The following is a 121,663-nucleotide window of genomic DNA, read 5'->3' as shown; positions in this document are numbered from 1 at the left end:
TAGTTTCATGGTAAGTTGTAAGTGGTCAAACACAACAAGGCATTACTCAACACTGAAATGAACAATGTTTCGTATTTAACTTTTACATAATAAATATTTCAGTCAAGTATGTTAATTCTCTAACTAGGGTTAGGGGTATACTAGATCAGACTTTAACCAGTAGAAACAACACAAAACATGATGCACCAATATACTATTAGTAAACTCAGTTGACTACTATGATTTTCAAAAATTGAGTCACATGGTAACTTTATGTCTTTAGTTTTCTATGTTGTGTCTTCTGTACTATTATTTGTCTGTTTGACTTTTTATTTTTAGCCATGGCGTTGTCCGTTTATTTTCTATCTATGAGTTTGACTCTTCCTCTGGTATCTTTCGTCCTTCTTTTATGACATTCTCCCGGGTTAATTTATGAACATGTTTCGGTCTCTTTTTTCAATATTCATAACCTCCCTGCCTGGAACAATGTGAATGTATCTTATTACTACAGCTATAAGGTTAATATTTAATCCATGGATTTTTTTTCAATTCAAATACGCAGAAATATATATTGTAGTTCGGTATTAAATAAAACAATATAGAATTTTTTGTTTGCATCGTTTACATGTACATATTAATGGAAAGTAGGAAATTACATATCCTATGTTGTGGTTTTGTTTTTTGTTTTTCCTTTATAAGGTTACATATGACTGCAAGTATTATAGGTTTGTGTGAACATTTAAATACATTTAAACTAAAGGAAACCTCAAGTGTCCTTGTTATTATTATTTTCCTATTTAAATCAGAGATAAACATCTTAAAGAAGCTAATATGCGACAGAAAACTTCAATTTTTATATATAAAAAACATGTGCTCAAATCAACTTTTGAATAAACTCCTTGTATCTTATCAAAGGCATGAATATTTCCTAAAACAACCATTTTAAGCATTATGAACGTGGGCAGATTATTATGCAAGATTGTAACACAGTGATGACTGCTGTAACCAAATTTGAATATTTTACCTATTATGTCTGTTTTGTTTACGCATCGTTGTAAATATAACGGCATTGGATGCGACTGTCATACAAGTGAAAGATTTAGCGCTATAAAACCGGGTTGAATCCACAATTTTCTACATTTGAAAATACCTGTACCAAGTCAGGAATATAACAGTTGCTGTCCATTCGTTTGATGTGTTTTATCATTTGATTTTGCCATTTGATTATGGACTTTCCGTTTTGAATTTTCCTCGGAGTTCAGTACTTTTGTGATTTTACTTTTTTCTAATATATTTTGTAGTTTTTAAAACTACTTTTAAGAAATGAATTAAAAGTAAAAGCGATATGATTTCTTAGCCCGTTTTGAAAGAAAAAAATGAAAATAGTAACACTTTTCTAATGCTTAAGATTAAGTAACTAAATTCAAAGCACAAAAATTGATAAACAGAAATGCGGGTTATACGTCAGAAGAAAACAACACAATTGCATCGAAAGACATATATGGTCAAGAGGTCAACATACAGTTTTTAATGATGTGGACACATCCTTATGTTAAGCTTTCTATCCGTCAGAATCTTATTTGAAAAAAGATTTAACAGTGGTTATCAAAGATCTGTTATCACTCGAAATTTCAAAAAAGAATTATCATGTATAGTAACTAGGGATGTCAACTTGGTAAAGATTTATAAATCGAGTACTCATTGGATTAGTATAGCTTGCTAGAAAAAAAACCATCTATGTCTAGTGAATTAGCTCTAATGGGCGAAATCCCTTTCTCATCTTAGCAAAAATAAACTTTCACGAACGGTTTGTATTTGCTTATGCTAATATCTCCATTTTTCAAAAATAAATTATGTAGTCCGATTAGCTTTTGTTAAAGTGACGTGATAAAAAAAATGAAAGTTGTTGAAGGCAGGCTCTTATAGAAAAAAAACCTCAATCTGTGTACAGACTATTGAAAAAGCGATAAAGTTTCGGTATGTTTCATCAAAAAGTACTTCGTGAATTTAATACTCTGGCGATACTATATTTGCTCACGTTAAACAGTTACATGGAGTCATCAAAATGCTCCTCATCTTTTGTTTTGTTTTTGTTTTGAATTCCAAAGTTGAAAATGAAACAGTTTTGAAAGAAAAAATGTAGAAAAACAATCGATGCAGTGAAAGAATCTGTTTGAATTTTCGTTAATACAATAATGAAAAAATTATTATTGTAACATTTTTGTTATATTCTTTATACTTTAAACCCTTTCTTGTCTTGTGATATAGTGTAAATATTCACAATTTAAAAGGTAACTGAACTTGCGAAGGTTGCACTGTCTTATCTTTGATAGGAAACGTACATTAATTTTATATGCGTATTAAGCAGCCAATTTCAAATTTCATTTTGTGTATAGAGGATGATTCTATATTTTATAACGACAGGTAGGCATGTTCAAAAAATTATTTGTAAAGCAATCATGTGAGGATTCTATATGCGGACATTTTTTATTTTTTGGGGGGTTGGCAGGTCTAATGGAAATGTATTTGTTGACCGTTTACACGATGATGACTGCTGTTCCCATATTTTGACTATTTTATTTATAATGTCTGTTTAGTTCACACATCATTGTAAATATAGCGGAATTTGATGATACGGTCAACAAAGTGAGAGGTTTAGCGCTATAAAACCAGGTTTACTCCACCATTTTCTACATTTGAAAATGCCTGTACCAAGTCAGGAATATGACAATTCTTGTCCATTCGTTTTTGGTGTGTTTTGTCGTTTGATTTTGCCATGTGATTATGGACTTTCCGATTTGATTTCCCTCTGAGTTCAGTATTTTTGTGATTTTACTTTTTAAAACAGAAAATAAACAGTCTATTGAAAAGTCATTTTTGTTTAGTGCTTTTTTTTCCAAATAATTATTATAATTTACATAGTGTGTCAGTGACCCAATAAGATATATATGGGGTCAGTAAATTACATATTGGATGAGATTGAAGCTCGAATCCCCCTATGGAATTAACAGCCCTAATATATGTCGAAATAGGTCACTAACACACTATGAAACGAATATATCCTACCGAATGTATTAACATGTTGTGTTTAGACTGGTGGCCTATCAAAGTAATCAACTCTTAAATACCGTTAGTATAAAGAACCCACTTCGACTTTATCTAAACGAAAACAAACGCCAACAATAACAATATGCTAGCTTTAACTGTGAGTTTATTTCAATCGTTCATCGTCAATTTCGTCGTCTGTTGAAACCGTTAAGATTTTTCCTCAACACAGTAGTATTTTTTGTAAAGGGATGTAACATCACTACTTACCGTGTATTGAAATAAGGCCTGCCTACTAACCCAATATGGAATCCTACTAACCTAATATGGAATATACAAAGTCTCTATGCGGTTGCTTTAAACTAATTATATTCCTAGATATGTATATGAGGTGAGATAAATATATATGTGTAAAAAGATGTATTTCTTTAGTATTTTCAGTTTTTTGTATTGTTAAATGTGCTGAAAGGAACAACTTGGAAACAAATGTCTGTTTAAGCCTTTTAGAAAAATACAATGGCTTCTGTGACGACCTGGTATTATCAAAAATGTGTACACATAGCTGTTCAATATATCGTGAGTATTTTCGTGATTTAAAAATCATGACAACAAAACAACAGAGTGAGTTTTAAAACATCGGAAATTCAAATATTCAAAGATACAAGTGTTGTAATTTTGTACATCAGACGCGCGTCTACAAGCGACTCAAGAAATGTTAAACGTGTTTTTAAAATAGCTATACAACATTACAAGTTGATCAACGAGCAGATCGTTAGATATGAATGTTATGAAGGGTGGTGTATGTAATGATAAATATATCCCATTGTAAACATGTCTATATTATACAAATAAATATGCGCAACATGTTGATCGTTCCTAAATTGGATAGTATCAATATGAATTGTGCCATTATGATTTATTTTTAAAACTTATGAACAAACATACACGTATCAGTCTAAATGTTGTGTAATGTGTCATAAAAGAGAAACTTTAAAAAACAAAGTTTTCATGTTATTCGTATTTTATATAAAATCCCAAATAGTAGAAAAAAAACAGTAATGATATTCGATTACTTTAAAAACAGTTTAACTTGCCATTTCACACTACTCACCGGTAAAATAGATTGACAAAGAGGAATTGTTCCTATTTTTGAAACATGTCATATGCAACGGCATACTTTTGCTTTGCGCGATAATTGGATATGTTACAAAACCGATAATCCATGATAATATATTAAGCTAGATCTTCTATTAAATAAAAAAAAATTAAAACAACACTTTATGAATGTTTTGCGTCCAAAGTGTTTTATTCTGGATATACCTTCATCACGAACACCCAAAGCTGAATATTTGAAATCCAACGATGTATAAGAAACGAAACAGTTGAAGAGTTTATAACCAAAGAGCCATCAAATAATAGGCAAATCCATTTAAGGTCATATGTGTCTAAAGGTGTCATTAATAAAGTCAACAGTATTATACCGGTGTTCAAAAGTCATAAACCGATTGAGAGATACAAATCCGGGTTACAAACTATAAAGCCGAGGGAAACACTCAACTATAAGAGGACAGCATAAGAAAAACAGGAACATTGAAGTGCAACACATCAAACATAATCATAGAATATAATTGCAATGGACGCTAAGCAACCAACAATCAATCAATCATAAACCACTACTGATTTTCTGATTTATCCTTGCATAATATTTGAAATTAATTAACAACATCGTACATTAATATAGGTAATACTACTTCTATTTCATTGATGAACGATTGCCGCAATGTTGACGATAACATATGCATAGATATGGAATCCTCAAATCCAGGATTTTGCCAAAATAATTCTAACATAGCAACAAAGTTGTGTCCATTGATGTGTAAAAAGTGCTGTAAGTAAAGGGACCATACTTGAATTTCAAATTCACTGAACTAATGCAAACACATATATACTTCAATTATAACTCCCATTTCTGAACAAGTTAAACCCAAGTTTATTATTGATGCGCAAATATCAGAAACACAGTTTTGGCAGTATTTGGCCACAGCTTTATTACAAACTACAAAATTATAAACACATAAAACTAGATAAACAGTTAAGATATATATATAGCAAACAGATAGATAATTAAATGAACGTAGTCACCTTTCATATTGGCTGACTACAAAAGATAACTAGATAACTAACTAGATAGATATCTAAATATTTACAATAAATGAAGCATCCAATAAAATAAAATAAAATGAATCCTGTGATACAGAGATTCATTATTTTTTGTGTGGTGGGTCCTGGGATACAGAGACCCCCAATATCAAATGTTTTGGATGCTAATTGAAATATGCGACAAAATGACGCATATCTAAAGTAAACGCAGCGAAATGTCTCTAAAATACTTAGTCTTGAAACAGAACACACACATAAAGTTAAGATGGTAAACTTCAACCAGCAAAATACGGACTTGAGATAAGTACACTGGATACCAAACTGATACGCTCCATATACAGTTGACTGCTTAGTAGACGTCCCGAACCATTTATTGTAACAGGAACATTCTGAAAAAATACATCAACACACAGCAAAAATTGTCCAAATATATTATAAACATATAGCGGTGGGTGGGTTTTTAAAATCCTCAAAATAAATATACGTCTGCTATTGTTGAATGTAGCTATTGAAAAGATTGCATTCGCAGTCATACTGCGCGTGATCAATCGGATAAGTGATGACCCACATTAGACAAAAAGTAGCACGGTCAATGACACACATTGCGTACACTAATAACCGAATTTATGCTGAATCATAAATTCTATTATATTATTATACAACAATATCAAATAGATCACATTTCTTGAAGAATAAAAAAAACTGCATTTATGGGAAACGTACAGTATAAAGTAGTAAAGTAAGAAAAGAAATAATCGATGCTGTAAAACAAATATAGCAAACGTCATTTCAATTGTCCAGTTTAATTGCTGATGATTTTCAGTCTGATACCTTCAATGACTAATTTTTACTAAATATCATTTTAATGGGGTGTCAAAATGTATTAAATTGCTCCTGTAGATATTATTACCAAACGCCAAGGGTATTAGCACTTGCTAGTTTTTTATAAGATAATTATCGATACAGTGATCAACAGTCAAGTGTTCTTTGATAATTTTTCAGTCAGATGCTTCAGCTGCAACGACATCGATAAAATCGAAAATTGCAACAGGACAACCACATGTAACAATGGCAAAGTGAGTTGAAATTGTTGAGTTAAATATGGCAGTTGCTATCACATAGTTCGTTTCTGTGTATGTTAATGTTTGATTTTGTATCAATTCAGTGTTTCTTTTGTTTCGTTTTGTTCCTCTAATAGTTGATGTGTTCCCTCAGTTTTGGTTTGTGACCTGGATATGTTTCAGTTAAAACGATTTATGACTATTGAACAGCGGTATACTACTACTGCCTTTATCTAGACGAGACCAGTTTACTCTTGCCTAAACTAGACACATTTTCTTGTTACATAACCACCGACCTGTATGTCAGGTGTTTAACCTTTTTCTAGAAATAAACCTAATGTAGAACTTTGAACCTCTTTTATCTAAGACAGATTTAACGGAACTGAATTAAAATTCTAGTGCAAAGTCTTTCTTCAATTTTATGAAACGATATGTCCTATAGTTAAGGTCCCATATGGTCAAATAGATCACAAACTACATGTGGATTGCATTGGTTAGTTTTCAATTTTCTTAGCAGCAATAAACTTCTACTGCATATGGGATATACATTTGTTCTTTTATTTGTCTTTATTAATTATTTTATTGTTTTACTGTTCAGTCTATTGTTGGTAATATCCATTTGACGTGGCCCTGTATTTATACAACCCGTCATTGTGTTATTGTGCTATTATAATAGTAATTTTTTGTATTATTGTCTTCGATTTTTGCTAATGTGCTTTGTCTTTATGCCCTTTTGTGCTTCTTTGTTACATGTTTTTTGTTGACTGCTTTATCCTACACGGCTGTGTATTTTTGTAATGAGTCCGTTTTTTATTCTTTATCTCGTCACCACTTCAGTTCAATCATGTAGATGTATTATATAGTCATTTTATAATATTTACTGTTCACAAAAGAATGAATTATTCTAAATTCTAAATAATAATGATGTTCTTGTCCAAGGCGTATTGATTACAACTTTTTGAGACTTTTATTCGTTTGTTTCTCTGTCCTATATTTTCTCCAATTTATTTGTATTGTAGTCCTGTCATGTAATGTTGTCATTTTAATGTTATAATTAACATCGCCATTAAAGCGGGAGGTTTGGCATGCCACAAAACCAGGTTCAAACAACCATTTATATTTTAAAATGACCTGTATCAAGTCAGGGAAATGGTCATTGTTATCTTATAATTCGTTTCTGTGTGTGTTACATTTTAATGTTGTGTTTCTGTTGTGTTGTAGTTCTCTTATATTTGAAGCGTTTCCCTCGAGAATCACGTATTAATTAAATAAACAAACGACAACTATGTCTGTTTGTTATTCTTCACACATAGCTGTCAATATAATTGAATATAATGCGACTGTCATACAAATGAGAGGTTAAGCTACCTAAAAAACAGATTTAATCCACCATTTTTTCCATAAGACAATGCCGGTTGTGATCCATTCGTTTGGTGTGTTTGAGCGTTGGATTGTGCCATTTGAATAGAGACATTCCGTTTTGAATTTTCCTCGGAGTTCTGTTATTTTGTGATTTTATTTTTATTGCGCTTTGGTAAATTTTGTATTTTTGTCCTTCGTGTTTGCTCATGTTGCTAATATGCTTTTTCTTTTTAGTTTAATTATTTGGTTGTTTAAATGGGGATTAATATTATAACACTATGCTGATCCGCCATATTCCACATAAGAAAACGCCTCTACTAAATCAGGAATATGACTGTTATAATCATTTCGTTTGATGTGTTTGAGCTATTGTTATTTTAAATTATCATTTATTTGAGCGGCAATTATGAATGTTAAGCAAGAAAAGAGCCTCAGTACTGTCGAAATGTTTTTTCTAATCATAATTTCGTTCCTGACTTAAAATATTGAAATACTAATTTAAGTTCCAAAATATTTTCAGCAATGCTTTGTACTTGAAACATTGAGTCTGGATCTCAGACAGGTGATTAGATTAGGATGTATGGATACCGCTGTAAGTATACGTTATTAGAAACGAGTTGTTGCAGCATCATATTTTACATTAAGTTTTTTTTTTCTACACAAAAAACATAGGACAGTCTGATTACATTATCAGAAACGGAAAGCATCTAAAATATCTTCGGAACAAAACGATTGATTATGTTAATTTTCCTTTTAAACAAATTGCAATAGTATTACGTTGAAAGATCGAAAAATCTTTCACCTTCCCAAATTATTTGATCTAGAATTCAACACGTAACAGAAGATGCAAGTAAGCTTCAAAACTCTTTTATCAATTGTTTCTATTTAAGCAGTAATATTGCATATGAGAACTCATAATCCATCTCGCGATAAAACATTTCGACTTTGTGACTGCGCTTATTCAATTGTAGGAAAACAAATTTAGAGCTTCAAATCATTCTACACTCCTGCATCCTTTCAATGATGTAGACCTTTTGAAATGTACTATTATCGATGTTTTACAATGCATATATGTTAATTCACCGACAATCTTATTTAGCTAGGGTTTCCTCTACAAACAACAGTGCAATGGTCTGTTTTGAACTTGCAATTGGTTTACCAAATTATTAGCTTGATATTTCTTTAATGATTTTTGTACAATCGATTGGTCGAAGTTTTATAGTGATTAAGGTTATCATGTTTTCTAAACAATCTAATTGAATTAAATTATAATATCGAATTTACTGCTGTGTCCTTATTTTTTTACATTTCTACCTAGTATGTCTGCTTTTTGTTAAGATAATAATCGATGTCAATATAATGTAATTTTATGTGGCTGCCATACAAGAGAGAGGTTAAACAATCTTTATGATTTTAATTGACCATTTTCTATTAAGGAAATGCCTATACTAAGTTTTGATTAGTTTAAGTTTTAGATTTTGCCAAATGACAATGAATTTTCCGTTTTCATCACTGCTGGTGGGTGTTTCGTTACCGAGAGTAAGACCTAAGAAAAAATACATAAAATAGAGTTATCCAGAAGGAACAGATATATTGTGAATCAATTAATTATGAAAATCACAAAATGCAACCCTGAAAAGTATAGCAACACGACTCCTTTGAAATCGATGATGTATTGTTTTGTTGACCAAGTAGCTTTGACTGGAAATAGATAAAAGACATATTCAGTAAAGAGAATAGATAGAAATACACGTTAAAGCTAATTGATATAGTAGTTGGATATCATACATTATCAACCTGAATATATTTTTTTTAATTAAAAGATAAATGAATTCCAATAATCATATCTGCAACCGTTTCCATGGTTACTAAAATGAAATGTTATCAATGATGACCAATATTTATTGACTATGCATATTTTTTTTCCTAAGTTGTCTAAATTGATGTTTTGTAGATCTTTTAAACCTCGGTCACACCTTGACGGATAGCTTGAACGGATGCCTAACGGATAATCTGTTATCAATCTGTTCATGTCTGTTAGACGTCCGATAGACGTCCGTCCATATTCGTTGCATTTTCGTTTAGGGTACGCTTTATCCGTCGACGTCCGTTCTGTCCGGTGGAAAATTTTGAGCATGTTCAAAACTTTGAACGGACGTCCAACGGATGAATTGTCCGTTGAACGTCCGGTAGACGTTTTGTGCGATACTCGTCCGTTTCGTTTCCGTTTTGTATCCGTTACGTGTCCGTGGTGCAGGAAAATTAGTACCGTTAATGGTATAATACATCCGTTGGAGGTCTGGCAGATAAATTCATAAACGGACTACTACCGGACGTTTAACGGATAAAACGGATGTTGAACGAATGTAAAACGGACTTCTACCTGACGTATAACGGATAAAACGGATGATGAACGGATCTGAAACTGATAAATGCCAATTGAAAATTTCGCGTCAGAAATGCCAATTTTTGGTATGTCAGATTTCTTAAGGTTCATGAATTCCTGTTATTCATAATCGATCTTAGAGTAAGGGCACCTATCCACAATCAAGCAGCACTTATTCAGGCCATACACTACCCTTTGGTGGCATTTTGAAGAACAAACCAATATATATACCAGTCACACAGAAACGTTTTGAATATTTATGCGATTTACATGTATTATTATTGTCGCCTTTAATTTTTCTGTATATCTTTTTCATCTGTTTTATCCGGTACGCTTCCGTTATGTGTCCGTTTTATGCGGTACTCATACGTTTCCGTTTCTCGTACGTTGCATATCCGTTGTGTGTTCATTATGTATTCGTTACGCGTCCGTTTTATTTGATCCGTACATCAACGGACTCCCACCAAATACAAATTTTGTCAACGGACAACTTTTATTTTCATCCGTTAGTCGTCCGTTCGTGCTATCCGGTGAGGTGTGACCGAGGCTTTATTCTTAAAGATGTTTAAAAGTTTCTTTGTGTCTTCTTCTGTATTCGTCTTATATTTGATTTCAGTTATGCAGTAAGCTTAAAGTATCGACAAATAACATTTTGGGCAAGAGACAACAGTTGCAACTTAATGGTGCTTGCTGTGACACTGACCTTTGTAATAGTAATGTACCCATAACAACGACCCCTTCTTATAGGATAACGTCTAGTACTCAAACTTCGTCTACTGGTAAATAAAAAAATTGATGTAAACCATTCAAACAAGAAAAAGAGTTATTTGTTTTAACCATTAAAAGTAAAGGATTGTTCGTATTCAATATTAATGCACTGTGACATTGTGATATAAAAAAAGAAGCGAAAGATACCAAAGAGACTTTTCGACTCATATAAAAAAAAAGTTAACGCCATGGCTCAAAAAAGAAAAGACAAATAGACAAATAACAGTACTCAAAAGATAAAACACAACATAGAAAACTAAAGAGTTAACCACACAAACCCTACCACTGAGGATGTTCTCAGGTGCACAGGAAGGGTATGCAGGTCCTTCTTCAAATGTCGCTCATGCTGGTAAAAATCCGGTAATAATTATCATTCTGGAGGTCACATTCGGGAAAAGGTAGACGATTAAGACTCCCCCCTATTATACGTAACTGTTATCATCTGTGAAATGGATAACCATAACGTTAAAGATCAACAAACTCATGATGGTAATCTTATATTACGAATACCTTGGTTTTGTGGTTTCGGGGCGAGAGACAAAATAACGGTAACACGTTATTGCTTTTTAAGAAATTATATGCGTACATTCTCCGTCACGTGTATGTTAGTTAAAGTCATCTCAAACGAGTGACTGGTGAAAAATAATGCATGTATATATCATAAACTTAGCCTTTTGTGTACGATTTTATTATTTTTACGAATCCATATCGTATAATCGTCAATTTTGGTCTGTAATGATGTGAAAATATGGCAGCTAATTAATTGTCGTGTTTTGAAACCGTTGTTTACTGATTGTCACCTTATAGTAAACAATCAATAAAGAAGCATGGATATTGAGCACATGTATAACATGTACAATAAGGTAATAGTTTATTTAAATGACAGAGGCATGCGTATAGGACGTATAGCGATCACCGGAATTTTACGAGAAAGGTCACGCTGAGTTCACTGCATACGGAAAACATATCGGCGAATTATTTACTGGAAAAACAAACTTCCACTAAATTTGGAAAAATTATAGAAAAAAAAAGATATACATAAGTTTTATAATACAAACTAGCCATTTAGATATAAAAAAAAAACAACATCTGCATCATTTTTATTTATTTTTCAAGTTTCAAATTGTTTTTGTTTTGCAGCATGCCATCAAGCCTTGAAGTCTTGTCCACCAGGCTTCCAAGCTTACAACAGCTCTTGTTTCTATGCTGGATTAGACAGAATGACTTGGTATCAAGCTAAGGTTAATTGTATTTAGTGTTCTTACAATCTATGTTATATATAGCAGGACGTCCAAATAGTTCAAAACGCTGAAGTTTTAGGTACTGATACTGGTCGGGAACTGGTTTTGGATTTATTGTGGGGAAATATTTAAATAATGTTTTAGCTTTTATTTCAGAGTTATACGATGAAGCAAGCATTGAAGTACTCGTGCTGATTTAGGCATAGTATTATTTTTTAATTTTTTAATTTTATTTTTTTTTTTGTTGTTTGGAGGGGGGGGGGGGTATTAAATAGTCCCAGGCGTGACTCCTATATGGATTCTATCTAAGATTTTGGTTGAAAAATATATTTCTTATCAATTTCAAATAGCAGTATGTAAAAACGTTTATATGTGTATTTTCGAGCAATACCATGATAAAATGTAATCAAAGTACTGAAGTACTGAACATCGGATGACTGCAAGTTATGGTGGACGGTCCGACAAGCACTTGTTTCAGAAAACAAATCACATTTACATACCGCAAAGTGAGCTTAATGTACAGATATTATTTTTTTCTGGGATAAGTTCGTGCTCGGATGAAAATTAAATGACAGGGAATTCAACCACATCGTAATGACGAGTATATTGTAGTGATACAAATCAGTATGCGCTGGTTTATTGTTACATATTATATTAATACTTGTATATTACAGTTACATGTATATATAATGTTCATGCATTTGTATATCATTCTATTCTACTATATTAATAATAGTGCAGTGTAAGTGCATAGTGGACACTCCTTTGTAATAAGTCGATGTTTTTAACAGAATGGATTTGAGTAGGCATTCGTATTTTCGAGCATAAATGTTAAATCATCCATGCAGAGTTATCGTTCTGTGAGATTGCAAACGTTCTTAAGATATTCTTCCGTAAGCGTGTGCATGATATTTGTGTTTTTTTTTACTTATATGTACTGTATATACATACAACAAAACATTTTAATATTTATTTATTAATGTATCTTCTAAATACGTATTTGATGAGTATTCCTTGAAGAAATGAATTTATAACAAGCGATAAGGAATGTTACTTTGCATTTGATGATGTCTACATATTCATCATGTTTATAGATAGGTTAAAAACCCATAACGAAAGTTACGTAATGGAAATCTAGGGTATAGCAACACACCTGAGTGCCCACACGGTCATCCGCTGCAAAAATGTGAAAATCGTATGTATACCAATTCTGCTGTAATATCCAATTCATAAATATAAAAATTATTGAAATTGGGGTACTTTAAATTGATGTATATTAGTTGCAACAACAAGTTCTGCCTTTTCTTGTATGCGTTTCGCGTATCTTTCAAATCAACAGGTTATCGAGACAAGATTGACATAATTTCCGTCGGGTGATGTGTTCAATGTGCAACAGCTTCAAACTTTTAATGTCTATGAAAACTTAACACAAGATAAAGATTAAAAATGAACATTTTACAAAAAACTGAATTCTTGATTATAGAAGACAGCGGTTTGCATTCTCCAATTAATACGATTGCAACCTTTGAAACATATTAAAGCAAATACATATTTGACTTGTAGACATTCTGCATAAATAAATGTGCAAAACTAGCAGATTTTGAATCCGTAAACGAGTTAATACATGTTTCCAATATACCTCTTCAAACGACTGGTATTCATCACGGAATTCCTAGTAAGTACAGATTAAAGGAGTATATTATATATTATTTTACCTACTATAGATTTATAGAGATATGATTGGTTAAATGACTTCACGTGGTTACTATGTATATTTGATATAGGGTGTCCTAAAACATATAGGGTTAGTTACCATACATGGTTAGTTACCTATAAAAAAAAAGTTGCTGATCGTATGTATACCTTATTATTTCATATCGGTTAAGAATTAGCTTCTCTTGTTGGATAAAAAGGGACCACATGACATTTTTTATTCTTCAGTTATAAATTCAATCGGTCTTTAACAGAACAAAACGGACTAGAAAACCGGTCGTTAACGGACTTTTACATGTTAATGACCGGTGGGGCGTTGTTTCTTTGTTCGTGACCGATGGGGCGTGGTTTCTATGTTTAGAGAGATGTCCCTTTGATAAAACATTTTCCTGTTTTCAATTTCATATTTAAGTTCTTGAATTGTGTACCATATGATTTCGTAATTTATAAAATTATAGAAAACTTTATTTAGTATTCATATACTGAAAAATTGCACTTAAATGAATGGCAGTGACTTATAGTTACATGTATAACTACGACTAGTCTTCACTCTTTGCTATATATATCGTACAATAACTCGAGTTTGCTTTCAACATTTTGAATTTATGAGAATTTGTAAAAACATTCTTCCTCAATGAAATAAACATAATAGTTATTGAAGAACTGGTCATTATCGTGATACATGGACTGCCCGTAGGACAGTGGTATTGACTGCGACAGCAATAATGACCTCGCCTACGGCTCAGTCATTATCACTGTCTTAGTCAATGCCACTGTCCTGTGGGCAGTCCTTATATCACGATGATGACCAGTTTTCAATAACTATTATGTAATTATAGTTCACTGACCGCCAAGCTTATCATATATTGTGTATGCGTTATGAGTGTAACTCATTGTTGAAGGCCGTCCGATGACCTATAGTTGCAAACTAATTACTTCTACGTGATATGATCTTTTGTGGATAATTGCCTCATTTGCAATCATATAATATCTTACTATTCCTATATCAAATCCTACCGACTATGTGATATTTGCAAACATTGGACATTTCACGGATGTTGTCTTATATTGAGCGATGCCAAGAACCAACATCTATAAACGCCTTGTATTAAATACAGTTGGTTAGCATGTGTCGTCACAAAACTAATACTAAAGATTTGGGCAAAAGGCTTCGTGAAAAAAAACATCCAACAAAATAGCTATAAAACCAGGTTATATCCACAATTTTCTACATAGAAATGGCTAATATGATGTTGTTATCCATTCGTGTGATGTGTTTGGGCTTTAGATTTTGCCATTTGACTACGGACTTTCTGTTTTAAATATTTCTCGGAGATCGGTATTTTTGTCATTTTACAGTGTTTTTATTCATATACACCGCAATATACAAGTATGACAGAACCAGTAACAGTATATACTATATTTATTATTATTTAGAAAGGGATGAACCAATGTTTAATTCATCTTGTCACACAATGCATGAGTCTAAAGAAATCTATATTTGTGTTTTAAATTATACTCTCACTAATTAATTCGGTTTTATTATAGTATATATGTTGTGGACCGATGGATGGGCTGAGGGTCATAGTACAAACTGGACATGGTCGTCAACTGGATCCCCTATAAATGCAGATCTGACCCATCAATTCATGCCTCAGGACACGTTTTTGGATCCAAACTCTTGTTTGTGGATATATAAACATGTTGGGCCATTTCATACCAGAGAAACATATTGTAAAGACACAAATAATCCTTTGTGTGAAGTGAAAATAAATCCTGAATAGAATATACTTATCAAATGAAATACAACGTTCTATGTGAAACAAGTTGTTATGTTTTTTTCTTCTTCTGAAATTGATATTATTATATTATATCAATATATGGGCATGAATATAGGCTTATACTTATTGACTGTATAACTTTAAGTTTTGTTCGCTTTGTAGACTTCGTATATCGTCAATTTATCGAAATGTCAAACGGAAACTAATGTGTAACACTTTTTGCGGACCTTTTTCTGTTTTGTTACGAGTTACAATTTATGACAAAAATCAGAAAAGACAAAACGAAACAACATCTGATACAAACATTTAATAACACTAGTATTTTAAATATTTTGATATTTTGGCTCTCAATAAGGACGACGTCAATGTGTACACTTAAGGGTCGTATCCTGCTGAACTGAGTTTAAATAAAGCTAGAACCAGCAATGAACACTGCCCTTTCTTGGATCTTGATATATAGTCAAATGCGCGTTGTTTGAATATACTTTTTCACTTTTTTGGTCTTTTGGAAAATGTTATTTGTGCTGTATTTAGACCCTTTTACAACGAAATTTGTTTTACATGCACACGTATAAAAATAGCGGTTTTTATCCAACGCAATCATAGGTTCGAACGTAGTTTTCAATTTAGACTCGTATATATTATATATATACACATCAAATACCGGCTAGGGAAGAACAAAAAATTTGCTTCCGCCAAAAAATGACGGGAAAAGGTAACACTCGGCCAATAAAAGCTTGATTTTTGTCGAGCCTAGGTGGTCGAGTGGTCTAACGCCCCGGGCATGGTGCAAGGCGGTTTGGTGTTACGCTACCTCAGTAACATGAGTTCGAATCCCTGCATAGATGAGGGTAAAACCACAATATTCCCCTAAAAATTAACAGATCTTACATTGTTGGGCTGTTATTTAGACGAATTATATATACAGAATGTCTTGGGTTTTTTTTTTGCCTCAGCTGGTATTACCATTACTGCGGAGGTGTCACTGGTTCAGACTTACTTAAAATATAATTATTTCTGTGACTGCAACCAACATTACACTATATTTGTTTTGTAGCAGAATGTGGTAGTCTTGAACAACTTTAGGGTCTTTGAATAGATCAACATTAAATTTCTTTCTTCTAGATTTTGCTTTTTTTGTTGAAAGTAGTTTTAGTTGTATCTTTGCAATGATTAGGTGGTGATCTGATGCTATATCTGCTCCTCTCTTGTTTCGCACATCTTGCAGAGATGACCTCCATCTTTGGGATATATCAATATGGTCTATCTGATTTTCTGCCACTCCATTTGGCGAAACCCAAGTAACTTTGTGGCAGTTTTTATGGGGGAAGAGTGTTCCACCTATTACTAGACTGTTTACAGCACAGAAATCAGCAAAGATTTCACCGTTCTCGTTTATTTCACCGATTCCATTTGGTACCATTTCTCTTTTCTCTCTGTCCTGTCCTTACCCACTTTTTCATTGAGGTCTCCTATTATAATGAGGATGTCTCGTTTTGGCACAGAATTTACAGTGGTTTGCAGAGAGTTGTAAAAGTCATCTTTCTCTTCTTCATTTGCATTATTTGTTGGTGAGTAAACCTGGATTATGGTTGGTTTTTTTTTTAAATTTTGTGTCAAACCTGGCAGTGATTATTCTAGATGACACAGGATTCCATTCTAAGAGAAACTGCTTTGCCTTTTTGGTAAGCATGAATCCAACACCTTTATCATGAGTGTCAGTGGCGTTTTTGTTACCAGAGTAGATGATGGTATGACCAGTGTTTAACGTTGTCATGCCAGATGTATTCCATCTTACTTCACTGAGTCCTAACATTTCAATACCTTATCTGTCCATTTCTTTGGCTGTCTGCAAGCTCTTTCCACTTTGATACAGTGTTCGTACACTCCAAGTCCCAATTTTAGTTGAATACAGGTGATTTAGGTGAGAACAACTTCATCGGCCTTAGCGTCATATGTCGTCGTGGTTTTCATTTTGTGTTTACCTCTATCTCAAGCCGTTGACGAGTAAGAGGGTTTTCTTCAGTAGTCGTTTCTGTAACGTAATATTTTTTACAAGTTAGGGGTGTTGGCCCTAAGCTAAACCTTCTACGTGAAGGGTCGGTTTGTTCTGTAGGGGATGTCCATCCCTTAGACGATTGATGTGGCTAACGAGTTCCATTTACCCGGATTTTCTGTTTGGATTAACTTCCATAGCCTTTGACTATTCTCAAGTCACCCACAAGGCAGTGGGGCATTTAACCCATAGCTGGGGCAAGGTTGATGAGAGCCCAATCTAATTAAAAACCGATCTCTCATCGCTCCTGTTTCTGATATGTCGCGTGAGAGATCTAACGAAACCGGCTTTGAGGTCACATATAAAGATATGCAAATGACTTGACGACCTATTAATAAGCCAATCAAAAAAGTTTATGAATTATTTTGACTGACGATTTCGTCGTAAATAAAATGAGTTACATCCCTTTGCCTTACGTTAAACTTCCAAGATCGTGGAAGACTCAATTTCATTGGTCGAAAAAGACACACCTACGAGGTCACTCACATGTGACCTCAAAGCGGGTTTCGTTAGATCTCCCACGCGACATATCAGAAACAGGAGCGATGAGAGATCGGTTTTTAATTAGATTGATGAGAGCCAGGGCGTGTCCACTCGCCGGTGGGCCTGCACTCTGCATCACTAAGGCCCTTGCTGCTCTGAGATCCCTTGCAAATGAACCTGAGATACTAGACCCCAGTATCCGTGTATTGCTGCGAGGAAGCATTGCAAGAGTCTTGATGGTGTAGAGGATTTAGTGTACTTGAAAATCTACATGATGACGAAACTAGCATCAACACAGCATGGAAAATGACCAGAGATTCTATTGCTCAAGCATGTGAAGAAACTGTCGGCTATCTCCAACAAAACTGCAAGCAATGGATGTCAGAAAATACCTGGAAAATTGTCAACGAAAGAAGACAAGTGAAAGAAAAAGTTATAACTGCTATAACTAGACAGCAGAAAAACAGACACAAGAACAGTATAGCAATAAAGATAAAGAGGTGAAGAAAAGCTGCAAACAAGATAAAAGGAACTTGTAGAACAACTAGCAAAAGAAGCCGAAGTCGCCTGTAGCAAGGGAGACACCAAAACCCTATATAACATTACAAAGCAATTAAGCGGTAAACCACCAACTTCAAATACACCAATCAAAGATAAAATACCCTCACTAAACTGGAAGATCAACTTGAAAGGTGGAAAGAACATTTCGAGCAGGTTCTTAACCGGCCCCCACCTACAGATAACCCTGAATTACAAAATGGTCCAATATCAAACAGCAAAACCAGCAAAATAACAAAACCTGAAGTTAACAAAGCTATATCAAAAGTCGAAAAAATGGAAAAGCAGGCGGCATTGATAACATACCACCAGAAGCTATAAAAGTCTTGGATGATACATCTTTCCTTAGCCTGTTACAACTTCTAAATAAGATCTGGGAAGAAGAAGAAATACCAGATGATTGGAGTAAAGAACTTTTAGTAAAATATCCCCAAGAAAGGTAACAAGTCGCTTTGCAAAAACTGGAGAGGTATCATTGTATTGTCCATACCTAGTAAACTGCTCTGTAGCACCATCCTTAGCAGAATAAAAAATGAAGTTGACAAGATACTTAGAGATGAACAAGCTGGCTTTAGACAAGAAAGATCATGTGTAGACCAAATAGCCACATTGAGAATTATCATCGAACAGACAATAGAATGGCAGACAACACTATACCTAAATTTTGTTGATTTCCAGAGAGCTTTTGATAGCATTGACCATCAGGTCCTCTGTGACATTCTGGCACACTATGGAATTCCACATAAGATCATCAAAATGATAAACTGCTATACGACCAATTTTCCTGTCAATTTATACATGGTGGAACTATGACCGAATCATTCCCTGTTACAACTGGGGTACGTCAAGGTTGTATTCTCTCTCCTCTCATTTTCCATATAGTAGTTAAATGGGTTGGTAAATCAGCCTACAAAGATCCAAAAGGCATTGGATGGACCCTCACAACACGTCTCGAAGATCTTGAATTTGCTGATGACATTTGTGCGCTATCCCATCGCTTTCAAGATGCACAACCTCAGACCAAAAGTCTTGAAACAGTAGCAAAACAAACAGGCCTATACATCAACGCACAGAAAACTAAATCAATGAGGCTAAATACAAACCAGCAAGATTGTCTTAAGATCGACGACTCTACTGTTGAAGATGTACAACAATTCACCTACATGGAAGTATTGTCAGTACATCAGGAGGCACAGACGAAGACGTATCGGCAAGAAAAAAGAAAGCACAACAGGTATTTTCCATGATTAAACCTGTTTGGAGGAGTAATGCCTTGAGAACTAGCACAAAGTTAAAGATATTTATCACCAATGTCAAATTTGTACTCTTATACGGATCAGAAACCTGGACAGAAACAGCTGCATCCATCAAATCTATCCAGACTTTTGTCGATAAATGTTTGAGAAACATCCTCAACATCAGATGGCCAAACAAAATATCCAACAATGAGTTATGGAGAAGAACCAAACAACAGCCAACAACCCAGACACTAAGAGCAAGAAAGTGGAAGTGGATCGGGCATACTCTCAGAAAAAAAGACACACACATTACCAAACAAGCCCTAGAATGGAACCCCCAAGGACATTGGAAAGAAACAAAACTAACAGCCATGGACAGGAAGAAATGGAGAGAAACTGTAGTCGCCCTATGTCCCTCTTGGGACGAAATGGATTAAGTCAAGTAAGTCAACCAAGTTTAATTTGTAAAATCCTCTACGATAGATAATGCAGCTGATCTGTAAAAATGTCATCTTCATGCCTCTTAAATCATGTACCGTGTTACGACGCTAGATAAAAACTGACGAGGAAAGGTAACACTCGACCATCGAAAGCTTTAGTTTTGTAGTCTGGGTTGTCGAATGGTCTAACACGTCTAGCATAGGGAAAGGCGATTTGGTGCCACGATATCTCAGTAGCATGAGTTCGAATCCCGGCCAGGGAAAAACAACAAAAAATTTGCTTCCGCAAATTTACAGAAATAAAATTGTTGAACTGATATTTTGCCGAATTATATATATATATTTAATATTATACAATTATGGCCCGTTGAAAAGGTGAATATCCAAAATTGTCAACACGAGAAGGTTATTTCACTGAGGGCGCAGCCCGAAGTGAAATAACTTTTAAGGGTTGACAATTTTCGATATTCATCGATTTTAAGGGGCCACAATTGTTTTATTATACCGAACTAACAGTAGAAGGGAGGGCATTTCGAACACTTACTATAGTGTCCATATTTTTAACATAACACACAGACTGACGTTTGAAAATACATTTGTGTTCGAATTTCTCGAATTAACAACAAAAGTAGAATCTTTTTGTAAAATGTCGATGGCCCTGAAAAGGACCGTTTATAAGAGATATTATCGGCTGCTGGCACTCTCATCTCTTTTCATGTCCAATGCCTTATTTCCTCGTCTTTCGATGGGCTTCCACAGGTGTATCGTGAACGCTGCCATTTTATTTATTCACGTCTGTGACGTCATTTTCATGTAACTCAAGTACAAATCAACAAACTCAAAAGGTTATTCACCGGTGAATAATAGGGTTATTCACCGCTGGTGTAAATTTTTAGGGTTATTCGTCCTTCCTTGCAATTGAATGAAAATTAACTGAATTATTCCATGTCACGTGATAAGGTTTCACCCAATAAAATTGTTTGAAATATATGTAAGGTATAATAATAAATCTAGAAATGATTCATTCTTTGAGTTGTTGATTCAGTGTCTCAGTTTAAAATCATTGGGGTTTAGAGATTCGATGTATTTACTATTTTGATATTTACAGCTGATTAAATGGTAGTGCTTTTCATGTTTTCTTCTACCAATCTTTTATTTTTTCTAATTGTTTTTTCTGATTGTTTTTACGAAGCTAGGTGTTATACTCGTTGTCATTTAACTGTTCATAAGCTTGAGGGAAATATTTTTTATTTCGATGCTGAATACAACAAACAAATTACAGGAACTGCAATGGGAACAAAAATTGCGCCTACCTATTCCAATTTTTATAGCTATCGCTTTCTAAGAAAAATATTATACGAAAAAAGTGCTAAATATTTGGACAGCGGAATTCAAAACGTATGTTTATGAACAGTGGAAAAGATTTCTAGACGATTGTTTAATATCATGGAATAAAACCACAGACGACTTAGAAAAATTCCACAAAATTCTTAACTCACTACATCCGTCGATAACCTGAAATGATTAGGCAATTTGTCCACGGAAAACGAGTTTCCTGATCATATAATCTACTTTAAAGTAATTAGGCTAAATTAAGACTTTAATAGATTTTTAAAATTCATATATAATCCCCCCTCCCCCCCCCAAAAAAAAATTAAACGCGCACACAACATGGACACTTTGAAAAAATTAAAAATATCGACTTACCACAATAACTGACTCGACATGCATATTGTTGTCAGTTATAAATAGAGATATATAAGTAAATTTTTCCTAGATATTAACCTGTGAGTTTCTTCATTTATTTTTATATGCGTTAATGTCATCGTTAAACTGGACATTTGCATTTTTAACACACATAATACCATTGAAATGCAGAAAGACACATTTATTATGTTTCAGTTACTATTATCGGATAAGGAAATTACGATTATCAAGGAAGAAAAAATCCATAGAGTTACGATTATCATCCCGAATTTTTCAACGGCAATTTTCAAAGCGCTTAGACAATTCCAGTGCACCGTTACGATTCAAATATGATGTATTGGTATTGAAAAACCTTGCAGCTGAGTAACTATTGGCAAAAACATGCTATATTTGAGAAAAATGACTGTAAAGATTTTACCTATATCTGCCGTCGCCATATTGGGATAATCGTAATTCTAGTTACGATTATCTCTTTAATACCAGTGGAATATGGAAAAGAATTGTTCCCAATCTTGAAGATATTATTTCTGAATTATCCACAATTACGTATACTGGTATGCATATTTTACCTTTAAATGATATTTTTCTCATTCGAATTAACATTTATATTTCACAGCTGAACTTGTTAACATATTTAGTTACCTTCAACATATGTTCCATCATTTAAGAACATATATATTTTCTCATACTCATCAGCCTCTGTGTTTCAGTATACATTCAGGTGTTGTATACAGGTGAATATATCCAACTCATTAACAATTTTCATTTTACATAATAATCATATAATTAGCATTTAAAACCTGTTTTGATTTAGAATATACTCAACATTTCAAATCTGTTTTGATTTATATAATAATCAATTAGTAATCAATTAGGCGTAAACTAAACTTCAGCGTAATAGGAACATTTCTTATACTCATCAACATATAAGATAAGTTCCTAATATCAGTGGAACAAATATAATACAGATGGGAAAAGTATTAAATGACACAATTTCCGCAGAACAAATATTATTATAATATTGTTTCCCTCGGGAACAAATGTTATTAGGAACAAATATACGTTGACAAATTTACCTCCGAGCTTTCTTTCTTATGTATAAGCTTCCTATCTTAGGAACATCCCTAAACGGGTAATAGGGAATATTAACATAAATGGGTAATAACGTAGGTTTTTTTTAGCTTTTAAAAGTAAATTATGATATGGATTAAATTAAAAACAAAAATAAGTGGTCCGGTAGACGTGCTCTGTACAGATAGTGATAATGAAGATAAAAAATAAAACACAATTTATAGGAATGGAGATATGTTCAGAGGGGATTAGAAAATATACATGTTTAGAAACTTAAATGTGAATCTCATGACTGTATTACTGACCATATACATGCTTATTTTGAAAAAGTACAGCTTTCTGTTTTGGCTGTGATAAAAAAATGTATATATTGATTGTAAGGTGACCAAGATTATTTGCATTTCTAGATTATTCGCGGCAGTTATATTTTTAATTTGCGTTTTCAATGCCTCGGAGAAAGTTACATTAGTGAGGAAAATTCTCAGGGAAAATTCTACAAAAAAACGGAATCAATTTTAATCCAATCAGCGACTTTCTTTACTAGACGAAATATCAGTATAGAATTTCCATTCTACATGCTTTTTTTGTGTCTTGTTTCATTAAAACTACAAGAATCAAGATATTTATATAAATGTTATTGAAGAGGAGATTTTTAAATGCACTTTTACTGAAAAAAAACTATATCTTGAAAATAAGTGTTTACTTTTCTTTAAAATTATCAAAACATATTTCAATTCATGTATATTTTACCTATTTACTGTAACATATACATGGTGATTGTACATCGCAGGTAACAATCGACTTCACCGACTTTGACAGAAAGGCTAAAAAATTCCGGAATAGTTTCATTTTGTAGTCCTATCTGGGTTTATTTTAGTTTGACGAACTGGTACCAAATACATCATTATCTTTTTGGACCCAGGAGAAGGACACAATATTTTTGCAATAACAAGAGAATACCATTGTCTAGATATCGATACTTATAACTTAGCGTGCTTTTCTTATACAGTAGATAGAGGTATAACGCTGAGCCTTTCTTTATATCTTCTGCTGACCGAAATTTTTAGTTAAAAGACATTTTGCAGGTTGCTGTTGATGACCTCTGTCTGACTTGGGCCTTTTATTCATTGAGCTAACTATTACTATTAGGTATGATTTTTTCTCATTGTTGAAGTCTGAACAGTGACCTATCATTGATGTCTTGGTCATTTTGATTCATTTGATCGCTGGAGTCTGGTGGATAGTTGTCAGACTTGTCTCACTAATACACATTATCTCTAATCCCGGCTAACCGGCCGCTTGAACTTTTGACTTATACAACAATCACTTTTCCATTGTGACGTCAGATATTTTGTTTTATGACGTCAAAATTTTACAGGAACCTGTGTGATATCCAGTAATGGCGGACAAATAGCCATAAGTGTATATGAGGTGGCATTACCTGTAAATGGGGACGAAGTCTGTATTAATTATTTTTTTGTACATTTTTGTAACTTAAATCATGTAAATATTTGTTAAAAAAAAAGAAACGGAAATATTGTAACGTTTCCAATTTTGGTTCTATTGTTAGGGATTTTAGTTGTGACGTTATTTAAGTTATGACGTCATATGCAATGTAAACAAAGAAACGCTATCATTAGGTAACATTTTTTCATATCAAGTCTTGTTGTATACAATACATTGTACATTATTTGAATAGAGTATGTAAACAAAAATTTGAAAATTTTACTTTCTGATGTAAATGTACATGTATGTATGTTGCATTGATGCTTAGTTAACCAGACAATTATTTTCCGTTGATTTTGCACTACCTTCAAAGGTACCAATCATTTCACCAAGCTGTTCACACGTGTTACCCAGTTTGTGCTATCCAAATATCCTGTGGAGAACACTGATTCACACTCTTAACACTGGTAGCTGGTATTGTTGAGTTGGTAAGGTTTAGTCCAAGATTACTCTGACGTCCAATGGCTGTTTTGCCAGACAAGCTGGGGCTGTGGGAATTTTTGAACCTTTTTTTTTGGTTTTATTAACTTGTCTGTGTTAAGTGGTAAGAGCTGATGTTAGAAGGTCAGTCAATGACGGGCAAACTGTCACTTTATGTAAGATGAGGTTCCAATTGAATCCCAAAATATCATCAAGGGATGTTTCACCAGATGTTGCCTTTGCAAATTGTGTCACTTCTTTTCTAATTTCGTCTTGTAAGACATGAATTGCAGCCCTCTTTGCAGTTTTATATAAAAAAGAAGATGTGGTATGATTGCCAATGAGACAACTATCCACAAAAGACCAAAATGACACAGACTTTACTCTGTTTCCATAGATCTCTGAAACCTTTACAGGGACTAAACTTAACGCTCGCCCAGTCACCCAAGGCGACCAGATTTTCGGCTAGGCGAATATATTTAATCATCCTGATTGCCCAGTTGGCGACTGTAAAAAAAAATGAAGTAAATCCCATTTTTACCCTTTCCCTCGCGACTGTTCCCAAAAGGAAACCTGATTGTCTTATCAAAGCGATAGTAATAGAGAAAATTTCCGAAAAACCATTAGGTTCTTTCTAATAACCAAAACCCAGTCGGACAGCTATATGTTTTCAATCCGGAGTCACGATATGGCATATACATGTACCTCCTTCTTTCCGCATGTTTTCATAATTGTGCTAAATTTTCTACGATTATTTCATTTTTAATAGTGTTTTCTTCTAAACTGTTCAATAAGCATCGCAATAGGGATGTTTTCTTATTGTCTTGGAGTCATTACAAGCCTGTGTTAGACGGTAACTTGTCCCTGAATCGCTATTTACAAAAATATTTAATGGAAAAACGAAACGCAAAATCTCGTAAATAAATATTCCAATATCTAGTTTGATATCCAAACTTCATTAAAAACTTATTGAAAAATATATTTTGATCAACACTGCCCTGAATTTCAAGCTGGAACACTGTTAGTAACGTATATATAAAGTAATTTTCAGTTTTATTTTCTTTTAGTCTTTTAGTATAAAGATTAGTGGGCTCCCAAAATTTCAAGTGAGCCCCTGAAAAAATATCTTAGGGGCCCAGCTGGCCCCTAGAGTAAAACAGATAAGTTTAGTCCCTGCTTTACTATATTTCCCTTTTCCAATATTTGAAACTGCTTGACAATTTTTGTGTTGTTGACAGTAACACTCTATCAAACAAAATGATTATAAATAAAAACAAATTAAGAAATGTACATATACCCGTAAGCAAGCTTTTCTTGTTGTTAAACATGTTAACATTACAACTGTACAGACTGAGATGCCAGCCAATATTTTGTTAATTGAACAGCATGTTAAAAGTAAATTTAACCAGCTTCAAAAGTAATGTTGCATGTACAGCCTCTTATTTTATTTGAATTGACTTTAAAATCTCTGCATGACACAATTGTAAATTGTAAATGTACATGATACATAGCAAATTTGCATACAATGGCATCTACATGGTTTATAAAATGATATAAAAATCAATTAATTTACACCCCTCCCCCCCCAAAAAAAACAACAAAAAACAAACCTTTTCAAAACATATTTGATGGATTATCATATATTTAAAAACATGTACTTTCAAAGGAATAAAGTAATAAAACAAATATACTTTGTATTTTTGAAGGAAGAGATCTGACCTCTGTTGGTTTACATGTTAGTACAGTGATTTTCTTCTGGGTGGGGGTGGATTTCACAGTCTTCCTCCTCTTAGAAAAACTGGAATGAAATGGTGTGGCTGGTATTTTTTGGCTAATAAAGCCCCCTGCTTTCTGTCTCCCCTAATTGTTCAGCTTTTTTGTTTGCCGTTGTTATTAGACAGGTGCAGTTGTTGCATACATAAACATCTTTAGACCAGTACATGTAGTTAAAGTAATAAAACTTATAATACACGTAGTCATGATGATTTGGATTGTAAGTCCTCTAATCTTGTTTCAAAATTGAGTGTACTTTGTGTGGTTTGATATACAATGTATGTAGGCGAAACAAAGAGCAGATTAAACACCCCAATGAATGGACATAGGTCAAGTGTGAATGACATTCAAAACCAAGAAATTGTTAACCAACATTTCAACCAAATTGACCATTCAGGAAATTCAATTAAAGTTTGCATTTTAGAAAAAATTTATTACCACACCAACATGACCAATAATCCAACATTAAGTACACCGTTTCGCAGACAAAGAGAAGAATACTGGATCAGTGAATTAGTTACTGCAACACCTTATGGATGTAACGATAAAATAGATACTGTAGGTAACCTGAGTAGCCCTATCTGTAGTTCAGTGAATGTGATGGATTCATTCAATAGGTCTCTTCGTCGGCTGAGGAGTCATGGACATCGTAGCTTTAATCCACCTAATATGCATGATGTTTCTATAGATGGCCTTGCCGAACATATTAATAAACCTCTTGGAATTCATCTCTAAACTGTTCTCACATCCGCTTTCTAGACTGAACTCTCTATTGAAAGCGTGTGAAGAATGCCACACTACAGATAGTCGATCTACGAAGTATAAAATAGTTGCCATGGTGGTGGATATTGCTAACCATAGATTATTCAGACCCATTTTTGAACATTCAGAGGAACTGCAAAAACGTTCATTCTTCAATTTGAAGTTCACAAACAAGGGTATTGATGCTATAAATATAAGTAATATTCTTCACCATAAAAGAGTGAAAAGCAACATTCCTTCTTACTTAAGGATCAATCTTCTATAGTATCCTATTCCTACACCAACCCTGTTGCATCTAAAAAAAATTAATCACAAAAAAGGGTTGCAGAATCTAAATATTGATGACCTCAAAGCTAAACCACCTGATTGTGCCTGTTCACATTCCCATTTCGTGTATAATCCTGCTGGCCATGTAATTTCTGGAGACCTAATCATAGTCAATAACTACAAGTTGAGACAACTTTTGTCCAAGGGTCCAAAATACAGAGAGCCACAGCCAATCAATTGGAAGCAGAACTTCAGACTACTAATGGAAACTGTTGAGGGTTATGCAAAAGACTGGTCAAAAAGAGAAAAGGTTGAGGTTGACACTCTTTCGGAGTGGGTAAAATCAGTGAGGTCATTGATTCAGATAAGAGTAAGTAAGCTTGAAGGGTCAATGAGCACCAAAGCTCCTTCCATCTTTAAAGACCCTCATGTCATAGAGGATTTGTCTTGCCTCCATGAAAAATATGTTGTCGTTCCAGCTAACAAAGCCTCAAACAATATTGTTTTTGTTTACAAGAAACACTACATGTACATTGACTGCCTGATTAAGGAACTGGGGATAAATAACACACTTGGAAATCCTACATATACACTTAGTACGCTTACGAACCATGAGATCAGGGAAAACCACAAATGGGCCATTTCAAAAAAAATGAAGCTTTTTACTTTTTGTGGTATATTTTTATATTAGTTAAGTTTAGAATTATAACACAGGTGTTATAAAATGCAGGATAGTCAGGGCTAGCTTGCTGCAAAGTGTCATGAAGATATCTCAAACCACTGCAGAGAAATGTTTTAAAAACAGGTCATTTTTGTCAGGAGTGTGACGCTTTTAGCGTGACATTTAAAAAAATAGAAATTTTCAAAGTAGTATTGAAAAAAGTGGATCGTTTTTATACGCCCAGGACGGGACGTATTATGGTATACCGTTGTCCGTCCGTCCGTCTGTCCGTCCGTCCGTCCGTCCGTCCGTCTGTCCGTCCGTCGTCCACACTTCGGACAATAACTCAAAAACACCTTCATCAATTTCCATGAAACTTAAGTGAATTGTTTATATCTATTGACGTAAGCTCCCTTTCGTTTTTTTTTTAGTTTCAGATTTTAAGTTTTTGATTTATGGGGCTTTATTCATAAAAAAAGGGGGAATTTTCAACACTTCGGACAATAACTCAAAAAGGCTTTCACCAATGTCCATGAAACTTTGGTGAATTGTTTATATCTATTGACGTAAGCTCCCTTTCGTTTTTTTTTAATTTCAGATTTTAAGTTTTGGATTTATGGGGCTTTATTCATAAAAAAGGGGGGATTTTCAACACTTCGGACAATTACTCAAAAAGGCTTTCACCAATGTCCATGAAACTTTGGTGAATTGTTTATATCTATTGATGTAAGCTCCCTTTCAATTTTTATAAATTTCAGATTTTAAGTTTTGGATTTATGGGGCTTTATTCATAAAAAAAGGGTGATTTTTATTAACACTTAGGACAATAACCCAAAAAGGCTTTCACCAATGTCCATGAAACTTTGGTGAATTGTTTATATCTATTGATGTAAGCTCCCTTTCAATTTTTATAAATTTCAGATTTTAAGTTTTGGATTTATGGGGCTTTATTCATAAAAAAAAGGGTGATTTTTAACACTTCGGACAATAACTCAAAAAGGCTTTCACCAATGTCCATGAAACTTTGGTGAATTGTTTATATCTATTAATGTAAGCTCCCTTTCAATTTTTATAAATTTCAGATTTTACATTTCCGTGTTATGAATTTTTATGCTTAAAAAAGGGGGGATTTTTCCAATTTTGGGACTATAACTAACACTTTCACAAAATTTTATGTATGGATGAAAAATTAAGAAAACAAACTTAGTTAAATTTGAGGTAGCCTTAATAGTGCCAATTTTTTTGTGCATTTTTATTTATTATTTGTATTTGACAGGGCTCACACTATTTCTAGTTGATCATATAAATTCATTTAAAGCATAAAAGACAAGTTAAAAGAGCAACGGGCGTATCATGCGCCTAAGCGCAGCCCTTTATTATGCTATACTGAAATATTTCTGGTAGTTGCTACATTATTAGTCTTAAATATTTTGGTAATTTTGTCCAATAAAATTTTAAGATAAGTAAACACTGACCTTTAATGTGAAGGTATGTACAAAAAATAAAGTCTTTAAAAAAATGACACTTTTAAAACTAAAGCTTCCTTGTAACCATGTTTTTAAGTCCAATAATGCCAGTATGGGAAATAAGTTTGTATTGGTATATTAGCACTATAGTTAAGGGTATGTTGGTGCTCTAAATCACATATTTTATTGTTTTAATGGACACCAAAGAGAGGCACCCAAAAATGTCAGGAGTGTGACAACTGTCTTTAAACATCTACCAAAGAATACATAGGACTTAAATATGTTCTTCTTCTTTATTTTTCAGTAGTGGCTATTCCAAAGAGAAGAAAAAATTTTATTACAACTGTGATATGTTTATATCATAGATGTGGGAGTGCATTATATATGTCAGGAGTGTGACGCTTTTTTTAAGGCATTTTCTGTCAATTCATAATTTCACAAGGACAAGTTCAACAAGTTTCTTTGTGTTAGAAATGTTAAAACAAAGTTATATTCCTATCATTTACCTCTTAAATGTGTTATTTATCATGATTGTTTTGACACAATAAGTTTTAATTAGTCATTTTTTTATTTTGTGTGCACAGTAATGCAAATTTATCAAAGGAAATAAGTGTGTACAACTATAAAATCATATAGGAAAGTGAGGAAATGAATTTTGTACAAAATAGAACAATCATTTTGATTTAAAATGGTATATTTAAAGATGTTTCAAGGATTAACCATTCAGATGTAATTCGTCACACTCCTAACATGAATTTAACAATTTAAGAAAAATATGAAAATTAGCTTTATTTTTAGGACAGATAGTTGAAAGACAGCTAGTAATTTAGAAACTTTTGGTAAATCTTCCATTCCTTAAAACATCCACTAGACTTGCTGACATAAGCCAGGCAAAATTATCTGGAAGAAATGATTCAAAAAAAGAGACTTGGAAAGAGAAAACCTGCAAATATTGGCTGAATCTGAAATTAAAAATTAAAAAGTTATCAGAGGAAGTTGGACAATCTTAAACAAAATAAAAAACTACAAAACCATGCTAACAAAAAAAGGCTTAAAGAAAGAAGAACTTTGAATTCCAAATTTGATAAACAATATAAAGAAAAACAAAGGCAGTAACAGAGAAACAGTAGAAAAAAAGGAAGAAAGATAAAAAAGAAGTTGGGTTGAATAAGGACTTAGAATCGAACAAAAACAGCTAAAAAATTCAAATGAGAACAGATCTGTAACTGTGTCAGATTCCAGATCTACAGTGAGAAAACCTGCACAACAAACAAGAAAACAACTGTCACAAAACCCAAATGCTTGGACGAGTTCTTTGAAACACATCATAAAAAATGCTGCACCAAGAAGAAAGGGCCTTCTAGAAGGGATCATTTATAAGCATTTTTGTTTTGTGGCAATTGTTTTCTTGTTTGTTGTGCAGGTTTTCTCACTGTAGATCTGGAATCTGACACAGTCACAGATCTGTTCTCATTTTAATTTTTGAACTGTTTTTGTTAGATTCTAAGTCCTTATTCAACCCAACTTCTTTTTTATCTTTCTTCCTTTTTTTCTACGGTTTCTCTGCCACTGCCTTTGTTTTTCTTTATATTGTTTATAAAATTTGGAATTTGAAGTTCTTCTTTCTTTAAGCTTTTTTTTGTTAGCTTGGTTTTATAGGTTTTTATTTTAAGATGGTCCAACTTCCGCTGATCAATTTTTAATTTCAGATTCAGCCAGTATTTGCGGGTTCTCTCATTCGAAGTCTCTTTCTTTGAATCATTTCTTCTAGAAAATTTTGCCCTGCTTATTTCAGCAAATCTAGTAGATGTTTTGAAGAATGCAAGGTTTACCAAAAGTTTCTAAATTTTACTAGCTGTCTTTCAATTATCTGTCCTAAAAATAAAGCTAATTTTCATATTTTTCTTAAATTGTTAAATTCATGTCAGGAGTGTGACGAATTACATCTGAATGGTTAATCCTTGAAACATCTTTAAATATACCATTTTAAATCAAAATAATTGTTCTATTTTGTACAAAATTCATTTCCTCACTTTCCTATATGATATTATAGTTGTACACACTTATTTCCTTTGATAAATTTGCATTACTCAGTGCACAAAAAATAGAAAAATGACTAATTAAAACTGATTGTGCCAAAACAATCATGATAAATAACACATTTAAGAGGTAAATGATATGAATATTACTTGGTTTTAACATTTCTTACACAAAAACTTGTGGAACTTGTTCTTGTGAAATTATGAATTGACAGAAAATGCCTTAAAAAAGCGTCACACTCCTGACATATATAATGCACTCCCACATCTATGATATAAACATATCACAGTGGTAATGATTTTTTTTCTTCTCTTTGGAATAGCCACTTCTGAAAAATAAAAAAAATAAAACATTTAAGTCCTTTGTATTCTTTGGTAGATGTTTAAAGACAGTTGTCACACTCCTGACATTTTGGGGTGCCTCTCTTTGTTTTTTTTTTAAATGGTCCTAAAAAGAAAGTCCTGTTCTATGGGTAAAGATATCAGAAATTGAAATCAATGATATAGCAATGTGTTTAGTGATTTTTTGTGAAAGTTTAAAGCATTTTTCAATATTTATAAAATATGTCAGGAGTGTGACAAAATACTGAAAATAGAAGGCTTTTTCTACATACAATTACATTAAAACGGTACAATGAAATGACATTTTGTTTTTTGCAAATGATCACAAAATCTCAGGGCTTTCAAAGTTTACTATTGTAACTGAAATATATTAAGATTCTTTTTATTGGCAAAAACTTCAATCACTAGTTACTATTATTTTTTTCAAATTAAGCTATTCAATTTGATTGTTATTATATGATTTAGCAGAAAAGATGGAAATTTTGGTTTTAAAATTTTCCTTTTTATATTGACTTTCATTTGGAAAAGGTCTAAGCAATGTTTTCTTGACTGTTTTATTACCAAACTTGTTTTTAAGTAGTATGGTTTCTGTCAAATATTTTTGAGATGTATGCTATTAAAATTTAAGATTATTCAATGTGTCTGTATTGTTCGGCCTGAAACTTTGGAATTATAAAATTTAAAGTATTGGTAATAGGGCAAGACAAAAAGAAATAAAAAATATTAAGTTTGAAATTGGACCCCCCATGTCACACTTTTGCTTCATTTTTTTTAAAATGGCCCAAATGGGTTCTAATCTCCTTTGGTGTTAATCCAAAGGATGAAGACCAGGATCTTCCATCCTTATATTGGATTCCTAAGCTTCACAAGAATTCTTATAAGGAAAGGTATATGGCAGGTTCTTCCAAGTGTTCCACTAAACCCCTTTCTAAAGTTCTTGCTGCCATACTCACTGCAGTCAAAGAAGGACTTCAGAAATATTCGAAACAGCATATTCAAGAAGTGGTATTAATCAGATGTGGATACTGAAAAATTCAAAAGAGTTATTGGTGAATTTAAAATCTCAATCATTAAAACATTGTACATGTACCAACATTAAAACCTTTGATTTTTGAACTCTTAATACCACTATTCCACATACTAAACTTAAAGCTCGACTGAAAGAACTCGTCAGCTTATATTTCTTTAACAAAAAGAGCACTAGATGTTTTAAATATCTAGTTTTGGGCTGGAATTTCGGCTTACTTTGTGAAAAATCATACAGAGTCAAGGAAAAAATATACCGACGAAATATCACTGCCATGCTGGACTTGTTAATTGACAACATATTTGTTGAATTTGGAGGTTTGGTCTTCCAACAGACTATTGGAATCCCAATGGGTACCAATTGCGCTCCTCTACTTGCAGTTTTTTTTTTATTCCTATGAAGCAGAATTTATCCTAGGGCTTGTACAGAAAGGAGAAAAGAAATTAGCCCAGTCTTTTAATTTCACCTTTCGGTATACATGTATTGATGATGTACTGTCTCTTAATAATAATAGATTCAGTGATCACTTACATTTAATATATCCAAGTGAACTTAAATCTAAAGATACTACCGACACAGATAAATCTGCTTCATATTTATACCCCTGCTTTAAAAAAGGGGGGGTATACTGTTTTACCTCTGTCTGTCAGTCAGTCAGTCCGTCCCATGAAACTTTCGTCACATTTTTCTCAGGAACTACACATCCACCCTTTCTGTAATTTGGTATCAACATTTATATATGTCAGCCATACCGTGTGATGCGTTTTCAGATTCATCACTTGACAACTTCCTGTTAACCGAACACTTGTCTGATTTTACACATGATAGCCAAGTTGAAAATTTTCGTCACATTTTTCTCAGGAACTACAATTCAAGAATTTCTGAAATTTGGTTTCAGGATTTATATAAGTCAGCTATACCGTGTGATGCGTTTTCAGATTCATCACTCGACAACTTCCTGTTTACCGAACACTTGCATATTTTTACACTATTAATATTATCCACTTGCGGCGGGGGTATCATCAGTGAGCAGTAGCTCGCAGTTTCACTTGTTAGACCTTTTTCCACAGGCACTTGTCTCAGAAAAAAAAATTCCTATATACCTTAATATAACACAAGGTACTTAACTAAATTTTTTGAAAAATGTCACCCAGTCCTGAATTCTGTTATTTTTCCATTTCTCGGTTTTCAGACCTACTTAAACTTATTATGCCGTAAATCTAAATTGATTTATCTACACAATGGTATATGACACGACAACCATTGTTGTGGGGATCATTAGTAACAGGCCTCAGAAGTCGGTCAACGTGATTTTTTTTTTGCATACCGCTCCAGACTTTTTTTTTTATATGGGACGAGCTCTGACGTCCCACTGCCACAATTTGTCTGGCAAAACAGCTGTAGGACGTCAGAGTAATCTCAGACCAGTAAGGTTGTGAGGTTGTTGCATTCTTATATTTTTGGCACGTGTTGAGTCAAACCCTTCATCTGATAACTCTGTTGCCCTTGGATCTTCATCTCCCTCTCTTAAGCTGTAGGGGAGAAATGACTTAAATTCTCAAGTGTGGTTACCAAGGCAGGAGACAGAAATTTGTTATTTTGCTAGACAAGTCTAGGTGTAGAGGTTGTAATGAGAGTTTTTAATAGCCATTGATGTATTATGGAATTTCTGTGGGCTACAATGTATCAGAAAGGTGTATCATCAAACTAACTTAAGGTAAAAAAAAAAAAAAAGTAAACTGTCATGAACACCATGTCAGAACACTTGGTACATTAGTGAAGATGTTTTGGTAATTTTGTGTGTACAGTTGAAATGTAAGAGTTAACCTTTAGCATTACATGTATTATATATTATGTAATATCATTCAAGTACATGTACAATGTACCATTTTTGTCCTATGTGACTTTTGTTTAACACTTGACCTAATCATTTACATTTTTTGTATGTCAGGAGTTTACATAAATTTATATTTTTATATTATTTACGTCAAGGTTATGTTTTGAATGTACAATAAATATATGAATGGTTATGTGTTTTTCAGTCTGCTGTTTCCTTAGAATAGGGTACAGCATTATTGTATCATGACAACAAGGCCAGCAGGTAATGAATTGTAAGTATTTACTCAGAATTATCTTAACCAGTAGTTTCTTTCCAGCTTTGGCCAGATCAAATTTGTGCAAAATGGCATGAGTAGGAGGTTAAGGTAGTGCCAAACACTTAGAGTAAAATGAATTTGTCTCATATTAATAATTTTCATAAAATTTGGGCAAAATATTAACTTTGACTCTTTGACAAAAATATAAAAATTTTACAAAAACATTTATTTGAACTTTTTATGTACGGTTTGGACAAGGTTGGAGTATTCTCATTTGTGTGCTTAAAATTTTGATATTTTAATTGGATGTTAAAAAAATGTACATGCAGACAGAAAGGGACTCTTACTGAAACCACTGACTTTTTTCTTGATTCTTGTTAAAACATCTTGGATCGACCTTGTAAAATTTGTGTTAAAAATAAGAAAAGTTGTATGCTGATCCAGCAAGTTTTGAGAAAAAAATTTCATGCAGACAACAAATATAAGTTTTAAAATTATTTTCATTTTGTAAAATTGCTTGTTTATTAGAGAGGTACATGTTAATTGTATTCTCTGTTCTACATGTAATTACAAATTATTTGTTTTTCAGTAATTTAGGTGTAAAGTTTGGTAATGCTGCTGTGGCTGGTATTACTGGTGTTACAATAAACTTTCCAGTAGATCTGTGTAAAACTAGACTTCAGAATGCAGAAACAGGGCCAAATGGGGAGAAAATTTACAAAAGCTTGTAAGTATTTTAAACAAAACTTGTTACCTCAGATGTCATCCTGGCTTTAGGGAACCGTTCAGGATTTTAAGATGGGGCAGAATTTTGAAATAAATGCATATAATCAAGTAATAGCATACATGTAAAGACTAAAATGAGTATAAAATGCATTTTTCATCATGTACTACTTACTTCTTAACTTTGATAATTAGACTCAATAAGTACTGGTACATTTTAACATTTGCATACATCATCCAATAGGCTTTCTCTACATAGACTTTGCTATAACAATTTTGATAGTGAATATTCATCCATCACGATCACAAATTTTATAATTCAAACATAGTATATGGGAGGAAATCAATCCAAATACTCTTCATGCATTGAGTTGTTTTCAACAATTGCCTCGTGAGAAATACAGGCTCCTTTGCACCTCTATTTTTATCATTGAAGACCATAATAAAGGTTTAAAAGTAAAGCTCATCAATAAAACTTCTATACCTTCTGAACGATGTGTATTACAGTTGGTTTATTTTTGCCTTATTTACAATCGTATATTCAATCCCTATTCTTGCTGTCAAACTCAAGATAACTGCTTTTAATTTTCTTGTGTTAAAATGTTTCATTATCTCCACATCTCACTATGTATGTATGGTATAATTATTTATTTTATATATCTGTATATATAGGTTGGATTGTGCGAAAAAGACTTATAAAGCAGAAGGTTTCTTTGGCATGTACAGGGGTAAGTAATTTATGAAGGGACCTTAAATTTTGTTAATGCTATGAGCATGATAATTTTCATGTCTTTTCTGCGGAAATTCAATCATCAACATAGTTGTTATCATTCATGATCAGGATATATGGTTAAAAAGTTCTTTTTAAAGTCATCCTTACTTTTCCCTTCATAGTTTGCTCATCTGGGGCATGATGATGAACCTTGCCACTTTATGCCATCTGCATTTTCTATTGTCTGTAGAAACTTTTTTAAAAGTCATCTCCTTCCAAGTTACAAAACCAAATCATATCAATCCTCAATAGATTATTCCTTGATAGAATATACTGATAATAGTATTTGAATTAAGTTGAAGTCCAATCAACTTTTCCAGTTTTATGACATCTATATATGCAATAACAAGTGGAAATAACTGAACTTTCCCTATAAGACTTAAAATCTTTGGTGAGTGGACAATGTTATATAAAGATAATTCATTTGTGTTTATTCATGCTTTAATCCACAAAATATCATTTGGTGCAGTTTTGGTTGTATTTGACAGTACATAGAGTTGTATTTAACAATTCTTATATTTTAGGATGGGCAGTGAATACACTTCTAATTACTCCAGAGAAATGCATAAAGTTGGGTTTAAATGACCTGTTCTGCCATCATTTTGGAGGTAAAGAGTAAGTTTTCATTATTTTTATTACAACTATGACAACTATCTCATTCAAAGACTAGATTATGGATGCCAGCTGAAGGACGCCTCCGGTGCGGTAATTTCTCGCTACATTGAAGACCTTTTGGTGACCTTCTGCTGTTGTTTTTTTCTATGGTCGGGTTGTTGTCTCTTTGGCATATTCCCCATTCCCATTCTCAATTTTAAAGAGATATATAATAACTGACCTTGTTTAAATGCATGAATGACTTTGATGGGAAAAAAGTATTATCACAGTGACATGTTTTATTCTATCATTTTATTGAAAAATCTCAAAAAAATGATTTTATCAATATTATATTTTGTCAAGTAAATCATTAACAAAACAATGTGCTTGTTTAAGCATCTATTTAATCATTTAATTCTCTATCTGTATATCAGTATAGGCATTGTTTATTTTACACAGAGGTAAATGCAAAAAAGTAGAGAATCCTTTTTCTTGACATAAGATGAAACTAGCATTATTATCAAGTACCCATGGTACATCTGAAATGGTAGGAGGCCAGCTTTCTTTGCATAATGAGGATAATTTTGTCAGATATTTTTATGCCCCACCTACGATAGTAGAGGGGCATTATGTTTTCTGGTCTGTGTGTCCGTTTGTTCGTCTGTCTGTCCTTTCGTCCGTCTGTCCTTCCTTCTGTTCGTCCCGCTTTAGGTTAAAGATTTTGGTCAAGGTAGTTTTTGATGAAGTTGAAGTCTAATCAACTTGAAACTCAGTACACATGTGCCCTATGATATGATCTTTCTAATTTTAATGCCAAATTAGTGTTTTGACCCCAATTTCAGGGTTCACTGAACATAGAAAATGATAGTGCAAATTTCAGGTTTAAGTTTTTGGTCAAGGTAGTTTTTGATGAAGTTGAAGTCCAATCAACTTGAAACTTAGTATACATGTGCCCTGTGATATGATCTTTCTAATTTAAATACCAAATTAGAGTTTTTACCCCAATTTCACAGTCCACTTATAAACACAGAAAATGATAGTGCGAGTGGGGCATCTGTGTACTATGGACACATTCTTGTTACTTGTAAAATCCATCATTAAAGGGAAAAAATAAGCTGCCTTTCCTATATTTAATAAACATTTTATTTGTATTTTTAGTGGAACTTTACAATGGTATGGTCGTTTGAGTGCTGGTGGACTGGCTGGTGCCTGTCAGATTATAGTAACTACACCCATGGAATTGTTAAAGATACAACTTCAAGATGCTGGCAGGAGTGGTAACTAATTTTGTGCATTTTTGCAATATTTACTTCAAAGTTATGAAAATGTTTAGTTTTAAGAATATTTCTTTCATATCTCTGCTCCAAAGGAGGGAGATATACTGGTTTACTTCTGTCCCTCTGTCTGTTTGTTTCTTTATCTTTTTGTCTGCAACACATTTCTGTCAAATCTTTCTGTGCCACTACAAACTAGGTACAGATTCATATCATAGGAAGTTTTATATTAACATTGAATATTTTCCTAGTTCAGTTGTTTTTGTGAAAGTTGTGGTCCTAAGAAAAAGGGAATTGTGTTTTGAAAATGTCTGTTCTCAACATATTTTTATTCTGTAATGAATGGATCATGGTTGATCAGCTTTAAGTATTTAATATAAACCTTTGATTCATTTATTTTAGTGGTCATCAATTTCATGATTTGAGGAAATATTACATTTTTGTGAATACATGATTGAGCGTTTTTGAAAAAGTCTTCCTACATGCATTCATAAAGAAAAAAGTTGTTAATTGTTTAACCTTTAAGTTCATAGTTCACCATTTACCACGAAATCCATGACAATTAGTATCATAAAAATAATAATGAATCTGCAGTAGTCATATCATAAGAAGTTGAATTGTAGCCCTTGTTTATATAAAATTGCTTGAAAAATATCACTTTTCCACTTTTCCTCACTAATGCCTGAATCAGTTGATAAGATTAAGTATAAAATCATACTATTAGAAGTTGCTGATTTTTAAGGGTGAGTTTCATTCCGGTTGATCAAATTTTATTTTGCCAAAATTGTTGGTCTTGGAATTTCAAATATTTGTTTTTCAATAAACTAATACATTTCATTCTTTAGGGGATTGGAAGGTGTGAAGTTGTTAAAAAAATGAATTATTTAGCCAAATATTCTGTACTTATTATGGGAGGATAAAAGTCATACTCTGGGCTCCTATTTTGAACTGAAAAATCACAAAACGGCTCTCACTAGAATAAGACTGTGTCCCATATTAGATCTAGAGTAACCTCATTCAATGTTCCTGCTGAGTAAGGGACATTGCATTGTTTGTTTTTATTACTGTTTTAGATGACGTATTTGAGCTATCCCTGTAGCAGTATATATAAAGTAGATACAAATATTAACATGAAATTGTACAGTATCTCCAAACTTTAAGGTATAGTACTGAAAAGGCCTCCAATGTTTTTAAAAAGAAAAGATAAGCTATAAAGTTGCAATGTAATGTTATGTGAATGCTTGTTTTCCATGTGAACAAAATTATTTTTTGAAATTAAAAAAAAGATTACATATACAGACAATAACCTCCCACTTCAAAATGTGTACACTTATTGGTATAAGCTGTTTTATTCCAAAATAATTTTACCTAAATTTGACTTTATCACATTTTTTTTTAAAATACACAAGAGGGTCAATTAAATGTTAGATAATTTAAGTTAACATTGTTGTGCAAAGGAAAATTTGAAATATGATTCATGGCCTGATTTCACCTTTTGCTTTTTACACTGCTTGATTAGAAGTTAAATAAAACAATAACCATCTCTAGTGCAGAGACATACATCTTTATATTTATGTTTTATTTTTTTAGGTGTTACATTAAATGCGGATGGTACAGTAGCTAAGAAGACTGCATTGGGAATTAGTAAACAGTTATATGCTGAGCGTGGATTCTTGGGACTGTATAAAGGATTTAGACCGACCTTTTTGAGAGATGTTATATTTTCAACTGTTTACTTCCCTTTAGTTTCTTATTTAAATGATTGGGTAAGACACATTTTTTTGTATCTTTAAAAAAATCAGTTCCCATCAGTACACACTTAGCAAAGTGAAATGGGTTATAGTGAACAAAAATTTAAATCACCTTGTCCATAGCTGATATTTTAAAGCTGACTGACTATTGGAATCACTATTTAATATTTAGACAAATCACACTCATTATCAGTGTTAAAGTTGAATACTTAATTGATATTGCAAGAACTTATTATTAGACTATAATATGATTTATCATCTTCAGGTATCTGTTAAATATCATTACTGTTGTAAAGAATAAATTTTTATCAGGAAATGGGTCAAGGAATAATGTTTTATTTTAATACATTGACATCTTCAAACAAAATATAAAATTAAAATATGCCTGAAACAAATGAACATGAAACATAAAAATAAGGAGGTGTGGTATGATCGACAATGAGACAATTATCCACCAAAGTTCAAATGAAGTGGATTGTAAGCAATTGTAGGCAACCTTACAAATGTATGTAAAAAGTTATTGTAATTGTAATTTAAAACGATGTGTATACAGTTCAAACTTAAAAGAAAATGTGCATTAGCTATTGATTAAAAAGAAACATTAGAGGATGATATTAGGTTGAAGACAAAAATAGATTTAGAAATACTTAATCAGATTTGAAGAAACAGTTCTCTATTGTATAGAATTAGAATAAGAGCTTTTGTTTTCATTTTAATCAGTTGCTAAAATAAATTGAATTACTGATTTCACTTTTGTAAATATGTTGAAACTTTAAACATCTGTATTTTTTTTCTTCAGATAATCAAGATGTTAGTAAGTATACCTAGGCCTGCTAAATTTATGTGTTTTTTTTTAGTAACGTATATAGATTAAAAGGACAAAATCTTATTTTAAAGTTTACAGTGTTAAAAAAAGGTGTTCTGTGAAAAATTGCATCTTTTCTAATACAAGGGCAGAAAAACAGATTTGATCAAAATTTGGATTATTAACTTTTGTTTGAAGTTATTTTTAAAGTATGAAATATAAAAGTTGATATGACAAGGCACAATAAAAAGTTTTTTCAAGCATTAAAAATGCTGAAATTGGAATACTTAATTGAAGAAATGTAGCATATGACGTTGGCAAATGTTAACCACAATATTTCTCTGTTTATCCATGATACCATAGTTTAACTTCAATAACCGAATTTGACTGCAATTTCTTTTTCCTGTTTATTTATTGATATGAAATGTTTCTGTTCATTGTTTGAAAAATTCTATAAACTTTAAAGCAGTTTATTTTTGTACCAGATTAAGATTTTCATAATTTCTGACATTGAGTCCACTGAGCAGATCTTTATTGTTAAAATGCAACAAAAAAAGTAGATACTATATGATCAATATTATCAAATATCAAAGTGGCAAAAACAAATCCAAATTTAATGTAGTCAATTTGTGATTTTAGTGGTGTGAATAGAATTTAAGAATCACTTTTTTAGCTCACCTGGCCCGAAGGGCCAAGTGAGCTTTTCCCATCACTTTGCGTCCGGCGTCCGTCGTCGTTAACTTTTACAAAAATCTTCTCCTCTGAAACTACTGGGCCAAATTTAACCAAACTTGACCAAAATCATCATTGGAGTATCTAGTTTAAAAAATGTGTGGCGTGACCCGGCCAACCAACCAAGATGGCCGCCACGGCTAAAAATGTAGATTTTGGCTCATATCTCTGAAACCAAAGCATTTAGAGCAAATCTGACAGGGTAAAATTGTTCATCAGGTCAAGATCTATCTGCCCTGAAATTTTCAGATAAATCGGACAACCCGTTGTTGGGTTGCTGCCCCAAAATTGGTCATTTTAAGGAAATTTCACCGTTTTTGGTTATTATCTTGAATATAATTATAGATAGAGATAAACTGTAATAGCAATAATGTTCAGCAAAGTAAGATCTACAAAAAAGTCAACATGACCAAAATGGTCAGTTGACCCCTTTAGGAGTTATTGCCCTTTATAGTCAATTTTTAACCATTTTTAGCTCACCTGGCCCGAAGGGCCAAGTGAGCTTTTCCCATCACTTTGCGTCCGTCAGCGTCCGTCGTTAACTTTTACAAAAATCTTCTCCTCTGAAACTACTGGGCCAAATTAAACCAAACCTGGCCACAATTATTATTGGGGTATCTAGTTTAAAAATGTGTACGGTGACCCGGCCAACCAACCAAGATGGCCACCATGGCTAAAAATAGAACATGGGGTAAAATGCAGTTTTTGGCTTATAACTCAAAAACCAAAGCATTTAGAGCAAATCTGACATGGGGGTAGAATTGTTCATCAGGTCAAGATCTATCTGCCCTGAAATTTTCAGATGAATCGGATATTTCGTTGTTGGGTTGCTGCCCCTTAAATGGTAATTTTAAGGAAATTTTGCTGTTTTTGGTTATTATCTTGAATATTATTATAGATAGAGATAAACTGTAAACAGCAATAATGTTCAGCAAAGTAAGATCTACAAATAAGTCAACATGACCAAAATGGTCAGTTGACCACTTTAGGAGTTATTGCCCTTTATAGTAAATTTTTAACCATTTTTCGTAAATCTTAGTAATCTTTTAGAAAAATCTTCTCCTCTGAAACTACTGGGCCAAATTTAACCAAACTTAGCCATAATAATTATTGGGGTATCTAGTTAAAATAATGTGTCCGGTAACTCGGCCAACAAACCAAGATGGCCGCCATGGCTAAAAATAGAACATGGGGGTAAAATGCAGTTTTTGGCTTATAACTCAAAAACCAAAGCATTAAGAGCAAATCTGACAGGAAGTAAAATTGTTGATCAGGTCACGATTTATCTGCCCTGGAATTTTCAGATGAATCGGACAATCGGTTGTTAGGTTGCTGCCCCTGAATTGGTAATTTTGAGGAAATTTTGCTGTTTTTTTGTTATTATCTTGAATATTATTATAGATAGAGATAAACTGTAAACAGCAATAATGTACAGCAAAGTAAGAACTAAAAATAAGTCAGCATGACCAAAATAGTCAATTGACTCCCTAAGGAGTTATTGCCCTTCATTTTTTAAAATTTGAAGATTTTCAATAACATTTTCCACAGAAAGTACTGTTATAGATAGAGATAATTGTAAGCAGCAAGAATGTTTAGTAAAGTAACATCTACAAACACATCACCATCACCAAAACACAATTTTGTCATGAATCCATCTGTGTCCATTGTTTAATATTCACATAGACCAAGATGAGCGACACAGGCTCTTTAGAGCCTCTAGTTTTTATTATAGAGTTGCTGTGTTTTAACATTTCACAATCTGTACTAAGCTTATTCCTAAATCACTATAAAACGGGTTCTTGATTTGATAAGGAGCGAGGAAAAAGGGTTCTTGAGCGAGAAATGATGAAGATGTTTAATATCAAATTTTGATCAGAGTTTCTGTGAATGATACAATGTACTAAAGCTTAGTCTGTTAATGATATAACAACATCATGTATAATTAAGGTATGTGTGAGCACATATGCATCATGTTATTTCAGCCTTATCCTTTATAAATAAAAGCTCTGTCTTTTTCATTAATTGAATTAATTCTAAATGCTCTAAATTCTAAACTATCATTCTCATAACAGGTAACATAGCACCTTTTTTTTACTTTAATTAGAGAAGCTAGCAACCTTTTACTTGACTATAAGCAACAAAATGTGAAAACTTTCTGCACAAAGATTGAATGAATACAAGTTTTAAATCTTTGGGAACATTATCTAAAGGAAATCTGTTTGTTTACACCTTTCCTTCTTTCAGTAGAATTCACTTATATTATTTTTTAAACTGCACATTATTATTACTAACCTAAAATTACACTAAAACATAGCCAATTTAATTTTTGTCGGTCGAGCCTGCAACTTTTGTTGCAGAAAGCTCAACATAGGGATAGTGATCCGGCGGCAGCGGCGTTAGCTAACTTCTTAAAAGGTTTATATTTTAGAAGGTGAAAGACCTGGATGCTTCATACTTTGTATATAGATGCCTCATGTTACGAAGTTTCCGTCAGTCACATGTCCAATGTCCTTGACCTCATTTTCATGGTTCAGTGACCACTTGAAAAAAAAGATCAGAATATTTGTAATGTTGAATTCTCTCATATTATAAGTAATAGGATAACTATATTTGGTATGTGCGTACCTTGCAAGGTCCTCATGCCCGTCAGACAGTTTTCACTTGACCTCGACCTCATTTCATGGATCAGTGAACAAGGTTAAGTTTTGGTGGTCAAGTCCATATCTCAGATACTATAAGCAATAGGGCTAGTATATTTGGTGTATGGAAGGACTGGAAGGTGTACATGTCCAACTGGCAGGTGTCATCTGACCTTGACCTCATTTTCATGGTTCAGTGGTTATAGTTAAGTTTTTGTGTTTTGGTCTGTTTTTCTCATACTTTATGCAATAGGTCTACTATATTTGTTGTATGGAATGATTGTAAGGTGTACATGTCTAGCGGGCAGATGTCATCTGACCTTGACCTCATTTTCATGGTTCAGTGGTCAAAGTTAAGTTTTTAAGTTTTGGTCTTTTTATCTAATATTATATGCCAAAAGTCAACTATATTTGGTGTATAGGAATATATTATGATCTATATGTCAGTCCCGCAGGTTTTATTTGACCATGACCTCAATTGCACGGTTCATTGCACAGTGTTAAGTTTTTGTGTTTTGGTCTATTTTTCTTTAAATAGAAGTAATAGGTCAACTATATTTGTTGTATGGAAGCTTTGTTAGCTGTACATGTCTGCCTGGCATGGTTCATCTGACCTTGACCTCATTTTCATGGTTCATTGGTCTTTGTTTAGCTATCTTGGTTAATGTTAAGTTTATGTGACAGTTGTAATAAAGCTTTATACAACATAATATCAATGATTAGTAAAGAAGGGGAGACATTTCAGTGTGTGCACTCTTGTTAAACTCTAGGTGAAATAATGATTTAACCACAAAATACTACACATAGAAATAAAGAATTAGTTACAATAACTCCTCCAAAAAAGGTTGAACTTACATTCTCTAGAGAGTAAGCAGCTCTTTTACATGAGAGTTTATTTTTAACCTAGAAACGATCATTGTTACAAATTTTTTAAATGGTTATGTTATGTTTTATTTTCAATTTTATTTGATATATAATTAATACCTTACACTTTTTTCAAAACATATTTATTCAGTGTAACCTGTGTAATCCAACACACTTAGGGGCCAGAAAAAATGTCGGATTAAGCAGGGTGTCGGAATATTCAGGTTTTTTCTGCTAGGATAGGCATATTTTTGGGACCATAAAAATGTGTCGGTTAAAGCAGGATGTTGGAATACTCAGGAGTCATATTAAGCAGGTTACACTGTATATGCTATATTTTTTCTATATTGCTTACTCTTATAAAATGCTGTCAAAATTGCAGTACATGTATTTACTTGCACCTTAACGGAAATACCTTTGTAATATATAGGAATGATTGTATTAATTTAGATAATTCCTGCAAATAGAACTGGATAGTTATAATTACAGTTTAATAACATTAACCCCATCTCCAATTTTGCATTTAAAAAAAAATCTCTGTAAATTTTAAACAAATTTTGCTTAGAATTAAGGTATTTAAAAAAATGTATTATTTTTTTAATCCAAATTTGTGGTTCACCTTTATTCCTTGGAAATCTATTAAATTAATGAATGCCCTTCAAATAATCCAAAGTATAATAAAACAGTAGAGATCTCTAACTAAAAGACAAGACCAATAGTAGCCAGGTTTTGATTTGTACATAATCTGTCCTTAATGTGACATGTCTAAATCCTGTTATATATGTAGAAGTATATTCTAGAGTTATAATATTTCTTACAGGGACACAAAGAAAATGAAAAAAAGATATATGTTAGTTTTTCCTCAGCATTTATATCTGGGGCTGTTGCTTCCCTCTCAGTTAACCCCTTTGATGGTAAGTTTTTAGTTTTAATACAGTAGTAGTTTCTTGTGTACAATATGGCATTCATTATCACTGAACTAGTATGTATATTTGTTTAGGGCCAGCTGAAGGAAGCCTCTGGGTGTGGGAATTTCTTGCTGAATTGAAGACTTGTTGGTGACCTTCTGCTGTTGTCTGCTCTATGATCGGGTTGCTGTCTCTTTGACACATTCCCCATTTCCATTCTCAATTTTATTCTTGTAGATATTGTTAACTAAAAAGTAAACTTATTATGTGGTTAAAATACTTGATACTTTATGAAACTTGTATTATCAAGGAACATTTGTTTACATTTCTGTCAATGGAATATTTTCTGTACAAGAAAGAAGAATGATATCAATGTGATATTTGATTGTCAAAAGCAATCTTAACAACACCATGTCAAAAACTGATGAAAAAGACAAACAACATTACACAAATGAGACAACAGGTCATATAGTTTATGTCATTTCTGACACTTCAAAAGTAGAAAGGTGTTTTTTTTCTTGTTGGGCAATTTTGGCGGACTTGCATGAAAGATAGCACGGTTACCCATACTTTAGATTTATTCCTTAAAAGATTACTTACCCCTTATATATATCGTATTAGGTCACTAGCACACTATGTACTGTTAATTTAGAAATTATTGCAATGTTTTTATTATTGTGGAAATACGACAGGGTTATAATCGCAATAATTTAAACTCTTATTTTGATATTTTTTATATGAATTAAACATGATTTTTCTCAATATTGCAAAAAATCAAATCGCAATTTAGTCTTAAAATGACAAAATCGCAATAATAAATGCTGGCAATAATATCTGAATTTACAGTAGTATGTCATCATTGCAGGGGATCAATATTAATTAATTGGTGCACAATAATATATTACTTAATCAAGAATATAAACAATAAGACCACATAGGAAGTAAGCCAGTCAAATGACAAAAATAATATTTGAGACAAGGTTTTCTTGCAATGCCTCTAGTAGAATAAGATTGTTTTACTTTGATTCTGTTGATCACATAACTACAAATAAATGAAATCAGTTAATGTAAGGAATACACACTCATTAAAACAGTCATTTCATTTTATTTATTCTTTTTAGTTGTAAAGACAAGATTACAGACTCTTACAAAAGGAAAGAATGAAAAAACTTATGCTGGCATAACTGATTGTTTTAGGTGAGTCAAAAGATACTAAAGGGATATTTAAACACATAAGTTAATAGCAGATTCAGGTCTATATATTTTTTTTCCTCAAGTGTAGATGATGATAGCTGTTCTAGAACTGGTCCTTCAAAATAAGATAAGAATATTAATACAGAAGATGTGATATGATTTCCAATGAGACCAATCTCCACCAATTATCAAGTGGTAAACATGTTTGTGAGCGTTCAACCCTAACCATAGCTTTGACTTTATTGTAACAATGAGACAAACATGTTTGTGAGCGTTCAACCCTAACCATAGCTTTGACTTTATTGTAACAACACAACATATGTGCTGCCTGTAAAAATCAGCTGTAATTGGCTTAACTCCAACGATTGGTACTAGGGAAAAAACAACTAATATGAAATCAGCTGTAATTGGCTTAACTCGAACGATTGGTACTAGGGAAAAAACAACTAATATGAAATCAGCTGTAATTGGCTTAACTCGGACGATTGGTACTAGGGAAAAAACAACTAATATGAAATCAGCAGCTTGTTTTACCATCTATTAAATTTCTGTGTAAGTGGTGATACTATTGATAATAACCCGGTAATTTGATTAATGTTTCAGGAAAATATATAAGACTGAGGGATGGACAGCTTTCTATAAAGGAGGTACCAGTAGGATTATAGCTATAGCCATTTTGTTTGGTGTGGCACAGACGGTCTATTGGCTGGAACCAGTAGAGCATACAATAAAACTCTATACCAAGTACAGATCTTGACCTTCAAGAAAAAACATTTAGGCACAAATCTACTACAAAATTTTATATAAAATTTTTTAATGATGAAAAGAAACAAAATAATTTGTATTATACAAAAATTATGTATTTATCTTTACTAGGTCTGATTTTTTTTTTTTATAATAGAAGTTTGATATAGATTTTTTAGAAGTTTTTAAAAGAATTTGTGTATATTTAATAAGACATTTTGCTTTTCAACTTTTGAATTTAATAGTCAGACGTAAATGTTTAAGAATAACAAAAGAGTATTGCTAAAAGTTATTAATGAATTTTCAATTGTAAGAAGCTTTTTTTTTATTAGCTTACCTTGCCTAGAAGGACAACGTGGGCTATTGCCATTGTTTGGCATTTATCAGTTGTCTTCTGTCCTATTTGTCTACATAAAATCAAAATTAACTCTTTTGCTAGAACTTAATCATTTTAGTTAGATCAGTAATGTCCCTTTGATTTTGATTTTTTTAGTCTAGTAAATGGTACTATGAGCGAAAGAAACCTTTGTCATATTGCAGTGATTTTAATTTATGAGGAATACATGCTCCATTTAGTCTCTAGTTTAGATAGGCAGCTATCTTGGATTTGCCAGAATATTGATATGAGAGTTTATGATATTAATTAAAACTAAATTCAAATATATAAATCTTAGAATAGACTTTATTTCCTCTGCTTCTTTAACATTTGTTTTTCACCGTTGGATATATTTATTTAAATAGAAAAGGAAACTCTTGTCTGTTCATCAAAGTTTAAGTTAAAACTGTGTGTCAGGTCTCCCTTTATTGACTTACGTCATATATCAATCAAATTTAAAAAAAATGTAAAAGTAAACTTGTTTTGAATGTCTTTGTCAGTATGTATTTTCTACAAAACTACTGCTGCAGGAAATGATAGGCAATAACTACAATTTAAAAAGGGAGTTAACTCTAGATATTTATACTTCCCTTTCCCATACATTCCAGTATTGTGCAGATATTGTCCTTACTGCTTGCATTTTATATATTTACAGAATGTGATAATTGGTTGATATTGTTGTTATTATTTATACTTTTTAAACTCCACTAAAAGGTTTGTCCATTGTATGGCATTCTGAAAAAAAATTGCAATTCTATACACTTTTTTATTTTTGAAGCTAGTCTCAAAGACATAAAATCCTCATATTTGAAACCAGTGATTTGTTTTTATTTTGTGAAGGTTCTTAACACATTTACAAATGCTTTGTGTCTTGTTTATTATATTTGTTTAATATTCATAGTGTTATAAATGATTTTTTTTAATCTTAAAAATTTAAATTCAAATAATGTGCCATAAAGAAGTTATAACTCATAAATTTAGTCAAATAAGTAATGCATTTATATAAAAGTTATAATTATGATATCAAATTACATAGTGATTTTTTGACAAAAACCACATGATACTGATTGTATGGAAATTAAAGAATAAGAGGCTATTGGAAACCAATACCAATAGTTTGGTCAAATTATATATTGATGACTATTTTGAAGATCAAACTAGTATAAAAGATTTGTAATTTGTAACTTTTCTTTTAAAGTTATTTGTATGTCTTTTATTTCTTTGATTCAATGATACATACCAATGAATAGTTAATGAGGTGAAAAAAAGTTACCTGACAATCATACAGTGTTATTTTTCAAAAAATTTTAATGTCAGACATATAAAGAAAGTCTATAGCTACTAATGCTACAATTTAAAATTTCAGGAACAACACTTTCCTTCCCTTTTTCTAACCTATTAGATTTATAGGTCACTGACCCCAAAACTATGTGTAAATATTCTCAATAATGAAGACATTGGGGATATTTATATGCACTTTATACATGTATAGAATAGTGGGTAATCCCATGTTAACACATATTTCGATTTATTTGTACAGTTGTGGTGATAAATGTCTTTATTTATGATAGCCAAAATTTTGTCAGATTAAGAGTCACTTGCCTTTAAATTAAATATATGTGTTATTGAATTTTTAACAGCATTTTGGTTTCCAGTCAGTTTATCCTCAACATTTGAATTATTAATTGAATGTGAACTGTGATATACATGTAAATATTACAATAATCATGAATAAATGGTTTTATGATAGCCATTCTTAATATTTTTGAAAATTCCTGTGTATTTGTTTATTTTTTTATTTGTAGATTATCAGTTTAATTAGTAGTATGTATATTATTCATTAGTTCTAAGTCAAATTATTATTATTTGTGTTACTAGTCTGTACTTATATTAGTGTCATAAGTTTACGTGAGGTGTTTTTTGGGGTGGTTATTTTTATTATTTTTGGATGGGGTGTACCACATCTGTTTAAACACATATAGATCATCATTGTTGTATCAAATCTTTACATGGGCTGTTGTGATAACATAAGAGCATGGCCACTTGAAATTTCACTATACAATATTTTACGAAAATTACTGAATTTTACCCTAGAGATGCTATCAATGTACCGGCACAAACTTGTACTCAATTTTTTTATGCATAATATTATCAAGTTTCCTCCCAAAAATTATTTCACATGACCACCAAAGTGAAAATTTATATAAGGATATATTATAAAGGAATGCATTTTTCCGTGATTATTTTTTGTAGAGCTTATTACAACCATTTAGTCAACAATATCTTATGAATCTAAATGAATTATAGGAAAATTTGCATTAAGTTAATTACCTAATGACCTCATTGATTACTATTTATAAACTATCCTGGATTTTTACCAAACTTAGACAGAAGCTTCTTACCATCAAAATATAGTATCAAGAGGAATTTTTTTATTCATTTTTTTCCTCATTTTTGTTGACCCTGCAATTATCAGCAAAAGTAGGCAAGACACTGGGTTCTGCAGAACCCATACATTTTTATACGACCGCAAATTTTGAAAAAATTTTCGTCGTATATTGCTATCACGTTGGCGTCGGCGTTGTCGTCGTCGTCGTCGGCGTCGTCGTCGTCGTCGTCCGGCGTCCGAATACTTTTAGTTTTCGCACTCTAACTTTAGTAAAAGTGAATGGAAATCTATGAAATTTTAACACAAGGTTTATGACCACAAAAGGAAGGTTGGTATTGATTTTGGGAGTTTTGGTCCCAACATTTTAGGAATTAGGGGCCAAAAAGGGCCCAAATAAGCATTTTCTTGGTTTTCGCACTATAACTTTAGTTTAAGTTAATAGAAATCTATGAAATTTTGACACAAGGTTTATGACCACAAAAGAACGGTTGGGATTGATTTTGGGAGTTTTGGTCTCAACAGTTTAGGAATTAGGGACCAAAAAAGGGCCCAAATAAGCATTATTCTTGGTTTTCGCACAATAACATTAGTATAAGTAAATAGAAATCTATGAAATTTAAACACAAGGTTTATGACCATAAAAGAAAGGTTGGGTTTGATTTTGGGAGTTTTGGTCCCAACATAATAAGGGGCCCAAAGGGTCCAAAATTAAACTTTTGTTTGATTTCATCAAAATTGAATAATTGGGGTTCTTTGATATGCTGAATCTAACTGTCATGACTGTGTATGTAGATTCTTAACTTTTGGTCCCGTTTTCAAATTGGTCTACATTAAGGTCCAAAGGGTCCAAAATTAAACTTAGTTTGATTTTGACAAAAAATGAATCAGTTAGGTTCTTTGATATGCTGAATCTAAAAATGTACTTAGATTCTTGATTATTGGCCCAGTTTTCAAGTTGGTCCAAATCGGGGTCCAAAATTAAACTTTGTTTGATTTCATCAAAAATTGAATAAATGGGGTTCTTTGATATACCAAATCTAACTGTGTATGTAGATTCTTCATTTTTGGTCCTGTTTTCAAATTGGTCTACACTAAAGTCCAAAGGGTCCAAAATTAAACTTAGTCTGATTTTAACAAAAATTGAAATCTTGAAGTTCTTTGATATGCTGAATCCAAAAATGTACTTAGATTTTTTATTATGGGCCCAGTTTTCAAGTTGGTCCAAATCAGGATCTAAAATTATTATATTAAGTATTGTGCAATAGCAAGTCTTTTCAATTGCACAGTATTGCGCAATGGCAAGAAATATCTAATTGCACAATATTGTGAAATATCAAATTTTTTTTTAATTAGAGTTATCTTTCTTTGTCCAGAATAGTAAGCAAGAAATATCTAATTGCAAAATATTGTGCAATAGCAAGATTTTTTTTTAATTGGAGTTATCTTTCTTTGTCCAGAATCAACTTAAATCTTTGTTATATACAATATACAATGTATATTCACTTTTTACTACCAACTGATAAATTAAAATAATCTTTACCATTCAGTGATAACAAGCAGTTTTTTTACATCTTAATATTTTATGATGTATTTAAATGAGTAGTTATTGTTGCAAACTCCATTAGAAATTTTAATTGAGATTAGTTTTGGAATAAGGGAAAGGGGGATGTGATTAAAAAAATTGGGTTCAATTTTTCTCATTTGAAATTTCATAAATAAAAAAGAAAATTTCTTCAAACATTTTTTTGAGAGGATTAATATTCAACAGCATAGTGAATTGCTCTAAGAGAAACAAAAATTTTAAGTTCATTAGAACACATTCATTCTGTGTCAGAAACCTATGCTGTGTCAACTATTTAATCACAATCCAAATTTAGAGCTGAATCCAGCTTGAATGTTGTGTCCATACTTGCCCTAACCGTTCAGGGTTCAACCTCTGCGGTCGTATAAAGCTACGCCCTGCGGAGCATCTGGTTTTTAAAATTTTAGGATGATTAGATTATATATGCATTTAGTCATTCTAATAGAAAGGTTCAGATGATAGATTTATTGCAAACTTTTTTGCCAGTTTACCAGTGTCAAATTATAGGGATAATTGGGGTTAAATTTATTGAATAAAAATTTGTACATGATGACATATATAATTATTCTTATGGTTATAAATAGAATTTATAAATTTTACAAATTTATGTAAAAATGAACTCTCTTTTGATTTTTGCATATCATGAAATTTAAAAAAATGTACAAAAATAGTATAAAAAATATCATTAAATCTGGTCCTCCAATTTGAAAAATAAAAAATATTAAAAAATACTTAATATAGTTTTATCATTTATATGTAGCCTACTTTACCATGAAGGGCAGTACCAGCTGTTACCATCACTTCCGATACATGTGATACATCCTTTTGACGTCAATCATTACAGATGGCTGTCTTCTTTAAATATTTGCACCTTCATACATAAAGTTATACAATTAATCCACTGTTTTCTACTTAAGAAAATGCCTGTACCAAGTCAGGAATATGACAGTTTCCCATTCGTTTGATGTGTTTAAGCTTATGATTTTGCCATTTGATTAGGGACTTTCCATTTTGAATTTTCCTTGGTGTTAAGTATTTTTGTGATATTACTTTTTAGTGGCAAATTAAGATCATATTTATACATACCATGCTGATTATGATGGACGACTGTTTAATGTCTAGTGGCAAATTAAAAGGATTTTTTATGACAAGAACATAAAATCTATGTATGACTATAAACCCTTCTTAGTCCTAAACCTTCAATGTGCTAATTAACAAGGTAACAGTTTGCAGGAAGACATGCCATTCTATTTATTAATGACTCCAAGGCAAACCAATCTTTGCCCTTACTCCCAAATGCTGCTTGCTCTATGGAGAACAAACACATACTAATTGGCAAATCTGGTTTGAACCCAAAATATATGTATGAATAAAAGCAACAATAGTATACTGGTGTTCAAAAGTCATAATTCGATTTAGAGAAAACAAAACCGGGTTACAAACTAAAACCGATGGAAACATGCCAATTATAAGGGGAAAACAAACGAACATCAGGAACATTGAAGTGCAATGAAAACCGATGGAAACATGCCAATTATAAGAGGAAAACAAACGAACATCAGGAACATTGAAGTGCAATGAAAACCGATGGAAACATGACAATTATAAGGGGGAAACAAATGAACATCAGGGACATTGAAGTGCAATGAAAACCGATGGAAACATGCCAATTATAAGGGGAAAACAAACGAACATCAGGGTCATTGAAGTGCAATGAAAACCGATGGAAACATGCCAATTATAAGAGGAAACAAACGAACATCAGGAACATTGAAGTGCAATGAAAACCAACTCCAACTTACAAAGAAACAAACTATTTGATAACAACTGTCATATTTCTGATTTGGTATAGAACATTTTAGAAGAAATGGTGGGTTGAACCTGTTTTTATGGCTAGCCAAAACTCCTGCTTATATGACAAGGTGAGAAAAAAAATCTAAAATCACAACACTACGTAACAGATATACAGCACAAACACATGCATGAACTCTCTTCACAGAGAAACGTACAAACAAACACTATAGTCGACACAACATGCAAACTGTAGAACAACAACAACATGATATCACAAACAGTGACAGACATGCAATTTCAAACTTTATGCAATTATTTTCACAATACCATTCCCAAAAACTTTCATGGCAATACGGGTAGTGAAAGGCAATTTTATAATTATTTAGACTTCGAACGATAAGACATAACACATTATCCAATCGAAACCATATCAGAAACATTAAAAGACAACAGTCATATTCTAAGTTATATTTCGATATTCGGTATGGGACATGTTCGGTACTTAGCAGACAGACGACATAGATGTTAAACAACAAAGACGTGATAAAACTGTTATTAGTTAATTTAACTTTAAAAAACATCGTTCTACCTGTATAAGAATGACTTTTTGAGTTCTGGATTAGTAAACGAAACTGTTTTTTCCTGCATCCCTTTGTTTCACTCCCCCCCCCCCCCTTATTAATGAATACACATGTAGTACTACGATTATATATCTTAACGTACGAGTTTTTTGCATACCAGCTCTGATACATATATTCATTACTTAGTCTCGATCAAATGAAAACGCAAAAAATGTTTTAATATTTCAAGTATGGCATTAATCCAAATAAATTTTCTACTTGGGTTTCAAATATCGCGTCATGCTTTATCGACCATAAGAAAATGCCTGTACCAATGCAAGTCAAAAATATGTTAATCATTAGTTTGGTCTGTTTTGACCTTTTGATTTAGCCATACGATTAGGAAGTTTCCATTTTGAATTTTCCTTGGAGTTAGACCAGTATTGCGATCACATTTTAATTTGTATATCTTTACTACTATAATTACGAGGTCTAATTTGTTAGCCAACATGACATAAACACGACTAATGAAATAATTCAACTTTAGTCATAACTACTATATAGGACAACGTGGTTAATTAAATATTTCGTTATTCCAGGCCCTTTTGTTTTCCACAAAATAGATATAACCAATATTTGACAAGTTCCGAGTCGAATCCTATACCGTTACCATTAGTATATATCACATATCGGTTTCGGTTGTAATAAGAAAATCAGGAACAGAAATAGTTTAATATCAGAGAAAACTTTGTACCGTGTTCTGTATTTAAGTTTAACGTGTATGTTTTCTTTTATACAAAAAGTAAAATACACACAACTGTTAATGACTAATCATATCACGAGTGATTTCTATTGAATAAATATAAATTGAGGCTCAGTACAAATATTTGAAAATTCATCACAAGTTACATTACCATGTTTGAAATGGAGGTAAATTGTCCGTATGAATACAAAGGATTGAACCATTGTCTTTGAAAGAAGCCCAACAAAATATTTTCTTTGTTGAGAGTGATTCACCCGCAAGAATGCCACATTCATTTACAAGACAATAAAGTTCAGGGTTTGATAGCTTAATGTCTAACGTCACGCTTCTATCGTAAAGCACAAGAATTTTCAGTGGATCAAATGGTCCATATTCCTGACCTGACTGAACTTTGACTATGAACTTTTTTGAGCTTTTTGGGTCTGGTTTTGGACCTTCCTTTATTCCTTTTAAAGAAGGATTGAAGTTTCTCACCATACCTGGTTTCATAAAAGGTTCTGTGTTTTTCATTTTGATCTGTATAGTATATTCTTTATGAAGAAGTTTACACATGTGTCTGTGTTTCTTCCAGTGATTAGCCTGACATTCTTTGGAACAATAAGTGGCTGCTCCACATTTACTACACCGTTTAAGTCGAAGTGAAGAACGATAACAGAAGCAACAGGTTTGGATTATTTGAACTGCTTCCTTTGGGTGCTGGACGCCTTTGTTATTATTTCTTCTGATGTTTCTGTTTGTGATAATTGGAGGTCTGGTGTACATAGAACTTTCTTCTGCCATTTCGATTTCTTTACTCATAGCTTTAAATACCGTTTGCAATCTCTGATCCATCAATTTTTCAGGGGAATTGGTTACATAAATATCTGGCCCTGTGTGGTCTCTTATCGTATTACCATCAATAATGACAGAGGCTGAGTAGTTTGATCCAATGCGTATACCACCACATTTGTTTTCAAAAATATCATTGCCTACAACATAAACCGACGATCTTGATTTAATCATCATTCCCCATAGCCAGTTTTCTACAATTCTATTCCCTGACACCTCATATGTTCCCCCATCTAATGATATACCAGATAATCCATTTTGTAGAATAATGTTATCAGCAATAACAGCTTGTGATGCTTCTTTTGACCTCATGTCCCCAATGATTTGGCCAAAATTATTTGGGTTGAGTATTCCACCACAGAATATACCTTCTTGACCGTTCCCTTGGATATTATTTCTGTGTATTATCCCATTACCTCTGGGAGCTATCATGATTCCATGTAACTGGTTATCAATAATTACATTGTCCTCAACTTTCACCATTCCACCATTTCTAGCTTCTACTCCAGTACTTCTCATATTTCGTATTGTACAATACCGTATTTCAAGATGGGCCCCATCCCCATCAGAGAGGACTCCTCCTCCGCCGCATTTGTCCAATACACAATTTTGTACAATCAGTTTGCCACCAGACCCTACCCAAAGTCCAGGATAACCTTGCTCACCTGTAGCAAAATTTGCCAACCCAGGGACCTCCATTAGCCTTGAACATTTCACTGGATGCTTTATGCAACCAGATCCACCCTTACATCGAGGGTAATCGTCACATCCTCTAGCCCCATTTGATATTTTACATTTGTAAAAAGTAGCTGTTGCGTTTGAAAGGATTCCAATTTGTGCGCTATTTGGTACAAATGAAAGGTTTTCAAAATGAATATGTATTTGCCATTCACTTTTGAAATGAATGCTGAATACAGAAGTAGGTAGGTTAAATATTTTAAGATAATTTTTTAAGTCAATTTCGACATTATTGTCTATGCCAATAATTTGAATACTTTTGGAGATGATAACATGATCTGTTAGCGTATAGTATCCACTTTTTAACAAAATTGTTGAATACGGGCGACCCTGTATTGATGATATTTCTGAACAGAGATCACTTGAGTTTTCTATAATCTTGTAGACAACAAGTGGATAATTCACTTTCATGTTATATTCCACCAAAACTTTACTATTTAGATTTGCCGCAATACAAGCTGATGCCAGACCTACTTTTTCAAATTCAAAAGTTAGTTCACCATTTCTCACTAAGTTTGCTAGAGCATACGCTTTCCAGCAGTACCCTTTCCAATGGTTAGGAGCTAACACAATGCATTTTTCTGCATCTTTTAAAGCATTTTCATAATCGTTAACTTTCAGATACAGTAAACTTCGGTTGGAAAACAACTTAAAGTCAATAGTTTTTTCTGGAGAAGATTTTATACCTTCTGTGTAATACTGAATTGCATCATGGTATCTATTCTCCCTAAACGCATCGTTGCCTTTTATCCTTAAACTGTCTATTTCATCTGGCAACTTAAACTCTCCATCATCTCTGAAGTTTATTAAAACTGCGGACAAACAATCTTGAATCATATTTCTGTCTCGTTCTAATAAGGGTATTTTGACCGATGTAAATTCCAAACACTTTTCTTTCGGAATGTCTATAACTGTCATGATATGAAGTAACTGCTCTTGATCTGCAAGTGCTTCATCTTGGCGTTGATATACACTATGAAATACTGCTGATGTGTGCAGAAGATTTGCCATTTCCAAGTTCAAATGCAATGAGCCGTCGTTCTCTTTTTCCTTTATAAAACAAACAATGTGACTCTTTAATATGTTTGCATTTGTAGCCAATTTACTCCATAAATAAAGTGACCCTCTTCCTGGAGCTTCTCCTTTTTCAACACAAAGAGCCTTGTAAGGAGATAATGTTGAAATAAGAGCTTTGTTGATCATTCTTGTCGCATGTTGTAAAATTATTTTAACATTGCTCAAATCTCGCAAGCTGTCTCTTATTACTTCTTGTACTAATCTATGTACTGATAGAGTATCTTCTCGATATTGCTGGAAAAGGGAAAACCTTGTTAAGATCTCAATTATCTGCTTTCCTCCAAATGAATCTTGTAGTGACTCATTCATTTCTTCATCTTCAATTGGAGGTGAACCATCATTAATAATTTCAATTGGTATATCATCGGGCGACAGAAATGATGCGATTTCCATGATTTTCACAGCAGATGCACCTAGTCCTTCCTCCTCGGATGCTTTCTGTATATAATCAATGTTCAACTGCCAGGTAGTTTTCACTGCTAGTCTTTCTTTCTGAGTGATTTGAGACGTTTTAATGCGCATAGCATTCAAAAGTTTTTGTCTTTGCTTCGTAAACTTTCCCATATATTGCTCAAATGAACACTGTTTTGCCTTAATATATGCACCTGCTTGTTCAAGTGCTAGAGGAAGCCCATCAAGTTCTGTACTTAGTTCCAGAATAATTTCATTTTCATGCTCACTGTTTATCCCTGTTCTTGTTTTTAGAAACTCCAAACCCTGTTCCGGAGATAATACATCTAGGTAAAGACAATCATCTTGGTCAATTTGGAAAGATTCTTCTACTTCTTTGGGTTCCCGTCTGGAGGTTATTAGTATATGTCCACACGTGTTTCGTTTCCATGTACCTATAAACAATTCTTTCATGTAAAATGAGAGTTCATCAATATCAGCGTTGTCTATAATAAGGAGCCATTGAGTATGTAATGTGGCTATCCATTTAAGGGTTCGCAAAAGTGTTTCTCTTGCGGTGTTTCCAGTTGTGTTTACATCTATTGCCAGATTTGAGACTGATGTTTCTAATATTTCGTTAGACTCAGCAGACATCCAAAATATACCCCCTGGATAAAAGTTCTGAAATTGCCAGGCATACTCTATAGCAACGGTAGTTTTGCCACATCCTCCAAGTCCACAAACAACCTGAGCATATTGAGAATCTTTGTTTTTTATAAAATTTGCTTGTAAGGCTTTCAATTCTCTGCGTCTACCTACAAAGAACTTTATTCGGTCTGGTGGATAAAAATAAACTTTTCCTTCTTGTCTTACGTGAGAATTATATTTCATCTTCTCAATATCTTCCTTGATTCCACCAATACTTTCTTTAATTTCAGTTAAACCCTTTTTAGTACTTGCTTGCGTTTCGGATAGATAACCAACATTTGAAACTATTTCACTAGTTGAAATATTCAACTCTTCAATTTGTTCTATAGTTTTTTCCAAAACTTGTTTCGCAATCTCAATCTTTTCTTCATTATTTGTCTGCCTGTTTTCAAACTTTGTATGTTTATCCCTCAGTACTGCAATCTTGTTACCAGCTTCTTCAATAGCAATTTGAAATGCCTCTTGTTTACTCTCAATTTGCAGGATCTGCTGAGTGAAAGATATTAACCTATTTTGAATGCTCAACAATTCATTTTCAACATTTTTAAAACTTTCCTCTGTTTCATCGGTAACTGTTATGGCATATTTGGCAAGAACAGTGGTCTGCTTTGTTACCTCTTCAAGCAAATCCAGGCCTATGGTTTTCCCTTGAAGAAACAGAATGCCTGTGGAAAAACAGAAGATTGTTTCTTATATAATGTTCCTTTTAGTAGTCAGCACTTTTGTTCTGACATGAATTATTATGGATATGGTCATATTTATCAATTAACTGTTTACGTTTGAATTTTTGAAATACTAAGGCTTTTCTACCTCAGGAATAGATTACTTTAGTTGTATTTAACTTAGTTTTAAGAATTTTGGTATTCAATGCTCTTCAACGTCGTATTTTATTTGGCCTTTTTAACTTTTTCGGATTCGAGCGTCACTGATGAGTCTTTTGTAGACGAAACACGCGTCTGGCGTAAATATAAAAATTTAATCATGGTATCTATGATGAGTTTATTTAGTGCGAGCTACAAAATGTTGCCAAAAAATCTACCTCTTTACATTGATCAAAACCTGCTGCTTTAAAAGCGATAGTGGTAAATTATATATTAACATATATATCATAACATTAACAGTAATAATTTTCTGCACGAATTGCGCATTTCGACAACAAATGTGCATTAATTCAGTGTAAAATATAGAAATAATGTCCCCACCCCTTTTAATTTCATTCAAGATTCTTGTATATTGTATGGAGTTTCAGACGATTGGAACAAGCTCTAAAGACATTTTCATTCATTTGGTAATCACGCGTAAAATAACACTTGCCATTGGTTTCCCAGATAGTTAAGTCGCCCAATATCCTATTTTCTTCTGTAGTTGTGAATCCCAAATTCCTTATGAGCTGGTACATGAGTTGAAATGATGAAATATATTTGTTTGCATCCCACTGCGAAAAGTCACAATGAGCCCATGGGTTCCTTATATCAGAACGAATCTAAATAAAGTAAATAATATATGTATGACAAGTAAATAGTTTATATGCATTAAAAAAACAGAACGTTGTTAATGCCCGTTTCTTTTAATTTCCATTTTGCTACAAGACTGTTTGTAAGGTGATGTAACAAAATTACGGAAAATCTCTATTCCGATGATATCGGATATGTTCCTTATGTCGTAACTACCATCCCGTTCCCTTTTTCACATATGTAACCTACCGATTTAGACTATTTACCGGCTTTGTAATAACATGAGCAACACGACGGGTGTCAGATGTGGAGCAGGTTCTGCTTACACTTCCGGAACACCCACATATTTTGGTGGGGTTCGTGTTGCTGTTGCACCCCTATTATGTCTTTGTTTTGTTCACGCATCGTTGTCAATGAACTGGAATTTGATGCAACTGTTGTACAGGTGAGATGTTTAGCACTATAAAACCAGGTTCAATCCAACATTTTCTACATTTGAAAATGCCTGTACAAAGTCAGGAATATGAAAGTTGTTGTCCATTCGTTTTGTGTGGGTTTTTTTTGTTTGATTTTGCCATTTGGTTAGGGACTTTTCGTTTTCGGTATTCTTCGGAGTTCAGTATTTTTGTGATTTTACTTTTTAGGAGATGTGGCAGGATTCCCAATGAGACAACTATCCACCAAATTTTAAAATGAAGTGGATGTAAACAATTATATGCAATCGTATTGCCATTGACAATGAGAAAACCATATACCGTAAAGTCGGCTATAAAAGGGTCCGGCATGAAAATTTGAAGCAATACAATTGAGAAAACTAACGACCTAATTATAACAAGAAAATTTTAGAAAAACAAAGACAGACATTCACCGAACTAATGTAGTAGTGCTTCCCATGTATTTAAATAAACACAAACACGTTGATAGGTCTTAGGTTCTTTATTTCATCAGAATTGATGTTAATATTCTAACAAAAATGACCCTGAAATAATAACAATATATTTCTTATACATTTCAATAAGTAGTAATTATCAATTACTATAAAATCAATATATCTATATGCATAGAAGAAACTGTAGATTTCCTTTGCTCTTTAAAATAATATTTGTACAAGCTACACAAAACGATATTACACCATTCCGAATTCTGTATTAAATAAGTACATTCTATATTTCCCTGTATTTAGTGCATTGTGAAATATGCAACGACAGACTAAGTTCACAGCTAATACGTAGCTATGCTTGTAGTATCATACCAAAAATAGTTAGTTTAACATAATTATAACACGCAATTGTAAGTGCAAACAAGACATTCCGTTTTGCAACAGTTACACAAAGTAGACAATACATTTAAGCAAAGCAACATAAAAGTAACATGAACAATACAAACTGTATACATATAAACATACCTCACATGTAGTGCAAAGGTCTTTTCACCAACTGATTGATTTGAATCAGTTTACATTCTGTTTCAATAATATAACCTGAAGACAAAATATTAAAATCATAGAAACCTTATTTATACTGCTAGATTAGAATAATCAGAGTTATCTATCCTTAAATCTGGTAAATCAAATATTTACTTGTATTAACTTTAAAGAAGTATAAATCATTTAACGCTCACTCATACAAACTGTTAAAATAGATTATATATTAATGTTACTAGAAATTAAAGTATAAATCATACTTTTACCAGTTTTATGTAGAATTTATATAGTTTATTAAATCTTACAAATAAAACTATATTATCAAGTTTATCTTTATTACTTTATGAGTTATGAATAGTTTACACATAACTTTACTATTTAATCAATCGCACACACCTTTCATAATACGGTCACCTATTCATACAATTATACACTTGTATATCACTCACTCTTGGACATTAAAACTGGAATATTATTGTAATGAATATATTAGTAATAAACTGACCTTATAAAAGAATATGAAAGTCCTAGACTATTTCAATATCAAATTAAAGATATAACAACTTCCAATAGAGCTGAAGAAAATGGCTACCACTTCATATAAATATTTTAGCCAAGTGACCAGAACAAAGAATAGTTAAACAAAAGATTCCCGCCTAAATCATACTGACCAATAGAAAAGATATAAACAATAAGAAATGTTCTACCTGAGTAAACTAGCATATTACAAATTATAATAACTGTAAATAGAATATATCCAGTATATATTCTAATAACATAAAATTTTAAATAACATAAAACATAAAAATATAGCTCTACCACACATTCCCCCCAGCTATAAAATGACGTCCCGTCATTCCTCAAACTAATGGTGGTTCACTATATCTAGAATGGCTAAGGCTGCTTCTCGTTGTAATCCTGAGAATAATGGTGTTCTCGCTAAAGATGTAATGTATTCAGCCTTCTCTTGCCACTCAGCTGTTGGCTTCGAATGTTCCTCGGTGATAGTGTGACCAACAGAGGTAGTCCCAATAGCTGAGATGTCGTACAGACCGGAAGAAATCCATGCTGGTGGTTTACGGTCTCTCCCGGATCTTCTGACTGGTACCGGAGACATCTCTAGTTCCTGAGGTTGTTCTTCCTGTTCTACAGGTGTATACTCCTGTGGAATAACATCCCCATCAATATCTGAAGCGCTTCCTGAAGCTGTCTCCATTTCTGGCCCTTGGTTCCCCTCAGGCTGGGCGTCCCCTAATGGAATGAAGGCATCCTGTGCTGGTTCTGTTGCATCTACAGCTGGTTCATCAGTGAATGTAGGTTCACTGTCAACTGTCCTCTCCAGCACATAGTCTACATCAAAATAATCCACTGATTCATCAGATGACTCATCACTGGATTCACTTGAAGTAGTCCGGTGTTCAGCTATTGTCCTCTGTAATCTTGTCCTTGGTCTTGGAACTGGTTTTGGTATAACAGTTGGTGTTTCTTCTCTGATATACCCGACAGGTAGCAATAAATTCCTGTGGAGATTCCTTGTTCGTCCTTCTCCGTTCTCTTTGACAACTGTGAAAACAGGAATATCTAAATTCGGCTGGTCAATGACTACATATGGAGTATCTTCCCATGTATCCGCTAGTTTGTGCTTGCCGTCAAAAGCCACAATCTTTACAAGTACACGATCTCCCTTCTGTACTGCTGCTCCTCTTACACGTAGATCGTAACCCTCCTTCTGATTGGCTTGTGCAATCTTTGATGTTTCAGCTGCAAGTTGGTATGCATGTGATAATCTGTCTCGTAGATCCTTTACATACTGAGTTGTTGGTAACTTGGTATCTTTATGTAGGCCAAACGCTAAGTCGATGGGTAGTCTTGGGTTTCTTCCAAACATTAGAAAGTAGGGTGCTACTCCAGTGGACTCATGACGGGTACAGTTGTACGCATGTACCATAGGTGAAACGTAGAGCTTCCAGTTGGCTTTCTGATGAGATTCCAAGGTTCCAAGCATACCAAGAAGAGTACGGTTAAATCTCTCGCACATCCCGTTCCCCATGGGATGATAGGGTGTAGTCCTTGACTTCTTCATTCCAGTTAGATTGCATAGCTCCTTGATAACTTTACTTTCGAAATTAGCTCCCTGATCAGAATGGATCCTCTGTGGTATTCCGTAATGTAGAATAAAGTTATCAAAGAGTGCCTGTGCTGTGGTCTTTGCTGTTTGATTTCTGGTTGTTACTGCTTGAGCATATCTGGTGAAATGGTCGGTAATAACCAGTATGTTCTGGTGACCTCCTTTTGACTGCTCCAGTGTGAGAAAATCCAAACAGACAAGTTGTAGTGGAAACTGAGTTTCAATGCTGACCAAAGGTGCTCTCTGACGGGCTGGTGTTTTTCTCTTTATGCATCTGCCACACTGTTGTATCCAATCCTCCACATCTTTGTCCATCCCAGGCCAGTAAAATCTGTCACGAATCAGTGACAGAGTCCTATCCTTTCCGGGATGTCCCATGTCGTTGTGAAGTGCCTCTAATACAACGCTGATGTTTGCTGATGGCAGAACTAACTGTGACTTCCTGTCTTCTCCAATAGTAACTTCTCTGTAAAGTACACCATCTTTCATCTTGAGGTATTGGAACTGTCGCAGTAGTGGTGTTGGTCCAATATCTGCAGTTGTCGGTTTTTTTCCTTCAATGACATACTTTATAAGAGACTTGATGGTAGTATCCATGGCTTGTGCAGCTGCCCAATCAACTGTTTCAGTATCCGGTATATCTTCTTCCTGTGATGGTATTACAGTTGGATTAACAGCAAGACTGTCAATGTATGCTCCTGGAAGAATAGAGTTACAGATGGTCTTTACAGATTCTATGGAGATAGTCTCTCTGTTGGTGGAATCCTTGTCAGTTGGTTGTGGTAGACGACTAAGTCCATCTGCATCACCATTCTTCTTTCCTGGACGGTAAACGATATTAAAGTTGAATGCGGCTAAAGCAGCCAACCATCTGTGTCCAGTGGCATCAAGCTTTGCTGTTGTAAGTACATAGGTCATGGGGTTGTTATCTGTAAGTACCGTGAAGTTGCTTCCGTAGAGATAATCTTTGAACTTGTCGCTAACTGCCCACTTCAGTGCTAGAAACTCCAGTTTATGCGGTGGATATCTCTTTTCCGACTTTGTAAGACCTCTACTGGCATAGCTGATTACCCTTTTAATTCCCTGTTGTTCCTGGTATAAAACTGCTCCAAGTGCTGTACCGGAGGCGTCTGTGTGAAGTTCGTAGGGTAATTCACTGTTGGCATATCCGAGTATAGGTGCTGATATAAGCAACTCCTTCAACCTCTTAAATGCTGACTCCTGGCCTTCTCCCCATTGCCATGGTTTCTGTTGGTGTTTCTTTGATGATTTCTTTACAGTTGGATTTGGCATCAAATCGGTAAGTGGTTTGCTGATTTGGCTAAACTGTTTGATGAATCGTCGGTAATAGCCAACAAATCCAAGAAATCTCCTGACATCTTCCGGGTTAGTAGGTTTAGGCCAACTCACTACCTTCTCTGTCTTTGCTGGATCGATCTCAACACCATCTGCTGAGACAACATGACCGACGTATTTGACTTTCCTCTTGAAGAAGGAACATTTATCTGGTGCTAACTTCATGTTGTGTTGGCGTATCCTGTCGAAAACCAGGCGAAGATTTTCCAGTTGTTCTTCGAAGGTCTTACCAAAGATGATGACATCATCGATGAAGATACAGCAGATCTTGAGATGTAAGTCAGATAAGCATTCTTCCATCATCCTCTGATACGTGGCAGGTGAATTGGTCAATCCAAATGGCATCCGGTTATATTCGAAAAATCCTAGTGGACCTACCGTAAATGCAGTCCTTTCTTTGTGCTCTTCAAGGATCTCTACCTGATGGTATCCACTTTTCATATCTACGCAGGTAAAAAACGTACTTCCAGCTAGCGAATCGAGCAGATCTTCTATTCTTGGTAATGCGTAGCTGTCCTTTATTGTCAGGTTGTTTAATTGACGGTAATCCACACACAGTCTCAGTTTCCCATTCTTCTTGCGTACTAGTACCACGTTAGATGCATATGGACTGTGTGATGGTCTGATGGTACCATTTGACAATAGTTGTCGAAGATGCGACTTAACTTCATCGTACATAGCTGGTGGAGTTCTTCTATATCGTTGTTTGAATGGTCTTGTATCAATCAAATCAATATGGTGTTTCACTTCGGTATTTCCAATATCTTCATCATTCTTGGCAAATATATCTTCAAATGATTTGATGAATTCTATCCCTCTGTCTAGTTGATCTTCGGTTAAGTCACTTTCTGTAATTTCCACTTGTTCAAGTATTGATGATGTTGATGAAGTATCTGTTGGTTGTTGCTCAATGTTGACTGGTTGTATTGCACATAAGACAGCTTTTGGTTGGATGGTAATAGTCCTTGTGGTAACATTTGCAATCTGAACGTATATCTTTCCGTTGTTCCTGTATCTGTAATCCAAAAGTATAGGTTCTATATCTAAATCTTTCCAATTCGGTTGAAGTTCAGATGAATGCAACATTGCTGCAGTTGTACTGTATGGTATCTCTTTATCAGTGTATCCTTCTATCTTTATGGTTGAATTTGGTTTGATGGTAACAGGTTTGTTCACAGCATTTCTGACTATAGCTAATGCGTTGTCATTGCGGCTAAGTTCCTTTTCTCTAAGTGTGATGGATCTAAAAGTCAAGTACCATGGTGTTGTTAAGTTGCATGACTGTAGAAATCTTGTCCCATGTTGATCTTTCAATGACTCCATGACTGGTTGAAGAGTGTTAGTTCCAAGAAGCAATGGTATCTGAGTGTTATAGTTGCTATCCGGTATCACTAACAGCAAGCATGGATAAGTGTTGGTCTGATGTGGGAGAATAATTTCAGTTTCCAAATACCCTTCATATGGTAGTTGTTTTCCATCAGCACATTCAATATCAAGTAGCTCGTTCATGTGTAGTAAAGGTATATCTGTTAGGTTGCTGTGGTAATATGTATGACTGATAGTAGATACTGTTGATCCTGTATCAAGTAAAGTCTTCACTGTTTTTCCATAAAGTACAACTTCAGTTTCTGTTGGCTTTCCATGCAATCCTGGTGGTAAACTATAAGGACCTGATGCTGTTCCTGATGTACATAAGTCTATCGATGGTCCTGCTCCATAGACTTCTTGAAGTTTAAAGGTTTACCATCTTTATCCAGTTTCTCAATACATCCCAACTTCAAGTGACCTGGTTTTCCACATCTAAAACATCTTCGTTCATCCTGGTTGGCTGATGAAGCTTGTGGTTTAGATCGGTCTTGCCATCTTCGTTGTCTGGTATCTGTATATCTGTTGTTATTCTGACCTCTGTAGTTAATATAGCCTCTGCCTCGTCCTCTATAATCGGTCTCCATTCTATCAAATCTTGTGGTGAGTTGTTGAATAAGTCCTTTAACTTCTTCAAATTCAGATGTATTGTTGATAGGTTCTGATATTGCTGCAGCTTTGGCTGTTTGTGGTTTCTTTGATGTTTTCCTTTCCTCATGATCTCTCTCAATATGTCTCAGTGCTATCCTCAGTTCATCAAAGTCTTTGATCGTATCGTACTTATGTCCAGATATATCTTTAAGTTCTGTTTTAAGTCCTGACCATAGCATGGAATGTAGCATAGTGTTGGCATCCTTGTGTTGTACCATTCCTTTCTCAATTGCTTTCCCAATAATATCCTCTAATCTGCAACTCCATTTAGTTACACTTTCATCATCACCCTGTCTGGCTCTGTAGAATTGAGCAAGTAGATCTTCTTTCTTTTCTACATCTCCATAAATGCTGTCCAACTTGTGTATGATATCTGGTAGACTAGCTTTAGGACCAAGGTGCATAACAATAGTTCCTGCTTCTCCTTTAAGTGACTTCCGTACAGCATAGCTGATGTTATCTGTGTCATATACTTTATCTTCCATGAGTCCACAAACTTCATATCTCCAAAAGGCATAAGTGGCTTCACCCTTGCTGTTGGATCCTGAAAAATTTGTTACTTTGGGTGGATCTCTCATGTTAGTATATGTGACAGTTGTCTTGGTTTTAGATGTTTCCTTCTCTTGTGATTCCTCTTTCGGTGTAACTATTTCTCCACTAGTGGCTAAGTATTCTTTCATCCAGTCTTTCAATCCTTGAACATCATCTCCTTTTGGTTTCTCTTTTACTTCCTTCTTGAGTAATTGCAAGAGTGCGAAATCCTCTTCCGATATTGTATTTTCTTTTGGCATGATTATGTAGTATAAATCCAAGTATAACTAGTAATAGTGTGAAATAAAGCTATAACTATATGACAAAAATGTCAAGTACTTAAAGACTATCTAACTATAGCCAATGAAAAATAGTAAATAAATGACAAACAATAGTTTGTAAGTAATCTGAAAAGTAAGATAGGCTATTAACTAAAATAATCTAAATGTAGAAGAAAGAAAAAAAATCAATCAAATAACTACATATGAAATATGTCCTGTAAAAATAAATTTTATTAATAAATTTATGCAAAGAAATATGTACTAAGTACAATAAGTATGATGTATGTCTACTATCTGAAATTCAAACTAAAGTAATTAGTATATATATTATGAATATGTAAATATAAATATAAATCAATGCAACTGAAAATGAATCAAGATTAATGAATGCAGTCTAGTCAATATGAACAGATAAGGTAATATATACACAATAAATACAATCAAAATGCAATATCTAAACCTGGATTTGAGTTGTAAAGCTTCTACGTTTACACTCAACTCATAAGAAAGTACTTATATATACGAATATCAACTATCTATAAGTATGGTAAAGTCAGTATACAAATATAAGACTAGAGTATGGCAATAGACAAATCCAATATAAATCACCTCAAAAACCAATCAAGACTAAACTCAACTACAATAAACACACTAATAATCTACCCAAACTCTGAAAAAAAAAATAACTCACTAAGTCCTGAAAGAATTAACTAACAGACAAGTGCTAAAGTGGGTAATAGTGTCATGCTTGAGGGATAAGGATAGTTAATAATGTTAAAGTGACAAAGTGTTACGAGGTATTCAGTCTCACTACTGCTCTATCTAAACTTTTAATATGTACCTATTAAAGTTTAAGATTTAACTAATTTATGTCCTATTTATATGTAAACTCAAAATTTGAATTATATCAATATGACACACAACAATGAATCATCATACAAATATTCAACATAAACACAATGTACACTAAGTATCAAAACACAAAAGTCAGTATAAATGTACAGTGACAACACACAAATACAATCTATCAATACACAATGACAATACAAATATAGTAATACACTATATCACATATAACACAAATAAAGTACAAGTATCAACTATAAGGTATAGGGTACTAGGTATGCTATGTGTATGTGTATGTAAGTAAATATGCACAAGTAAACAAGTAACTGTAACTGTGTATGTAATAGCTACAATCAATCAATCATGTGTGTATTGATGTATGACTATGTCAAGTCTAAGTCCAACTTGATATGTAAAGTGTGTAAAAATATTTTAAAATATTTTAAATGTACACCCTAAGTGTATGTGTGTATGTACAAAGTAAGTTTCAGCTGTGCAAAAGTCTATCTAAATCAGTAAAGCTTAGTGTAATAAGTGGATGCTAATGTAAACAAGCTTTGTGTATACAACTTCCGGTTCCGGTTGACCTTGACCTCACCCTGGGGGGTTGGGTAAATAAATGGGGGGGTCAAGTCTCAATTACAAAAAAAAAAATCAAAGTACAATTACAACATGTACAAACACATCATATATAAATGTCTATATACTATTACAACTACTGTACAATCACTGTATGTAATAACTCTAAATCAGTTAAACCAAATCGTAAAATTTCAAATTTGTTTTCTGATGCTAATTATCTAAATGTTTCTAAGTTTACAAACGTAAAAAAAAAATCAAAGTTTTTTTTTTTTTCAAAGTTCGCTTTTAAAAAAAAAAATTAAAGTTCAAATCTATATGACATATATTATATGAACACACATGTATAGACAAAACATCAAACAAACACAACAGTGAACAATGACATTGATTATAGTTACCATAAAACTGCAATATATTTTCACTGAAAATCCGTGTTGTTGACGTCCTATTTCTTGACTTCCGGATGTAAACACAAAGTTCAATATACGTATGTCGACCAGTGACGTACCACTTCTTGTGACGTATCGATACACTAAATGTCTATTATGTAATAACGGAGTTCCCTCCACAGGTAATGGAAATCGTTGATCTTTAATAACACTGATGAAATCTACGTTGGGCGCCAAAATGTAGTAGTGCTTCCCATGTATTTAAATAAACACAAACACGTTGATAGGTCTTAGGTTCTTTATTTCATCAGAATTGATGTTAATATTCTAACAAAAATGACCCTGAAATAATAACAATATATTTCTTATACATTTCAATAAGTAGTAATTATCAATTACTATAAAATCAATATATCTATATGCATAGAAGAAACTGTAGATTTCCTTTGCTCTTTAAAATAATATTTGTACAAGCTACACAAAACGATATTACACCATTCCGAATTCTGTATTAAATAAGTACATTCTATATTTCCCTGTATTTAGTGCATTGTGAAATATGCAACGACAGACTAAGTTCACAGCTAATACGTAGCTATGCTTGTAGTATCATACCAAAAATAGTTAGTTTAACATAATTATAACACGCAATTGTAAGTGCAAACAAGACATTCCGTTTTGCAACAGTTACACAAAGTAGACAATACATTTAAGCAAAGCAACATAAAAGTAACATGAACAATACAAACTGTATACATATAAACATACCTCACATGTAGTGCAAAGGTCTTTTCACCAACTGATTGATTTGAATCAGTTTACATTCTGTTTCAATAATATAACCTGAAGACAAAATATTAAAATCATAGAAACCTTATTTATACTGCTAGATTAGAATAATCAGAGTTATCTATCCTTAAATCTGGTAAATCAAATATTTACTTGTATTAACTTTAAAGAAGTATAAATCATTTAACGCTCACTCATACAAACTGTTAAAATAGATTATATATTAATGTTACTAGAAATTAAAGTATAAATCATACTTTTACCAGTTTTATGTAGAATTTATATAGTTTATTAAATCTTACAAATAAAACTATATTATCAAGTTTATCTTTATTACTTTATGAGTTATGAATAGTTTACACATAACTTTACTATTTAATCAATCGCACACACCTTTCATAATACGGTCACCTATTCATACAATTATACACTTGTATATCAATCACTCTTGGACATTAAAACTGGAATATTATTGTAATGAATATATTAGTAATAAACTGACCTTATAAAAGAATATGAAAGTCCTAGACTATTTCAATATCAAATTAAAGATATAACAACTTCCAATAGAGCTGAAGAAAATGGCTACCACTTCATATAAATATTTTAGCCAAGTGACCAGAACAAAGAATAGTTAAACAAAAGATTCCCGCCTAAATCATACTGACCAATAGAAAAGATATAAACAATAAGAAATGTTCTACCTGAGTAAACTAGCATATTACAAATTATAATAACTGTAAATAGAATATATCCAGTATATATTCTAATAACATAAAATTTTAAATAACATAAAACATAAAAATATAGCTCTACCACACTAAGGGCTCTTGACTTGGTGAGACTTAGAATAATGTCTTTTAACAAGGTGATATTAACATGCTGTCATTTATTTCAGGCCTAACAGTAGTTAGTAACTATCTTATCGCATTAATATATCAACAATATCTCTTTACATCAATTTAGGAATATCAAAGCCTTTTACATTTTTTCCCGTGTCAGTAAAAGAGAACTTGTCTGATTTAATGGAACATCAATTACAAAAAGATAGTGTTACAACAAATATGTGTAGATAAGGCATAGCCCTATTGTTCTCCTGCAAGTGTAGAAACTATCTAATTCACTTATTTTATTTATTGTTTTTGAAATTGAGAACATGAATTAAAAATAATCAGTCTATTTACATCAATAAACAAAAACGACAACAACGAATAAATGAGTTTGGAATGTGTTGTACTCATATGTTTAAAGCAAATTTATGAATAACTACTAGTAACTCAATCCCTTAGCTTTTCTCCTCACGTCCGTTCGCCCATATTCACGTTTGGGCCTATAAATTTGGTTTATTTTGTGTCGTGTAATCGTTCTCTGATGTTATATGCATACTACAAGGTGACACAAATAAATGATAATAAATCAGATAAGGTTATAGAAAAAAAACCAGGTAAATATCAATGGCACCCTTTCAGGTTTTACTGCATCTGCAATCTGTCACAAATCATGTCAACAAATTTGTGGTCTCGTAATTATATCATTTTAAAGAAAAAGAGTGCGGAAATTGATTTGCCGAACTGACAGATGATCACACAGACAGAGACAAGTCGGACGGACAAAGTGCAAACCTTAAGTTTCCTTCGACTTCGACGGTGGGGGATTTAAAACTCATCTAACAATATTCTATAAGTCTATAGGTTTGTGAAACAAGAATTTAGCCAAAGACTGCATACGTTTATAAGAAATCGATTGAACACTCTCAAAGAAGTCACTATCGTCGGACAAAATTCTTAAACGAGAACTAAACGTAGACACAAATATATAGGTGATGTTGCTTCTCTTTAAAACAGAAAACAGAAATATCTGGATGATTTGGTTTTTTAAATTACCTTTTTGTCTTATGATTGGTATAAGTACATGTTTGAAAAAAACACTATAGTTTATTACGGAAGCCGATAAGGGCCATTCAAAAAAAAAATTTTATGTCGTAATTACGACATAGCATGTCGTAATTTCGACATAACATGTCGTTACAACGACATCGCTATGTCGTAATTTCGACATAATATGTCGTTATAACGACATCGCTAAGTCGTAATTTCGACATAACATGTCGTAATAACGACATAGCTATGTCGTAATAACGACATCACTATATATATTAAAGAATATGTATTATGATTGCCAAGACACTAAATGACACAGAAATTAACAACTATAGGTCATATCATAATGCCCCCAATAACTAGAAAAGCCCCCGCATAATCAGCTATAAAAGAGGGACGAAAGATACCAGAGGGAGAGCCCCCGAAATGCTGTGTGGCAGACAGTGTTATTAATTAATTATTAGCTCCCTTGGTAAAACTCCAAATTTCATATTTAATGTATTTCATTGTTAAATAATTTACATGAAGCTGAATAAGTATATATCTGTTAATTGCATAGCTTTTGCTATTTGAATTCATTGATTAAAGATATTTATTTATATTGTAAAGTTTAATATTTGTATCGTCGCAAAATCTTTGGTCACCTTCTTTGGTTACCTTCTGTGAGAAACATATATATTTTATAGATCCTGATTGAAAGTAATAAGAAACCGGGACTATAAGAACTATTGTCATGTCCTATCAAGGCAAGCAAAGCTCTCCACCTCTCATTAAAGAAGCGTACAACTCCATGGTTTGTTGTAATAAGGGTGAAAGGACGTATCGATTGCTCTGTATTTACTGTCATGGGCACGATGTTCCTAAAACACGACAATACACATAAAAAGCGGCGTCAAAAAGGGTTTTTGATTAATTTTTACAAGTTTTATTCGTATTTTTATATGTTGGTTGATTTATTCATTATATTACAAAATTTTTAAAATTTCTGATTCTGGTTCTGTTCGTTTTGTGATGTCATTTTATCATAAATTACCTCAAGTTGTGAAAATCTATTTAATAATGTTTACCCTTTAAGTTATTTCAACTAAAAATGCATTACTGTCGCAAGTAATGTGGAAAAGAAAGATGGGACGGAAGTAGATATAGGACGGTCCAACGATTTACAGAAAAGAGCGACGATTTACAGAAAAGAACCGAAAAGAACCGAAAAGGACCAAAAAGAACCGAAAAGGACCGAAAAGAACCGAAAAGAGCACACATATAATTATTGATCATTATTGTTTAAAGTTAAAACAATGTATATATATATATATATATATATATACAACTCGTCTAAACATCAACCCAACAATGTTAGATCTGTAAATTTGCTTTCGCAAATTTTTGGTTCTTCCCTCGCCGGGATTCGAACCCATGCTACTGTGATATCGTGACACCAAATCGCCTGCACTGCAGCCGTCCCGCTAGACCACACGACCACCTGGGCTCTCATAAAAAGTTAGATTTCCCTGTATCAGATTAAGGCATTTAAATATTTTTGAAATAAAGAATCAAAGTGTCATTTCCGTTGTTTTCGAAAATAGAATTGTAAAAAACATTTGAATAAAATTTCAATTCCTGCTACATGTAAACCTTGGCAAACTTTACGATGTTCTTGATTCGTTCCAATTTCTTAATTCAATTTACGGTATTAAACGATGGGCTACATGGGAATAAAAGGAGATTAATAAAAAAAAAAAATACATCATTATCTATATATATTATAAATTTTGTGCAAAACAAAGTCATTTCATTTCGTCTTTCAAGAAATATAAATAAATGAAAAGCGCACCCGCTTTCGGTATAATTGATAATTGTTTACTCTTTATATAGCCGCCATAATAGCGTATAGATTAAAGGGTGTGAAAAAGTTAATGGCCTGTTGATTTCTATTAATTTTATCTAATAAACCACTTAAAACAGATATGTAGATTAGTGAAATGATGGCAGATGGTGATAAATTTTGGCCCTCGGTGCTACGTGTATCTATAGAGAAACTTGTGCATGGAGATAACGGGTCTTTTCCTTGACGAATTCAAATCCTTGACAGGTTTAACGTGTCAAAGTAACAATCAATGTGTTTTCATTTAAAATTTAATACACATACACACACACACGAAAAGAACGAAATATTCGTATTTATTCATTAACTCCTGTAAAGTTTTCAATCATGTTTTAAACGATATTTTGGTTTTATTTTATTTTTGCCCGATTGTCCGAATGTCCGTGTTATATATATCATCACTGATGAATCGAACACATTTCAAAAAATTATAAAGAACTGTTGTAATGTTCGAATGAATTCAAAACTTAATAATAAACTTTTGTGAAAAATATCTTTTCATTTATAATAGACTTATATAATTTTAAAATTTGCTAATTTTCTTCAAATACAAAAAACTTCTTCTTTTTTGGTTCTTTTCGGTTCTTTTCGGTCCTTTTCGGTTCTTTTTGGTCCTTTTCGGTCCTTTTCGGTTCTTTTCTGTAAATCGTCGCTCTTTTCTGTAAGTCATCGAACCCGATATAGGAAGATGTGTTACAGTTTTCCATAAAAAAAGATATTTTTTTTTAGATGTACTAAACTTTTATCATATGATGTTTAACTTTCAAGGTGCATATCATCTGTCATTGTAAAATTTCTATATCTTAACTCAACCCCAATACAAATATATCTGACACTCTGCAAGTACATCGAACATTTTTACCCTTGGTTAAATTTGAATAGAATTGTATTTTCCCTGGTACATAAGTTGTCGAAATACACCCCTTAAATTACTTGAACCTTGGCTTGAGAATTATTTCCGCAAGTCATCTATAGTGTTTAATTTCTGATATACATTTTAAAATATAGTAATCTACTCCTGGATCGTCCGCGAAAACGGCTTAAATAATCCCGGGTTTTTAAAATTCGATGAAACGGTTTTCGTCGCTGTTTGGGATTTGTCTTTCAATTACTAGTACCTCCATTTCATGCACAAGTTTATATTGACGAAAAGTTCCGGCTTCGCTAGTACAGGAATTTATTTCATCACGACAGTTATAACATGAATAGCAGGACAAATCGCGAAGTAAAACACTCCGTGAACTGGTATAAGTCTTTTAATATTGGTGATTGCACCTTACTGAAGTGACGACTTTAAATGATCTATGGAGTACTTCCACAATATAAATTTCAATTCGAATTTTACATTTAGAGGACTGTCTTGGTGTCTAAAATTTGTCTTTGCAAAAGTTGGACGAAGTTCATGTAATGAAATGTTTTCCCCAATTTCACCATTCTTTTAAATAAATCGTTAAAAGCTATAAACGATTAATAAAAATTGCAAAATTTAACCTGTGTCGAACCTATGTCCCCGGGTGGAGTCTATAGCAACATGCGCTATTCTTTTTTTTCGGCAGCAATCATCAACACAAAGGGGGTTCGCGGGTCTAAATCATTTATATAGGATTTCTCTATATTTTTCTATAAATGAACTTTATCTTATAGTTAATAGAAAAATAAAATAAAAAAGTGGGGTCACCGTTCATTTGCGCTCACAATCTGCCTTCGAAAGAAGCATACATTTTTGTAAAGGTGTTTTTTTTCTGTTGAAGTAATAGGAGAAATAAAGGTAAATATCGAAATAAAAAAAGAAATTTATTACAGAAATCGCTCAAATTTTACAATGATTTAGTTTAAGTACAGCTTATATGGAAATTATATTAAAAAAGATAGGTCACCGATGAGTTGAAAAAGATATTTCAATTTTAAAGCCAAAAAATGGCATTTTTCCACCAAAGGGAGATAATTTGGAACTTTTTCAATAATGTATACATTTTAAAAGTCATCTGGGGCCAACACGAATTGATTGTTTTGAAAGAATTTTGTATCATATGATAAAGTAACAATTACAAAAGGAAATAAATAAAATTTGTAATGAAAAACAAATGTTTGATTTTTTTCTGAAATTTTTATACCCTCGAGCCTCCTTAAATGCTTTGAAAAATGAAATATCAACTTGGACAAAATGGCTACCGTTTGAAAAACGACTGTGTAGAGAAGATTTTATTGAATCAGCAATATTTGAACTCACGAACAATGAGGCAAATATTTGTACTTTTGTTAGATATTATTATTGTCTTACTCTTTTTATTCATTTTCTGCTACTTACAAAATTCACTTTCAGTCGTTGAGATGACGAAAAACGTCGTTGGACATTTTTCTTATTCCCGCTTAATATGAAGCCACCGAAGTCAAATAAAATTTGGCAAAAATAACGGCTTTAACGCCACAAAGAACCGACACCTGTCGTTGTTCCTGCCAAGTATCAAGAAGATCAGAGAATAAGAAATAGGATCACTATACATAAGATTTAAAACAGTTTTTCATAAATGTAACGTTGGACATCCGGTTTTTTTCACATAGCTTTGCTAATCTAATCATCAAATATACTAGATATTACTTAGTATATGATCAAGAGCTGTAAAAACATAATTTGAAACATATATTGAATTTGTTTTAATATTGGTTCGTGTTTTCTAACATTTTTATTTTGTTTTGCGGATGAAATTTCGAAGATTCTGTTTTAAATCCTAGAGGTTGTAGGAACATCGTGTCCAACGTTTGAAAGTAGAAAAAGAGCAATCAATATTTCAATTCACCCTTATTACACGAAGGCATGTAGTTAGCGCTTGTTTATAGGTAGGACTGTGTGTCAGTTCTCACGTAATCCCACACTAATTTGTTCGAACAAGTAGAAGGTTTATAAGACCTTGACTAACTCTGCATCCCTTTCACGGTCGGTATCTTCAAGCACTCAATTAGGATCTATAAATTATATAAGTTTCTCACAGAAGATAACCAAAGAAGGTGACCAAAGATTTTGCAACGATACAAATATTAAACTTTACAATATGAATAAATATTTTTAACCAATGAATTCAAATAGCAAAAGCTATGCAATTAACAAATATATACTTATTAAGCATCATGTAAATTAATCAACAATGAAATACTTTAAATATGAAATTTGGAGTTTTTCCAAGGGAGCTAATAATTAATAATGTTAACACTGTCTGCCACACAGCATTTCGGGGCCTCTCCCTCTGGTATCTTTCGTCCCTCTTTTATAGCTGACTATGCGGGGGCTTTTCTAATTAATGGGGGCATTATGATAACATATAGTTGTAAATTTCTGTGTCATTTAGTCTCTTGGCAATCATAATACATATTCTTTTATATACATAGCGATGTCGTTATTAAATAACGACATGTTATGTCGAAATAACGACATGTTATGTCGAAATTACGACATAGCGATGTCGTAATAACGACATGTTATGTCGAAATTACGACATGCTATGTCGTAATTACGACATGCTTTGTCGTAATTACGACATGCTATGTCGTAATTACGACTTAATTTATTTTTTTTGAATGGCCCTTATCGGCTTCCGTAGTTTATTAAGTTTTTTCTTGAAAAAAATGGAAGGGGCGATTTATTGTTTTCTTCCTAAAACTATATCGTTCTGTTAGAAACGTTCATGACGTTTAATTTTTTAATTTTTTATGTAATTTCCGTTTTTCAATTTTCCTTGGAGTTCAGTATTTTTGTTATACGTTTTAAACTTTGCATGACATTTTCTTCTTTCACAAAGAAAAAGTTTATTCTTGTTTTAGATATCTTATAATTATCACAAAAGATTGAAGTTTAACGTACAGAAAGGTAAGAATACGTTTTAAATTAAATTAAATTGAATTAAATTAAAGGTCTTAATCACATATCCAAAATATTCAAATAAATCCGTATTTGATTCGAATCAACTCCGTCAAAAATAATACAATGGTAAATCTTGTTATAAACTTCTATTGAGCAAAGAAAATAAACATGCAATAGCCAAACTAAGGTTTGCATCGGTGAATTCATGTTAGTCCTTTAATACAAACCTTGTCTGCGACTTTCTGGACTATGGATGGAAATTTATCTATGTTGATAAGTAGCCCAAGGAGTGCTGAAGAGTCACAGGTGTGGTCGAAACCAGTAAAGTGAGCCATATGTGTAACCAAAAACAGCTTGGCAAAATCCACTTCATTCTGTACATTGTAATCGTAACTGGAGAACTTCTTCTTCTTGTTTTTGTTATTGTTTATTGCTTCATAGTTTAAGTCTCTGTGCGTCGGAATATATTTCTTCAAATGGTTAGGGAAATTTTGGCTGTGTATATTGTGATTTTGCTTCATTGACCGATACAAGCTGTTTATTATAGGCTCGATATAGCTCCTTAATGCGGGAGCAACTATTGTATGAACACAGATGCCAACTATCAACCATCTTTTCTTTTCATCATCCAAATCAGGTTTTGTGACTGAAATGAAATATCAATTTACCATTCAGACTAGATTGTAAACCACCCCCAAAAAATAACTAACAAATGTAGATCAAATAAGAGGATACCACAATATTTCTAGTTAATAGAATAGTCGTACTTACACGACTTTTGTTAATTTATTGGTGGGTACTGTATGTTACTCCGAAACATATGAAATGAACGGTAGACACGTTTATGCTATACCAACTTCGTAAATGCTGTAATTCTTATTTGACTTAACCCTAAGTGTCATATGAAACATTTCTAAAAAAATTAATATTATCGAAATTATTGATCAATCCCCTTCCCTTTTCATGAATGTGACCTACCGAATTAGATAATTCACCGGGTTTGTAATAACATGAGAAACACGATGGGTGCAACATGTGGAGCAGGATCTGCTATGTTTTGGTCGGGTTCGTGTTGCTCAGTCTTTTGTTTTCCTTGTTGTTTCTTGAGCCTCCTTTTTCTTGTGTACTATTATTTGTCTGTTTGTCTTTTTCATTTTTAGCCATGGTGTTGTCAGTTTATTTTCTATTAATGAGTTTGACTGTCCTTCTGCTATCTTCACCACTTTTTTCGATCCAATGCATGCATATGTACTAATCTATGTCTTGCATGAACGTTTTTTTTTTTTATATTTATTACACATCTATGACGTATTATCAAGAACATGGGAAAGGGCAATTGACAGTGAATTTGAAAGCATGGGGAAGACCTGGGGTGAAATGGAGAAGTTTATATTTAGCATGCGAAGAAATTGCCTCTGTTGAAATTTGGCAAACATCCCATAGAGCAAATTACATGCATGATTAATGTTGACCATTTGATGCATGGCTGTGTTCTAAATGAGACGTACACGCAGGTCGTAAATTAATTTATTGAATGAAATCAAATCTTGAACTACTTATGGGTGCCGTAGGAGGTCCACCAGAATTTTTAGCGAGGATTTCTTGGTATGGACAGACAACATTGGAGAGACCTGGTTTCATCCTCATATGCCAACTGACATGAAGATGATTAGTTAGTTTCAGCATAAGGTATTATCGACACATAATACATTTTGTGTATTTCATTCAGTGGTTGTTTATTACATATAGGGGTGACTATCATATGAGACAAACCAATTGAAAACAAACTGGTATCTTTCAGTCTATAGTGCATTTCTATCCTTCAATATCTACCCAGATAACGTTGTGCTCATATTGCTTCTTATATATATATTTTTCTGAGACTGACAGAGGATACATAGATATATGGAGACATGTTAAAAACAACTTACAACGAGAAACTACCAACATTAAGACCGCAGGACAAGATTGTAACCAGCCACATTTGAACTCTGATGGAGAGTTATTTCATATGCAATCATACCACAGCTGATCACAGCTCATAATCTTTATACAGTGTATTCAACAATGGCAAAATCCCATATAGTATACGTATACTTGCCTACAAAAAGGCGCCGATAAAGAAACGTGCAAAACTGCAAAAACAACCAGATGCTCCGCAGAGCGCAGCTTTATAAGACCGCAGAGGTGGAACATTGAACGGTTGGGGCAAGTATGAATTTGGATTGTGATTAAATAGTTGACACATCATAGGTTTCTGACACAGAATGAATGTGGTCTAATGAACTTAATTTTTTTTTTTTGCTTTTGAGCAATTACCTATGCTGTTGAATATTAATCATCTCAAAGAAAAAATATTTGAAGAAATTTTCTTTTTAAATTCTGAAATCTGAAATGAGAAAAAAAAATGACCCCCATCCCAATTTTTTTCTTCACTTCCCCCTTTCCCTTATTCCAAAAATGATCTCAGTTCAAATTTCTAATGGAGTTTGCAAAAATAACTACTCATTTTAATACTTCATAAAATATTAAAATATAAAATGTCATACAGTCATTGTTAAATTTAATATTAATTAATAGTAACTTCTAAAAATAAAATGGAGAATGTGTCCAAAAGGACACAGATGATGCCCCCGCTAGCATATAACGTGATAAAGGGACATAACTCAAGAACTGTAAAAGTGAAGCTCCCAAAAATTTAACTTAAACTGAATTTAGAGGTAATAAGCATTATATACACATTTCATTAAATTTAGTTGAGACAAACTTAAGTTAAGAGAACAGAAACTAATAAATTCTTCAATTTTTCCACTTGTAAAAGGGCATAACCCTAGAATTGTAATCAAAGTGCTTGTAATCACTGAATGGTAAAGATTGCTTTAATTTATCAGTTGGAAGTAAAGTGAATATTGCATTGTATATTGTATATAACATTGATTTAAGTTGATTTAACTTCTATTCAGGACAAAGAAAGATAACTCCAATTTTCAAAGAAGATTATATAAAACATTGGTTTTAGGTGATTCAACAACCATTCTGGACAAAGAAAGATAACTACAATTTATTGACTTGAAACTACAAAAATGCTTGTTTTTGGCCCCTTTTTTGTCCTTTATTCCTAGACTGTTCGCCCCATAACCCTTAAAATATATCTCAACCTTCTACTTATGGTATTAAACATTGTGGTACAATTTCAGAACAATTAAAATACTTATACACAACTTATTGTTCTGACATTAGATAAATGCTATTGTTTGGCCCTTTGGGCCCCTAATTCCTATATACCTTAGGGAACATAACCCCCAAAATCAATCCCAAGCTTCCTTTTAGGTTATAAACATTGTGTTAAAATTTTGTTGATTTCTGTTTACTTATACTAAAGTTATTATTCGGAAATCATCCGTCTTCGGACGACGCTGACGACGACGACGACGACATGATACCAATATACGACCGCAATTTTTTTTGCGGTCATATAAAACTTACGGCATATTCAACCTAATATAATCAAATGTAAAATGGTTATAAACTTTATTAAACCAACCCCAACCACTGGCATACATGCTCTTAGATTGGGACAGTCACATAGAAAATTTAAGGGATTAAGAGTATGTTTGGCATCAATCCTCAGGCCTCCTCCTTAGCTGGAACATCAGTACAAAATCTAAAAATGTAAAAATTATTCGAAAAAGACAAAACGACTAACAAAACGACAAAACAACACAGCACAGTCTAGTACTCGTAGTTATTGAACTAATAATGAAATGTGGTCAATAAAACAAAGCCCAACCAGAGATAAAATGATGTATATGTTAGCAACTATTGGAACATAACTCGTGGACCTTCAACAATGAGATATCTTCTTACCGCATAGCCCCGTGGAACATACGGCATGATTATTCCATAAAACAACAAACGGAAACTAAATATAATATGCAGTAGTCAACATTGACCAATGAATTACAAAAGACATTTCAAACCTCTACTTAAATAAAAACTTGACCATGTTTCCAAACTTAAATAAAATTCAGTACACCTCCAATGGAGAACATGTTAACACGTCAGAAGCAGCTTAAAAAGCATGACTTTGTGCAATACTACCGGTAATACAGTAATTCAATTATACATGATGCAAAGCCATAAGCTTATAGCAATACATGTTAAGTTATTTATAAGATCTACAAAAAAAAATAGTGAAAGTACAGATAGTCAATATTCACAAGATCTTACACAGGTACAAAATGCTATCATGAGACAATTTGTTAAAAATGGCAGAACTACCTTGTTTAGATGAACTTGGAATCTGCAAGATATCAGCAATGAGTTCGTCTGGGATATTTGTCTTAAACTGTAAATATGCCATTTTGTTGGTTTTAACGTCAGCCTTTTCTTCTAAAATAACAAATATTTAACAAGCAATAAGAATGACTGTGGTTTTTATAAAAATAAGGAGATGTGGTTCGATAGTAGTTTGTTAAACAACTGAAGTGTCCAAAATAAAACGTACTATACACATGATTAAACAATTCAAGCTATACAATCAAACATGAAAAAGCTTAAAAATTGGTGTCTCATAAAAAATTTGTACTGTATGTCAATGCTCTTCAACTTCGTACTTTATTTGGCCTTTTAACTTTGTTTGATTCGAGCGTCACTGATAAGTCTTTTGTAGATGAAAGGCGCATCTGGCGTATATGTAAAATTCTAATCTTGGTATCTATGATTACCGGTAGTTTATTCTTAACACTACGAACTGCTTTGAGTCTGAAAAGACCAGATTTTGTGATCGACCAGTTTAGTAGAGCACACATTTTACTCGACTAGTCTTGACATTGTCTTGACAGTACTTAACTGTACTTAACTGTACTCGACTAGGTCTAAACTTTACTTAACTGTACTCGACTAGGTCTAAACTTTACTTAACTAGTCTGATTTAGTGCTAGATGATCTTGGTGGAGTCTGAATTGTTTTGACCAAGGCTCTACCAGTCTCGACTACTCTACTAAATTTAGTCTTGACTGGTGTAAATCAGCCAATCTAACTAAATAAAATATAGATCTTACGCGAAATTTCTGTTTATTTGGCAGTTTGGATCATTGCTGTGAAATTAAAGAATTTATTAATAGGTTAAAAAAACGATTAAATTCAGATAGGCATGCATCTTTAAATATTTTTATAACTTTTTCAAATCAACTTGGATTTTCATCAAACTATGCAGCTATATAAGTAATAAATTGATATTTCTGAATCCCAGGTTGTTGTGTAGTTTGGTGTATTGCTGTCAAATATTAGAATTAAATTAATCTAGGTAAAAAAGTTTTAAAAAAAAGCTAGGATTTGCAGTTAGGACAAAAATTCAGATAGTACACTTCAATTTTTTTTTGTAACTTTTTCAAATCAACTTAGATTTTCATCAAACTATACAGCTATCTTAATGATATTTTGAACTCACAGGTCGTTATGTACATGTAGTTTAGTATATTGCTGTCAAATATAAAGATAGAATTAATCTAGATCAAATAAATTGCTCTGCTGAGCGCAGCCTGATACGACCGCAGAGGTTGAACCCTGAACAGCTGGAGCAAATAGTTATCAAAGGTATCAGGATTATAATTTAGTACGCCAGATATCAAAAATATTTATAAAGCCAAACAAGTTCAAAGTTGAAGAGCATTGAGGGTCCAAATTTGGACACAATATTCAAGCTTGATACCGTTTGAATTTGGATTGCGATCACATTTTTGACATAGTATACATGGTATAGGTTTCTGACACAAAATAATTGTCAAGATTTTACCAATCTATTGCGCAATACTGTACAATCAAAGATTCTTCTTGAAATTTAAAAAAAAATAAGAAATTTTAAAAATTTTGAAAAATAATTTGACCCCACCCCCCCCCCCCCCCCCCCCCTCCAAAAAAAAACTTTTTGAAATTCTCCTTTGAGCAATTACCCCCACAATCAATCCCAGTCTTTCTTTCGTAGTATGGAACCTTGGTACAATTTTTAGATAGATCCATACTCTTAAACACAACTTATTGGCCTGAAACTACAAAAATGCTTGTTTTTAGACCCTTTTTGGCCCTTAATTCCTAAATAGTTGGCACCATAACCCCCAAAATAAATCCAAACATTCTACTTGTGGTATTCAACATTGTGGTATATTTTCAGAGCAATTAAACTACTTATACACAAGTTATTATCCTGAAAGTAGAAAATATGCTTGTTTTGGGCCCCTTTTAGGCCCCTAATTCCAAAACGGTTGGAACCATCATCCTCAAAATCAATCCCAACCTTTCCTTTGTGGTATTAAACCATTTTATTAAATTTCATAGAGATTCATATACTTCAACTAAAGTTATTGTCCCGAAACCAAATGTGTCTTTGGACGACGACGACACAGACGACGACGAAGACGATGACGACATTATATGATCCCAAAATATTTTTTCGGTCGTATAAAAAGGTAGAATTTGCCGTTCGGACTATATTCAGATGGTACACTTTAATTCTTTTTATAACTTTTTCAAATTAACTTGGACATCATCAAACTATACAGTTATCTTAGTAATATATTGATCTTACTGAAACCCAGATCATTGTGTAGATTGGTGTATTGCTGTCAAATATAAGAGTTAAATTAATCAAGGTAAACAAATCTAGGATTTGTAGTTAGGACAAAATATAGATAGTAAACTTGAATTTTTTTTATGACTTTTTCAAATTTTCATCAAACTATGCAGCTACCTTGGTAATATATTGATCTTACTGAATCACATGTCGTTAAGTAGTTTGGTATATGGCTGTCAAATCTAAAGATTAAATTAATCTATTTCAAAAAAGGTAGAATTTGCAGTTCGGACTATATTCAGAAAGTACACTTCCATTCTTTTTATAACTTTTTCAAATCAACTTGGACTTTCATCAAACTATACAGCTATCTTAGTAATATATTGAAATTACTGAATCCTAGGTCATTATGTAGTCTAGTGTACATGTATTACTGTCGAATTAATCTAGGTAAAAAAGCTAGGATTTGATAAATATACTACAATGTACTGTTCTGCTAAATATAATCATTTCTAGAATAAAGCATTAATGATGCCTACTAAACGTAGCTTCTATCGTACAATTGTTAATGAACAGTAACAAACGAAAATGACAGTTTACATTTGTAGGACTCTAAAGTGCGATGGGGACGCTAAAGTGTGATGGACACGCTAAAGTGCGATGGTATACGCTAAAGTGCGATGCTTCCATACGCTAAAGTGCGATGGTCCGCGAAAGTAAAGACGTTAGAAATGTAGTTGGATTATGACGTTAACAGTCGTTTATACAAACTAAAAATGAACACACCGGAAAATAAACTACAGACATTTGATTAACAACTTTAAAAACAAATGTCAATGACTTAATTAATTTAATTAATTTAAACAATACCGTGCTATGTCGGGTAAAGCAAAGGTGTTTTATTTTGGTGGCTTGAAGAAGAACTTGTATCCTGCTGTCGACCGTTTTACCATATTCCCTGTCGATACAAGTAGTATGTGCATATATATTCTGTATCCTGCTTTTATTGGAAGCGAACGGATGCATTTAAATCATTGTTTTTGTTGCAGTTTATTGTGCGGTCTCCGTTAAAATGTTGTCGCTCTTATTGAAAAGCAACGTCGGCAAAATAAAAGGACATGTTTTCATGCGTAAATTATAAATTGTCGGCTAAATCATTAGCATGCACATTGCAGGATAATATAACATGGATGTGTAGTCGCTACAGAAAAGGCGTAAATTAAGCTCGGCAAACATCACCTTTTTCTATCATTTAAATTAAACAAATAAATGTTACATATTCCGATAATAATTACATTTTGTATCTTTAATTATAAGGACAATTGTAAGGGGAGGAGTTCCAATAAGTGATAGACTACATGTGAACGGCAAGCTACACCAATTATCACAATATTTGTAAATACACCCACATTGTAAAAAATTCATTGACTAGTACAATATAGTATTCTGTGCCACCTAAATTACTTTTTAGCAATTATTACGTGGTCGGTCTTTTAGAATCATTCACTTAAGACTACGGTTAAATTATAATGCCTTTCACATTTATGGTATACCTTATAATACTAGATTATACAAAAGGACTATTTTTACATTAAGCGTTTTTTAACGTTTTTTATAAAGCCCTAGAACCTTACCCTATTGGTCCATCGCACTTTAGCGTGATATACAATCGTACTTTAGCGAACAAACAACCATTGCACTTTAGCGTGAGACACCATCGTACTTAAGCGTAGACCATCGCACTTTAGCGTGACCATCGCACTTTAGAGAACCATCGCACTTTAGAGTCCTACATATTTATTTACGTTCGAAGTGAGTATTAAGTTTACCCAGTTTAAGTTTATGTTGTGCCACGATTATTTGCAGTTTATTTTAATAATAACGTTCATTCATTCGTATTTCCCGACGTATATTTTCCGCGAAACTAGGTCATACATGTTTTCACTTTTTGTACACTTGCTTGTTATGCGGAATGATTTTCTATAGTTACAACATAATTACCTTATTCAGAAGTTATTAATGCATCCTATTTAATCCATATTTATCCTTTTATAATGTTAGAATTATCCCAAATCGAACTTGTCAACTTTATGGCCATTTTGGTTACTTTCATATTGTGTACACACGTACTATTTTTAGGTGTATTGATTAACTTGATCTTTTAAACGTTTGGAGAAAAGTATAGTCAGTTTCAAATTAGATCGCAGACAGATCAGCTGTTTTTAGTAAGTGACCTAGATTTTACTATTCATGTATTTTCACTATTGTAGCATACACTGCAATTCTATTGAGATATATTGTAATTGATTCATAATTATTATTTATGATATTAGCTTTTAATAAAGCTGCTTTTATTTAATTCTAACAAATCTTATTCTTGATTATTCAAAGTTTGGACTTCAAAACAGTTTTATTCCTTCGACTTTAAAATTGATATTTATATAATATCTGCCAACCATTTACAATAACGGTTGGCACTTCAAAAATTTTGGGATTCCTGAGGAAAAGAGACCAATATTAAAGAAAGCAACCAGAAATTTAGTAGTAGCTGAGGCAGGGAAAAGTATGGAGACCCATGGAATAGCTATGATGAATGTTAAACTTGGGAACCATGAATTTTCCCTGCCTCAGCTACTACTAAATTTCTGGTTGCTTTCTTTAATATTGGTCTCTTTTCCTCAGGAATCCCAAAATACAGACTGCTATTAAGAACCGTCACTTCCGCTCCTGTATCCAAAACAGCTTTGGTCACCTGCCCATTAATACTTATGGGAACTTTAATTGTTGCTGACCTCACTCTGTCTATCTGGATAACACAACTAGATTGCCGTCTACTGTCCATCTTCTCCGTTTTTATCATCATTCAGCGCAACTTGAATCAAGAGTCCCTACGTGGGCGCCAGAAATCTTGATTCCAGTTGCGCTGAATGCATTGAATGGAAACAAGAATGGTCAGAATTTAGAAAAAAGGTTGATAATGTAAAGAATTTAACCAATAAACCTATGATAAGGAATATAACACAGTCAAGTGATGGTAATTGTTCCAGTTGGTTAACTAAATACACAGAAAAAGAGATGAGTACATTCCAGAAAGAAGACCCAGATTACAGTTTTTTACATAAATGGGTAAATGCAGGAGAAACACCAGATAGAGATAAATGTGCCAGTTTCAGCCCAGCAGTAAGACATTATTGGCTGAATTGGAGTAATCTTGTCCGTATTGGTGGAGTAATATACCAAAAATGGAGAGAAGTTAAAAGTGAACTAGATCATTTACAACTTCTGGTACCAGCTGTTATAAAGAAAGAAATAATAATCAGCTGTCACGATACTGCATATTCTGGTCATTTTGGTATTAAGAAATCAGTCCAGAAAATGAAAAATTATTTTACATGGTATCAAATGACAAAAGACGTCAGAGTACACATAGAAAATTGTGTAATTTGTACTAAAAGTAAAAGTAGAAAATCAAAAGCTGGGGTGGTTGATGATAGAGTGGGTTACCCTTTAGACAGAGTTAGTATTGATGTAATTGGACCCTTACCACAAACACAGAGAAGAAATAAATATTTATTGGTAATAGGAGATAATTTCACCCGATGGATGGAAGTTTATCCATTGCCACACCAAAAAGCTGATATTGTAGCACAAAAATTTGTAATGGAATTTATAACAAGATTTGGAATACCACTAGAACTGCACAGTGACCAAGGCAGTAATTTCCAGAGTGAATTGTTTAAGGCTGTCTCTCTGAGGCTGTCTGTAGCATTTTAGAAATCACAAAGACCCGGACAACACCTTACCATCCTGCCTCAAATGGACTTATTGAGAGGTTTAATCGAACCCTAGCAGGGATGATAAAAAGTTTCATCAACAAGAATGATACTGACTGGGATGTAAACATCAACCTACTATTGGCAGCTTATTGTAGTACACCACATCCTGCTACAGGCTTCTCACCTAATTTTCTAATGCTAGGTCGAGAAATCAGTATTCCTATCAAACTGATATATCCATTACCAGACCATAAATATGGAGGGCAATCTGAATATGCTCAACACCTTCAAGATAAATTACAAGACGTATACCAGATTGCCAGGAAACATCTTAAGACAAATGCTGAAAGACTCAAAAAGAACCATGACACGAGACTTACAAAATATAAATATAAGAAAGGGGATCTTGTGTATAAATTTGACAAAACTATAAGACAAAAATTTAAATCCCCATGGCTTGGTCCCTATTTAATTTCAAAAGTTTTGAGCACAGTGGTCTATGAAATTTGTTTTAAAACTAGAACCGAAGTTGTTCATATTGATAAATTAATACCGTACGTAGGTGAAATACCAGACTGGGTTAATAGAAAACTCAACCATTTGGAAAAAATGTTATGTTAAGTGTAAACCTAAATATTGTATAAATGTATTTATTTCATGTATTTATTCCTGTTTTAAAAAATAATATTTTATACTTGTTAATTTAAAGTATTTTAGTTATTGATTAATTTTATTATTACAGAAATATGGTACTGTTTCAATGTTCCAAGTGTCCTTTTCGAGGAAATACCAAAAATACCATCCAACATTTTATTATAAAACATACATCGGATGACAGAGTCCCATTTTTATGCCAAACATGTAATTTCAAGACCATTTCAAATGCTAAGTGGCAAAGGCACATAAAAGATCCTAAAAAACCTCATGTTAATAAAGAACACATTTGTGTGAAAAGCAGTATTCCTTATGTGGTAATAGTTAGTGAAGACATTAAAGAAGTTGATGAAGCAACATTTATGAAGAATCAAATAGTCATACAAGAAGAAGAGATTGAAATTGTAGAAATAAAGATTGACCCAAAAGATGAAAAAATTGTAGAATTAGAAAATAAATATATTGATTTACAATCAACACATGCCAATCAACTAAAGGAATTAGAAGAAAAACATAAATTTGAGTGCCTTCGTTTTGGGAATTTTATTGAACGACTGGAGAAAAGAAAGACAGAGCTGAAAGAAGAAGTCAGAACACTTAAAAATCAATTAACATGTAATTCCGCTAAGAAGATGAGAAGTTCCGTCTGTGTTGTGAATTCAAGAAAATAGGAAAGAACTTTGTAATCATATTGAACTTTAATTTTATGAGATTTATATATATAATATTTATTATTTTACTGTTTATATACATTGTATGTATGCTTCTTAGTTGAAATTTGAATATTCATTCATTTTATATCAATTCTAGGGACAGAAATCTTTTTTCTTTAAGAGGAGCAGTGTTGTGCCACGATTATTTGCAGTTTATTTTAATAATAACGTTCATTCATTCGTATTTCCCGGCGTATATTTTCCGCGAAACTAGGTCATACATGTTTTCACTTTTTGTACACTTGCTTGTTATGCGGAATGATTTTCTATAGTTACAACATAATTACCTTATTCAGAAGTTATTAATGCATCCTATTTAATCCATATTTATCCTTTTATAATGTTAGAATTATCCCAAATCGAACTTGTCAACTTTATGGCCATTTTGGTTACTTTCATATTGTGTACACACGTACTATTTTTAGGTGTATTGATTAACTTGATCTTTTAAACGCTTGGAGAAAAGTATAGTCAGTTTCAAATTAGATCGCAGACAGATCAGCTGTTTTTAGTAAGTGACCTAGATTTTACTATTCATGTATTTTCACTATTGTAGCATACACTGCAATTCTATTGAGATATATTGTAATTGATTCATAATTATTATTTATGATATTAGCTTTTAATAAAGCTGCTTTTATTTAATTCCAACAAATCTTATTCTTGATTATTCAAAGTTTGGACTTCAAAACAGTTTTATTCCTTCGACTTTAAAATTGATATTTATATAATATCTGCCAACCATTTACAATAACGGTTGGCGCTTCAGTTTACAAGTGTTATATCGTTCTGGCTAACAGTCATATCACATCCGAAAGTTATATTACCCTATTCGTGAATCTGTTCCATAGCCATCATTGAAATAGAAGCGACATAAGGGTTGACAGATTCTATAATGGGTCGCGGATCAAGACTACATTGGAGGTTAATTACATGATAAATAATGAATGGACGTACAGCTGATTTACATTGGGAGTAAGGACATATCAATTGTTTAAACCTGTTGCTAGACTTGCTTATAAAATTGCACATAGAAAATGAACTCATCATATATACCAGGAATGAAATTTTGTATTTGCGTTAGACGTGCATAATATTCTAAGTGGTGTTACCTTTTTCATTGATAAGGGGTCAGATCGGAGATCATACGGCTGTTGACCACTGTTGTATTTATTGGTGAAATTGACTACTCGGTAGTATAAAAACCGTTCTTTTTTCAAGTTGTTGTAATATTTCACATTATCATAAATATTTTATTTTAATTTCACGGGCACTTGGTCCCCTGAAAATAATACTCTTTATAAGGGATTAAAATAACCATACTATACCAATCGTAGTCTATAAAAAAAAAAACTTTACTTTGTGTTGTTTATATATTAGTAACGATACATACAATGTATATATGTGTATTAGTTAAAAGACAAGTAGGTATGCTTAATTTTCTGAATTCGCAGACTAATGATGTCAAAAAAGACATAACAAATCATGTTTTATACATCTGTACATCTTGGGTATCTTATTGACAATAACGAATAACTCCTGTTTCTTTTATTTTTTACACCCTAACAATTGTTATAGCTGCGGTGTAAACTTCACACTAATCGATCTATAATTATAAGATAATAAAGAATGTTTAAAGCTTACCTGGTTTGATAAGACAATCTATTCAAAGATTTATTTTCTCCATTACAGATAACATCAACAAATGCAAATTCCTCCATCATATTCAATTCCTTCCTTGAGATAAATAAGCTGTCACGATTTCTCTTTTTATTTGATTGTGATAGGCTAGTAAAATAAGCTGGTTAACCTCAACCAGTGTGTGTTTATTTACTTGTTTTATAAACTGCGTATCTTCCTATATCAAATGATATGTTTATAAGTCAATACTATCCTGATTAAGCTGATATAAAACAAGTAAGAGGTAAAATTAGAACGTATAACGTAAACTATTGTTTAAGATAGGGTCTTCCGATGGCCTTAAACTTGAGTTGAAGAACTATAATACAACATGTGTGTTATATATATATTCTAAATTCGTTTCGATATGAAACAATTGTTGGAAATAAAAGGAATCATATAAATCATTCATATTATTCTTTACACAAAGTATACATTTCGAATGAATAAAAAAGTATAGGAAGATTATTTTGCCGGGTTAGACGAATTATGGTTATGTAGGACCGGGGGGACTGGCAGGCAGCGGGAAAGGTGGATATACTTCAATTCTTCAATTGTGTCATGAATCATGCTATGAAAGAGGTTTAGTGTAATCACTCTAACTACAGTTTTCAACCTAGACCCCTGAAACCCACAGGACGATTGTATATTATTATGACGATACATTTGTCTAATTCTTTTTTCCTAATTATCTTCTCTTTTTCTGGTATATGAAATACAACAATTAGAAGTATAACAGTCATATATGTCACAATTTTATAAACACCAAACGAATGTTGGAAGGTAAGCATTTTCCTGGGTTGCGTTCAATATCGTAGCGGCTACATAGGGCTACGTATAGATATATGACTATTGAACGTGTAGCTAGCCTAGCTGCTACACAGATGTTGATTGCAGTTAGGCTAGCTACATGTTCAAAAGTCATGAATCTACGTAGCACTACGTAGCATTATTTAGCTGCTACGATGTTGAACGCAACCCTGATATGCACGCATTACCGTTCAAATCGTCACTCACGATTCTGATTTCATACCCAGTAGTAAGTGAATAAGGCTTAAAGGACCAGGTTCAATTTAGGCCAAATATGGTCTTGAATTTCAATTTTAACATAAATTTTCAAAATGTAAAAAAATTTGGTTTGTAAATAGATCTATTTCAAAAGCCTTATTTCTCTTTGTTAAAAATATCTCTTCATAAGAGTACATTACTAAGCTTTTAAAATCACCATATTTTAGACTGCGACTAGTATAAATACACATGGTGGAGGCGAAATTTAATTCTTAGGAAGACCCAAAGTGAAAGTAGGGGTAGTTTAGATTTGTGTTTAGTTTAAACTCTTAGAATTTCGGTGCATATAAATGTTTAAAATGTGCCAAAATTAAGCCATCAGTACTGTTTTTACAGACAATAATATCCGTGCACAAATAAACAATAGTACTTTATCAAACTTATCGCAGTGTGGTTAAATCATGCCGTTTGTTTGTATATCGGTCTCACCGAGTAGAATTCGTTCAAGAAAAGAACAATGTCATGTGAAATGTCCAATGTATACAGATTTTTATTAGAAAAAAGAGTTTTTGTTGCGCTGCAATCTTTAAATAAGAGAACTGATACTGCATTCCATAAAAAAAAATTAACTAGAGCCCATAAGCCGATCCATCATCAAAGATAGCCAAAATGTTTTCTTTTATAGAACCTTTAACATAATTTAGTGACTCTCTAAAAAAACGTTTGTATGAATCTGGTTTTTAAAAGAAAACACTTGTATGTATTTACCATAGGGTCATTTAATTATCCCCTCCCCCTTGATCCCTTCATAGTAACACCACTTGGTTAACACCTCAAAAGAAACATTCATACCATGTTAGGTTTCAATCAATTTAGTGGTTTTCTAGAAAAAAAGCATTTGTATATAGTTTCCATTATAAGGGTCCTTTGATTAACTAATTATATATATATGTGTGTATATTTCTAAGGCCCCTGTTGGCAGCCATCGTGGTTGCTGGTTTAGATTCGAAGGAGTAACACTTTGTCAGCACAGCACCTCATAATGATTAAACCATTGTGGTGACGTCAGCCTATTCATTTACCGTGGATTCATTTTCTAGAATCAACGCTTCCTAAATCTGTCGCTGAAATGGGCTCAACATATTAGATTCTTTTGTTTCCTTTGTGTGCCTAATATCATTAAGTTTGAATTGACTAATTTCATGATTTCTGTTCACTAATGGAATTATTTTTAAAAACTAACCTTTAATTTTTGTAATTTCTATATGCCTTCACTGGGAATCGAACCCGTCAATAAATTTTACAACTTATTACTGACATTAACATATCGACAAAACCTCTGGGCTACCAATTGACTAATTAACTGATTTCTGTTCACTAATGGCATTGTTTTAAAAACTTACCTTTAATTTTTGTGATTTCTATATTATGCTTTCACTGGGATTCGAACACGTCCATGAATTCTGATACGTGTTACTGACATCAACATATCGACGAAACCTCTGGGCTACCAATCGGTTCCGATTTAAATGTCTATTTTATATATATAAATGAATGTATGAAATACATCGGTAAAACAGACACACAGGGCTTCTACCTTTATATATACATAATAGGCAAACGAATAGTATGAATTGGTAGCCACGAGGTTTCATGGTTAAGATAAATGAGTTTAAGGTACGGACTTGTCTATTTAGGTTCGAATCCCTGAATTATCTTGGTTGTCCCTATTCTCTACTTTTCAAGTTTTTGTTCTTGTTTTGTATGTAATTGTGGTTAATTTGTGTAATAAAAACGAGTTTGGTCGTTTATTTTTGGATTATTGTTGGCTATTCCACATGTTTGAAACAAAACTGATTACATTCTCATGATTTGTCCACTTTTGTTTTATTAATTTATATAATATGATTTCATTTGTTTTACTACACAATTTTACAACTGTTAATTCGTAAATTCCTATGCTAGAAAATCGTGATGTTCCTAGAATTAGAATGTTCTTTGTCGGGTTGTATTCTCTTTTGACACCTTTTCCATTTCCATTTTCAATTTTAATAGAAATAAGTTCGAATATATTTTATTTTGTAAAGAACAGACAATATTCAGATGCCTGATAGTATGAAGATCTTACCAGACACAAGTTGTTTCCTTTTTCCTTTTTCCTTTTTCGATATTCAAATTTTGAAAAATATTACGTCCAAACTGAATTTTTTGTTTCCCTCAAAAAAATTTTTCAAATTTTTTCACAAAATTTGTTTTCCTCAAAATTTTTTTTTCCTCAAATTTTTTTTTCCTCAAAAATATTTTCCTCATTTTTTTCGTTTCCTTATTCGTTTTCTATTTCCTTTTTCGATTTTCATTTCCTTATTCCGTTTCTATTTCCTTTTTTGATTTTCATTTCCTTATTCGGTTTCTTTTTCCTTATTCGGTTTCTATTTCCTTATTTGATTTTCATTTCCTTTTTCGATTTTCATTTCCTTTTTCGATTTTCTATTTCCTTTTTCGATTTTCATTTCCTTTTTCGATTTTCATTTCCTTATTCAGTTTCTATTTCCTTTTTCGATTTTCATTTCCTTATTCGTTTTCTATTTCCTTTTTTGATTTTCATTTCCTTATTCGGTTTCTTTTTCCTTATTCAGTTTCTATTTCCTTATTCGATTTTCATTTCCTTATTCGGTTTCTTTTTCCTTATTCAATTTTCATATCCTTATTTGGTTTCTTTTTCCTTTTTCAATTTTCATTTCCGTATTCAGTTTCTATTTCCTTATTCGATTTTCATTTCCTTATTCGGTTCCCTTTTTCCTTTTTCGATATTCAAATTTTGAAAATATTACAAGTCCAAACTGAATTTTTTTTTTCCCTCAAAAATTTTTTCACAAATTTTTTTTTCCTCAAATTTTTTTTTCCTTAAAATTTTTTTTTTTTCAAATTTTTTTTCACAAAATTTTTTTTCCTCAAAATATTTTTTTCCTCAAATTTTTTTTTCCTCAAAAATTTTTTCCTCAAAAATATTTTCCTCAAATTTTGTTTTCCCTCAAAAATTTTTTCACAAATTTTTTTTTCCTCAAATTTTTTTTTCCTTAAAATTTTTTTTCCCTCAAAAATTTTTTTTTCAAATTTTTTTTTCAAATTTTTTTTTCAAATTTTTTTTTCAAATTTTTTTTCCCTCAAAAATTTTTTCACAAATTTTTTTTTCCTCAAATTTTTTTTTCCTTAAAATTTTTTTTTTTTCAAATTTTTTTTCACAAAATTTTTTTGAGGAATTTTTTTTCCCTCAAAAATTTTTTCACAAATTTTTTTTTCCTCAAATTTTTTTTTCCTTAAAATTTTTTTTTTTTCAAATTTTTTTTCACAAAATTTTTTTTCCTCAAAATATTTTTTTCCTCAAATTTTTTTTTCCTCAAAAATTTTTTCCTCAAAAATATTTTCCTCAAATTTTGTTTTCCTCATTTTTTTCGTTTCCTTATTCGTTTTCTATTTCCTTTTTCGATTTTCATTTCCTTATTCGATGTCTATTTCCTTTTTCGATTTCATTTCCTTATTCGTTTTCTATTTCCTTTTTCGATTTTCATTTCCTTATTCGGTTTCTATTTCCTTTTTTGATTTTCATTTCCTTATTCGGTTTCTTTTCCTTATTCCGTTTCTATTTCCTTATTCGATTTTCATTTCCTTATTCGGTTTCTATTTCCTTTTTCGATTTTCATTTCCTTATTCGTTTTCTATTTCCTTTTTCGATTTTCATTTCCTTATTCGGTTTCTTTTTCCTTATTCGGTTTCTTTTTCCTTATACGATTTTCATTTCCTTATACGATTTTCATTTCCTTATTCGGTTTCTATTTCCTTTTTAGATTTTCATTTCCTTATTCGGTTTCTATTTCCTTTTTAGCTTACTTGGCCCAAAGGGCCAAGTGAGCTTTTCTCATCACTTGGCGTCCGGCGTCCGTCGTCCGGCGTCCTTCGTCGTCCGTCGTTAGCTTTTACAAAAATCTTCTCCTCTGAAACTACTGGGCCAATTTTTACCAAACTTGGCCACAATCATCATTGGGGTATCTTGTTAAAAAAATTGTGTCCGGTGACCCGGCCAACCAACCAAGATGGCCGCCATGGCTAAAAATAGAACATAGGGGTAAAATGCAGTTTTTGGCTTATAACTCAAAAACCAAAGCATTTAGAGCAAATCTGAGATGGGGTAAAATTGTTAATCAGGTCAAGATCTATCTGCCCTGAAATTTTGAGATGAATCGGACAACCCGTTGATAGGTTGCTGCCTCTGAATTGGTCATTTTAAGAAAATTTTGCCGTTTTTGGTTATTATCTTGAATATTATCATAGATAGGGATAAACTGTAAACAGCAAAAATGTTCAGTAAAGTAAGATCTACAAATAAGTCAAAGGACCAAAATGGTCTGTTGATCCCTTTAGGAGTTATTGCCCTTTATAGTCAATTTTTAACCATTTTTCGTAAATCTTAGTTATCTTTTACAAAAATCTTCTCCTCTGAAACCACTGGACCAAATTAAATCAAACTTGGCCACAATCATCATTCGGGTATCTAGTTTAATAATTGTGTCCGATGACCCGCCCAACCAACCAAGATGGCCGCCATGGCTAAACATAGAACAATGGGGTAAAATGCAGTTTTTGGCTTATAACTCAAAAACCGAAGCATTTAGAGCAAATCTGAGAGGGGTAAAATTGTTTATCAGGTCAAGATCTATCTGCCCTGAAATTTTGAGATGAATCGGACAACCCGTTGATAGGTTGCTGCCCCTGAATTGGTAATTTTAAGGAAATTTTGCTGTTTTTGGTTATTATCTTGAATATTATTATAGATAGAGATAAACTGTAACAGCAAAAATGTTCAGCAAAGTAAGATCTACAAATAAGTCAACATGACCAAAATGGTCTGTTGACCCCTTTAGGAGTTATTGTCCTTTATAGTCAATTTTTAACCTTTTTTCGTAAATCTTAGTTATCTTTTACAAAAATATTCTCCTCTGAAACCACTGGACCAAATTAAACAAAACTTGGCCACTATCATCATTCGGGTATCTAGTTAAAAAAATTGTGTCCGGTGACCTGGCCAACTAACCAAGATGGCTGCCATGGCTAAAAATAGAACATAGGGGTAAAATGCAGTTTTTGGCTTATCACTCAAAAACCAAAGCATTTAGAGCAAATCTGACATGGGGGTAAAATTGTTTATCAGGTCAAGATCTATCTGCCCTGAAATTTTGAGATGAATCGGACAACCCGTTGATAGGTTGCTGCCCCTGAATTGGTAATTTTAAGGAAATTTTGCTGTTTTTGGTTATTATCTTGAATATTATTATAGATCTATAGAGATAAATTGTAAACAGCAAAAATGTTCAGCAAAGTAAGATCTACAAATAAGTCAACATGACCAAAATGGTCTGTTGACCCCTTTAGGAGTTATTGCCCTTTATAGTCAATTTTAACCATTTTTCGTAAATCTTAGTTATCTTTTACAAAAATTTTCTCCTCTGAAACTAATGGGCCAAATTAAACCAAACTTGGCCACAATCATCATTCGGGTATCTAGTTAAAATTGTGTCCGATGACCCGCCCAACCAACCAAGATGGCCGCCATGGCTAAAAATAGAACATAGGGGTAAAATGCAGTTTTTGGCTTATCACTCAAAAACCAAAGCATTTAGAGCAAATCTGACATGTGGTAAAATTGTTTATCAGGTCAAGATCTATCTGCAACAACAAAAGAGAGTTTTTAACGACTTCAGATGGCTATACAACCCTTGCACAATCAACTGAATTTTGCAGAAATCATTAATAGGATAGATTGCCCTTATATGATAATTTTTTATTACCTTTTTGGTTTTTTTGGCAAAGGGGGAGCAGGGGGTTGCGCAACAACAAAACAACTTCACAACTTTCTCATTACTTTGCATTTCTCGTTAGATAAATTTTACAAAATTCTCCCTTGAAACAACTGTCAAATTTAAACAAACTTGGTTTAAATCACCACTAGGATATTCAGGGACCACTGTGTATGATGACCCTGCCTGCCCACATGGCTGAAAATGCACTTTTTAGTATTATATCTCTGAAACTAAACGACAGTACAACAGTTGCATTTATCATGCATCAATTGTAAATAAAAATATCAGATGAGCGACACAGGGTCCTTGGACCCTCTAGTTCGATTTTCATTTCCTTATTCGTTTTCTATTTCCTTTTTCGATTTTCATTTCCTTATTCGGTTTCTTTTTCGTTATTCGGTTTCTATTTCCTTATTCGATTTTCATTTCTTTATTCGTGTTCTATTTCCTTTTTCGATTTTCATTTCCTTATTCGGTTTCTATTTCCTTTTTCGATTTTCATTTTCTTATTCGTTTTCTATTTCCTTTTTCGATTTTCATTTCCTTATTCGGTTTCTTTATTCTTATTCGGTTTCTATTTCCTTTTTCAATTTTCATTTCCTTATTCGGTTTCTTTTTCCTTATTCGGTTTCCATTTCCTTATTCGATTTTCATTTCCTTATTCGGTTTCTTTTTCCTTATTCAATTTTCATTTCCTTATTCGGTTTCTTTTTCCTTTTTCAATTTTCATTTCCTTATTCAGTTTCTATTTCCTTATTCGATTTTCATTTCCTTATTCGGTTTCTATTTCCTTTTTCGATTTTCATTTCCTTATTCGTTTTCCATTTCCTTTTTCGATTTTCATTTCCTTATTCGGTTTCTATTTCCTTATTCGATTTTCATTTCCTTATTCGGTTTCTATTTCCTTTTTCGATTTTCATTTCCTAATTTGGTTTCTATTTCCTTTTTTGATTTTCATTTCCTTATTCTGTTTCTTTTTCCTTATTCGGTTTCTATTTCCTTATTCGATTTTCATTTACTTATTCGGTTTCTTTTTCCTTATTCGATTTTCATTTCCTTATTCGGTTTCTTTTTCCTTATAAGATTTTCATTTCCTTATTCGGTTTCTTTTTCCTTTTTCCTTTTTCATTTCCTTTTTCGGTTTCTATTTCCTTATTTGATTTTCATTTCCTTTTTTCATTTCTGTTTCCTTATTCGGTTTCTTTTTCCTTATTCGAAATTCATTTCCTTATCTGGTTTCTGTTTCCGTATTCGGTTTCTTTTTCAATACGGTGGTCAGACGGTCCCGGATCCCAGAAAAATATTTAAGTGGGAAATAGCTTGTGTCAATCCCTTTCAAAGGTATTGACATAAGCTATTTCCCACTGAAATATTTCTTGGGGATCCGGGCCCGTCTGGCCACCACAGAGCTCGGTTCAAAGGTGACCCTTAACGTAATTTTCCGTATTAACCACACATTCGGTACTTCTCTGCATATCCCTACATCAAAGTTCTGAATCGGACCTAGCTCATTTCAAAGGTATTGACCTAGGCTATTTCCCACTTAGATATTTTTCTGAGATCCGGGCCCGTCTGGCAACCACAGAGGTTCAAAGTTGCTCTTTAACATAAATACAATACCCAGAACCCAAGTTCCTTTTTAATCACGTGTGTATCTACATCCATTTGGTATAAGTTTTATATATTACAGAGTCTATTATTTCGTCAAATTTAGGACATTGAAAGACCGGGGGTCTCAACATCATTTAAGCGGTCCTAAGCGGTAGGTTTTCACTGTACATTTCTTTTTTGGCTTTTCATAAATATTTATATTTATATTTCGAAATGTCACTGGAGTGATCGGTATTTGTTTTTGGTTTATATATCATATATTAAATTACATCTTTGATGAATCTTTGATGTCCTTTTATTGATAAAATTCTATACTACATGAAGACAAATATTCAACTTATATAAGGGCTTAAATTCGAGGTCAACGAGAATTAACGACAGCTTGAAGGGGTCATAAAACGATTTGCAGTAGTCTATTCCATTATTAAAATTAAGCTATTTCTTAATGTTCACGCGTATTTCGATATTAAGTCCGTCGGTACTCCTCTAATATGCGATGCGGAACATATTGACTATATACCTTTTGTTCCATTCTTAATAAGCATTCGAGTGAGGTATAAGCTAAGGTTTATCTGTACTTACGGGCTGAAGGGTCACAGCAGTCCATTTCATTATTCAAATATCCATTTCATTATTAAAAATTTGCTATTTCTTAATTTTCACGCGTATTTTTGTATTTAGGCCTCCGCAATCCAGCTAATTGTCATTGCGGCACATATCGTTTATTCTCAATGTATTCCTCTATCAATAAGCTTTAATTTGGTGTATGTTTTTTTTCCTGAATTAGGAGCTGACGGGTTGCAGCAGTCCGTTCCATTATTCCAAATAAGCTAGTTCTCAATGTTCACGCGTATTTCGATATTAATATATAAAAAAGAAGATGCGGTATGATTGCCAATGAGACAACTATTCACAAAAGACCAAAAAGACACAGACAGTAACAACTATAGGTCACCGTACGGCCTTCAACAATGAGCAAAGCCCATACCGCATAGTCAGCTATAATAGGCCCCGATTAGACAATGTAAAACAATTCAAACGAGGAAACTAACGGCCTTATTTATGTAAAAAAAAAATGAACGAAAAACAAATATGTAACACATAAACAAACGACAACCACTGAATTACAGGCTCCTGACTTGGGACAGGCACATACTCAAATGTCCGTCGGTACTCCTCTAATATGCGTTGCGAAACATATTGACTATATACCTTTTGTTCCATTCTTAGTAAGTTTTCGAATGAGGTATAAGGTTTATCTGCAATAACGGGCTGAAGGGTCACAGCATTCCATTCCATTATTCAAAATATCCATTTCATTATTCAAAATTGGCTATTTCTTAATTTTTCACGCGTGTTTTGGTATTTAGGTCCACCGTAACCCCTCGAAAGGTCATTGCTGCACAATCAACTTTATATATGTTATATCTTTAATCAGAGGATGAAAAATAGCAAAGGTCCAGGGGAAATAAAAAAAGACAACGTAGAGTATTTTGATATATATGTTTTGGTATTAAGGTTGTCCATACATGGAATTAGTATGGCGTTCATTATCACTGAACTAGTATATATTTGTTTAGGGGCCAGCTGAAGGACGCCTCCGGGTGCGGGAATTTCCCGCTACATTGAAGACCTGTTGGTGACCTTCTGCTGTTGTTTTTTTTTTCTATGGTCGGGTTGTTGTCTCTTTGGCACATTCCCCATTTCCATTCTCAATTTTAATTTCTGTTAAAAATAGTTAAGGAAAAGCCATTAGTTTATCCTCCTGAACTAAATAAATAAAAGTGTTTTCATTTTTTTCTTATAATAATTTGAATGTTCGTTTGATAACACCAAAATGACGAATTTAGAAATACGGAACTTAGCTATAGTGTCAGTTATTTTTTTTTAAATTTTTATTTCACTATTCACCGCTCCAACTTGAATAATGAAACCTAAACTATTTCATTTACATTGAATAGTGAATAGTGAACTATTCCATTATTCATTATTAAATTTTGAATAATGAAAAATGAATAATGGACGTACTTCAGCGCGGTAAAAATGACATGTATGATGGATTTTTTTTCTGTGCTCGGTAAAAAGACCACCTACATAATGTAACTACTAGTACTTTACAGATCTATGGACAAATCGACAGGCAGGACGGAACACACTTGGTTAATCATATATACATACCATATAAAACTTCATTTTTGAGGGATTATATATATATATATATATATATATATATATATATACAACCTCTAGTAACTTACCCTGTATTTCACTTTAAATGTGTCTCGTTTTATATTAATGTATAAGTAAAATTGTCGGGCAATCTATGACAGATTTGTTTGTCTTTCTTTGTCAGCTGTTCATATTAAATTGTTCGTATTGCCTCAAATCTGTGTGTCTTCTATGCCACGTACAACTGTGACGATATTGACTTACAATTCTGCTCAAACCGGTGCTAGGGCTGTCTTGCAACTTTTATTGAGACGAGAATGATTTCTCTGTGTTGAAGATCTCACTGTATTTTGTCAAGATGAAGAACAGCAATAAAGTCTTAGACGCTGTTTCTTTGCTGCAAATTTATTTTGTATATGTCTTGATTTTGGTGTCGGGCAAACTTAGGTAAGAAAACGGAAACGAAAAATTCAGTATTTTTTTTTTTTTATATGTTAAGGCGCATAACCCTAGAATGGTATAAATGAAGCCATCAAAATCAAATGTGATATGTATTTTGTTGTAATACGGATTGTGTATAAGTTTCATAACATTTTGTTGAGGCAAACTCGAGATAAAAGAACGAAAACTAATTTCTTGACGTACAGACATACACACGGACAAGGCTAGCAAAACCTAATGCCCCTTCCACTATAAGTCATATTTCATTGAGTAACCAGATGTTTTCATCACTTAATAACGATAATTGCTATATCCTATTCTCTTTTTATTTATATAAAGTTTCGGAAAAAATGTCCCTAACCATATTAATCAGAGTCTTAATATCTAGAAGGAATTCCGATCTATATATAGGAAATTATTGACCTGGCTACTGAGGTTGTTATTTGTCCATTCTGTAAAAGAAGTAAAAAAACGGGGCATGTATTAATACCGAAATTGGGAATACCGGCTGGTATTTCATAATCTACCATGTATTGTTTCGTAGGGGTTCTTACGAAACAGCTTCTAAATGCACATCTTATATCATTTTAATGTCTCATATAGACTTTCCAGGTCGTTTTTCATTGTATACTAGAAAGATCTCATTTTTTTCTGAATTGGAGAACCATTTTTAAACGATAAAGATTAAGCCCCAGTCCCACTTGACCACGATCCCACCACGCTCACCGCAATCTAAAATAAATTCAGATCGTGGTGAGGTCGCGGTATGAGCGGCATGAAAATGTAAATTTCCGTTGCTACTACGTCCTCATTACACTTCTACAACGATCCCGCTACGATTATACTACGTTCTCACCGCGCTTATTCTGCGACCTCACTACGCTTATCAAGATCTTTCTACGCTCATCGCGTTCTCACTACGACCATAGCACGAGTTATCCGATTGCAACACGATCTTACCACGCTTCTCACAGGCACTTGTTTCTATCCATACGAAGGTCGACTATCCATATAAATAGAAGAAGGTGGCTAACGAAATTTATTTTAGGTCACGACAGTCTCCGCTTGGGACACTTTTTCTACCTTTCAACTTAATGCTAAAAATCCCTACCTTATATGAATCGATTCAGTGAATATTTTCCTTCAACACTAAACTAATTTCATAATCCCCACAGTGTTCCTCTTCACGGTAATCTACTCTCAATTCACTAAACCATGTCAAAAAGTTCAACTACCATCTTTTCAATTTTCAAAATTTGAATATCGAAAAAGGAAAAAGGAAACCGAATAAGGAAATGAAAATCGAATAAGGAAATAGAAACTGAATAAGGAAATGAAAATCTTATAAGGAAAAAGAAACCGAATAAGGAAATGAAAATTGAATAAGGAAAAAGAAACTGAATAAGGAAATGAAAATCGAATAAGGAAATGGAAACCGAATAAGGAAAAAGAAACCGAATAAGGAAATGAAAATTGAAAAAGGAAATAGAAACCGAATAAGGAAAAAGAAACCGAATAAGGAAATGAAAATCAAAAAAGGAAATAGAAACAGAATAAGGAAATGAAAATCGAAAAAGGAAATAGAAAACGAATAAGGAAATGAAAATCGAAAAAGGAAATAGAAATCGAATAAGGAAATGAAAATCGAAAAAAGAAATAGAAACCGAATAAGGAAATGAAAATCGAATAAGGAAATAGAAACCGAATAAGGAAAAAGAAACCGAATAAGGAAATGAAAATCGAAAAAGGAAATAGAAAACGAATAAGGAAATGAAATCGAAAAAGGAAATAGAAAACGAATAAGGAAACGAAAAAAATGAGGAAAATATTTTTGAGGAAAAAAAAATTTGAGAAAAAAAAAATTTTGAGGACAAAAAAATTTTGTGAAAAAAAATTTGAAAAAAAAAAATTTTTTAAGAAAAAAAAATTTTAGGAAAAAAAATTTGTGAAAAAAATTTTGAGGGAAAAAAAAAATTCAGTTTGGACTTGTAATATTTTCAAAATTTGAATATCGAAAAAGGAAAAAGGAAACCGAATAAGGAAATGAAAATCGAATAAGGAAATAGAAACTGAATAAGGAAATGAAAATTGAAAAAGGAAAAAGAAAACGAATAAGGAAATGAAAATTGAATAAGGAAAAAGAAACCGAATATGGAAATGAAAATCGAATAAGGAAATGGAAACCAAATAAGAAAAAAGAAACCGAATAAGGAAAAAAGAAACCGAATAAGGAAAAAGAAACCGAATAAGGAAATGAAAATCAAAAAAGGAAATAGAAACCGAATAAGGAAATGAAAATCGAAAAAGGAAATAGAAAACGAATAAGGAAATGAAAATCGAAAAAGGAAATAGAAATCGAATAAGAAAATGAAAATCGAAAAAGAAAATAGAAACCGAATAAGGAAATGAAAATCGAATAAGGAAATGGAAACCGAATAAGGAAAAAGAAACCGAATAAGGAAATGAAAATCGAAAAAGGAAATGGAAAACGAATAAGGAAATGAAAATCGAAAAAGGAAATAGAAAACAAATAAGGAAATGAAATCGAAAAAGGAAAAAGAAACAGAATAAGGAAATGAAAATCGAAAAAGGAAATAGAAAACGAATAAGGAAACGAAAAAAATGAGGAAAAAAAATTTGAGGAAAGTATTTTTGAGGAAAAAATTTTTGAGGAAAAAAAATTTTGAGGAAGAAATATTTTGAGGAAAAAAAATTTTGTGAAAACAAATTTGAAAAGAAAAATTTTTAAGGAAAAAAAAATTTTAGGAAAAAAAAATTTGTGAAAAAAATTTTGAGGGAAAAAAAAAATTCAGTTTGGACTTGTAATATTTTTCAAAATTTGAATATCGAAAAAGGAAAAAGGAAAAAGGAAACAACTTGTGTCTGGTGAAGAACTTTAAGGACAGACGTGTTGTGTTATAATATATTTTTATTTTTTGATTTAACCAATTAATTGTGATATTCAATTTATTGTAATGAATTGTTTGACACGATAACATGGTTATTTAAACTCACTTACAATACCTTCTAATTAAGAATACGCGTTAAGTCTCGGTTATTGTATAGAAAGGTATATACTATGACAATTAGAGCGAGGGGCTTTGCCCCAAGCTCTTATTTTTATAGTATATACCTTTCTATACAATATCCAATTTAGCACATATTTACAACTTGAGTAATCCTGTAATTAGTCTATTGATATGTTTTGGCTGACTGGATGTAGCTCATTTACGTAGTTTTGTAAATCTACTCACTATAATATCATTGTAAAAATGGGATTTCAAAAGGCCCTTGACTTTAGAATGTAAAGCAGGTAGCTGCTGGTGTAAGTATGTTTATTGACATGAACGAAGCGTTGTTTTACTATACATGTACTTATTTACATGGTAAGAGGACAAAATGAATTGACCAAGAGCAGACAATTCTTAAATTGCAGTGAAAGCTTTACATTCTTGAAAACATTTTTTTAATTTCACATAAAACCTAAAACTATCTTAATACAAACAGTTGGATCCCCCTCCCACATCTTTGGTTGAAACACCTTTTAAAAATGGCTGGATCTGCCCCTGGTATGTACCCATAGGTAGTCTAGTGCATAGTTTATATGCATGAAATATTTATTACTGGACATTAGGCAACCAATTATCGACCAATTTATGACTAAATATATCAAATTGCTTTATTAATAATTTCCCTTCAAAAGATTCATGGTTGACTCTTTTTGTGTACAAAGTAATTGCATGGAAGATAAAGGATTACAAATTTTAGATTGAGTTGTACTTTAATCAAGGTATAAAGCACCATTATTATTACTCTTTATTTAAATGAAAGAAACTTTTTTAATTGTCAAAACAAAATTTAGATCAAAAGATTGATTAGTAAAATGTTAAAAATCTTTTTGAAAACTAATTACAAACTATTTAGTTAAATTTGGAACACATCATTTATTTCAAAATAGCCAGTAGCAATTTTTGCTCTAATATCTTGATTACAATACATTTGTACAATGAAATTTTACCCTTGTGGTCATTCATGCGTAGTTACTTAGTACACGGAAAAAGTATGTACTATGAAAATTAGAAGGCAAATTCAAGCAATTTGATTGGACGAGAAGTTGTAAGTATGTGCTAATTTTTAAAAGACATTAACACAATAGTTTAAGTTATAGATACAATGGATAAGCGTTGATTCGTAAAAAACAAACCATTCGCCCTCCGGGCTCTTGGTTTCTTTTTTAAAAATCAACGCTTATCCATCGATCTATATCACATATTCATGTCAATTAGTGGTTCTCTAAAAGAACACATTTGTATATAAAATAAGCCCCCCTCTGGCGGTCATCTCACATGGTGGATCAACTTCAAAGTTACTGAACTTTGTAAGCACATTATAAGGAACGTTAGTGCCAATTTTGGTTTTGTCCCATTCAGTTGTTCTCTAACAGAAAATAATTGTATGTGACAATTTTAAACGAAGTCCCGTGCTGGTGGACGTCTTGGCTGATGGATCGGCTACAAAATAGCAACATTTGGTCAGCACCTCATAAGGAACATTCATGTCATGTTTGCTTTTATTTCACCTTTGAGTTTGATTATCCCTTTTGTAGTTTTCGTATCTCGTTTAGGTTGAAATGGTATACTCATACCTAAATTGGAGTCAGACAGTATTGTTTATTTTAACAATTTTATAGATTTTGTAGAACTGATTAATTTTGTTGATCACAATTTATTTATCATGTTTTTGAAGATAGAAGTGTCGTTTAAATGAAGTAATTCCTGTTTCTAGCATTATGTATGTTTGTATGTATAGTAGGAATGATCTTGCTTACAATTTTTGTATATCGGTTACTGTTTTGGAATGATTTATAATGACTAAAATATAAAAGTGCAACCTATTGAAAATGGGTTTTGGGATATTGTTTATCACAGTTATGTGCTTAATCAATATATGCAAGACCAGTCTTACATCTATTTTTGTGGGTTTTTTCCTTATACCGGCAAACTATTCTGTACATGGCTAATATATATCTGTTTTTACTAGATCAGACATACATTTATGACGCATCTTTTAGGAAATCACACAGCCATATATGAAAAATACAGTACTTGATTTTGATATTTTTATTCAGATGATAATTTCTAAGAATTGTAATGACAAATGCGTTGCAGAAGGTAAACATTAGTGAAATTCATTCACCAGTGTGTGTTTCAGGAATTATATTGAATAATTGTAGAGATGTGTTTTCCATTTCTACATTCCATATCGGTTAACCTACAAATTTTTTTCCCAATATTTTCAGAGATAATAAGGTTTTTATCATTTAAATTCCAGGTTCATTGTCTTGACCATCTGGACAAATGTTTTGGCAGGTATATCAGGTCGAATTAAAAATGAAAGCCGCCTCTTTTCAGCTTTTTCTGCTAGATCATAGTATCTCATCCCTTCTTGGAAATTCATATAATGGGTTATATATAAAACTGCCAACTGGTAATGAGCATTCGCATACTGTTTATCACATTCAGGTACTCGATCAATATATTGCAAGAAGAGGCTTATAGCTTTATCTGGGTCTATCTCCATACACTGGAAAGCTATTCCATACAACGCTGACACATTTGTTTTGTCCAGGTCATAAGATTTCTGGAAGGAATTGAGTGCCCTTTTCCCCTGAGATGTTGTTACATAAATTGCTCCTAGTTTGTAATATAAACTTTTAACCATAGACTTGTCGATTTCTGAAAAATGAACGTATGGAGATCGTTTATGTATAAATTTCTCTCCGGTAACAATCAAATTCTTTTGAAACTCGAAATCAGAAAAATGTTCGCATTTTTTCTTATTTAAGTTTGGATGATGAACTAGAATTACTTTACAATATTTAGCAAAAATATCACTAGGACGTAATTTTAAATATTGGTCAATTATAACAGGGGTATTATCTGGAGGTTGGAACTGACTAAAGAGATGATGTTCGGTCATTTCACCATTTGAATATGCATGAAATGCAGGCTTCAAAAATTCACAATCCTCTTCAGATTCAACCACACTTTTGGAGTATTTATGAAGAATAAACCGTCCTTTAAAGAAATATTTGAAAGCTTTGAAATATTGCTGTGCTGTCGGTGATTGTGGATAAGCGCCAAACATAGCAGGTGTCAGGATAGAGGTCCCACAATTTAAAAATGCTCGGTGTGCGTCGTTATTGTCCAGAATGATTTGTTTTTTCATATCCATTACATACTTCATACAACGGTCATAATTTGGATCATCTCGTACAGATTGGGTTATTTCTTTTCCCAGATCACTCCCAGGTACCTCTTTTTCATCTCCTGAGTCTTTCGGATTTCTCTCATTTAAAATTTGTGTGGATGAATACATTATTCTATAAAGAGAAATAGAATTCAAATACTAAGTAAGTATTAAGAAAAAAAAAACACACTTTAAGATTTAGATTAAAATACGTATGCCTCAGATGATATGAATGATATTTGTATATAAAACAGTTACTAGTTAGCAACCATATTTATTACATTGCTTTAAAGAAAATGCGGAGATTTCATATTCAAATGAATACCGAAATTTCGTCAGATTTTGTATCGGGTTTTTCAGGTTACTATAAAAACAAAGTATAACAAAGAAACTGTACTACAGGGTAATAAAAAAATGGGAAGTCCATGAAAAATTACAAAATCAAATGTTATCAACCAAGAAAAAGTGTTGAAATCTATTGTTATATTCCTGACATGGTTATTCCTGGTTTTCTAGTAATTTGTACGATAGATTTGAATTTTATTTTGATTTTCGTATTTTTGTTATTTTACTTTTTATTACAATTGTTTTTTGTTTTTTTTTTTATCTATTTATAAAAGATGTAAACAGAAGATGAAAAGCCGATTCCTTGGAAAATGGAAGAAGATTCAACAAAAAATATGATCATTTTAAAACTCTGGCGGTCTGTAGAAAGATTTATTTGGAACGAGTTAGAAAAATGTCTTCCGTTCTGTATTGATAGGGACATAGACATACACGATAAGAATGGGGGTTAAAAGGCAGTCTTGCCAACGATTCAATGAATGATGCTGATTAAATGTCTCATGAGTACCAGGTTCAATTCATAAATTGTTTGGATGCGTTTTACTCGACCTTTAGGGACACACGCTGTCACAGTCATGTTATATTCAATTATTACACTGAAATACAAAAAATACACAAGAAAGAAATAACAATGCATAGACTCTTTATTTTACATCATAATATTAGTTACATGGTGTTATAGTCACCTAATACGATATATATGGGGTCAGTAAATTCCATATGTGGTGAGAGCGAAGAGAATGGATCTTAAATCATTGATACATGTTACATGCAAGTCAAATATAGACCCGCAATGATTTTTAATCTTCTTTTGACTGAGTTAATAGTTATCAAAGGTACCAGGATTATAATTTAGTACGCCAGACGTTAAAACATACCGATTGTCTTAAGACTATAAAATAATTATGAAACGGAGTACTAACACAAAGGTTACTTGTTCGATTCTCATCTGGGATGACAATTTCAGGGACTGAATTTTTGGCTCTCCCTTGACACCATTTGCGAGTATGGTCTTGAGAAAACGATGATAGTCCGTCGGAAGGGGACAATAAATGGCTAAGAGATAGCCATATATCTTGCACGTTTAAAACACTCTTGTAGATTTCGAAAAAGAGCAGGCTAATGCCACTACAAGGCAGCACTCGCACCCGCAAAGTGGAAAGGGATTAATATAAGTTGCAAAACTTGTTTCCCAATCCACTTTAAATAAACAATTTAAAACTAAAACTATCAGACGTCATTTGATACAGTACAAGAGACGCTTACCTGTCGGTAGACCCATTTTCGCTGTATTTGTTGTTCATGCAGTTCTCTCTTTTATTGTTTCTTTGGTTGTAAATCAAATGAATTTTTTTCAATATTTTAACACTACTGGGTTTTTTTTTCTAATTTACCTTTAATGTGTATCTTGTTGAAAGAACTCTAAAATGTTATGTGTAAGACACTACTTCCTGTTTCAAATTATCTTTTTATATCCACCAGTGAGAACATGACACTTGATAACTTACATATTTGATTAGGCATTTTACCTTTATTTTTGTCTATTTTGTATATCCATGTTTGTACACTACAATGGTGAATCACAGAATGAAGGTAAATGATTTATTCAAATTAAAATTTAAAAAAAGACATTTTTTATTAACCTTTTTAGTATAACATGTATAAATAGATGAAATTTTTACTTTTTTTGTTAGATCTAAGAAGTCAGTATATTTTCCCTCTTTGAAAAATAATGTGAAAAATTTTACTTCAAATATCATAACTTCCTTATTCAGCAATCAAAGCGATAAAGTAAAGATCTTGTAGCTACCATCCTATCTCCATATTGTTTTGATGTAATGAAATTTTTATGGGCGTTGTCACAGATTTTGGTTAAATAATGCATAAAACTGACTGATTTAACAAGGCAGAACAAATATATATTTGATATTGTCAATTTTAGTATAATTACAAATGTGTTCCCATTTTCATTTTTTCGTTTCTTGGCCAGGGAACATCCTAGTGAAATAACATTCACAAATCCAATTAAATCTGTTAAAGCACATGCTGACTGCTTTTGTCTTGGACAGATAATTCTTGATACGATAATCACTGTTCAATACGTTCATCGCAGGTATAGGAATAAGAAAGTTTGGTATTACTGTCGTAAGGAATCACTACTGCCTATTGAAACGAACTATGTCATATTAGTAAGTTGATTGTTGTGGCTCTGCAGAATGTATCAAAAACGCATCCACATCTGGTCAGAATGAGGACGTTTAATCCGTGTATAAAGAAAGAGTGACACAATCACTCCACGCACGTTAAGACTCCTTGCAAAATTTCTTGTAGTGATCCATAGGTGACCCATTGCAAGACAAAATCTCTATATCTATCTAATTAACACTCATTTTCTATATAAGAAAATGCCTGTACAAAGTCAGGAATATGACAGTTGTTATCCAATCGGTACTTATACATTCCGTTATTGTGTTAATGTTCTTTGACCATTTTTGTATTCTTGTCATTCATTTTTGCCAATTTTGCTTTGATTATATAGATATAAGAAGATGTCTTTTTGTGTTTTTCCTATATATGACGTGGCTCTGTACTTATGCATCCCGTCATTGTGTTATTGTTCAATCATAATTTCTGTATTTTTTCATTTTAATTAGTATTCGTTGTCCATATGCCTGTTTGTGTTTCTTTCTTACATATGACATTGCTCTGTACTAGTACATGCCGTCATTGTGTTATTCTGCCATGGTTAATGTTTGTTGATATTTTTGTTTGTTTTAGAGTGATTAAGATAATAACACAATGTTGACTGCTGTACCCCTATTATTGACACTTTTGCCTATTATGTCTGTTTGTTTTGTACACACATCATGATCAATGTAATGGAATTTTATATACTTTAAAACAAGTGAGAGGTTTAGCTAGCTATAAAACCAGGTATAATTTTCCATTTTCTACAGTTGTTATCCATTAGTTTGATGTGTTTGAGATTTTAATTTTGCCATTTGATTACCGATTTTCCTTTTTGAAATTTCCTCGAAGTTCAGTATTTTTGTGGTATTACTTTTTGATATGTTTGAACACTTCATTTTGACATTTGATTAGGACTTTCCGTTTCGTATTTTCCTCGGAGTTTATTATTTTGTGATTTTATTTTTTACCAGTAATTAATTGTTAATTTGTTTCTAACCTGAACATGCAAGACGTATTTGACACTTTAAACTACCCACATCAATTAATCAATAATGTTCAGTTAGCAATATTCCCTTTTTTTAAATATTGCGGAGTTCTTCAACTACTCGTTGCCAGTTGTTATGTTTGAGGCATGGATGGATAACAGACGCGTTGTTCAACTTGTTTGTGTTTCTATTTAACTAAGTATTGATGCATATATTTATTATTACGTTACATAATAGATCATAGTATCCTTACTTTTTACGAGAGACGTAATGTTATGGTTGCTTCAACCTTGATATTACAGGTAAAGGAAAATTGCAAGAGAGCGGTTAGATAAACAAGATAGTTATAAATTTTGATCTACCTTAAACAAATCTGAGTAGTCGGGGAATGTTAATAGTTTCAATTGAATCAGATGTATCTTATATCTTGATTTTACGGTTTTAAAGTACTAATAAGCTGTGACATTTAATGTTACAAATATGTGTATGTATCTACGATATGTAGTATAAAATTACTTTGCAGTGTCAATAGTTTTAGCGGAGCAGTTGTTATAATTCTGCATTAATACCAATGTTTTGTCTATTCGAATTATATAAAGTACCGTCATATGTGAGGCACTATTTGTAAATACAATAAGAAATGTGTTTATGCTATGGATTCAAGTGTGAAATAATTCACTTTATTTTATTTATTAGTTCAATTGAGTCAATATCCTCGTCAAATAAAAATGCACTCCATTATATAAGGTAAAATATAATTCAAGATAAAAACATTGACATGGTTTTATTATTCAATCAGTTGTATCAACTGTACTGTAAGCCACCCGATCGTATCATTTCCTGCTCTGACAATATCAATAACCCTAATTGAATCTGATTCGGTTTTATTTTTCATTGTACTTCTAATTTTGCACCCGTGTTCGTGAATTATTACATCACATGTTGATGTTTAGTTATCTATGTTGTGTCAACTGTAATATTTTTTGTCTGTTTTTCTTTTTCATTTTTAGCTACGACGTTGTCAGTTTATTTTCGAGTTTGACTATATATCCCTCTGGTATCTTACGTTCCTCTTGGGTTTTTTTTTTTGTTGTAAAGTTGACATCTTTTTTTAGTATTACTTAGATATGAGAACGAAAAACATATCAATGTAGCTAGTCTTATCTACTAAAATATAAACTGTTTAAACTTCACTCATACCAAGTTTTAAATGAAACAAAATGAATGGAGCTCTTTGTTAGAAAAGGTAAAAAGATTAAATAGGTATATTTCAATTGTTTATTTACATCTGTTTATATGGGCTTTAAATGTTTTATGAAGGTGCATGATTTATGATATTATACATCTTATATACGTGTTTTACTTAGTTTATAGTGTGGAGGTTCGAGATATTTGTAAATTTTTGAATTATAGACACGTTTTCTGAAAACAGTCGATTGTTGTAGTTGCAAATACATATGGATCTTTTTTGCAAAAGCATAAATTCCCAAACTCCGCAAACAAATATCAACAGAAATATAATAGATTGGCCTTTCCAAAGCATTAAGTTGCATCCCTGCCCACGGTGATAGTGTTTTTTATATATATTTTAGATATGGGTAATAATTTTATCGAAAAGAGAAAGTCAAGTACACCTGTTTGTATTCAGGCGTGGATAATTTGATTTTACTTGTTTGAAAACGTTTGAAGCAGAAATATTTGATACATCATCTCGCTTCAGATTCTATCATTTTCATATAGTAAGACTACAGGTTGAATTAATAATATTTTAAATTCACAGTACTAAAAAATGATATAGATATTGGTCAAGTTAAATACCTTCCTAACTAGTCATTTAAACAGCGGAGTTGTGTTTGAATATCAAATGTTTACCAAAAGTACTTGACGACAGACTTTTTCTATTTGTATCCATCTGATTAGTTAAGCCTTTCTCAACTGATTTTTATAGTGCGTTCTTATGTTGTACTGTGACACCACTGATCAATGTTATGGGAGGGTTGGGATCCCGCTTATATGTTTAACCCTGCCACATTCTGTATGTATGTGCATGTCCCAAGTCAGGAGCCTGTAATTCAGTGGTGTCGTTTGTTTATGTGTTACATATTTGTTTATCGTTCATTATTTGTACATAAAGTAGGCTGTTAGTTTTCCCGATTGAATTGATTTACATCTGTCATTCAAAGGCCTTTTTAAGCTGATTCTTCGGTTTTGGCTTTGCTCATTGTTGAAGGCCGTATGGTGACCTATTTATGTTAGGTCTGTGTCATTTGGGTTCTAGTTGAGAGTTGTCTCTTTGCCAATCATACCACATCTTCTTTTTTATATTGAAGACTGGATCTTAAAAAGATATAAACTTTTAAAAATATTTTATCATTGTTTGTGCTGGCTAGGGTTATTAATTCAATATTTTTTTAGTCTGTTCTTCCTCGAAATATCAAATGGCTTGTTCATAAGCCATCTAATTTTGTTTAATTGCAAACATATAATAATAAGTATGGGTCACGCTACAGATTGTCCAAAACTTTTCAGTTATGTATAGAAGAGGGGCGAAAGATACCAGAAGGACAGTCAAAACTCATAGATTGAAAATAAACTAAAAAAAGATTACAGATAAGGCATGGAAAATTCAATGTAATGTTACAAAAATATAACTACCTGATAGAGTGTTAAGATAAAATGTGTGAATAAGCTGTTATAAGATGCTTTCAGATAAGAAAAAAAAATAATGAGGTCACCGAAAGTGTTTTTTTTTTTTTTTTTGTTGCTATATATTATTTAAAAAGAGAAATTCACAACACTTTCAATTTTAAAGATGCTTTATCCGAATAATCCCACCTGCTATCTGAGTAATCTCCGCTTGTTTGACAAAGTTAACAAAAAATGATTATACAAAAATGTTGTATTTTTTTAGAAAATACAGCCATATTTATGGTAAAACACATAATTTTATATATAAACATTTTAAGTCTTAAACATCAATTCTAAAATTAAGAATGGAAATGGGAAATGTGTCCAAGAGACAACAATCTGACTAAAGAGCAGAAAACGGCCGAAAGCCCCAACATGATCTCCAATACAGAGGGGAAATTCGCATCCGGATGCGTGCTTCAGTCGGTTCCTAAACAAAAATATGTACTAGTTCAGTGATAATGGACGTCATACTAAATTCCGATATATATAAATGAACTAAAACTAAAAATCATACAAGACTTGAAAAGGCCAGTACACTCAAAATGTGCACATTTCATTCAAGATCTAGATCAATTTTTATCTGTTTCTTCAAAGTCCAAGATGGATGAAGAAACCAGAGCCACATAAAGAAAAAAACAAAAGCCGGGGAAACTAAAACAATTTATTAGAAATAAAAACTACGCAATGACCACAAGATCAGTGGACGGTTGAAAGTTGTTAAATATTTTAACATAGATTGCATTAAATATTATGGACAAAAACGTTTTACAAAAAAATGAGCTCAAAGGGAAATGTCCATTAAAGTTGATATTATCAAACGTTTAACTCTATGAACCAAAGGAACGAAATGACAAAACACAGTCATATTTCTGACTTGGTTCAAGTAACTCCTTGATTAATTGCTAGATTTAAATCCTACTTGATTACATCCAAAAGTTCTTTTAGTTGACAAAGACAACAACAAAAAATTGTGTAGTTGAAGTTAATATGACAAAGACGCCAATACAACGTTTTTGTAGTTGAAATAGTTATCAAATGTACCAGGATTCTAATTTGATACGCCAGACACGCATTCGTCTACATAAGACTCATCAGTGACGCTCAGATCAAAATAGTTATGAAGCCAAATAAATACAAAGTTAAAGAGAATGACTACTGGGCTGGTGATATCGTCAGGGACGAAACGTCCACCAGCAGTGACATCGACTCAGTGGTATAAATAGTTATCACGGTACCAGGATTATAATTTAATACGCCAGACGCGCGTTACGTCTTCACAAGACTAATGAGTGTGCATATAATATACAATAATTGACTTTCGATGAGTTTGATCGACTCCTGATATATGATATTCACTACGTTCAGCGGCTGAGAGTGAATGTCATATCTCTGGCTTAGATAAATCATTGTATCAACTAAAATCGAAAGTCAATAATTGTATTATGATATGACTTTTATCTTTGTCCAATTTTCTAGTATTTTCTCAAGATACTTTTAAAACTGCTCCCTATTTCTATACCTAATACATGTATAGCATCTGTTTTTACAGTTTTCTAATTTTTATAAACTGAATTATTCAATGAAGTTTACTAAAAACAAATACACAAAAACAAAAACAAATAAAAGAGAAAGAACACAAAAAATAAGTAGAAGGAGAAAAACGGATGTTTTCTTGACGTCATAAACTATTAACATTAGCGTTGCTTTGGAATATCTATATTTAGGAATACGGACGTTGTTGCAAATATAACTTCTAGGTTTTTTTGTCGCCGTGAATAAAAAAAAAATGTCAGAGAGGGATTTGTATATGTCTATATGATAGTCATGATCAAATTGATCAATCCTATGGGAACATGTTTTTTTTTAATTTTGATTGCGTTATCTGGAAAACAAATAAGGCATGCGATTAAATAAACAAAATTAATATCTAACTGTCATCCATATATCAGCAGATTATAATAATACCATTGTTTAAATGTTTTTGATTTGGTGTCTTACATATTGTAAACTGTTGATAATGTTAAACTGTTTATGATAGTGCACGTAACATATTTATCACTTTTATGTGTATTAGATTGTTGGACTAGTGCCTTTGATAAAAAAAAATCGCATGTCGAAATGTCCTATTGTAACGTTTATTTGTGTATTTCCCTATCCGTAATGTTCTTGAATTTTTTGTACTGTAGTCCTGTCGTGTAATGTTATCATTTTAGTGGTATATTGAACAACGCCATAAAAGCGGGAGGTTTGGCTAGCCTCAAAACCAGGTTCAACCACCTTTTTTTATTAAAATGTCCTGTATCAAGTGGCAGTTGTTAAAGCTCGTTTCTGTGTGTGTTGCATTGTCGTTTTGGTATTTTTGTTGCACTTCAATGTTTCTGTTGTTTCGTTGTTTTCCTCTTAAAGTTGATGTGTTTACCTCAGTTTCAGTTTGTAACCCGGGTTTGGTTTTTTTCAATCGATGTATGACTTTCGAACAGCAATATACTGCTGTTTCCTTTATTTAATGTTACTTAATAAACAAAGTATGATTCCAAATGCTTGCAATAAAAATTGTTTGTGAATGACTGAGAAAGTTGACGTCGTTTGCTTACCCAACCTGTATTACTGGATTTATTTCACTTCACTGGGCGGGGTTTAAGAAGTTCGTTTATATCAGACCAATCCATCTATAGGATAAACTCATCAATGAAGTGTCCAGTTATTCGTCCAATACCATACACTAAGTTATTTTGAATACGTGTTAGGTGGCACTGATAGGTGATTAGAAAATTCAATAATAATTATAACGGCAATCATCCTTATCACACACATCTTCAAATAGACTGTCCTTATGCAAATAAAAACATAAGCTCCGCCCGATCAGTTAAAATAACATTGGTAATATTTTAATGGCTATATTTATTGTAATGATAGTCAAGACAAAAATGAAAAACATGAAAACTCGACAAGTAATTCAATATTTTCACCTTACATATTTTTTTCAAACCAACCTATGCGAACAAAACGTATATTGCTTAAAGCAATACTTGTTAACTTCATATACTAGCAATCATTATTCTTGTTTCAGACTATTCAAACAGTTTAAATACTTATCCATGGCTAGTCGCTATATACAGATCAAGGATAACATTCCTGCTGAAATATCTGCTGATGTTTTGCAAATTCCCGCAGGAGATTCTTCAACACAAGGTAAATCTGCAATCTGGGCATTTTGAAACTACGGTTTTGTTAGATTTCAAATTATTAGAAAAGATTAAAAAATGCATATTAGTCAATGTTATCATTTTTGTTTGAAGAATATTATAAATTATTATAATAAACTTACAACATTGTTTTACAGTTATCAAACCCGATTTAGACGATGAAAAAAAGAGATGGCTGGTAGTTGGCATCTGCATTCACAGTGTAATTTCGCCAGCATTAAGACCATATTTTGCTTCAGTTATGAAAAGTTTATATAGTTCCATGCAACAAACAATACACACTCAGGTATACCCCAATCATTTGAGGAAATATCCTCCGACAAACAGGGATCTCAATTATGAAGCAGTTAATAATAACAGATCTATAGGAAAAAGACAAATCGCTAGTTACAATTATGATATACAGAATAATGTTGATTTTTCCAAGTTGTTTTTGCTTACTCATATGGCTAACTACAAAGGGTTTGACCACACCTGTGACTCATCAGCACTTCTTGGCCTCCTGATTAACATTGATAAATTTCCATCGAATGTAAAAAAGAATGCAGAAAAGGTTCGTATGATAAGTGTTTAATGCATGAACAATATGTTATTTTTTTGTGTTTATTAACTCAACCTTTTTTATTTGACCTGTTTGTGTCTAAGTATTTTATATCAAGCGTGAATCATTTTTCCACCAAAATTAAGAACACTTAGAGATTTAGAATTTCTTATGATTAAAATCGAGAATAGAAATGGGGAATGTGTCAAAGCGACACCAACCCGACCATAGAGCAGACAACAGCGGAAGTCCACCAATGGGTCTTCAATGTAGCGAGAAACTCCCGCACTCGGAAGCGTATTTCAGCTGGCCCTGAAACAAATATACATACTACTTGAGTGATAATGGACATCATACTAAACTTCGAATTATACACAAAAAACTATAATTAAAAATCATACCAGACTATCAAAGGCCAGAGGCTCATGACCTGGACAGGCGCAAAATTGCGGCAAGGTTAAACATGTTTTTTTTAGATCTCAACCCTCCCCCATACGTCTAGCCAATGTAGAAAAACAAACGCACAACAATACATGTACGCACAGTAAAACTCAGTTTAAGAGAAGTCCGAGTACGATGTTAGAATATGAAACAAAAGAAAATAAACAAAATGACAATAATACATAAATAACAACAGACTACTAGCAATTACTGACATGCCAGCTCCTAAACTCAATTATTTTGATTGAAAGATTATGTCTTCATCAAATGAATATCAGGCACAATCCCTCCTGTTAGGAGTTTAGTATTATACAATAATGAAATATATGAGAAGAACATAACCCGTGTCATGCCAACAACTGGTTTTAGAATAACTGTGTTTAATTCCGATGCAAAGACCCTAAAAAAGAGGGACGAAAGATACCAAAGGGACAGTCAAACTCATAAATCGAAAATAAACTGACAACGCCATGGCTAAAAATGATAAGATAAACAGACAAACAATAGTACACATGACACAGAATAGAAAACTAAAGGATAAACAACACGAACCCCACCAAAAACTAGGAATGCTCTCAGGTGCTCCGGAAAGGTAAGCAGATCCTGCTCCACATGTGGCACCCGTCGTGTTGCTTATGTGATAACAAATCTGGTAAACAGTCTTATTCGGTAGGTCACATTCATGAAAGGGAAGGGGATTGTAGTTACGACGTAAGAAACATATCCGATATTTTTTGTGAAACGGTTATTCCATAACGGTCAACCAACTCGTGATGGCGTTCGTAAAATTTACGAAGGAATGATTTAAACTTCACCATTTGATTCTCTTGGTTTAATAGCTTCCTTGTGAGCAGCAACCCTCTATCAAGAAAATCATGATAGGGAATGCAAGTACGGGAATTTCGTATCAATTAGGAGATATATACCCCGTATGCAGGGGCTGGAATGTTGCTTCTTAGAAATGGAAAGTTCACAATTGGAAAGGTGAAATCATCTCTTTTGCCGTAAAGTTTTGTTTTTAGCCGACCCTCATGAGGCCGACTAAACTGTATCTGTAGTATCCTTTATCTCTATTTCGATGGGATAGATGCGTTCCACATAGTCACCAAATTTTGAATTATTTAGTGAAAGAACATCATCTATATAGCGGAAAGTAGAGTTAAGGGATATCGCTAACTTCTTATCTTTCTTCTTGAGAAGTTCCTGCATGAAGTCAGCCTCATAATAATAAAGAAACAAGTCGGCAAGTAGAGAGGCACAATTTGTTCCCATTGGAACGCCGACAGTCTGTGGGAAAACACGTCCTTCCTACGTAACAAATATGTTGTCAATCAAGAAATCAAGCATCTTGATAATATCAGTTTCAGAGAATTTTTTGTTTGAATCAGAGTGATCCTTTACAAAGTAGGATTTATCCCTCCCTAAGACGAGATACTTGTATCTACGTTGGCCATTCTTTTTAATGAAGCAAAGCAATACCAACTCTTTCAATTTGTCTTTTAGTTTGGAA

General features: G+C 32.6%; 4 protein-coding genes and 2 long non-coding RNA genes across 9 annotated transcripts in view; 3 read left to right on the top strand and 3 right to left on the bottom strand.

The window, feature by feature from the left end:
- The first annotated feature begins 2,274 nt into the window (after positions 1-2,274).
- Positions 2,275-15,541, top strand: LOC143047790 (uncharacterized). The gene is made up of 9 exons (XM_076221051.1): positions 2,275-2,403; positions 3,457-3,600; positions 4,766-4,912; positions 6,187-6,260; positions 8,128-8,199; positions 10,610-10,772; positions 11,902-12,002; positions 13,566-13,677; positions 15,264-15,541. Exons 1-9 carry the CDS (start codon positions 2,379-2,381, stop codon positions 15,497-15,499), a joined length of 1,074 nt encoding a protein of 357 aa, XP_076077166.1. The 5' UTR covers positions 2,275-2,378; the 3' UTR covers positions 15,500-15,541.
- An 8,396-nt stretch (positions 15,542-23,937) lies between these two features.
- LOC143047789 (mitochondrial glutamate carrier 1-like) lies at positions 23,938-53,486 on the top strand. Of its 3 annotated transcripts, none has more exons than XM_076221046.1 (11): positions 23,938-24,067; positions 35,355-35,423; positions 35,998-36,135; positions 36,804-36,859; positions 37,428-37,518; positions 38,656-38,774; positions 40,362-40,537; positions 41,322-41,336; positions 46,383-46,476; positions 47,592-47,667; positions 48,268-53,486. In XM_076221046.1, the coding sequence occupies exons 2-11, from the start codon at positions 35,395-35,397 to the stop codon at positions 48,419-48,421; spliced, it is 948 nt and encodes a 315-aa protein (XP_076077161.1). In that variant the 5' UTR covers positions 23,938-24,067; positions 35,355-35,394; the 3' UTR covers positions 48,422-53,486. The 3 variants fall into 3 exon arrangements, with proteins under 3 accessions (XP_076077161.1, XP_076077162.1, XP_076077163.1); XM_076221047.1 differs by having other exon boundaries at positions 23,953-24,198; XM_076221048.1 differs by lacking the exon at positions 23,938-24,067 and adding an exon at positions 24,966-24,983.
- A 2,336-nt stretch (positions 53,487-55,822) lies between these two features.
- On the bottom strand, positions 55,823-92,541 carry LOC143047788 (uncharacterized). Of its 2 annotated transcripts, none has more exons than XM_076221044.1 (5): positions 92,385-92,541; positions 83,308-83,418; positions 79,254-79,672; positions 60,928-61,096; positions 55,823-60,278 (listed from the first exon to the last, which is right to left on the bottom strand). In XM_076221044.1, exons 2-5 carry the CDS (start codon positions 83,387-83,389, stop codon positions 56,020-56,022), a joined length of 4,929 nt encoding a protein of 1,642 aa, XP_076077159.1. In that variant the 5' UTR covers positions 83,390-83,418; positions 92,385-92,541; the 3' UTR covers positions 55,823-56,019. The 2 variants fall into 2 exon arrangements, with proteins under 2 accessions (XP_076077159.1, XP_076077160.1); XM_076221045.1 differs by lacking the exon at positions 92,385-92,541 and adding an exon at positions 87,599-87,868.
- LOC143047787 (uncharacterized) lies at positions 67,645-68,956 on the bottom strand. Its single transcript, XM_076221043.1, has one exon. The coding sequence runs from the start codon at positions 68,779-68,781 to the stop codon at positions 67,672-67,674; it is 1,110 nt and encodes a 369-aa protein (XP_076077158.1). The 5' UTR covers positions 68,782-68,956; the 3' UTR covers positions 67,645-67,671.
- A 16,068-nt stretch (positions 92,542-108,609) lies between the features above and the next one.
- LOC143049223 (uncharacterized) lies at positions 108,610-111,488 on the bottom strand. The gene is made up of 2 exons (XR_012970135.1): positions 111,365-111,488; positions 108,610-109,886 (listed from the first exon to the last, which is right to left on the bottom strand). It is a non-coding gene; the product is annotated as an uncharacterized LOC143049223 (long non-coding RNA).
- Positions 111,489-119,033: 7,545 nt separating this feature from the next.
- Positions 119,034-121,663, top strand: part of LOC143049222 (uncharacterized) — a 4,027-nt gene continuing 1,397 nt past the window's right edge. The window contains exons 1-2 of the long non-coding RNA XR_012970134.1: positions 119,034-119,157; positions 119,309-119,724. This is a non-coding gene — a long non-coding RNA (uncharacterized LOC143049222). The remainder of the gene's footprint in view (positions 119,158-119,308; positions 119,725-121,663) is intronic.

The sequence above is a fragment of the Mytilus galloprovincialis genome, chromosome 10, assembly GCF_965363235.1.
Source record: "Mytilus galloprovincialis chromosome 10, xbMytGall1.hap1.1, whole genome shotgun sequence".
In the NCBI taxonomy this organism is placed as follows: domain Eukaryota; kingdom Metazoa; phylum Mollusca; class Bivalvia; order Mytilida; family Mytilidae; genus Mytilus; species Mytilus galloprovincialis.
The sequence above is the reverse complement of the archived record's forward strand: the minus strand, read 5'-3'. Positions and strand labels throughout refer to the sequence as shown.

Excerpts from the sequence above, each read along its gene's own strand:
- LOC143047790 (XM_076221051.1), top strand. The coding sequence starts at position 2,379 with ATGATTCTATATTTTATAACGACAG. Across the intron at positions 4,913-6,186 it reads ATTGATGTGTAAAAAGTGCT|TCAGATGCTTCAGCTGCAAC; the intron begins GTAAGTAAAGGG and ends ATAATTTTTCAG. Across the intron at positions 12,003-13,565 it reads TGACTTGGTATCAAGCTAAG|ACATTCTGCATAAATAAATG; the intron begins GTTAATTGTATT and ends TTTGACTTGTAG.
- LOC143047788 (XM_076221044.1), bottom strand. The coding sequence starts at position 83,389 with ATGGCATATTTACAGTTTAAGACAAATATCCCAGACGAACTCATTGCT. Across the intron at positions 79,673-83,307 it reads TCCAAGTTCATCTAAACAAG|TCACAAAACCTGATTTGGAT; the intron begins GTAGTTCTGCCA and ends ATTTCATTTCAG. Across the intron at positions 60,279-60,927 it reads AACTATCTGGGAAACCAATG|GCATTCTGTTTCTTCAAGGG; the intron begins GCAAGTGTTATT and ends GTTTTTCCACAG.
- LOC143047787 (XM_076221043.1), bottom strand. The coding sequence starts at position 68,781 with ATGCCAAAAGAAAATACAATATCGGAAGAGGATTTCGCACTCTTGCAA.
- LOC143047789 (XM_076221046.1), top strand. The coding sequence starts at position 35,395 with ATGACAACAAGGCCAGCAGGTAATGAATT. Across the intron at positions 37,519-38,655 it reads CATCATTTTGGAGGTAAAGA|TGGAACTTTACAATGGTATG; the intron begins GTAAGTTTTCAT and ends TTGTATTTTTAG. Across the intron at positions 46,477-47,591 it reads CTCAGTTAACCCCTTTGATG|TTGTAAAGACAAGATTACAG; the intron begins GTAAGTTTTTAG and ends TATTCTTTTTAG.